Source organism: Pipistrellus hanaki, assembly GCF_964339955.1.
Source record: "Pipistrellus hanaki genome assembly, chromosome: 13".
Taxonomy (NCBI): domain Eukaryota; kingdom Metazoa; phylum Chordata; class Mammalia; order Chiroptera; family Vespertilionidae; genus Pipistrellus; species Pipistrellus hanaki.
This window is the reverse complement of record NC_140515.1, coordinates 23,452,238-23,562,989: the sequence shown is the minus strand read 5'-3', so window position 1 is coordinate 23,562,989 and position 110,752 is coordinate 23,452,238. Positions and strand designations below refer to the sequence as shown.

Genomic DNA, 110,752 nt, shown 5'->3' with positions numbered 1-110,752 from the left:
ACAAGGGTTATGGGATTGGGGAGGAAAACATAAATGCCTTTGTCATCCCATCATACTGAAGTTGCATACTATATCAACATGACTTCTCAATGTTGATGTGATCTTGATTATCCGGCCAAAGTAGTGTTTGTCGGATTTCTCCACTGTAAAGTTACTCCTTGTCCCCCTTTCCATACTATATCTTTTGGAAGGAAGTTAACGCTATGTAGCCTACAATGAATGAATGGGGACTTACTCCCCCTCCTTCCTTGAGGAAAGAGTATCTACATAAATTATTTGGAACTCTTTTGCACGGGAGATTTTCCTATTGTCTCCCAGTTATTTATTTTGTTAATCATTTGTATCAGTAAGGACTCATGGAAATGTATAGTATACTTTGGGTTATAATTCAATACTACTTTATTTATTTTGTTGCTCAAATTGTTCTAGCTTTGGCCATTGGGAACTCCTATATCCTTTTTATATATCCTTATTAGTGTGTGTTTGGTTTGTTTTTTAGTACTTCTTTACTTTTTTGGCACTTCAAGATGCCCAGGCTTATCTTGTATATTTTAAATACCTATTTTCACAAATGATGTGCCTATTCGAATTAATTACTGTTTCATTTTATAGCTTAGGACCTAGAACAGATAGTTCACTTGTGAAGGATTAAAATGGATATTAATAAAATTTTTCCAAAGTATCTGCTCTCCTCATTCTAATTCTTACCTTTGTAAGAACCATAAACTAGGGCCAGAAATCTCAGAATCTCTTTCTGCTTCCTTTTATGCTCAACCACCTTCTTTCTTGTCAATTTGACTATTTTTAAATGTTTGCCTTCCTCTTCATCCCATCACCAGTGCTCAGTTCAGACCTCTGGGCCTCACAAGACTGCAGCAAAAGCCTTTTCTCTGCATGGTTTCCTAGGCCCACACACTTTGCTGACACAGCCACCCCTTTCCCTTCTGCAAATTATCATTAAGACATCCGTTACTCTTTACTTAGGATGGCCCCCGCTGAGATTGGCATCCAAGGCCTTCTGCGAGTATGGTCCCATTCAGCTGCATCTCCCAGGACTCTCACCCCGGCACTCTGCCCTGGCTGCCCTGACATACTGGGCCCTCGTCTGGGATTCACAGTCTAAAAGGCTCTAACCTCTGTCCTCAGCCTGTGGGACCCAGCACAAGGTCCACTTATTCATCCCTAGGTGCTCTCACTGGACTCCACTTAGACCCCTATTGTAGCCCATGTCATTCTCCATTTGGTTTACAGTTGTAGATCTGTCTCTCCCACTAAATTGGAAGCCCTTTATGGGCAGGGGCCTGTCTGTCTTATTAAGCTTTATTCCCCTCGGGATTCCACAGTCAGAGGCAATTTAATATCCAATGAATTGATGGATGTGCTCGTACCCTGTATATTCATATGCCTTGTCTTGCTCTCAAACACCAGAGGGCACTGTTAGCATGTTGTGGAAGATTATAACCCTTAGACCTAGAAGGTTGAGAGTGGCTAGTGAAAAGCTTGCTTCTATTTTTGGATGCACAGGATTTACTGCTCTTCACTTGTTTGAATCACATCCCTTTGAGTTTATTCATGAATTGTGCTCCTGTTGTGTTTAGAGATTAGTATGAGAGTTACTAACGTTACTTCCATCACAGGTCATATCCTCAGACAGGATTGCCTTCATGATCTCTCCAGATCCACAGTAGCCCTTCTAACCCAGTTGTCCTCCTTTCATCCCCTAGATGGGGACTACCAGTCCCGAGGTAATGGGTGATATGGATCTGTTTCTCTTCTTCCCAGCCCCCCCCCCCCCCCCCCCAGACATGCACTGGCACTGCAGCCTGTGAGTAGTGGTTTAAAAGCTCTAATGACTTTTGGGCAGGGTGGGAGATTGTTAAGTGACCCCAGGGCCACTGCATCAGCTCGCTGTGTATTCCCAGGCTGGCTGAGGTGAGTTGTGGCATCATGGGGGGCCCCAGTTCTGAGAAGGCTCCATCATGACTAAGCCAAAGTGCCCATTCCAGAGAAGTTGGCTATTTGCAAAGGTCTCATACCTTGTACATTTTACTCCCAAAAGCAACATGGAAATTGGAGGCCATAAAAACAAAGAATTGGTGTTTTTCAGAAAATAAAGCAAAACAAAAAAATTTTCTTCCCTTCTCCCTTACAAACCCCTTCAGCCCTGGGGTCCCTGAGCAATGGGATAGCAAGAGGCCCAGATGGAAGGAGTGAGGCTCAGGAACCGCCCCCCCCTCCCGCCCTTATCTGTGGCGTAAACTTGTTCCTTGAGGAATCCTGCCTTACATGTACTCCTGATAAACAGGAAGGCATCGCGCCATCACTGTCCATCCCTCTCAGAGCATGAGACCTGTCTGGGCCATCAAAGCTATCCCCAGCCCCCAGGAGTATTCTAGAGGGGACTCCAGCCTCACCACAAACAATTCCCCATTGTGTCCCCCCCACCCCCCTTGGAAATCAGGGATTTGTAAACAGTCCCTTGCATTTAGGTAGGTCCTTGCCCTGGCTTTGTGCTGGTGTGTTATTTTTTCTTCCTTGAACAATGACCTTTCCAGTAGGGCCAGCCGTTCACACCATTGTCTGAGACCCTTGGACTACAGGAAACAGCACCAGATTCTTATCAGCTGGGGGGGGGGGGCATGCAGGCAGAGTGAACAGATGAGGTCATGCCCAAAGCAAGCTGCTGGTCTGCCATATCATTCTACTATACCTTTTTCTGTGAGAGCAGAACCCCCTCTTGTCATCCTAACAGGCCAATCTGGGATTTGAGTGTCCTTAGTATGGTCCTCTCCATTGGATGGCAGAGACCTGGACTCTGCTTCACTTTGGAATCCTCACCTGCTCACAGCTGTCCTCTTGCTCTGGTCTTCTCTCTCTGCCCGATGGGATGCTCTTCACAGTGAAACATAACCCACTGGGTAGGTTAGAGTGCATTCTAGTCATTCTCCCGCGCCCCCCCCCCCCCCCCCCGCACACACCCCCTCCCCCGCACACCCCTTTTCCCTGGGAAAAGAAGTCAAGATTGATTGATCACCTGAGTTCCCTCATCAGCAGAGTCCCTGAATATAAGCTACTGACTGACTGCTGATGGCCCCGTGTGATGAGGGCAGGCCTCCCCAGAGGCCTCCTCCCTGGAGACGGCAGTGTTTCCCATCCTAGTGGAAAATGATTTTTTTAGAGGCTGCATTGAAGGACAATTTCCTTAATGAAAATTCAGTGTGGAAAAGTGAAAGGCTTCATTAGGACACAGTCTCTAAGGGAGAGGGCCCCGCACTGGTACGCATGGCAAAGGCCACAGGGGCTGGGAAAAGGGAAGTGGGCACAGGGCCACAGCAGCCATTGCCTCATCTCCTGCGCACCAGGGGTGTGGGTGAGTCTGGACTAGGAGCCAGGGGGCCCAACAATCCCTGAGCTCCTTATCAGGTATTGTATCCAAACCTAGCCCCACCCATTCATTCTCCCTTTACGCCAGGGCCAAGCCTGTAGTCTCAGAAAACCCTTGGGATTTGATCTTGGTTGAACTTTCTCCTTGCAGGAGCCCCTGCAGACTGGGACTTGGGAGAGGCTGGTGTGGATTCTTAACTCAGATGGAAATTGGAATATTTCTGAGCAATTGTTTTCCAGTTCTAAGGAGGAGATGTGGCTGGCTAAAGAAGCCTCAATTTGCTGGGCTAGCAGAAGCATGCAAGCAAGTTTTGGGAGGCCCATCCATCTCTAGTGACATCTGGGGCCTCTAGGATCTGGAGAAAACAGCCTGGCAGGAGGCAGGCCAGGCTCCTGATTGGGAGGTTCTAGGGATGTCTAGGACCTGGGCTGGGCTTAGCTGAGTGAAGGGAAGCACAGAAGCCATTTGAGAAATAGAAAAGGGCTGTTTTCCTCATTTTGCCTCCTCCATGCCCGCTACCCTCCACCCCTTTGAAACTAGTATGTGAACTGCAGGACAGTCACATACGTAGAGTGGATCCCAGCCCTCCACAGAGGGCCACGCCAGACACGGGAGAAGCAGGGAGCGAGTAGGGAGGGGGTTGGGTGTGGAGGGCAGAGTCCAGGCAGCCTGGCCCTGCGGTGGCAGGTTCTGTTCTGGTGCCGGCCATAAGAAGCCAAGATGTGGCTCTTTCACCTGGGAAGTCAGGGCCTCCATAGTTTACAGGCTTAGAAGGCAGAGATTCATAAATGAATCTCACATATTAAGAGAAAAAAATCAAGTCAGAAATTTCCCAAAATATACTCTTTAAAACACCAGAAACATGAGATGCTAACTGCTCCATGGGAAAAAAGGGGTAGAGGACAAATGTTTTTGGAGAATTGTTATACTCAGAAGGCATGGAAATTAATGAGAAATCATGGGCTTCTCAGGGGTTTCAAAACAGGGCAAGTAAGCAGGCAGTGCACAGCTCTGTGGGGCTAAGGAGGCAGAAATCCCCAGTTTTATTTGACCATTTTTGTGGGATAACTTTTCCACAGGACATCATTTTGAAAAACACTTGACTAATTCCCCTTTCCATCTCTAAATGTGTTTGGGAAATCATAAAACAGAGACCCACAGACCAGGGGAAGTGTGAAACTTAGAGGAAAAAGCTGGCAGTGGAAGATAGAATGAAGTCCCTCAGGCAGGAAACAGGACTTAAGATGCGAGGAGGGAGGAGGACGAGGGCCAGAGAGAAGTCCAGACCCAAGGGCTCTTCAGGGCATGGGTGACAGTGTCGGTGGGAGCAGAGGTGCTGTGTGCCCCAGGGACAGCAGTGTGTGAGGGGATAAGGGAGCTTTGGAGATCACATTCACACACCCCTTCCATCCAGCGTTGTACCAAGTGGTACACTGATGGTGTTCACGGGTCAATGGTGGTGATGGCTTTGGTTGGGGCACGAGAGTTTCAGGTTCTCTCAGGCCTGGGTATTTGTGCAGAGACTAGATGACAAAACCAGGAGCCCCAGACTGCAAGATGGGATTGATAACTGAGGCTTTCTATTAACCCCCCTCTATTCCATGGACTGAGGGGCCCATCCGAGCAAGAAGCTAGCTCCCTGGTGAGGCGGGGCAATGTCCGTCACCTGTCCTCACCAGTGGAGTCTGCTCTTTGGGCAGCAACATGTCACAAGGGAGTGAGGGCTTCCACAGCGCACCAGGAGGCCAGACTATGGGGGCCTCCCCTCCTCCCCAGAAACTCCAGCCCCCAGGCAAGAGCACAGTGGCCTTAATAAACGTTGGTATGTGGTTTGGGATGGAGACGGGCATCGGGCCAAGTGTTGTTGTCACAAATGTCAAGTGTCGTGAAAAAAAACTGGGCTGCCTACGTGCCCGGCTGCCCTCTGCCAGCATTTGTTGTTTTTTTATGGCTCAGGATCCTCCTGCAGTTCCAAGAAGGTCAGTCTCAGAAGCCCAAAGGGCAGGCTTTTCCTATTTTAAGAAGCAGTCTCAGCTTATAGACAACACCCTCTGACTCCTTCCTTCCCTTGATGCCCGCCCTCCCTTCTAGAAAACACCACTTAGGGTGGTCGTGTCCCTCACGGAATGGACGGGGAAGGCTCCTCACTTCAGCTCACACAGATGGTCTCAGTCAGTTTAGTGCAGAAATACACAGATACAGTAATGACATAATTATGTGATGTAAATAGTAACTCCATTCCTCTCCGTGTAGGTTCTGTGTGGTAGACCACTGTACTGTCCTCACCAGAGCTCAGGGTGGTCAGGACAAAATAATAATAGTAATTGGAGGAAGTGTGTTCTGAAGACAGAGAAATCACAAAGCCCATCTTTACATCTGAATACAAAAATAGAATTCACACATAGAGGCATTTCCAGGGTTAATAACACATAGTACCATGGGGGTGGGAGCTGGTAGAAGCTGTCCATAATTTTCCAAGGGCAGGTATTTGTGTAGGATTTTGAGCTCCTTATTCCTCCGTTCCTCCAGAGTAGCTTCCCCAGAGGACCTTACCCGGAGGCAGCCACGCCTGGGTCCAGCCTACAAGCCACTGAAGGCCTGTTTGTGTCTTCCTGGCTCCCCTGGGCTGATGGGCAGAGCTAGCTGACATCCTTCTTGGGGCTCTAAGTTCTCTCCTTCCCCTCTATGTCCCCCTCCCCTCTTTCCCCCAGCTCCCCTTTCTGCAGTCCTCTCCTCTGCTTTTACCGCCCAGCATCGAACCCCAGGCCAAGGCTTCCCAGAACGCTGTCCGGTTCCTCTCAGTGCTCTGGCTCACTGACTGCAGTCAAAGGGGGGAGGAGGGCTTCTTTCAGGTCCCGGTTGGGGCGGGTGGGGGCGGAAGAGATAGAATCCAAGGCAGACTCAGTCTGGATTTGAATTCAATGGGACAGGAAGCCCTGTCTTGCTTTGTATCTACTTTTTTCTCCTTTATTCATCTCAGTTTTTAAAAGGAGGGAATCTTGAACCTGATGTTCCTGTCTCCCTCCTGCCAGTTTTGTGCATAACTGCCCTGCTCATATGCAAGCTGGGAACGGTTTTTCGTTAAGTCCTCCTCTGCTGTGTTCCCAGCTCAAGAAAGACATTGCCGCCAATGGCAGAACACCTGCCTACATGGGCGGACAGAATGCATCCTGGCCACCCGAGCCTCAGCCCCAAGAACTTGCAGGACCTAGAGTCCTTAGCAGCTTTCCCCCATATTTTTTCCCTTAAAAGAAGAGCCTTCATAAATGAACCATCCAAGACCAACCCTTATTTAGCAGAAACCAAAGATTCCAGGGTGGAAACATCTGGCCTCCCAGGGGCTCCTGACCTAATTGATGCCATCTTGAATCCTTGAGCATATGCTTGCTCCTGGGTCCCATGGCCCATCCTAGGGTCCCACCCTCTCCCATCTCAGAAGCCTCTCAATCCTCTGTGCGCCTGGGCGCAGACCTACCCCTGGTCCTGCCCACCAGCTGCAGCACGCCCTCAGAGCTGCCACACTGCCGCCCTCCCAGGCTGTGGTGTGCTGGCACCGCCTTCGCAGACAGCCCTCTCCTCCCCAGCTATCCACACAGTTGGGGAAGACATTCTCCTAGAACCCATCCTCACCCTGCTCGGCAGCATGGAGACCCTGAGGGGATGGGCGTCCCAGGAAACCTGGCCTGCAGCTCAGGAGCCTGCGGGAGGGCAGTCAGGCTGAGAAGCCCCTTTGGTGGAAGAAGTGGGGCCTGAGGCCCAGCCCACCCCCAGGTTGCAGGGAGTCTAGCAGCCTATGCTTCTGTGATTCTGTGATGGAGAACAGGCGGTGGACAGTGGCAAGGGATCACCAAGATATCAGGGCACAAAGTGTGCGTGCGTGCGTGTGTGTGTGTGTGTGTGTGTGTGTGTGTGGTGGGGGTCTGCTTCCTCAGTATCTCCTCTTTTCCTCCCCAGCTCAGTCAGTGTAGGTCTAACCAATGCCAGCTTCGAGCCAATGTCCACCCTCCTCTGGCTGCCTAAGGGCACCCTGCCAGTACCTCCTCAGAGGCACCCTGACGCCTACTCTAAGGGTTACTCAGAATGGCCTTTGTTCTGCAGCTGGGAAAGAACCATCCAGCCCTCTTGCCTCTGGGCACAACCGGAAATGCACTCTGGGGACCACCTCTGAGAACAAATAGCAGGCCCACTGGGGTTGCCAGTGGCCAGAGGTTGCTGGCTCCGTCTGGAACTCAGAGCAGAAAGGTGCAGGGAACAAACACAGGGTCTCTCCATCAGGCCCCCAGCCTTTCCTGAAACGGCCTGGTAGGGGTTTGGGGGGCAGAGACTCCCATCTCTAAGAGGTGATCAAGCCTTCTGACCCCCTCGGCCCTTGCTGGGTGGGTGGGAGACACTGGGGGCTGATTCTGGGCCACTCGGCCCATCCCAACCACCCCCACCTCTGCCTTCTATGTGGCCTCCACCTCCCGGGGTGTCCGATTCCGCTCGGCCTGCACCCGGCTCTTCACCTTCTTGCCCAGCTCCAGCCCTGCCCAGCTCTTGCCCTTGGCCTGCTTGCCCCGGCTCCGGGAGGAGCACCACATGCGCTCACAGTACTCATCCACCCGGGGCAAGTTGGCGAAGCCGATGAGCTGCAGGATGTCCTTGTACCAGGCCTTGCGGGGGGTGGAGGCCAGGCCTCCCGGGGCCGGGTTCTCCTCTGGCCTCTGCCCCCTGTGGAACAGGCTATTGAGCTGCGCAGCCGCGATCACCTCCAGAGCCAGGCGGGCCACAGTCTGGGAGAAGCCGTGCTCCAGGGTGGTGCAGCTGTAGGTGCCCTCATCCAGGCGGCTGAGCCTGCGGATCAGCAGCCCCTGCTCCGTCTGCACGACTCGCTCATCCGTCTTCACCTGCTGGGCACCAGGAGGGTGTGAGGGGCCATGGAGCAGGGAGAGCACCATCAGCTTCTCTGCACCCCGCTTCTCCAGGTGGGCACGCCCCTGTCCCTTCTCCCCTTCCCAGGGAGGGACGAGCAGCTCGGCAGGCTCAGACTCCTGGGGACTAAGCTAATGGCAGGCAGGGCTTCACCTTCCCATAACCCAGGCCATTGCCTGGGAAGGGGCTTTGCCAAAATCTGACTGTTTTCTCCCTAGTCAAAGCTCTGGGGCCTGGGGGTGGGCACTGGCACATTCCCAGTGAACAGAGAGGGTAAGAGGGTATATATGGGCTTTTACTCGGGGGGTACGTAACCCCAGGTCTAGAATCCCCCTCACTCTACCCGGTCTGCATTGCCGGCTTCCCCCACAGCGCAGGGCCCACAGCCCCAGCCGGTGTGGCCCAAGCGCCCTCACAGTGTGGGAGGCGGGAGTGCCGTTCTGACCCAGCAGGTCTCTGGCCAGCTGCTGTCTGGGCTTTAGTCTGTGCGCCTGGGTGTTGAAGCCGGCCTGCTTGGGCAGTTAGTGCTGTGTAATTTCATCCCGCTGCTCCCTGGCCTGGCCTTGGGGGAGTCTCTCAGTGCCTCGCCCAACAGCTGGCCAGGGCTGGCCTCCCCCAGCCCCCCAGCTGAAGGGGAGCCCCTCCTGTGACCAGCCCGCTCCCTCCCTCCCTGCCTGCGGGAGCTCTTGGGAATTGTCCCTCACCCTGCCCTACCCACGCCCATCCTCAGGCCCCAGACTGAAGCCATCTCTGGGGCTGACAGAACTTTCCAGATGAGGGTGAGAGCCTGGACAGACTGCTGGACTCCAGAAAGGAAGTGTGGGGCCAGGCAGTGTGGGTGGGGGGGTAAGGGCCAGTGGCCAGGCGCACAAACCTGGGGCAGAGGAGGGCCAAGAGCCCCTGGGGAAAAGACCCCCTTCAAAGATGAGCCATATGGGTAAGCCTGGGACTTCCTGAGCAGCCCAGACCCCCCTCCCTCTCCCCCATCTCTGCTACCCACCCACCCCTCAGAGCTCAGCTCAGTGCCTTGGGAGCTGGTGGGCTCCCTGCCGCTGGAGGAGCTCCAGGCACATCTGGCTGGGCCTTTCCAGATGGCAGGAGACGGCACCCCATTCCAGGCACCCAGGGGCCTACCGCACCGTTTTCTTCCATTGAACGTGGCATGTTCCCCTCAGAACCCCTTCCTAGGACTCAGGACTTGGGGTTCAGGGAGAGATGGGACCGAAGGACACAAGCAAACTGGGGGCAGGGTGCTCACTCACCTGGTCGGGCCCCGGGTCCCCCGGCCTCTGCAGGAACCAGCGCACAGCCGCCTGGGGAGACTTGGGCAGGCACTCCAGGAAGGTGCTGTTGTGCTCCGTGCCGAAGACCGTGGTGGTGGCCACCGGCCCCGCAGCCTTCTCTGAGGGAGGGAGGAGGTGGCTCGTCTCAGGGGCTGTCCACGAGCCCCTGCCAGCACTCCAGGGACCTCGGGATCCATCAGTCCCCAAGCCAGTCACTGTCCAAAGACCCCCACCCCCGTACAGTGACAGAGCCTCTCAGGTGAGGAAACTGTGGGCTGTTACAACAGGACAAGTCTGAGGCCCCACCTCCCCAGGGTTGAGCCCAGGCCACGGGGTAATTAGCCGCCACTCACCTCCCTGGCTCTGGCCCAGGCACTGCAGGGCAGGGTTGCCATGCCGGATGTCCTGCCGGCGGAACCGGCGCTTGCTGGTGCCAGGCCGGTAGCGGGTGCAGGAAGCACCGTCCCAGGCGCAGTACGGGTCCCGGGCCAGGCAGCACTCGGCGCAGGCACTGCCGTAGGTTTCGCACTGGTGCAGCTTCAGCCGGGCCACGCCCAGCCGCGAGCCCACGTACAGCATTTGCTGGGGAGGGACCCAAGCAGACAGAGCCCACGGTGAGCCCGGGCTTCCCAGAAGCTGCTGGACTCCCAGCCGCCTCGGGTTTCCTGAGGTCCCCGCCATTTCCAAGCAGAACCACGGGTGCATTCCCAGGAACAAAATGCTTATCACCCACACGCTGTGCCCCAGACCCTGCGCTAGGACATGTAGGGGGTGGGCAGACCTGGGGTCCTTCCTCGAAGGGCCTTCACCTCGTCCTCTGCCCCCAATGGCCTTTATCCTGACTTGCCTCTCGCCTTAGAGGTGCATTCTGCTTTAAGCAATCCCAGGACCAACGTCGGGACCTCCCCAAAGATAAACCGGACAGATAAACGGGGGAAGACGGTAGGTGCCACATGTGAAAGGACACAGCTGTCCTCCTCTAAGAAGTGGTTCCCCTTCCTGGCTTGATTTCAAATCTGGATTTTGTTTTCCGCTGAGGAGCCAGCGTTGTGGATCTCCCCTTATCTGGACAGCCTCCCTTACTCAGGGCCTCCCACTGCCCCTGGCATGGGAATGGCAGCTCTCAGGCTGGGGCGGGGGGAAGGCGCAGCTGCTCTCACCCTTTTCACGGAGATCTCCATCTCAGTGATGGCTGTCGGCACCTGAGGAAGCAGCAGGGTCTCAGGGCTGGTGTTGGAGAGCCCTCCATGCACCCCGCTCTCAGCCTCCCTCAGCCCTGGGTGGGAGCCCCCACTCCCAGCCCGGGTCAGCCATGCCCTGGCTACGAAGGCCAGACAGTCTTTCCCAGAGGTCAGGTTACAAGAAAGGTCCCCTCACCCTGGCTGGCCTCCAAGCAGGAGTAGGAGGCTTGGCTCAAAGCACACATCTCCAGTATCCCCTCCCAGGCCCTGTTCCCAGCCGTGGAGCAGCTGTCCCAAATCGCCATCCCATGCTGGGAGGCGCGGTAGGCCCCCTGTCTGATTCTGCAGAGGGGCCGACGGAGCCTCATGGGCACTTGGGGTCTCAGCCACCCCCTCACAGTGACTTGTGCCTACCAGGGCTCTGTCCAGGGGTGCTCACCTTGGCCATTCCTCTCTGGGCCCCCCAACTTTCAGCTCACACACTGCATCTCCAGGCCCCTCGGCCATTGAGAAGCATCATCAAGGCCTCTGCAGGGGGGGTGCCAACCCTTCCATTCCCGCTGGTGCAAGCTCAGTCAGGACAGCCCATCTCCCTCCTGTGCTTTGCTCCTGCTTCCCTGTCGCCAGGGCTGGACCAGGGACCCTCCCATCCGCCCCTCCCATCCGCCCCTCCCATCTGCCCCTCCCCGCTCACCTTAAACACCTGGAGCTCCTCCAGAACCACCTCCTCAGGCTCAGCTGAGTCCCCAGCCTGGAGGGCCATGATCTTGAGCACCGAGCCTGAGTCTGAGATGGGGGAGAAGGAGTCAGGAGGAGCGGAAGGAGCAGCCCAGGCACCCGCACACCTCCCCAGTCCTGCCACCTCACCCAGCCCACCCACCAGTTCCCAGGAAGATGACATCGTAGGTCCCGTCCTCCGCCTCCACACGGTCCACCGCGATCTGGCGCAGCTGCTGGGCCAGGTGGGTTTTGACGAGGACGGGGCGGCCCCGCCGAGGCCGCACGGGCCGGAACATGAGTGGGTGGGCCCGGGCAAACTGCAGCACCTCGTCCGGGTAGTCCTTGGTGCTGCCAAAGGGTCGCCCAGGCTGCGCCGTCATCTTGCTGGGGCACTGTGGCAGCAACAGAGGGGGCACCTGGGATCCTGGCATCACACATTCCCCCCCAGCCTGTCCCATGCCCCACTGTCTGGGCATGCCGACCTCCGAGGACTGCTCCCGCCTGTGAGAGGCTCCGTAAGGCGGTCAGGGCTCCCTGCCACCCCTCGCCTGACCACCCCTCCTCGGGAGCCTGGCTCCCAGCTGCGATGGAGCTGCGTGCAGACACAATGCCATCCCCTGGCATCTCTGCCCTGCCCTGTCCCCCACGGTACTCACCATGCCAGGGCGGGGGAAGGGCACCTTGCCCCCATAAGGCCCCCACTGGTGCTGGGGACCATCTTGGTGGGCAAAGGGCCCCTTGAAGACCTCCCAGATGTCCTCCATGTGGTACAGGCAGACGGCAAAGCCCTGGAACACAGCGCTGCCGAGGGCAGGCAGGGACAGTCAGGCCAGGCGGCCGGCGGCGGGGGAGGGCAGCCTGGCTCCGTGGGCAGGGCGGAGGGCCACAGGGCCTGCCTGCAGTCAGCAGAAACCGAAAAACGAGCACCCCGGGGCAGAGGTAAAGAGAGGGAAGCAGAAGAGGCAGCCAGTCACCCGGACAGGGACGGAGACGGGGAGCCGCGGCAAAGCTGGGAGATGAAGGCAGAAGGGCGGCAGAGGAGCCGGGACGAGCCCAGGCCGGGCGGGGAGGGAGGCGGTGCCCACCTGACCGTGCTGAAGAGTGCGTACACCTCCAGGCTCTTCCCCGCCTTGGGCCACAGCAAGAACACATCCTCTGGGAGACAGAAGGCACGGCCATTGGCCCCCACCGCTGGCTCTGGGCTCTCCCCACCCCCCACTCGGGCGTCCCCTGGCCCTGCCCTTACCCAGCTGGTCAAAGTGGGTCTCGGCGCCGCCGGGCCCGGGCACCGAGCAGACCAGCCTGGCCTTGAGGAAGGTGCTCCACTTGTTCACCAGCACCCGCTGGCCGCCGGCGTCGTTCTGCGGGTCAGAGGCCGGGGTCAGCCTCGGCCCAGAGGCCGGCCCTCCCCCCTCGCCCACCGTCCCCCTCGGGCTTCACACCCACGCCTCAGTTTCCCTTCTCTGAGGGTGGGGAAGAGCCAGTGCAGGATGGACGCCCGCCCTCACCACGCAGACGCGGCCCACGCGGCTGACGGTGGCGTGGCCCGGGCCGCCCTCGGGCGAAGGCACGGTCTCCGAGAAGAAGAAGTACACCTTGTCGTCGTTCCGGTCGGAGTTGTCCGCGATCCGGGCCGCCATCACAAACCGGGGGTCTGGGTGGGTGACAGGTGAGGCTGGCGGGGAGCCTCGTGGGGAAGACGGGTGGCCGAGCCCAGTGGGGAGGGAGCAGGGACTGGCCCCCCGGAGGCCGGAGTCTCAGGAGGCACAGGGGGGCGGGCTGCCCCTCCTGCCTCCGTCCCAGCGCCAGCTCTCCCGCCCCCTCCCTGCCCATGCTGGCGCCCACCCCGGCCAGCCTCGCCCTCCGCAGGCCCCGGGCTCACCGTGCAGGAGGTTCTGGTCAGAGTCCGAACGCAGGGCCGGCCGGGCGCCCCCGCTCCGGAAGATCATGGCCTCGCGGCCCAGGAAGTCGGCAGTGAGGCCCGTGTACAGCTCCCCACCTGGGGCGGGGGGGGCAGAGTCAGGGCAGGAGGGCCCAGCCGCCATCCCTTCCCAAGGACCGCAGCCGGCTCCCGCCCTCCCTGTGCCCACCCAGACCTGAGCGTCACCCACCTACAAAGGTGCTGGCGAAGGGACGGCTGGGCTCGTGCGGGCACCGGCCCCGCCCGCTCTCCACACTGTGGGCCTCCAGGTGGAGCACGTGCTGGGGAGAGGGGGGCAGGCGTCACCTGGGAAAGGAGTACCAGCCCCCAGCCCCCCACGGGCAGCGGCCATCGCTCATCGCGTGCAGCTGCAGAGTGGGGGGGCGGGGCGGTGTGAAGCCACCCTCAATGCAGGGCCTCGCCAGTGGGGTCGGCTCTGGCACAAAGGCGCCTTTCAGGCCTCTGAACCGCTGCCCTCGCCCGGGCTCACGGGCGGGTTCGGGCGCCTGGAGGAATGTCCCTGCTCCCCAGGCCCCCGGGGGCCCAGGCTCACCTCCCCGCGGTGCCCCACCGCGATGAGGGCGCAGGAGGGGTGGAAGGCCCCGGTGCCGCACGCCAGCAGGTGGGTCCTGTTGTGGGGCTGCAGCACCCGCACGAAGTTGGCACACTCCGCCTGGCGGGAGAGGAGGAGGAGCTGAGGGGCTGCTCCCGGCTCCTCAGGTCCAAGCCGGGGCCCTGCCTGGCGGGTCAGCCCTGGGGGTCTATGGTGACATTCTGTTTGCTTTTGAATCCTCCCCCGAGGGTATTTTCCCATGGATGTTTAGAAAGAGTGGGAGAGAGAGAGGGAAAGACAGAGAGAAACATGGATGTGAGAGAGACACATCGATCGGTTGCCTCCTACATGCACCCTGGCCAGGGCCCGGGCCAGGGAGGAGCCTGCAACCGAGGTACATGCCCTTGTTCAGAATCGAACTTTGTTCAGGACCCTTTTTCAGGCCGATGCTCTATCCACTGAGCCAAACCGGCTACGGCTACGATGACATTCTTCCTGGACCTTCAAGAGCCCTCCATGTCTGTTTCAATAACCCGGCCCAGGCGGCTGCAGGAGGGGCCACAGGCCCCCGGGGTGTGGGTCAGGGTTGAGAGCAGTCACTCCCAAGGGCACTCACCACAGGGTCTCGTCCCTTTCGAACACACTCCTCCCTCTGTCCTGGCTGCGGCGGCCACAGCACCTGGAACACAGCCTGGCTGACCCCCAAACTCACCAAAGCCTCAGTTTCCCCATCCAGCCCCCCACCCAGAGTTGCCTAGCTCCCAGACAGATCCTCTCCCCGGCCAGCCCCGCTCACCTCCCGGGGGTCTGCCCAGGGCTGGTCCAGCTGCAGGGAGTAGATGGCATCGCGGCCTCCCAGGAAGAGGCGGTCTCGGTACTCATCCAGGTACATGGCCCGGAGGTCCAGGGAGCCCCGGGGACCCAGGAAGATGGCGGAGCGGTTGGCAGACAAGAGTTCTGCAGGGGAACAAGGGAGGGGTGAGGGCCCCTCCGCCAGGGCGTGGAGGCGGAGGGTCCCAGCTGTGCATTCGCCCCACACACACTCACATCTGGAAAATGTTTCCAAACACAGGGCTGCCAGGAGGGCTTCTGGGAAATGGCTCCCGGGGGTGGGTGGGATAGGGGGCTCTGAACCCCCACCCAGCCCAGCCCAGCCCAGCCCACCCAGTACCAACTCCTACCCCTCCATGCCTTAGCCCCTGATCTTTCAGTTAACATCTCCTTCCCTGTGGCCCATGTGGGTTCTGTGCAGTCCCCGCTGTGTAGATGTTTACAGCAAGCTGGAGGAAGGGTGGTGAGTGTGAGCCGTGCACAGGCGGACAGCAGGGGACAGTGTTCCCAGCAGAGGGGGCTCCAGGGGTGGCCAGGCTGCAGGCTCTGGTCTGGGATGTGGCTAAAGAGGATTTTCTCCCCCATTGACCCTGCCCACCCAGCCCTAGGTGTGGGGAGGCTGCCTGGGGATGCTGGTCCTAGGAGTCAAGGACCCTTGGCCTTGGAGGTGGAGGAGATGGTGGGCGAGGGGCAGACAAGATGAATGGGAAGGGGCCTTGGCCACCCTATGCCTGCCCATCCTTGGCCCAGCTCTCACCCCACCCCCAAACCCAGCCTCTTCCAGGAAGCCCCCCATGGCTGACAGTACTTTGGAGGGGATTTGCCTTCTTTAACTTTTCGTATAGCCTGACTTCCTTCCACAACCACAGCTCCAACAGTAGGACCAAGCTCTCCCTCCAGACCCGATATTCAGACTCTCCAGAGTAGAGCCGCATCTTTCCCATCATACCCTCCAGAGCCTGAGTCTCCCCCCTCATTTTATTCTGGGGGTTTCCCCCTTAGACTGACTGAGATTCCCAGAGAAAGGTGATCACCCCGCTCTCCGGCTTCCCTAAGAAGAACCGGTGGAGAGCCTGTGTCTCAGGAGCCGTCTACAGATTCCGAGGGGCCTGTGCCAGCCGCAGACCACGCCCCAGGTTAGGTCTGTGGCCGAACCTCCTGGGCTGGGACGGAGAGGGAGGAGGAAGGCCAGCGCTGGGGAGCGGACTGCAGGAGGCAGGTGGGTGAGGGGGAGGCTGTGGGGACAAGGAGAGGGCCCCCATTGGGGGAGGAGAGGGACAGGATCCTGCTCTCTCACTGTCTGCCCTGAGCAAGGAGCCCCCACCCAGTACAGACAGACCCTCCAGACCTGCCCTGTCTGCCCCTCCCCGTCTCTCTCTGCCCATCTCCACTGAGGTCTCTCAGGGTCTCCATTCATCTCTCTCATGTTCTCAAAGGTCCCCTCGGCTTCTCCCCTGAGTGTGTCTGTCCCCGCCGCCTCCACCTTAGCCATGCCTCCGGAGCTGTCCCTCTCCCCCTGCCTGCCTCCTCCCCGGTGCCTGCCCCTGGCGGCAGCCCGAAGGACCCCGAAGTCCTTCCCGCTGGCCGTGCAGGGGATGACTGCATCCCTCCGGCTGGCAGGACAGACTGCCCCCCGGCTGGGGCGCCCACAGCTGGGGGCGCCGCAGGGTCCCGGGTTCCCACCACCATGCACATGGACAGGATGTGCAGTCCGTACCTCGGTAGGAGAGCCGCAGGCGGGGCATGCTGGCGCTGGGGCTGGGGCTGCCCCTGAGGAACAGGAGACTCCCCAGGAGGCAGCAGACGGCCCAGGCCGAGGAGGCCATGCTGGGGACCGGGGCACGTCGCTGCCTGTGGAGCCACCCTCTGGTCCCACTGCTGGTTGTAGTCTGCTCCCTTGCAGCCAGCCTGCCACTTATAAGGCACTGGCTCCGCCCTGTCCAGGGCCAGGAAGCTGGAGAAGGAGGAGGAGAGGGAGCGGGAGGAAGAGGAGGAGGAGAGGGAGAAAGAGGAGGAGGAGGGGGAGGAGGAGGGAGAAAGGGGTGAGTGCCTGCCATGCACCTGCTGTGGCGCCCTCCACCCCATTGGCCCTGAAGCCTCTACCAGATGGTCAGTTCCCGGGTTCCCCATTGGGGAGACCCACCCAGCTGTGGGTAGTTTACACAGAAACGCCCACAAACCCAAGTCTCCAGGCTCTACCAAGAGGTCACAAGGCAGAGGAGCTGGAAAAGAGGGCAGGAGTCAGATGGGAGGTCAGTGGTCTGGTGAGGTCTGGTGGGGCTCTCTGCTCTCTGCCCCTCCCCCACAAACGGACTCCAGGCCCCGTTCATGTTCCCAGCAGCCCCCTGAAGCCTGGGCTCGGCCCCCCTAAGTTACCTGTGTGCGGGGAGGAGGCCATTCCAGTGGGATCAGGAAACTTGGGGGCATCAGAGAGGAGAGGACCTGGCCCAGGCCACAGGGCAGGCTGAAACGGGCCCACCAGCCCTGCCCCTTCCTGGCTGGGGTCCTCTTTTGCTTTGGTGACTCCAGGGGGTGGCACTTGGGGGCCCCATCTCATCCGTGGAAGGTAAGCGTGTCAGGCCCCTTAAGCATGAGAAGGACCCAAGGACCTTGAACCCTGTCTCCCTGTCCCCACCGCCCCCTGACATATGCATATATCCTCGCAGGGGGTCAGGGGCCCTCAGGGCGGCCGGACAGCCCTCAGACCACCCACCTCTGACTTCGGAGAATGGGGTGGGGCCTTGGCCCTTCCCTCACCGGGTCTCTGTCTCTTCCTGCCCCCTTGGGTGTGACAGACCGTCTGCTTGTCCGGGGGCTGCCGGGATGGTGATTGTGTCCTGGTCCCTCTGAGAGGTGCAGCCCCTCTGCCTCCCTCTCCCTGGAGAGCTGTTTCGGGCAGAACCCGGGGTGGGGCCGCTCTCTGGCTGGAGAAGGAGCCAGGGGGCCTCGCTGCCAGCCTGTGGCCACTGCTTTGGGCAGCAGGCCCAACAGTCTCCCTCCTGCCAGCTTGCCATGGGGTGGGACCTCAGCTCAGCCAGGCTCCCGGCTGAGGCTGCAGGGGGGCCTGGGTCTACTGGGGCCGGGGGTCAGGGCACCCCACTCGCACAGCCTGCACAGGGGCGGGGGGCCCGAAACCTAAGGTTAATTTTCTGTGTGGCCTCAGGCAGGTCCTCTCCCTCTCTGAGCCTCCGTTTCCCAATCTGGGAAGAAGGTAAGTGCTCTTCGGTAAGGGCCCCTCTTTGCAAGCTGCCGATGAGAAATAGACCCAAAGGTACCCCTGATTGATTGAGTCCATGGGCCCAGCCACATACACCTTGTGCCATCTAATGGACAAAGTGGGAACTGCGGGATGTCCCCACGCCGCCCGCTGTGTCAGGCGCTGGGCAGGGCAGCGGGGCCACCCGCAAGAAACGGCAGCCTCCTGGGGCAGCAGGCAGTAGCCAGGCAGTCACAGCACGAAGAGCAGGGGCAGTGAGAGACGTTGCACTGCAGGGGCGGATGGCTCCTGGTGGGGGGAATCAAGGCGGCTTCATGGAGGAAGCACTCTCCAGGCAAGGGGTGGCACAGCCCAGAAGAGATGGAGAGACATGAAGGCAGCACGATAGTCAGAACGAGGTGACCCGTGTAGAGGGGCTCAATGCCGTGTGCTGGTGGGAGCCTGGGAGACCCTGGCTGTATACATGGCTGATGTGTGTTCACGGCCCAGCCTCTCCCAGCGAGAATTCTGAGGGTGGGGGTGCTCAGAAGGAAGAGATGCCTCATTCGCTCCCCCACCAACCTCATTCTGGAACAGGGACCCTGGGGCAATCCCATAGAGATCCCTCCCTGATGACCCCTTTCTTAAGGCACCAGCCCCCCCAGCCCCGCCCATGCACCCTCTTTGTTGCTGGCCTCCTGCTTCAGTCACGGAGGGCTTACCTTGGGGTGTCCCTCTTCCCCTCCTTCACTCCCATCAGCCTTCCACACGCTTTGGGTGCCGCCTGGCCCCTCAGGCCCTTGTCCTTCTCTTCTCCCCACCTCAGCCGCCCGTCCTGCAAGTCACCACTAATAAGGATGTGACCTTCTGTACCTCCATCCAGAACATCCCTTCCCCTGGACACCCCTCCTGCACTCAGTGTCCCCCCGCCACAATTCTTCCCGCAGTGCCTGGAGCCCCCTTTCTCTTTGCCCAGCGTGGATCGAGGCCCAGTGCTATCCCCAGACCCTGTGCACCCCCGGAGGCCTGTAGCCACTCACCTTCTGCAGCCCTGCCTGGGTCTTGCAACACCCCTTTCACGATTCCCATCAGTGGACAGGCCATTCCCTTACCCCCACCCCCCTTCCCTTAAATGAGCTTCCCTGGACTCACACTCCCCTAGTTCCCGCCCATTTCTGTCCCCTGAGTGTTTGCAAAACGTCATTAGTGTTGTCCAGCGCTCCATCCTCTGTTCCAATGAAACCCTCGTGTCCAGGTGGCCACGGCCTCGGGAGCCTCCAAGTCCCCCAAGGAAGCGTTTCTGTGCTTCCTTCTTCCCCTCCTGGCTCTTGGAAGAGTCTCTCCCACACCATCGGCCACGTCTCCTCCCCCAGACCGCCCATGTGGGATGGGTGCCTGGTGCCCTCCTGGGCCACCGCTCTCCACACACCCTCTCCCCGGGGCCTCCGCCAGGACCACGGCTGGGAAAGTGCTTCTCACTCTGATGACACCTGAGCTCATAGCTCTGCTCTGTCCTCTCACTTATCTCCGGGGCCCCGTTCCAGCCGCAGCTCCACTGTGACATGGACCAAACATGCTCCATCTCCCGGTGGTCATCCTGCCAGAAATGCAGAACTGGACGCTGGTCCCGTGGAAACCCCGGGCAAACCCAAATCGTGAGACTCTACAAAACAACTGGCCTTTCCGCTTCAAGTGTCCGGGTCACAGAAGATGAAGAAAGGCTGAGAAACTGGCCCAGATTAGAGGAGAGTAGGTGGACGGGATGACAAGACACGGTGTGTGATCCTGGTTTGGATCCTGGTCCAGGAAGAGAACTCCAGGAGGGTAGCTGACAGTGTGAGGGAGAGGGGCAGGTGAGTTAGCAGAAGCCTTGTTTGCTCATTGTCCTGTGGCTGTTTAACATTTGGATCAGCTGCTTTGGCTCAGTGGATAGACAGAGCATCCACTGTGGACTGAAGGATCCTGTGTTCGATTCTAGTCAGGAGTACATGCCCAGGTTGTGGGCTAGATCCCCAGTAGGGGGCGTGCAGGGGCAGCCAATCAATGATTCTCTCTCATCATTGATGTTTCTATCTCTCTCTCTCTCCCTCTCCTGTCCTCTCTGAAATAAATGAAAATACATTAAAATTTTGTGTAAAAAAAAAAAAATCTAAAGGAAAAAAGGAACCTCCACTTTTCAACACCCCATCACCAAGAACCTGTGCTTCTCTCAGGCTTCCATCTCTCAGGGAACAGCAGCTTCATCCTTTTTTTTTTTTTTTTTTTTTTTAATTTAAAAACATTTTATTGAGTTTTTACAGAGAGGAAGGGAGAGAGAGAAAGTTAGAAACATTTATGAAAGCCGAAGCCGGTTTGGCTCAGTGGTAGAGAATCAGTCTGCGGACTGAAAGGTCCCTGGTTCAATTCCGGTCAAGGACATGTACATTGGTTGCGGGCACATCCCCAGTGGGGGGTGTGCAGGAGGCAGCTGGTCGATGTTTCTCTCTCATCGACGTTTCTAGCTCTCTATCTCTCTCCCTTCCTCTCTGTAAAAAATCAATAAAATATATTAATAAATAAAAAAAGAAACATTTATGAGAGAGAAACATCAATCAGCTGCCTCCTGCACACTCCCCACTGGGGATATGCACGCAACCAAGGTACATGCCCTTAACCAGAATCGAACCTGGGATCCCTGAGTCTGCAGGCGGATGCTCTATCCACTGAGCCAAACCTGTGAAGGCAGCAGCTTCATCCTTGACTCCCTACTCTCTCACACCTCACATTCAGTCCTTCCAGTTCCAAAATGTGCCCTGAGTCTGTGCACCTCCCTCTACCCTTTTGGTCCTGCTGTGCTGAGCCACTTGGCCTTCTCACCTCTGTGCTCAGCCCAACACTGTCTTTCTGCTCCTGAGATGCTCCAGTCTCTCCCAAGCCTTCCCACGGGGTTCCTTAGGCCTCAGCTCAGTGCCACCTCCTCCAGGAAGCCTTCCCGGACCACACTCCCCATGGCCACTGCAATCCTCATTCCAGCACAAGGCTGGTTCCTCACTGCCTATGTCTTCCTGAGGTGGCTATAAATTCCACACCATTAGGGACGGCCTCTCTCTGAAGCGTCCCAGTATCCAGTGTCAGGCACATGGTAGGGGTGACTAAACCATGGAACGGTGCCCTGATGGGTGGTGCTGCCCTCTGTAACCCCGCCTCCTCTCCTGAGGCGTCATTCCTGGGTGCACGTGTAGGTCCTCAAGCTCTCCAGCTCCCAAGGGCAGGCGTGAGGGAACCCCTTTTCTCTCCCTCCAGGTATCTGCAGGGTCGCCTGCCAGCTCTGGCCTCCCCTGGAGGCATCTCCAGAATCCCAAGCCCGCCTCTGGAATGCGGGGCCTGTCTGGGGAATGTCAGGGCTGGGGCGCAGGTGGAGAGGCTGTAAAGGGACTGGGCGGAGCAAGGACAGCTGCTGGCATTCTGGCTGGAGCCCAGACACCATGGCAGCTGTCCCTCCTGCAGGCACGGCAGCTCACACCTCCACTTCCCTGCAGCACCCCTTCCCCAGACCAGTGTCACTCTCTGGCCGCAGCTCTGGCCTAGACACCTTCCAGGCCTTGAGCCTCCACTCCCTGTTGGGAGGGAAAATGGGTTCCTGGAGCCTCTGAAGTTCGAGAAAGGTGGAAATGATTCCCACCCCACCTGGCCCATCAAACAGAGCCTCCCCGGGAGGGTGACCTTGATCGGCCGCTGTGCCTCGCTGGGCCCAGGTCCTCGCCGGTCACACGGGGAGGGCAGGTTCGCTCCCTTGGTCCCTGGGAGTCAGTGGTGGCCGGAGGGAAGTCCAAGTGAGTGACAGATGGGCCCACTGGGCCCCACAGCGCCCTCCTCTCCCCGACCAGAGCCGAGGTGGAGCTTGGGCTGCTGTGCCGAGGGGCACCCCGGGCTTAGCTGGGTGCTGCAGGGAGTTATTCCTCCCTCCAGACACGGGACCCCGGCTGCCCAGGAGCTGGTGAAATGCAGGTGCCCCGGCCACCACAAACTCCAGATGCTGAGTCGCTGGAAACAGCCGCCCTGGGCGTCAGTCGTTACAGAAAGGAGGCAGCGGGGTCCGGAGCATGCTGGTCTCCGATCCAACCTACCCCTCCTGCGGAAGGCAGTGTGTGGGGGGGCTGGAGCCTGGGCCCTGGGAGAGGGGAGGAAGTGGCCCTCAGGGCAGGAGTAAACCCTGGCCGGAAATGTCCACAGACCCCCTTCCCTCCAAAGGAAAGCAGACACCAGGCCTCCAGGGAGCAGGGCTTTATTTTTATTCCCCAGGCCAGGGCTGGGGAGGGAGCCAGGGAGGGCCCTCGGTCAAGGACATGACCAGGATCACATACATAGTGGGGGCCCCGGCCCCCTGCTCCGCCCCAGGGCCAGCGGGAGTTGGAAGGTGGAACTGCAGCTCCAGGCGAAGGTCGGCATCTACTCCACCCCCTTCATGAACTCCAGGAATTCTGCGGGGAAAAGGGCAGGGGTGGGTCGGAGGTGGGGGCGGGCGGGGCGTGGGCAGCGGGAGATCCAGCTACCCCCCCTCCCCTCACCGTCATAGTCGATGCGGCCGTCGTTGTTCTTGTCGCCGTCCTTCATGAGCTCCTCGATGTCGTCCTCTGTGATGGTCTCGCCGGTCGCCTGGAGCATCACCTTCAGCTCGTCCAGGTCAATGTAGCCGTCCGCGTTCCTGCGGGGAGGGGGCGCGAGGGAGGTCTCAGGGCCTCCGGCGGGGGCCAAGGGGGGCAAGAGGCAGCCCCACCCACGACCCGGGGAGGGGGGCAAGCGGAGCAGGGCCTTCGGGAGATGAGGCCTCCCGCCCCCTCATTGCACAGAATGGGAGACTGAGACCCGGAGGTCATACCGCTCTACTAGAGTGGGGGTCAGAGGTCAGGGGTCGCACACTTACTTGTCAAACATGCGAAAGAGATCAGACAGCTCCTCCTCAGACTTCCCTTTACTGTCATCCTTCATGCACCGGACCATCATGACCAGGAACTCCTCGAAGTCTACTGTGCCGCTCCCTGAGGGGCGGGAGGCACGGCCATGAGAGAGGAATCGTCGGAATGGCTGGCACAGCCATTGACCCTAGACCCTGGTGTTCTCGCTGCAGCCACCCATCAACTCTGTGAGGAAGGTGGCCATTCTACCCATTTTATATATGAGGCGACTGGGGCTCAGAGACGAAACGGCTCCTTCAGGAGCACAGACAGAGCAGTGAGTGGCAGGGCGGGGATTCGGATCCCCCGTGGCCTGCGGTGCTAAGGGTCGGGGGCCCGGCGGGGCAGAGGGCTTACCATCCTCATCCACCTCATCGATCATCTCCTGCAGCTCCTCAGGCGTGGGGTTCTGGCCCAGCATCCGCATCACCTTGCCCAGCTCCTTGGTGCTGATGCAGCCGTCCTCGGCGCCCAGCACGAAGATGTCGAAGGCCGCTTTGAACTCTGTGTGTCCGGCCGGGGACGGACGGGCAGTGGGACGGTCAGGGCGCAGCAGCCAGGACCCCAGATGGCCAGATCCTTGGGGTCACTGACCAACCGGCCCACGTCCCTCTGAGACCCCGAAGGTCACAGCAAGAGAGGGACTCCAGCCAAGACCAGTTTGGCTCAATGGATAGAGCGTCGGCTTGGGGACTGAAAGGTCCTGGGTTCGATTCCGGTCAAGGGCATGTACCTTGGTTGCGGGCATATCCCCAGTAGGGGGTGTGCAAGAGGCGGCTGATCGATGACTCATCGATGTTTCTAGCTCTCTATCTCTCTCTCCCTTCCTCTCTGTACAAAATCAATAAAATATATTTAAAAAAAAAAAAAGAGAGAGGGGCTCCAGCATCGGGGCTCCAGCCTGGGGTCCTCACGCTCCCTGAGTCCAGCCCTGGGGGCCCCCCCGGCAGGTATGTTGGGGAACTCACCATTTTTCTGCTCTTCTGTCAGCTGCTCTACCTGGAGAGGGAAAGAGGGCTCAGGATTCGGGCTCAGGCTCCAGCTGCTGGTGAGGAAACCAACCCATCTCACAGGTGGGACAAGTGGAGCCAGAGAGGCAGGCCCTTCCCGGGTCACTGAGACCTCTGGGGACCCCAGCAGGGCCAGGGGGGCAGGTGGGCACCTCCTCCAGGGCCAAGGTGACCCCGAGTAACAATGGTCCGTGACCACCCAATGCCCGGCTGAAACCTAAGCTGGGTGGCCGAGGGACAGCTGTCCCTCAGGTTGGGACAATGAAACCAGGCTGGGGGCAGGTAAAGCCGCTCACTGTAACCTGACCAGAGTGGCCACTGGGCTATTTTTAACGGGGGACAAAGTTAAACCTGGTGATTGTTCTGGGGACTCTGGCATGCAGCGGGGGCGGGGCGGCGTTATCTGGCCCCCTGGCCTGCCGGTGCCTCAGGAGCCAAAATTAGTCCCCAGCCCCGCCAGGCCTTGTATGGGCACGGGCACAGGGCTGCCCCCCCAGCTCCCCGGGCTCCTGCAGGCGAGGCCGGGGCACCCCAGAGCCAGCTGTAGCCACCCCGGCCCGGCAGTGGGGCCATGGTCCTGGGGCGGAGAGGAGGATTCCTTCGGAGACAGTTGTCTGTGTCAGATGTCCTTGTCTCTGAGGCATGGGGCGGGGGGAGGGGGCAGGTCAGCAAACTAAGCCCTGCACCGAGATGGAAGAGCATCTGAAGCCCCACAGAATGTTGAGGGACTTGGGGTGTCCAAGCTCCAGCCCTAAACCCCTGGCTAAGCCACTGAGCCCTGAGCCTGCCAGGCCAGATGGGAGCTTCGGCTCTCCCCACGCCCAGTCCCTCCCTGCCTGTCCCTAACTTCAAAGCCCTCCCCCAGCTCAGGATTCTACTCTGCAGCCCCCTCCTCACAACCCCTACCACCCCCTCCCCAGCATCTTCAGCCAGCCTGGGGCCTGGCGGGGGCTGGCGGGTCATGAGAGTGTGAGAAGCAGAATTGAAGGGCAGAAATGGGTGTCTCTGGGCCACCAGAGAGACAGCTCAGAACAAAACGATAGAGACGCTGAGAAAGATCCAAAGTCACAAATGCAGAAAGGCGCGGCCGAGAGACAGCGACACAGACTACAGAGCCTCGGAGACAGAGGCAAGCGTGATGCTGGAAGGTGCGACCTCCTTCCTCCTCCGCCCGCTCTCCCATCCCTGAGTCCCTCGCCCCTTCCTCACCCTGAACACCAGACCCAGCCTCCCCTCGAGGAAGTATGTAGGTCTTCTCGGGGGTCCCCACCACTTCCCTGGGATGACCTGGTCGCCCCCATCCTGAGCGGAGGGACTCCCCCTCCGGCCCACCCGTCCCCGTCCCTCACCGCAGCCTTGTAGATGTCGTCCATGCTGTCGGCTCAGAGGGCAGGCTGCTGGGCTTGCCAGGAGGCCCCGCACTTAAATAGCCCTGCCCAGCTGCATTCCGGGCCCAGCCCGCCCCTGCTGTAGCATCCGCCCCTCCCCTTCCCCCAGTCCTGGTGATCTCAGGCTGGCCTGAGTCCCCGTGTCCTCCGTCCAAGACAGGAGGATGAAGGGCTGAAAGGACCCGGTCTCCTACCCTTTGTTCCCCGGGAGGCTCTCTGGAAAGTTTTCTGGAATGAATGGAAACATGAGCCTAGGACGGCACAGGAACTACAGAGCAGTGGGGCTCAGGCCAGGCCTCTCTACACAGCAGCTCAACCTCTCCTCCCAATCAGGGAGGTGGATGATCTGACTCCCACTTGTCAGATGAGGAAACTGAGGCTCCCAGAGGGGGTGATGACTTGCCCAAAGTCTGGCTGACTTGGCAGCCCCAGACTCAACTTAACTTCTCCGCAGTGGGGGGCAGCTGTGTGCACGGAGAGGCTGGGAGTAGAGGCCCAGCTAAAGGAAGCCTCCAGCGCTGAGCTCAGGTCCTGTGCGGGGGGGGGGGGGGGGGGGGGACCCACCTCAGGGCAGAGTCGTCTGGAGCCCTCCAGCCAGTGCTGCCAGAGGAGCATACCCCACACCGCTTCCCTCATCTGAGCAGCACTAGCTCTGGGCTTGCTCAGCTGCCGTCACCCAACAAGCACATCTACAGATGCCCATCTATGCCTGACTGTCCCCTTCCTTCTGACCCAGCTGTGTTATCACCTCCTCCTCCTAAGTCTGAGTGTGTCCTGGGTCGGAGCTCTCTCTGTCTTTATGCCTGTGCTTCCCAGGTGGGCACTGTGGTTCCTGGGTCCAGGGCCAGTCTGTCGCCCTTTTAAGCTCCGGTAGAACCCCACTGGGGAGTCTTGTGCCCAATGGGCAGCACATATGCCTTCTATCCGGCTGCACTCACCCACCCCAGACTGAGTTCCCATAATCACAATTTAACCCTCTCAATTCTCCAGGAGCCCATATGACAGAGAATACTGAGTCTTGAAGAGGTTCACAACTGGCCCAGAGTTATTGTTCGGGCTCTAAGCACGGCTTCCATCTTCAACGCCCCCCTCCCCATCCGTTCCCTACAGAGGAGCCCAAGAGCCAGGTGGGGGGTGATGACTCCTTCCCTTTTTTTTTAAAAAAAATTATTTATTTATTTATTTATTTATTTATTTATTTATTTTTACAGAGAGGAAGGGAGAGGGATGAGTTAGAAACTTCGATGACAGAGAAACATCCATGAGCTGCCTCCTGCACACCCCCTACTGGGGAAGTGCCCGCAACCAAGGTACATGCCCTTGACAGGAATCGAACCCAGGACCCTTCAGTCTGTAGGTCAACAGAACCTGCCCTGCCCAGGGCGACTTCTTCCCTTTTCCGGAGGGAGAAACTGAGGCCAGGCGAAGCAGTACTTGCTTCGAGTAGCCAGGGAAGTGCTAGGCCTTCTGTCCTCCGGGGCATCAAACGGTACGGCACTGCCCGAAGCCTCCCGCACGGGCCTCAGCGTCTCCCGCGCGGAGCAGGCACCGCCGGCGCCGGGGGACAGTCCCGCGCGGCCTGCGCACGCGCGTTGGGCGTGGCAGCTGTCAATCACGGGCGAGGGGCGGGGCGCAGGCGCGGAGAGGCGGCGGGGGGCCAAGATGGCTGCGCGGCGCGCGGCGGGGGCGGGGGCGGGCGCGGGCGGCCGAGGGGGCCGCGGGGCGGTGGGACGCTGACCCCGCCCCCTGCTGCCGCTGCCTGTCTGCACCGGGGCCGCCGCGGAGCCCGGAACATGGCGGCCGCGACGCGCAGCTTCGGGCCCGAGCGGGAGGCCGAGCCGGCCAAGGAGGCGCGCGTCGTGGGCTCCGAGCTCGTGGACACGTACACGGTGCGCGGGGGCGCGGGCCGGCACCCGGAGCCCGAGGCCTGGGGGGTTGGGGAGGAGCTCTGGGCCCCGCGACCCGGGGAGAATGGGGAGGGGCCGGCGATTTGGAGGAGGGGGTCTGGGGTAAAAACGCCCGGGGAAGGGCCCTGCGCCCCGCGGGCCCCGGAGGAGCCCCTGGAAGGGGTTTGGAGAAGGGGGGCGCGTTCAGCGCAGGAGGCTAGGTCCGGGGAGGGGCCAGGGATACAGGGAGGGATGGCGGGAGCATTGGGGTCTGGATGAGACAGAGGCGTCTCTAGATCCTCTGGGCCTGGAGGGGCGCCGTCCTGGGGGGAGGGAGGGGATTTAGGGAGGGGGTGTCACGGGTGGAATTCGGGGAACCCTGCGGGTCATGGAGAAGGGGAGGGGGCGGAGCCTTGATCTGGGGAGCCAGGGGTCGCAGTTGAGATTTGCTCTCAAGTGAGGACATTTGAGGATTGCGTTTGGGGCCCCTAGGTTCAGGGGGGTCTGGCAGGGACAAGAAAGGGGGGGGAGGGTTGGAGCCCAGACACGGGGGAGCTGAGGGGGTCGCTCAGGGCTGAAAACGCAAGACCCGGGAACCTTAGGGGTCTTCGTAGCTTTGGGAGCAAGTCCCGACCCCACCCCCCTGCACACACGCGCACACGCACGCACACACTTCAAGGCTGTGGGAGAGACCGGGGGGGGGGGGGGGGGGGCGGCGGGGGAAGATAGAAAATGGGGGGCGTCCCCGGCTATGATGGGGTTGGAGGTGCTCCTGGGTTGGATGTCAGGACCTGACAAGGCTGCCTGGGGTGAGGGTGCCTGAGCACCTCTCAGCCTCCTTGGCCTTTGTTCCCACAGGGTGGGGGGCTCCGGCCCCGCCTGGGTCCCATCCCCTTGGCCTTCATCCTAACCCTCCTCTTGAAGGCCATCCCTCTGGCTCTTTCTGCCTTCTTGGGCGGAAGGGAGGGGAGGGATGCTGCCAGGCTGGGAAGAGGGGCTATGGGCAGGTCTTGGAGCCTCAGGCCGGCCCTAGAGAAATGGCTTCCCTGTAGAGGCTTCAGCTGAGTTGATGATTTTCTCCTCCCCTTCCTACCTCACCTCCCCTGCTGCAGAGAGGGGCGGGGCACTAGGATTTGGGGTCCTCCTCTAGGTGAGGATTCAGGTCTCTAAGCCAATGGCTGGCTGGCCATCATCACCTTGGACTGCGTTCAGCTGGAGGGTCAGCCCCCAAAAGCTCTCTCTATTCCGCAGGGCTGAGCCCCTCCTTTGAATGGGTGTGGGGAAGGTGGGTGATGGCCCTACCATTTTTGTCTCTAGGTGTGCTGAGTTGATTGTTAGTATACCTGCCTTTTCATTGAACACTTGCTGCAGAGCATTTTCATGCATTACCTTATATTATTTGATTACCTTATTTCAGTGTTTCCCAACCTTCTCTCATGATGAGAATCACCTGGTGGAGTTGTTAAAACACAGATTCCTGAATCCCAACTAAGAAGTGCTAAACTAGAATTTTTGGGAACATATAGGTAAAATTGTATACTTAACTAGTGCTCTAAAACAGATTTTATATACAGAGCACTAAGTTAGGTATGCAATTTTACCTATATGTTCTCAAAAATTCTAGTTTAGCACTTCTTAGTTGGGATTCAGGAATCTGTGTTTTAACAACTCCACGAGGTGATTCTCATCATGAGAGAAGGTTGGGAAACACTGCCTTATTTGATCCTTAAACCTATCAGATTTCAAGATGGAGGAACAGAGGCTCAGTGAAAATTCAACTCCCGGTCACTTACATACGTGACTCATGCATAAGCCACAGCCAGGGAATGGCAGAGCACGTTTTGAACCCATGTCTTCCTTGACTCCAAGGCCCAGTCCCCTAACCAACTGCTAAGCCATTTTGCCTTCTGTTATGGCTTAATAATTCATCACCACTCTTCCCCCTCACCCCCCACCTCAGCTTCTTAGTGCCTTGACCCTTGGTTCCTAGCAGCAGTCACAGCTGTTACCCAGCTAAAAAGATTGGAAAAGGGCTTGTTTCCAGGATATAGGCAGGGCACCTGGGGAAAAATCCAGTAGGAAAGCTGGCTCTGCCAGACCTGGCCTTGTTCTGCCTCGGAACGGGTGGTTTTACCTGAAGCTCTGGTTGGATTGGAGAATGGAGGCAAAAAACTAAAGGGATGGCTTGGTATGATAGTCTGCTCTGTTCCTCACTGTTGGGTAGAGCCACAGGCTTATCCCATGTGCCAGGTCCAGTGCTAGGACCATGGAGGAGGCTGAGGCTGAGAGGGGGCCCTGCTTCGCAGCAAGAGTCAGGTGCAGCCTAGCTTGTGGGGTGGGAGGGGGGGGGGTGCGGGATGGGGGATGGGGAGGGAAGAGGGGAGGGGGAGTTTGAAAGGGTCTGCAGCTATTGCTGGGGGTGAGGCGGGGCTCTCCTGTCACTGACCAGGCAAGGGTTGCCTGCTTCCTCTTTTAGGTTTACATCATTCAGGTCACCGATGGCAACCATGAGTGGACAGTCAAGCACCGCTACAGCGACTTCCATGACCTCCATGAGAAGGTAAGGAGAGCTGGGGGCCTGTGTCTCAGAGCTTGGGGGCTTTTAGGCCAAGTTCCCATGGTGCCACCGATTCCTTTTAGGACAAAACATACTCCGTGCCCGTAGCATTCTTTAATGCTCCGGAGCCCAGGTATAGGGAACAGTTAGGTTCAGGGTCTCAGGTCTGGTAGGGTTAATAAATAAGTTTACTAATTTAATTGCCAGAAAAACTGGTGGCTCCTGGGAGTTCAACCCTAGCATAAGGCAGTGTGTGAGGAGCATATTTGAACTTTAGTTCTAAGGTAGCCAGTCCTAGCTTGGATGTGAGATGCCGGGACAGTTTCTTGGGGGAGGGAATAGGTTTTAACTTGCTTGACCTGACTGTAGCTATTCTATAACCTGTACTTTAAAAATGGCTGTGATTCCACTTCTTCCTTTGCTTTTGGAAAGAGATGTCTTTCTCCGGGTCATTTGTAGTCCGAAGGTTTTAAAGCAGGCCACCACCCTGATTGTTTTCATTCTTGTTTGGAGAAAATGGTGACTTTAAGAGCCTGGATGTCTCCTTTTCTAAATGTCTCCAAAAGGAGCTTCCTGTTTGGGATTATGCTGTATTTGTCATATTCACAAGCTTGATGAGGCCAAGCCCAGGTGCCCTCTTTGTCACTAATCCTGGTACAGCTGCCACGAGGGGCTGGGGACATCAAGACAAGCATCTGCCTTCAGGCTGCTAGCCTTGATCTTGCAAAGACCAGAACCTATTGGTCTGTGGTTGACACGCTTATGTTTTTTTACAGCTTGTTGCAGAAAAGAAGATTGATAAAAACCTGCTTCCACCCAAAAAGATAATTGGGAAAAACTCAAGAAGTTTGGTGGAAAAGAGGGAGAAGGATTTGGAGGTCTACCTCCAGACACTCCTGGCCACCTTCCCCGGCGTGGCCCCCCGAGTGCTGGCTCACTTCTTGCATTTTCAGTTCTATGTAAGTTCCTCTCAGGTTTTCTCTTTCCCCTGCAAGCCCACAACCACCTGAGCTCAAGGCAGCACACCTCAGCTTTGAGGAGAGGTGGGCTGGAATTTGATCCTGAAGTTAGAAGATGGAGGACCATCACCCTGGCGGGGATGGGGTGTGGGTAGAGCATGTTCATCGACAGACTTACCTTACGTTAGACAGACTATGACTACAGAGAGACTTTCCTCCCCCACAGGCACTTTGGTTAGCAAAAGCGGTCTGTGGGCGTTTAAGCCAGGTTTCTATCCAAATGGATGGGGTAGATTAGAAACAGCTAACACCTGGCATAGACTAGCGTGGAGTTGTTGGCTCACAGTCAAGACTCATTAAGGGATCAGTTTGTGCCGGCAGAATTGCCATCTGGAGGCATTGTCAGTCAGGTCAGGTGTGAGGGAGGGTAGGTGACTTCCTCTGACGGGAGCGTATGTTGTGGAGCAGCTCTGCACCCCCTTCTGGCCACTGGTGACAAGATGGGCTTCAAGGAAGGAGGCTTGGCAGTGAAATCAAAACATTAAAAGCCACTAACAGTTTCACTGTTTATTCTTTATTGATTTGAGAGGGAGGGAGAGCGAGCTAGAGTAACACCCATCTGTTGCTGCATTTATTTGATTCTTGTATGTGCCCTGACTGGGGATTGAACCCATGTCAAGGACACCATTCTAACCAACTGAGCTACTGGCCAGAGCACAATTCCACTTCTTAGAATTTATTCTAAGGAAAAAATTGGGAAACTTTGGAAAGGATTTAGGGATAAAGGTAGTCATTCCAGGATTATAGCAAGATACTGAAAACAGAAGTCCCACCAGGAGGTAATTTTTTTTTTTTTTTAATCAAGAGTACAACCAGATAATTGGATATTCTGCTAGAACCGTGGTTGGCAAACTGTGGCTCTCGAACCACATGTGGCTCTTTGGTCCCTTGAGTGTGGCTCTTCCACAAAATTCCACGGCCCTGGCGAGTCTATTTTGAAGTGTTAGAAGTTGTTTAAGTTTAAAAAATTTGGCTCTCCAAAGAAATTTAAATCGTTGTACTGTTGATATTTGGCTCTGTTGACTAATGAGTTTGCTGACCACTGCTAGAAAAATGATGGTGTGGCTATGGATTTATTGACATAGGAAAATAAGTATTATTATATGAAAAGAGCAGGCTATAAAAAAGTATGTAGAGCCGAAACCGGTTTGGCTCAGCGGTAGAGTATCGGTCTGCGGACTGAAGGGTCCCGGGTTCAATTCCAGTCAGGGGCATGTGCGTTGGTTGCAGGCACATCCCCAGTGGGGGATGTGCAGGAGGCAGCTGGTCGATGTTTCTCTCTCATCGACGTTTCTAGCTCTCTATCTCTCTCCCTTCCTCTCTGTAAAAAATCAATAAAATATATTTAAAAAAAAAAAAAAAAAAGTATGTAGAGTATAGTTCCATTAAAAAAGAGTTTTGTGGCCGAAACCGGTTTGGCTCAGTGGATAGAGCGTCGGCCTGTGGACTGAAAGGTCCCGGGTTCGATTCCGGTCAAGGGCATGTACCTTGGTTGCGGGCACACCCCCAGTATAAGGGGTATGCAAGAGGCAGCTGATCGATGATTCTCTCTCATCAGTGTTTCAAACTCTCTATTCCTCTCTGTAAAAAATCAATTAAAAAATATATTAAAAAAAAAAAAGTTTTGTGAATATATTTGTGTAGGAAAACTCTAGAAGTTATACACCAAAATAATAATATTAGTTATCTCTGGGTGGTAGATTTTTGAAAAATTTACATTTAATAGTTTTCCCTTTCAGGCTCACCTTTTAAGAAGGGACTTACGGGGCTGTTGTCTTAAAGACCCAAACGTGTTTAAAAAACATTTTTCCTGAAGTATTTTCAGAGTCAGATGGCTGAGCTTTTCTTGAGTGCTAGATTGAGCCTGGACATTGGTCATAGCACTAGTGTTGGGCCACGAAGCTTGAAGGGGCCACATGGGAAAGGATGGCAGTTACAGATGGGAAATGCATTTATGCTTTGATTTTGTTTAGCGTATACCAGCAATGGATGTGGTCAGCAGTTTCCTGGTGTAGGTATCTTTCTACGTTTTCTTTCCTTGTGACTCTTTCAGACAAACTTTACTGGTTAGTATTTTAAGAAATACTGCACTTATGAAAGCTTTGAATAGCTATTTAAGGATAAAACTTGTTAACAGCCCTTTGAAAGTGTGACTCATTGCTTTAAGACGTGGGTCTTCGAGGAGGTAGTCTCTCGGGCTGCCTCAGGTTTTCTCACCTCTGAGCATGGGAAGGCCTTCACTACTCTTCGGAGATATGTTTGCCTAAGGTGGGCTGGGTCTGCCCCCATGTGTGCTTCTGGTTTGAGTCGTGCTCTACTGCTGGAGTAGTTTGGACATATTTAAAATTACTGTTATCAGACAGGCCCCCTGGGTTATAATTCCATGGTGTTATTACATCAGAGTTTCTCAACCTCGTGGCATTTAGGGCTGGATAATTGTTGTGGGGGCTGTGTGTGCATACCTCACTGTGTAATGTTTTCATACTGTAGCGTAAGCTCCTTTCATATTGTAGCGGAAATCATTACTTTAGTATTTTCATGGGCTAAATAGTCTATTTGGATATATCACATTTTATTTATCCATCAGTTGATAAACATTTGGATTATTTCCATTTTTTAAAATATATTTTTATTTTTTACAGAGAGGAAGGGAAAGGGATACAGAGTTAGGAACATGGATGAGGGTAAAACATCAGTCAGCTGCCTCTTGCACACCCCCTACGGGGGATGTGCCCACAACGAAGTACATGCCCTTGACCGGAATTGAACCTGGGACCCTTGAGTCTGCAGGCCTATCCACCGAGCCAAACCTGTTAGGGTGTCCATTTTTAGACTATTTTGAATGATGTTGCTGTGAACATTCATATAGAAGTTTTTTGTGGACATGTTTTGTTTCTGTTGAGTATGTAGTAAAAGTGGAATTATTGGGTCATGAGATAACTGTTTAACTTTTTGAGCAGCTGCCTAATTTTTTTCCAGAGCAACTGTACCATTTGACATTCTCCCAGCAGTGTATATGTTCTTTTCTCCCCACATCTTTGCCAACACTTGTTACTGTCCATTTTTTTGATAGCCATCCTAATGGGTATAAAGTAGTATCTCATTATGGTTTAGTTTTGCATTCACCTAATGACTATGTAATGATGTTGAGCCTCTTTTCATTTGCTAATTGGTCATTTGCATATCATTGGAGAAAATATTAAAAACTTTTGTACTTCTAAAAATTAGGTTATTGTCTTTTTTAAAAAATATATCTTATTGGTTTTTTTAGAGAGAGGGAGAGGGATAGAGAGTTAGAAACATCGATGAGAGAGAAACATCGACCAGCTGCCTCCTGCACACCGGGGATGACCCCGCAACCAAGGTACATGCCCTTGACCGGAATCGAACCTGGGACCTTTCATTCCACAGGCTGACGCTCTATCCACTGAGCCAAACCGGTTTCGGCGGTTATTGTCTTTTTTGTTGTTGAGTTGTAGTTTTTAATATATTTTGGATAGTAGGCCCTTATAAGAAATGTGATATGCAGATATTTTCTTCCATTGTATGGATTGTCTTTATTTTCTTGATAGTATACTTTGAAACACACAAGTTTTAGATGATAGTGAAGTTCATTTTTTGTTGTTTTTTTCTTCATTAGTGTCAACATCTTGCCTAACCCAAGTTACAAAGATTTACAACTGTGCTTTCTTCTATGAATTTTATAATTTTTGCTCTTATGTTTAGGTCTTTGATCCATTTTGTGTTGTGCATGGTGTGAGGTAGGGGTCCAAATTCTTTCTTTTGCAGCATGATTTTAATGGCAAGGAAGAGAGCACTGCTTCTTTCCCACAAGCTCTGAGATGGGGTGTCTGGAGGCTGCTACAGTCCTGAGTTGCAGTGAGAGGGCCCTGGGCCTATTGCTGTGCTGTGTCTCTTCAGATAGCTGTACCCCATCAATCCAGGACCCTAGAGCAGAGGTTTTAAAATTCAATGAAGTGGGATACCCAAGTAGAATTCCAGCACCCATTTTGGGGTAGGCTGTGTAACTGTGGACTTGAGAGGTAGGCAGAACCAAGTTTATTTCAGCCCAGCTGCTTCCAACTCAGGCATCTAACCTGTCTGTGTCCTCGTTCCTCTTTTGGAGCCGGAGAGTGGTGGCCTTGGTTCTTGAGGATTGTAGGGGATGATGCAGTGAAGGTAGAGAGCCTGAAAGAGCAGTGGCCCCCGTCCGGGCACACCAGGTGCCAGCCAGTAATGGCTGTCCTGGTAAGGAAAGGCTCTCAGTTGTCTTCAAAGGTGGCATTATATCATTTTCTTATTTTAAAGCCAGTTGGTTAGAACAAAGACACTTTGAAATTTGAAATCAGGAGCTGTAATGGAACTGTTACCGTCTTCATACCAGCCTTAGCGTTCCCATCCATCATTTGTTTTAGTTGCAAAGTACTGAGCATGTACATGATACAGATTTCTTTGCAACTCACAGTCTTGGAGCTCTGTTCAGTTAAAGTTTAGGCCTGAGTCCTAGCCGGTTTGGCTCAGTAGATAGAGCATCAGCCTGCGGACTAAGAGGTCCCAGGTTCGATTCTGGTCAAGGGCACATGGCCCAGGTTGTGGGTTCCATCCCCAGTGGGGAGTGTGCAGGAGGCAGCCAATCAATGGTTCTCTCTCATTTTAATGTTTCTATCTCTCTCTCCCTCTTCCTTCCTCTCTGAAATCAATAAAATTATATATTTTTTAAAAAGTTTAGGCTTGCCGAAACCGGTTTGGCTCAGTGGTAGAGCGTCAGTCTGCGGACTGCAGGGTCCCAGGTTCAATTCCCGTCAGGGGCATGTACGTTGGTTGCAGGCACATCCCCAGTAGGGGGTGTGCAAGAGGCAGCTGGTCGATGTTTCTCTCTCATCGACGTTTCTAGCTCTCTATCTCTCTCCCTTCCTCTCTGTAAAAAATCAATAAAATATATTTTTTTAAAAAAAGTTTAGGCTTGAATTCCTCAATGGGCAATTTTTACTTAAAGTTGAATGGCACATAGTATAGCTGATCTTGCTATAATGCCTCTTCACAGACATGAAGTGAAAGTTATACAGGTACACACAAATGAAAATGTGTTTTTAAACCATACAGTGATGTGTAACTGAGCCCCTCATTAATACCCCATCAAGCGTTTTGTTCAAGCATGTGCCAAGCAGAGGCATCAGGCTGCCCTGGGTTGTGCACTGAGTGTTGTGGGTGCAGTTGGTCATGGGGCTTCACAGACACACTCAGTCAGAATGGCAGTTGCAGAGCCACAGCCCAACTGGTTTACGGTGTGTTTGTGTGCAGTTCACATGGCTGCCCAAGGCTGCACACCAGCACATGACCCGTGCAGGAACTGAGCAGTTGGTGTAAGACAGCGGTCGCCAACCTTTCAGTCCTCATGGTCCGCGGACCACCAGTTGGGACTGCTAGTCTAGAATACACTTGGGGGTGGGTGTTATAGTTTGTCAGCATAGCTAATAATGTTTTTAATTGACAGTTTTATTGAGGTAGAAAGAATGTCTTTTTAAAAAAAATACATTGCAATTCAGATAATTCATGGCACCCTGAAGCACTTCAGATCCCTTCAGCGAGGCTGGGTGGGGCAGTGGGAGTCGTCTGTCCCTGAAGGTTACCTCCGGGTAGTGTCTGCAGCAGCTTTGACTCGGGGCCACCTAGACCCCCCTTACTGCCTGGCCGGAGGGATGCTTGATTCTGCACACCTTTGCTCTGCACACAAGGCTGCAGGATAGCCAGAATACTCTCTGAGGAGGCAAGGTGTTTCTCTGAGGAGACCAGTGCTTGAGGCATTTCTTTGTTGCTCCCTGATTAGTAAAAGTCTCCCAAGGTGAGGATCAGCCTGGGAAACTTAAGTAGATAGAGTGGCAGCAGCCTGCACTTCCTGTGCCCCAAAGTATGGGAAGAGAAATAGTTATGGAGTTTGCTTTTTGGATTGCTCAGAAGTGAAAATGTGCCCTTGGCTTAGCAGGAGCCCGTGGCTCTCAGCTTTCTGTGTTTCTGGTCATCCCAGTCCTGTCTCCCTAGTGGGATTGGCAGGCACTCGCTGCCTGAAGAGATGTAACTCTGAGGGTGGGGGTTGTTAGGTATTGATGGAGGGCAGGGAGCCCTTTTCCCTGGGAGCCCCAGATAGTCACACAGGGTGCAGGACCCTCAGGGCTCTGAGGCAGTCCTGACCACATGGGGCATGGGGAAGTGCAGATGTGGAGGCAGAGTTTGGTTCTCAAAACTGTTGGTAGGGAAACAGGCCTTTGGATTCAAGCTCTTCTTAATCTTCAGTTTTTCACAGCAACCAAGGAAAATTTAGTTGAGTTTAAGTTGTTGTGAGACTGGAGTTGAGCTCCAGTGTGAACGGGCAGCCTCTCCCCTTTCTGGTGCTCTCCTCTCGGAGCTGCTGTCCCTCCAATGGCCCTTTTACATTAGGCCCTGCGTCTTGGCACACTCTGTGCTCAGTAATGCTAGGGCTATGTTTGCTCATTTTTCTTTTTGGCTTTTTGTCTATTTGTGTGTGGGTGGGGGTTGGTCTCAAAGTTATTCTCACACATTATATAAACTTAATTTCAAGCAGATTAAAAGAAAAAAAAGATACCATAAAGTACTAAAAGAAAACATTAGAAAAATATTGGTGTAATCTTAGAGTGGGGAAAGAGGACCCAGAAGTCACAAAGGAAAAAAAAATCACAGGTTAAACAACATGAAAATGAAAAACCCTTTGTATGTCAGGAAAACCACCAGGAACAAATACAGGGAGAAGATATTTGCAGTATATAAATACCCATCTTCTATACTAATAAAAGGGTAATATGCTAATTAGACCTGGGAGACCTTCCGGACAAAGTCATGGTGGCGGGGCCGAGGCAGAGGTGGTTAGGGGCAATCAGGCCAGGAAAGGAGGGCAGTTGGGGCTGATCAGGCTGGTGAAAGGGGAGGGGGCAGTTGGGGGCGAGCAGCCAGCGCGGGGGGGGGGGGGGGGGGGGCAGTTGGGGGTGATTAGGCCAGCAGTGGGGGGTAGTTGGGGGAGAGCAGGCCAGCAGGGAGGCAGTTGGGGGCAAGAAGGCAGGGGGGGCAGTTGGGGGTGAGTAGGCTGGCAGGCAGAGTGGTTAGGGGCGATCAGGCAGGTAGGCAGGTGAGAGATTAAGAGCCAGCAGTCCTAGATTGCGAGAGGGATGTCTCACTGCCTGTTTAGGTCTGATCCGTCAGACATCCCCCGAGGGGTCCCAGGTGGAGAGGGTGCAGGTCGAGCTGAGAGGACCCTCCCCCCCCCCTTGCACAAATTTTGTGCACCAGGCCACTAGTTGTACATAAAAGGTAAGAAAGAGACCAACAAACCTAAGGGAAAACAGGAACAGCACTCCCTGTTTCCTCTAACCTGGTGCCTTCTGAGTCCTGTAAACATGTGAATTGCACGTCCTGGTGGCAGAGATGTTCCTGTCAGTTATGAAGGCAGTTGTGCAGCCTCCTTCTGGACCCGTTTATGAAAAGTCCTTTTGGCTGCCATCCGTCAGTTAAAATCCTTGCCTGCAGGATGTGGGACCGAAGGCCTGGGGGCCCTGCCAACCCCACAATGACACCACTGAAGTGCTGAAGCAATGTGTACAGAGAGGCTTCAAGGCCAAGTGCGTGGGCGTGTGACTTTGCTAGTTTCTAGCTACATAGAACTGGAGAAGTTACAGCACCTCTCACCTCAGTTTGCTCATCTGCGAAGCAGGTTTCAAAATAACGTCTTCCCCACGTAAGGCGTTGGGAGGGTTGAATGAGCCACCACATGGCAAGTCCTGGGGCCATTGCCCAGCGTGAATTTGCACCCCAGAATGTAACTGAGAGCTTGTCCTTGTCATGTCTCCGTCACATCTTTCCAATGGGGTTCTTTCCTGCCGCCTTCTCGTGGCTGTCACGGGCCTGGCGGGTGAGCTCGCTGTTTCCTAGGACACCTTTGGACCGTGTCGGGGGGGTTGGCTCTGGAAGCTCTCTTATCCCGAAGGGTCCTGGGAGCCCTTTTCCAGGGGCAGCAGGGCTTCCTCTCTACCCTGCCCTCCTCGGATCTCCCAGGGCCGGTGTAGGGAGCTGCTGGCTTCCTGGCTAGTTCTTGGCATAGCCAAGGTTGCCAGCCTCCTGAGCCTCATGTTCTCAGCCAGTGCTTCTCTGAGTTTAAGTTGCAGCATTAGTCTGGTTTCTGTTCTGCTTTTGAGGAGACATTTTAAATGTCCATATAACTGGGAATATTTCTTTTCCCTTTCTTAGGCACCTGGATTCGTTATAGGTTTACTCCTTTTTTTTGTCAGGCTTTCTGGAGAGCTGGTGTTGCAATAGCAGAGGAGGTCGATGGGGAGTGTGCAAGTTCTAATGACTGCAAATTCCAGGGTCTAGGGGCAGGAGACTTCCTAACTGGGTTTTGTTTTCTCTGCAGGAGGTAAATGGCATCACTGCCACACTGGCTGAGGAGCTCTTCGAAAAAGGTATGTGGCCAGGGGTCCCCGAAATACTGGTGTAACTTACTCAGCACTGTTAGGTGGCCAGGGGCACGAGGTGGCACAGAACTCCACCCGTTGGGCTGTGCCAAGTGAATCCTAGCCAGGGCTCACCTCCCGGGAGTTGCCCAGGTCCCTGAATCTGATTCACAGCCAAGCCTGCCCGCCTACCTGCCCTGCTGGCAGCCAGCTCCGAGGAGATGGGGGTGGTCCTTCACCTTGGGGCGCCCAGGTTTTTGTCTTCGGGGGTAATCCCAAGCTCAGGATCTAGTTCGAAGCCCTGTGGTGGAATTCTGGAAGGTGAGGAGCATCGTGCCCTCCTGCATCTCATTTGTCCTTACCTAAAAGTGATCAGGTGGCAAACCAAGGAGCTGCGCGTGGGTCACGGGCCTGCAGTGGAGCATAGTTACGGCAGCTAACGTGCGAGTGTGCTGCTTGTGGTCCAGCCTCGTGTTCAGCATCTTACTGCAACGCCTCCTCCTCTCTCTCCTTTGGGGGGTGGGGGGTGCAGAGGAGGGCACTGAGGATGAGAGGCTTGGTGATCTGCTTGAGGACACATGGCTGGAAGGAGCAGAGTGAGGACCAGATGCTCAGAACCCCTGCCTGCTCTCAGGCCTTACACAGTGCTGGCATTTGAGGCTTCACCTAACTAAGGTGTCTGTATCTTGGAGGCTGCAGCCTAGGTCTGTTGTCCACAATGCTGCCTTGCATCAGCTTTATCCTGGCTTAAAACGTCAGGTTTTAACTGAGCCTTGCCTCAGGGAGGCTCCCCAGGCACACATCCCCATGGCCCTTCCCTCCCTAATGCCGTGTTCTGGGTGTGCCCTGAGCCCACCATGAGTTCAGGAGGCAGCTGCTCTTCTGTGCCCAGAATGGTGGCTGATGTGGTGCAGTGCCCACAGCAGGTGCTTGCCAAATGCTTGTTAACTGTTAGCCAGGTGGGCAGACGCCCTGGCCGCTGGACTAGGACAGGCTGGAGGTGGATGCTCACCTTCGGGTATGGCTGTTGCAGGAGAACAGCTCCTGGGGGCCGGCGAGGTCTTTGCCATCAGGCCCCTGCAGCTCTATGCGGTCACTGAGCAGCTGCAGCTGGGAAAGCCCACGTGTGCCAGCGGGGACGCCAAGACTGATCTCGGGCACATCCTGGACTTCACCTGTCGCCTTAAGTACCTTAAGGTAAGTGCAGCAGCTCATTTGTAGACATGGTGGGCGTGCAGCCAGCATGGGGCCTAACGGCTCACTGACTGGCAGTGTGTGTGAAAGAGGCTGGTGGGCCGTCCCAGGAAGGAAGGCCACTTTGGTGTTCTTGGCACTGAGCTTCTGGCTGTGAGCACCAGGGGGCAGTCATGTCCTAATGTTCCTTGCTTTAAACCTCAGCTTTAGCCTTTGTTGATGGGGTGCATGCCCACCATGCCTCATTGCCATCCAGATCTTAGGCTGTGGAGCCATGTGGCAGCATCCCTGACAAGCCATATCTGTGCTGCAGGTTTCTGGCACAGAAGGACCTTTTGGGACCAGCAACATTCGGGAGCAGCTCCTGCCTTTCGATCTGTCAATATTCAAGTCTCTCCATCAGGTGGAGGTAAGGCCGTGGGCTGGAGTGCAGGCGAGGCTGAGCCCTGCACAGGGACTGTCTTACTTGGGAATAACTGGACTTAATGTAAGCACTGTTACTTTGTGCTTGTCCGTCTGTGGCAGAGTCCGTCTGGGGAGAAAGGCCAACCTGAAGGCAGAGAAAGGGGCTCTGCTGCTCTTGGCTGGTCTGCATGTCTCTACCCCTGGCGTGGGCAACCTTTGAACAGGATGGAGCACCAGAGCCCACTCCTTTGGGGCCTCCTCGTTCGAGTTGAAGTGCTGAGAAGTCACCCTGAGGCTCAGGCAGAGCTAGGTCAGGTCTTTCCCAAGGCAGGGCAGCAGAGGGCTTTGAGGTCTCTACCTTCCGGCACGCCCATACATAACTTTGCATTACTCACTGCTGAACGTTTGGGTTCAGGATGCCAGTTTTGTTGCCATTTTTAAAATGAAAGGGGGATTCTGTAACGAATAATACAAAATGTATTAAAACATCTATTTCTCAAGCATGGCCTTTGTGTGCAGCCCTGTGCCCCATGTTTGATGTACACGCCTTGGTGGATTCTTCCCAATATCCCTGTAAAGTGGGCACTTTTATTCCCCTTTTATAGTTGAGAAAACTGAGGCTTAGGGAGGTTGGGAAGTTTGGCCAGGACCACGTGGTTAATGAGGAGAAAGCTGGGATCTCAATTCACCTAATTCCAACACCAGAGCCTCTGCCACACATTGGACTATTCTGCCTGCAACGTTTGGGCTTGTCTCAGAGCCTGGAGGACCGCTTCCCTTGGTGGGAACTTGTGGGAACTCGACCAGTGCAGGCCAAGGGAGGACTGAGAAGTCAGAGGGTGCCTGGCCCAGCCTTGCCCGGCTCAGCCGGCTGAGGCTCCACTGCCAGGGTCTGGGTATGTGTCACTCCAGCAGTGGCTCAGGGGAGTGTGCTTCGGCCTTTGCATGCCCCCCGTCCCCGTGCCCCCTCACAGGACAGCGGACACCAGGGGAGTGGGGCAGGGTGAACAGGAGGGTCCACGTGTTCACTGTGCTTCAGAGGCCCCTTGCTCTCAGCTCTGATCTCTGTGGCCCACTTTCTGTCCACCTGCCGAGCCCCAAGCAGCCCCTACATGGAAAATGGAATTCATGGCTCAGTGAGTCTTACCAGATTCTTCAGGTGCTGTTTAGTCAGCACTGAAAGCTGGGGAAAGGAGAGATAGGATTTGAATCACCTCTTGCCACTACCCAAGGCTTCTGTCGATAAGTGATGCCGTTCCTGAGACATGGCTGTTCCTTGTTCCAGATAAGCCACTGTGATGCCAAGCACATCCGGGGACTGGTCGCCTCGAAGCCCACCTTAGGCACGATGAGTGTGCGCTTCTCAGCAACCTCGATGAAGGCGAGTGCCCCCTATTTCTTGCCGGGAGATATCTGTAGGGCAGGATTCTGTGCTGTGTGTGTGTGTGTGTGTCCCGAGGGTGGGAGTGCACCACCACTATCAGAAACCAGAAGCTGAACCTTCCCTAGGCCTGGGTAGCCATCCACTCATGGGAGACATCCCAGCACTTAGCAACGCCTGGTATGCTTTAGTCCACATCTTCATCAGAAATCATGCTGTTAAGACATTTTAAGGAACTGGGTCCCCACCCCCTGCCCTCAAAAAAAAGTCACTGGTGTTTGATGAGCAAATTGGCAAATTGTTAAGCAGTGGCAATTGGCAGGACGTTTATAGCTAGATTGATATAAATGTTTCTCTAAGCTTAAGAAGCCCTGACTTGGCCCTTGTTTGTGTCTTGTTCTCAGTGGACTTAAGGAGACAGGTGAGGCTGTGGGTGTGTTGGGCTCTGATGTTTGATATGAGCCGCAGCAGTACTCACACTGAGAATGCAAGAGGTTTGTTTTTGCCTTCTTGTGGATTGCATTTTAGTAATGTTAAAATTCTCCAGAAAAGCATAGTGGCAACTTTTATGATTTAGACTGTCAGATCAAGACTTAGGTTTGGTGAAATGTGAGGCTTACTGACTAAAAGAAGACTTGTCAGTGAAGGGCAAGAGTGTCAGGCAACTTTGTCTCACTTCCTGCCGCCTGGCTCCCGGGCTCAAAGTGATCCATCGAGAGAAGAGAGGGCTTGTGGGCCTGAAACGTCAAAATGGGGAGGCCTACCTCCCTCCCCTTCAGTGGTGCCCCTGTGCACTGTGCTGCTACCTCAGAATTGCTGGACTTGAACCCTGTAAAGTAACGGTTAAAAGGGCTTGATGTCCACAGTGCCAGCTTGGAAAGTACAGTTGCCTGGAAACACCACGAATTCTGACCTATAGCCTCTTGAGATTTAAGCCAGAAAAGGCAACATACATATATATATATGGCAAAAGCTTAAAAAGCATTTGCTCCTGAAGCAGGACCGGAACATATCCCAAATAACTGTATGTTGCTAAGCTTTTCAGTTATTTCACAATCCCTTAAAGACACATGAACCAAAGCCCAATTTTAATGCAAGTTCACTTCCACCTGCTAAATATGCCCAAGCTCTTCCTGAAATTTTGCAGTGATTGCATTCCCAGAGAGTGTTGCGTGAGGCCCCAAGTGTGCTCAGCAGATGTTCTTGCGCAGGAAGTCCTCGTGCCCGAAGCCTCGGAGTTTGATGAGTGGGAGCCAGAAGGCGCAGCCCTGGAAGGCCCTGTAACTGCCGTCATCCCCACATGGCAAGCGCTCACCACTCTAGACCTGAGCCACAACAGCATCTCCAAGATTGATGAGTCTGTGGTATGCTCTCAGCAGTGGGCTCTAGGGTTTTCTACCCGAGGTTGGGCATTTAAGTGGCTTTTTTGGAAAGAGCACAGAAAGCATGGGCTCTGTGCATTTCCTGCAATTTTTAAAATTTGAAAACGGGATTATTTAAAGCAAGTGAGATAGTACTTAGAACCAAATGAGGCATACCAATTATATGCATTTTTAAAAATATATATTTTATTGATTTTTTTTTTTTTTACAGAGAGGAAGAGAGAGGGATAGAGAGTTAGAAACATCAATGAGAGAGAATCATCGATCAGCTGCCTCTTGCACACCCTCTACTGGGGATGTGCCCGCAACCAAGGTACATGCCCTTGACCGGAATCGAACCTGGGACCTTTCAGTGCGCAGGCCGATGCTCTATCCACTGAGCCAAACTGGTTTTGGCTATATGCACATTTGACATAAAAACATAGTGGTGACATTTACTCCTAAGGAGGGGAGTGGGAAAACCACTCCACAGATTCCAGATGTGCTTCTGTAAGAGAGACACCCACACAGCATTTGGGAGATAGGAGTGTGATTCAGGTATTTGTGCTTCTTAGTGGTTGGGATTGGAGAAAAAGATGGACAGACTTCTTCTCTGGGACCTAGCATTTGTCATTTTCATAAGCCACGTGCTCTGTAAAAATGGGGTGTGTGCTCATCATTGGAGTCCTGTGTGCTCCTGTGCACATGCCGCCGGCTGGGCACTGGGATGTGTTACATCATTGGCCCTGCAGAGATGGCCAGCCCAGGAGTTCACGGTCAAAAGGAAGAGTCCTTTGCCCTAGGCAGTTTGGCTCAGTGGTTGTAGTGTCAGTCTGGATTGCAGGGTCCCGGGTTCTATTTCATTCAAGGGCACGTACATTGGTTGCATGCTCGATCCCTCCGGGGTGCATGCAGGAGGCAACCAATCAATCTGTCTCTCTCACATTGATGTTCCTCTCTGTCTTTCCCCCTTCCTTCCACTCCGTTTAAAAATCAGTGGGAAAAATATCCTTGGTGAGGGATATGGGGTGGGGGGAGGGGGGGTGATAGAGGTGGAAGAAGAGTCTCAGGGTGGCCTTGGCAAGTATGGTCCCAGGCACCGAAAGGTTGATTCCCAGTCAGGGAACAGCCCAGGTTGCAGGTTTGGTCCCTGGTTAAGACATTCAGGAGGCAACCAATTGATGTTTCTCCTTCACATCGATGTTTCTCCCTCTCCCTCTCCTTCTCCCTCTTCTTTCCTCTCTCTAGGAAAAATAAATAAAAACATTTTTTAAAAGTCCCATGATGTCTGTTCACCACGTGCAGGGGTAACATAGGGTCCAGCCTCCTAGAGTAATGTCAGGTGTTGTCTTTTTTCTCCCACAAGAAACTGATTCCAAAGCTTGAATTCCTGGACCTGAGTCACAATGGAGTGCTAGTTGTGGACAACCTGCAGGTAAGAATGTCTGTGAAGACTGTTGCCACCTATGGGCTTCTTACAAGGTCCCTGCGAGTTCAGGAGTCGGGCTCAGCCTTGGGAAGTTGGCCATTCCCTGGGTTTTCCCTCACAGGCACTGGAAAGGTGTCTGGGTACCCCAGAGGTTTGTAGGAGCAGGAGCAGGGTCCCAGCGATGCACGGAGCGATTGTCACTGTAGTTCCCCAGAATTAGAAAAGTACAAATCAAGCGAGGTGAAGGTGATGCACCTCCATCATGAAGGTACAAGCTCATTCACAAAACTCACACCTACCCTGTGGGTTGTGCTATCTCTGCAGAAAGGGCCACTGGACTGTGGCATGTGCAGGGGGAAAGAGGGAGCTCCCTTCCAAATACCGGCCAGAGGGACGGAGCTGACCTGCAGAGCTGGCCATTTCGGGTTGGAAGTGCATCACACCATTAGTGTCGGTTCCCTTTCCTTGGAGCCTTGACCTAGACCACTTTACCCTGTTCTCAATGTCGCCCCAGCACCTGTACAACCTCGTGCACCTGGACCTGTCCTACAACAAGCTGTCCTCCTTGGAAGGGGTTCACACCAAACTGGGGAACATCAAGACTCTGAACCTCGCTGGCAACCTGCTCGAGAGTCTGAGTGGCCTGCACAAGCTCTACTCCTTGGTCAACCTGGACCTCAGCAACAACAGAATCGAACAGGTGAGCCGTGTCCCCTGTTCGGATGTCAGGGTGGTGGGATGGCTGTTCATCACGTTAAAGAAGAATGCTAAGCCTTCTTTCATCTAAAAGGCTGTCAGATGTGTTGTCATGTTGCCAAAGTGTTACGAGAAGGGACCAGGGGAATGGAATTGGTGCCTTGCAGATGGAGGAGGTCCGGAGCATAGGCAGCCTCCCGTGTCTGGAGCACGTGGCTCTGCTGAACAACCCCCTGAGCATCATCCCCGACTACCGGACCAAGGTGCTGGCTCAGTTTGGAGAGAGGGCCTCTGAGGTAGGCTGCCCGGGTACGGGGTAGGGTGGGGTTAGCTTGATCAAAGAGACAGTCTAGACAGAGTCCACATGTTCACAGCCAGAACCACTGCTGATGTCCACTGTTTCATTGCCCTGGCCTGCTTCAGAAGGACTTCCTCGCCCTCAGTGGCCTTTCAGTTCTGGGAAGTCTGCTGCCGCCCCAAGAAAAACTCCCTCACCCTTCCTGCAGCCCATCCTGTCAGCAGCCAGCGGCCACACGGTTCCCCAGAGGAGTTTCTCACACGGCCTCCCCATGAGCCCACAGGCACAGCCTGAGTGTGGACGAACTGTCTCCAGCTTGTTAAAAGTAACATTGATTATTATAGGCAGGGGTTAGAAATAAGATATTTAATATTTTTTATTGATTTGGTTGATTTTTTTTTTTTTTTTTTTTTTTGAGAGAGAAACATCAATTTGTTCACTTATTTATGCACTCTTTGATTGCTTTTCATATATTCCCTGACCTGGGATCAAACCTGCAACCTTGGCATATTGGGACAATGCTCTAACCAACTGAGTTACCTGGTCAAGCCCAGAAATAAGATATTTTTTAAAATCCTGTGTTCTGGAGGACTTCTGGCCATGAAGTCTGAGTACAGACCCCCAGGGTGCGCCCACCTTTGCCAGTGAGCCCAGCAGTATCTGCTGCCTGTTGAGTGTGTCCGGCCAACAGCCACCCTGCCCACGGAACAGGCCTTTAGCCAGGTTAACCCGTCTCTTTAGCCTCAAGTAGGCCCCTCCCATGTTTCCCCAATTTCCAGGCCAGAAGATACTGGAAGTCTGCATTCTTCTCTCATCCGCCCCACCCCAATCTCTTTTCAGGCCAAATGCTGCTCACACTGTCACTAAGACAGTGTTCCCCAGGTGACATCTCCCCTCCTGCCCACTCCGCACTGCCTGCCGGCCCACAGCCCCTCCTGCATTTGCAGACAGGGTGCCTGCTTTCCCTGCCTCTGCCCTCCAGTTCCCCAGCCAGAGGCCTTCTCTAGGCTCTTTGCTGATCTGAGTTTTACCATAATTGGGGACTTAGTTCAAGTCACCACCTCCCCCCAACCCCAGCCATCCAAGGGGCCTTTTCAGTGGACCCTGTATCTCTCACCTTTTTGGAAAGGGGCCTCCCAGTAACAGAGTAGGCCCTCTGGGACCGCCCTGGGCAGGTCACTTCCATGGGTGGTGAGGAACTCGCCTCCCAGTGGGCTGAGCCTCACAGGCCTGGCCCACATGGCCAGGCTCCTGTCATTCTACTCTCTGCTTGCCAGCTCCTAGGCTGATCGCCGTTTCTGGATTCTGTAGGTCTGTCTGGACAACTCAGTGACCACAGAGAAGGAGCTGGACACGGTGGAAGTGCTGAAAGCAATACAGAAAGCCAAGGAGGTCAAGTCCAAACTGGGCCAGCCTGAGAAGAAGGTGGGTCTGTATGGAGGACTGGTGGTGAGGAGCAGCCAAGGAAGGAGCTGGCTCCAGTGGAACTGGTCTCGGGGGGTACACAGAGCCACTGAGTCCTGACGCACGACCTTGGGCAAGTCACACCGTCCATTTTCATCTGCACAGTGGGGAGGTGAGAGGGCCTGCTGTACAGGGTTGTGAGGACTAGGTGAGAGTGACTTTGCCATCCCCGATGTTCGTGAGAACTTCTGAGTTTCTCCTCCTCATCTGGCTTTTCGAGTTCTGTTCTTCCTGACCCTTCTCTTCTTTCCCGGGCTGACTCTAGCACTCTCCTAGGTTGGCGAGGATTGCCAGCTCTCTGCTGCCCCCGGTGTCAGACCCAGCAGCTCTTCTCCTGCCGTAGCTCCCACCTCCGCCTCCCTGCCCCAGCCCATCCTGTCCAACCAAGGTAATATTGTATGTGCTTTCTGCCTAGCAGAGCCACGTGGGCCCTGGCCGGGCTGGGGTCGGGGGAGGTGCTGGCACCTGCTCCTGGCAGGGTTCAGACACAGGGTGGGTGTGGTGCTGTCTGCCAGCCAGCTCCTCTCCGGGTGGCACATGGTGGGGGTGCCTGGCCTGGTTTCAGCTCTGTGGTGTGCTTAGTGAGGACCACCCCCACATTGTTCTGACACCCACATCAGCTCCTCTGGGATGCCATAGGGTGTCACTCCGGCCCTGAGGCTGCTCTTGGAACAGGCTCAGGGCTGCTGGCTCCCCCCAGGCTGTGTGGGTGGATTGGCTCCTTATTAACGGAAAGCCAAGCCTTGTTACTGTCCTGAATCGGCTGCCTTGATCCCTGCATGGGGAACTTGCTTTTATCATCGCCTCATCTCAGTGGCTCAGGCCCAAACACTGTTAGTGGGGCCCAGACAGGCTGGCCAGGACCCATGGAAGACCAAGCCTTTTCACCTGCCCACTACCTTAGCGTTTTCAAAGGGCTTTCACCTCTGAACCCAGGCATCCTCGGAGATGAGTGAGTGAAGCAGGTCCCATGAGAGTGTCTGCTGGCCCGGCCCCCACGGAAGAGGGGAGGGCGTGCTGTCCCGAGTGGAGCCGAGGCTCGGGACACAGGAAGGAGCGCCGCCCGCCCGCCCGCCCGCCCGGGCTCCCGGAGATGCAGGACTTGGTGTGAGGTCTTGGGAAAACAGTTTGACCCTATGTTTCAAGAGCCAGAAAAACGTTCCCACTCCTTGACCTGGTAACCCCAAGTGGTGGGGAGTGTGTCTTGGTGGGATAAGATAATGGGAAGGGGAGATGATGAACTGCTCACCGCAGCGCTATTTATGCCAGCAAAGCAGGGGGTGTGGCAGACATCGGAGGATGAGAGGGAGATTAGGCAGTGGTGCAGAATACTCTGCAGCCATTGCGTCCGAGCGGAGGGCTGGGTAGGAAGGAGGGAGAATGCTGAGGGTGAGTGGGCCTGCTGCAGGGCGGTGCACCGAGGTCACAGCATTCCTGAGAACGGGTGCTCAGGTCACGTGCCAGAGCGATTGCCAGGTTGCTTTTGTAACACGACTGAGAAAGTTTTATTTTTTTACATAAAAGGGGCAGGAGGTTTGTATCCCACGGAAGGCTTCCCTGACCCCGTCTCCTGCTCAGGGCCAAAACCCTCTTTGGGCCTCAGCACTGTGGAGGGCACGGAGGCAAGTGGTCCTAGGCCAGGGCCTGGCTGGTTCTCAGCCAATGGAAGTGACGAGCGAGTGTGTGAGTGAGCGAGCAAGCGGAGAACAAGCTGGTAGAGAGCAGACCGCAGGCCGGGTGAGTGAGGCATCGCCCCCAGGGCCATAGCTGCAGGCAGCCCCCTATTTGATGGTGAAGCCTCTGCATCAGCCAGGCCCAGGCCTCAGCCCCCTTTTTCACTGCCCCCCAGTCCTGGGGACACACCGCCGAGTGGCTCACCAGTCTGCTCCCCTTCCCCAGCTTCTGGACATTTAGACCCTGTCTCCAGACTTGCACCTCTTATAAATAAAACTGCAGTGGATTTCTTTGTGTGCACATCTCTTTCCTTTCTGTGAGAAGCAAAGTCGGGCCCCCATCCAATTGCTCTCCTGATGTCCTCATCCCGTCCTCTGAGTGGCCCTTTCTGACCACTTGTTTGTACTGACTGGTCCAGGAAGGAAGCAGGGAGATGATCCCAGTTCTCACTTCCTTGGCTCCAAACAGGGCTCGGGTGGGGGGTGGGGCGTGGGGGTGGCAAGAAAATGTTGCTTTCTTTTCTCACTAATATGGAGGAATCCACAGATATTTTGTGTCCAGCCATGAGCTGCTTGGTCTTGCGTGGTTGGGCATGGATTTCTCAAGTGGGAACAGCTTTGCTCCCAGCCTGATCCCTAGAAGTGTGTACATGTGTGAATAAACTGGGCGCTCGGGCCTGCGTGAAGGGGAACTGGCCAGTGAACATCAGGCCACTGGTCATGCCAAGAGCTGTTAGCCAGCTGGTTGGAGCCACAGAGGATTGTACCGATAGGCGCTAATGTGCGGAATGCCGGGTGGGCTCACCAGGCAGGCCAGAGCTGGAAGGCTGGAGAGAAGGGGTGAGGAGCAGGCTCCTGGGGTCAGACAGCTGAGTTTGTGTCCCAGCTTCCTTGGCTGTGTTCCCTCGAGCAACTTGTAGCCTCTCTGAAGTTCTGTTTTCTCAGCTACAAAGTGTGAACACCAGCCTCATCACTTCTAAGATGCACACGACTTCTGAAATTGAGATGCGTCTTTCAGTCAGTGTTGTCTCATAGTTGCTGGTACTCGCGATGGAGTCGTGTGGAAGTCTTCCGTGGACATCTCCTGAGACTAAGATGCACGCCCATGCATCTTAGATGTGATGAGGTGTAAACAAGATGTGCGTGAGCCAACACGGGAAGCACCGAGCACTGCCCCTGGCTCATCAGAAGTGGTCCTGGAGGCCTCCCTCTCGCGCGTCCTTGTTGGGGAGTTTCAGGATGCCCAGGCAGTGCCCCTGAGGAAGCTGTGTGCCCCGGGGAGAAAGGACAGAGTGCCTGGGGCGTTTTGTAGAGGGAGAGGTATGTCTAGAGCAGGGGGCTTTGCGGTGGAGGTTATGTGTAGGGGTCCTCAGAAGCTAGGCAGGACCTGAGCATGTGCGGGAGGAGGGGCGTTCTAGGAGAGAACAGTGCACTTATGCTTCGCTGGAAGGGGGTGGGGAGGTCTGGGCTTGGGCCCTCTGCCTGCCTCTATCCCATGGGCGGAGGACCTGGGTTCCCTGAGTTGTCTTGTCCCCGGGCAGCAGCTGAGCTGGACTCGGGTCTGTGACCCCCGGGGCTCTAACCTATGGTGCCTGGTCGTAAAGCCAGGCCAAGCCTTGGGCTCCTCCAGATTTTTGTGAAACAAGGTTGATGCCCAGTGTTCACCCAACAAGCTGCACTTAGGAAAACATTAAAGAAGGCTTTGCCCGAGGCCAGTAGGTGTGAGATATCAGGCTTAGACATAAAACAGCCTCAGCGGGAGGTTTAAAAACACCCAGTGTTTCCACAGTGCGTAAGTCAGCGTGTGCTGTCCGAGGAAGGCTGACCAGGGGAGGCCAGAGGGCTGGTCCTGCGGAAGCAAGCCACGGGCACCAGGCGTGGCTAGTCCTCCAGGTCCTGTGCCATTGTGTGTCTGGGAAGCTCTGCAGAGATGTCAGATCGGGGAGGGCTGTGTCCAGCCATTTCTCTGGGAAGGCTCTAGGAGTGAACATGTTTAAGGCTCTTGATGGACATATTGCCAAACTGCTCTCCTGACAGGCAGGCCAGCTCCCACGCCAGTGCCTGCCTCTACCCAGTTGGGCCAAGTCAGGGCCACGCAATCAGTCTAAACTTTGCTAAAATGAGAGAGAAAACTGCTGTCTTATTCCAACTTGCCCTTCTGTGCTTATTTGTGAAGGAGGGTGAGCATTGTTTTGTGTGATATCTATTGGCCATCTTTTGTGAAACATGTCTGCATTTTTCATAGCCTGTCTCCTAGTGGGATTCCCAACTTTATCCCTTATTTTTGTCAGCTGTAACAGTTTTTTAAATATATATATCTTATTAATTTTTTACAGAGAGGAAGGGAGAGGGAGAGGATAGAGAGTTAGAAACATCGATAAGAGAGAAACATCAAGGTACATACCCTTGTCCGGAATCGAACCTGGGACCCTTCAGTCCACAGGCCAATGATCTATCTCACAACACTGAGCCAAACTGGTTAGGGCTATAACAGCTTTTTATAGGAAGATACAAATGTTTGTCAAATACTGCAAGTGCCTTTTTTCATTTCTTTGTTCACTTATAGAAGTTTAGTTTTTATGTAGTCACATTTCACATTTTTCCTTTCGATTTAGGCCCAGAAAGTCTCTCTCTACCCTGAAATTGGATAAGCAATCATGTGTTCTTTCTTCAAGTTATTTCAAGATTTCAGTTTTAACATTTTCTTCTGTAATCCATGTGGCTGGTCTGGGGGTCTGACAATCCCCCGGCCATGCCAGACTCCCGAGGGCCCCGTCCCATTTGTTGAATGGCTGCTCTTCCTGCCCCACTGTCCCACCCGCCTGCCCCTGGTCTCTCCAGGAATCATGTTTGTGCAAGAGGAGGCCCTGGCCAGCAGCCTCTCATCCACCGACAGTCTTACTCCCGAGGACCGGCCCATTGCTCGGGGATGCTCTGATTCCTTGGAGTCCATCCCTGCAGGACAGGTAATGCCTGCCTCCTGCTTCTGCGGATTGGTTACCTCTGCCAGCTCTGTCTGAGGCTATCTGGAAATAGGAGGTGACCTGCCTAGGCTTGTGGCAGGTGCTGCCTGCGGTTGATGCACTCAAGCTTTGTGTTTCCCTCCCTCCCTCCCTCCCTTTCTCCCTCCCTCCTGCCTTCTCTCCCTCCCTTTTTCCCTGTTTTCCTCCTCTCCCCGCTTCTCACTCTCCCCCGCTCCCCCCTCCCATGTCCCTCTGTTAGTGGGAACAGACAGTTCTCTCACTGGGCCTGGAGGGCAAAGCCTGATAACCTTTAGTTCACATGAGTGGATTCCCTTGGGGAAAGCATTCTGAAGGTTCTGGAGTGGAGGGGGCCTCGTTTGGGTTCCAAACCCATCAGGAAGAGTTTCTCCCCTGCTGCCTGGCACCCCAGGGCTATTCTGCCCATCCCTGCATGTCATCCTGGTAGTTTGGGACACTGTGACTGTGCACCTTCTCTGGCTGCTGCTAAGGGTTCCAGAGCTCCTCCGTGTGTCCTGGGAAGAGAGGAGGAGGCAAGTGTGAGTGGCTCATTCGCCACGTTGGAGAGAGTGCTTGCTACCTAGACCTCCCCTAGTCCCATCTCTATTCAGCACTAGGCAGGGCCGTGTGACCCGGTGGTAGTTTGAGAGGCCTCACCTTATCCCAGCACACCATGGCACTCCCTTCTCCCTCCTCGTTGTCCAGAGACCCCTGGGAGGGCCTGCCAGGCACTGTGCAGCCTCTGTTCACTGTGTCTTCTGCTGGCCAGTTGCCAAATTGGTGTACTGTCCATGAGGACCCTCTGGGGTAGCACAGGGAGCACTCGGGTGCTAGAACTTCAGAGTGGCAAGAGGTTCTGGCCCAGGAGCTGGGAGTGTGAGCCGGGGGCACACTGGCCCGGGTGGGAATCAGCCTTGCTGTGCACTGGCAGGATAACTGGGGATCTCTCTGGCTCCAGCCCCCATAATTCACCCCCGAATGGAGCGGGGGATGGTGAGGAACTTCCTGCAGGGAGGGAGGGGGGAGGGCAGGGTGCCTGGCTCAGGGTCTAGCACCAGAAAACGCCAGGGAATGGCTGACGCAGGTGGGGGCTGACACATTTCCTTCTCTGTCAGGCACCTCCTGATGACTTAAGGGACATTCCTGGAGCTGTTGGCGGTGCAAGGTAAGGAAGCGGTTGAGAAGGCTGGACACACTCGGCTGAGGGCTAGTGGTAACTAGTTGGATTTTGTTAAATACGTATTCACAGGAGTCCTCCAGAACTACCTCTTCCCATGCTCGCTTCGGCAGCACATATACTAAAACAGAACTACCTCTTCCTTTAAATTAAGCACAGATATGAAAAGCTCTGGTCCTACTTCTAAATTTGAGTCCAATGACATATGTCATCCTACACGAGGGAGCAGCAGATCGAGGCTGGTTTGGTCCACAGCCTGTGAGATAAGAATGATTGTCCCATGCTAAGGAGCTGTTTTTAAAAAGAAAAGATGATGTGGTTGGGGGCCCCAAAAGCCCGAAGTATTCATCCTGTGACCCTTTGCAGAGGAGGTTTCTCATCCCATGTACACACCCTTTGTGAGGCAGTACTGGCCGAGAGGGGCTTGAATTTAAATGTGAAGGTCCTAAGCACGCCCCGAAGGGAACTTGTCAGCAAGCGACTCTATGCTCTGGAGCACTCACTGCCTCGGGCTCGCGGCCAGTGCCCGATGACTCAGATCTTTGTGATGCTTCTGGAGGGAGGACCGGCCGGCCTGAACATCTGTCATCAGAGTCCTGGGCATGTGGACTCTGGAGAGACTGGCGGCCCCAGTCTCCTGGCACCTTGGCTCCCCTACGGGCATTTGTCCTAGGAATAGGCTCAGCTGTTTAGCAGGCTTGGCATACCCATGAGTTGGTTCCTCGGGACCAGGGTGTAGCCCCAGACTTGAGAGGTGGGATGTCCCAGCCCAGCGTGTCACTGACCTGGCTTCTCCACAGCTCACAGCACTCGGAGCCGGAGGTCCAGGTGGTGCCTGGGTCTGGCCAAATCATCTTCCTGCCCTTCACCTGCATTGGCTACACAGCCACCAACCAGGACTTCATCCAGCGCCTCAGCACACTCATCCGGCAGGCCATCGAGCGGCAGCTGCCTGCCTGGATCGAGGCCGCCAACCAGCGGGAGGAGGGCCAGGGCGAGGAGGACGACGACGAGGACTTGGCTGAGAACCGCTACTTTGAAATGGGGCCTCCAGACGTGGAGGAAGAGGAGGAAGGAGGCCGGGGAGAGGAAGACGAGGAGGAGGAGGAGGAGGAGGATGGCGAGGAGGAGCGCCTGGCCCTGGAGTGGGCCCTGGGTGCAGACGAGGACTTCTTGCTGGAGCACATCCGCATCCTCAAGGTGCTCTGGTGCTTCCTGATCCACGTGCAGGGCAGCATCCGCCAGTTCGCCGCCTGCCTCGTGCTCACCGACTTCGGCATCGCCGTCTTCGAGATCCCGCACCAGGAGTCGCGGGGCAGCAGCCAGCACATCCTCTCCTCCCTGCGCTTCGTCTTCTGCTTCCCGCACGGCGACCTCACCGAGTTCGGCTTCCTCATGCCAGAGCTGTGTCTGGTGCTCAAGGTGCGGCACAGCGAGAACACGCTCTTCATCATCTCGGACGCCGCCAACCTGCACGAGTTCCACGCCGACCTGCGCGCGTGCTTCGCCCCGCAGCACGTGGCCATGCTGTGCAGCCCCGTGCTCTACGGCAGCCACACCAGCCTGCAGGAGTTCCTCCGCCAGCTGCTCGCCTTCTACAAGGTGGCGGGCGGCTGCCAGGAGCGCAGCCAGGGCTGCTTCCCCGTCTACCTGGTGTACAGCGACAAGCGCATGGTGCGGACGGCCGCCGGGGACTACTCGGGCAACATCGAGTGGGCCAGCTGCACGCTGTGCTCCGCCGTGCGGCGCTCCTGCTGCGCGCCCTCCGAGGCCGTCAAGTCCGCCGCCATCCCCTACTGGCTGCTGCTCACGCCCCAGCACCTCAACGTCATCAAGGCTGACTTCAACCCCATGCCCAACCGCAGGACCCACAACTGTCGCAACCGCAACAGCTTCAAGCTCAGCCGCGTGCCGCTCTCCACCGTGCTGCTGGACCCGACGCGCAGCTGCACCCAGCCCCGCGGCGCCTTTGCCGACGGCCACGTGCTGGAGCTGCTTGTGGGCTACCGCTTCGTCACCGCCATCTTCGTGCTGCCCCACGAGAAGTTCCACTTCCTGCGCGTCTACAGCCAGCTGCGGGCCTCGCTGCAGGACCTAAAGACCGTGGTCATCGCCAAGACCCCTGCGCCGGGGGTCCAGGCCCAGCGGCCCCTCGTGGACGGCTGGCCTGCTGAGAACAGGGTCAGGTGAGGCTGAGCGCAGGCTTTGGGGGCCAGGGGCATGGGACTGGACGTGCGCGGGGAGTTCCCCTCACTGCGTCTGAGACCACTCACTTCAAACCCCATCTCCGAGCACCTGCAGAGTGCACGTGGGTCTAGGTGGGCCCAGCCCCTCAGCTGCTCCTCAGCTCCTGACCGCCCTCAGCAGCGTCCCTCACTCCCTTGGGCTTGGCACAGGGCTGCTCCTCCCTCCCAGGCTTCAGGAGAGGCCTGTGAAAGCTGTCCTTTCACCAGGACAGTCTGGCCCAGTCCCCTGCCCCTGAGGGCCCTGCATGGCTGGGTCCGGGTGCCTGAGCTCCTGCCAGCAGCGCAGGCCCGGCCGAGGAGATCGCCCCACCTTGCTTGGCCTTCTCTGCTCTGCTCCACTGGGCCCCAGGCCAGCCGCTAAGAATCGCCCGCCATCTCCTCCCCTCCGGGGCTCACAGTCCCATGCCAAGCCTTACCCTGTTGAGAGCCACCCAGCCCTGCTCAGGAAGGTCTGGGTTGCTGATGGGACTCTCTCTCTGTGTGTAATTTGGGAAGTCCCCTTCAAAGGAGCTGAGTGTGTGAGCTGGGTAGTCATGCAAAGCTCCTTTTTTTCTGGGGGAGACTGAGGCACAGAAAGGAGGAGTGGCAGATGGGAGCCCTGTCCTGCTCATTCTCACTCTCTTCTCTGCCCTGCCCCCTCCTCCAGCTTGGCTTTCCCCGGGCCCCCTCCTTGGGTTTCCCTGAGGGCTGCCTGAGGCTGGGGAAGGGGCGTCTTTGGGAGGGCGCAGGGCACGGTCCCACCCTCAGCTCACCTCCACCTGGGGCTCCAGGGGCCTGTGCCCTTAAGGGGGTCCCTATCTCCTTTCACTGTCCCCTGGCTGCACATATGCTGGGCAAGAAAGCCCTTCATTTGTCACCTTCTTGTTCCCTGAGACATAGTCAAGCTCGCTTTCTCGTCTATCCTGGTGGTCAGTGGAGACCATATTCTCATCCCAGCGTCTCACGGGGCCTGCCTTCTCCCTCCAACCTTCCCGCCGAACTGATGCTTCCAACCTCTTTTTGGCTAACTTGGGTGCCTCTCCTGTGCCCAGCTCAAATCCCATGCCCTCTGTAGAGACCTCTGATGCCTAGAGAACCGCTTAGGCCCGAGGTGGCCTGCCAGCTGTCCCCCCATCTCTCTGCCCCTATGTAAGGCTTTGGTGACGTCTCCCTGCCACACGATAGCCTGGCTGGAACCTTCCCACAGTGGGCCTCCATGCAGAAACAGGCCCTGCTGCATTCCTGCAGCCGCATCTCTGTCCGTGCCAGCAGGAGCACAGCCAGCGGGGCTTCTTAGGGGCGTGTGGCCCAGAGCAGGGCCTGAGGGTAGGGACTGGCCAGCTGAGAAGACAGTTCCCAAGGACTTCCCTCAGCACAGGCACTGGCATGTAGACCTGTAGTCTGGTTCAGGGGGCGCCCCAACCTCCAGAAGCTTTAAGGGTTCCGTGTCCAGGTTGGGGTGGAGGAAAGCCTGAGCCACCTTAGAGGACCCAAAGGCAGACTGAGGGGTAATTTGAGTGTTTGGTTCTCAGACTTGATTGTACCCAGATCCCAGCCCTGGGTCATATTCTGGACTGTGCAGTGACATTTCTGACTCCTCCACCACCTGCTCAATATAAGTGTTTGGTTTTATGGGCCACCAGTGTCTGGCCGTCCTAGCCCGGGGGTGCCCCCATCTGCCCATCTGTCTCCCGAGAGAAAGGGCCTGGGCACCTTTTCTCTGCTCTTCTGTCTTCCCAGGGCCCCAGAGAGGGAGTGTGTGTGGTGCATGCATTCCCCTCACACTTCTAAGGTTGAGCATGTGATATGAACCTCCTTTGGGGTCTACATCTTACTATAGTCTTTCTTGGGGGATTGGGAGGTGCAGTGGTGACCAGAGTCCCCAGGAGGCCCCGGCAGAGGCGCCAGCACCAGCCCCAGAGGAGGCCCCAGCTCTGGCCCGGGCGAAGGCCTCCGCCCCAGAGGAGCCCCCAGCTCCAGCCCCAACGGAGACCTCAGTGCCAGCTTTGGTTCCAGCGGAAGCCCCAACAGAGGCCTCAGCCCCAGAGGAGGCCCCAGCTCCAGCCTCAGTGGAGGCCCCGGCACCAGCTGAGGCCCCCGCCCAGTACCCAAGCGAGCACCTGATCCAGTCCACCTCAGAGGAGAACCAGATCCCCTCGCACCTGCCCGCCTGCGCGTCGCTCCGGCACATTGCCAGCCTGCGGGGGAGCGCCATAGTCGAGTTCTTCCACAGCAGCATTGCGGAGGTAGTGGCCTGGGTGCTGGTCTTGCTGGCTGGCGCTGTGTGGAGAGAGAGGTAGCATAGTAGGTCCTGGAGACTGGGCAGTTTGTGTTGGGGTCAGCCTCAGCTTCTCTGACTTCTCTGTGCTGGCTTTTCCCCAGCGTCAGCTCTTCACAGCGGGAGGGCCTCGGTTGGGAGGTCCCGGGCTGCCTTTTCCTGGTCAGTTGTCCTATCCTCATTGCCCCCTGCGGCCATTCCGCTTCTTGGGCCCCCGGCACACCGCATTGCACATCCATCTCCCCTTCCTCACCTCTCTGCTTCCAAGTTTATTAATCTATTGACAAGAAGTGATGGCCTGCCCGAGTCTCCTCAGCCAAGGCTATGGGCACGCCAGCAGGGTGGTGGGTCTGAGGGGGGCCTGCCCGGAGGTCTGTTTCAGGCGCGGTCTGGAGAAGAGCTGCATGCTCTGCCCGGCCCTGCTCTCCCGCAGCCCTAACCCCGCCCCTTGTGTCCAGGTGGAGAACGAGGAGCTGAGGCACCTCATGTGGTCCTCGGTGGTGTTCTACCAGACCCCGGGGCTGGAGGTGACCGCCTGCATGCTGCTCTCCACCAAGGCCGTGTACTTCGTGCTGCACGACGGCCTCCGCCGCCACTTCTCCGAGCCGCTGCAGGGTAGGCACCGGGCCGCCGCCGCCGGGAGCCAGCTTGTGCCCGAGAGATGGGCCTGCTGTATGGCCTCAGCCAGCAGGGCCTCGGCTGCACTGGACTGAGGATCTCTTGGGGGTGTGGGTGAAACAGGCCTCCCCCCCCACTCTGTCATGAGGGACCTAGGGTCAGACGTGAAGGCGCCGAGCCAGGACCTGGGGAGCCCCTGGGCACTAGCCATGATAAGTGCTGGAGCAGCTCTGCCCCTCAGAACCCCAGTGGGGGCTCCTGGTGACTCCACTGAGTCGGGCACGGCTCAGATCGCCCATGAGGCCTCGTGTGTGTGTGTGGGGGGGGGGGGGGTGCTCACCAGCTGCCAGCCAAGGGGACCCATTTCTACTGGGCTCAGCTGTGCATGGCCCCTCATGCTCGCCTGGCACCCCCCTCCCCCCTTTCTCCATAGATTTCTGGCATCAGAAAAACACTGACTACAACAACAGTCCCTTCCACATCTCCCAGTGCTTTGTTTTAAAACTCAGTGACCTACAGGCAGTCAACGTTGGGCTTTTTGACCAGTATTTCCGGCTGACGGGTGAGTGACCACTGCTTTGTCCTATTTTAGCGAAGGCCGGTGTTACCAGTGGGCTCCCACCTCCCATCTTTGGGTGTGCTATCGCAGGCCGAGTCCTCCGCTCACAAGCCCCTTCACGGGAGCGGGAGGAAGCGGCTTCAGGAACTGCTGAGAGAGCAGAACTCACCGGCAGGGCGCAGGGCTGGAGGGACAGAGCAGCGAGTGCGGGGCAGTGCCGGAGGCAGGCGGAGTGGGCCCTGTGCTCCAGCAGGATGTTTCTGACTCACACTTCCTGAGGAGAGAAAACTAAGCTCTTTCCCCAATGCCTCTGTATCCCCTTCCAGAAAGCTGTCACAGCCCTTCCGGCCTGAGAAGTGGCCTTCTGTTCAGGCCCTATGATGCCTTCCCACGTGGGCCTTCCTGGCCCTGGCTGTGGTCTCCAGGTCCAGGCTGACCTGCTGGACTGGCCATCGCTCTAGCAGCGAGGACAGGGCTGGGAGCGGCTGCCGTACTGACCAGCCCTGCTCCCACAGGCTCCTCCCCGGTGCAGGTGGTGACATGCTTGACTCGGGACAGCTACCTGACGCACTGCTTCCTCCAGCACCTCATGGCCGTGCTCTCCTCGCTGGAACGCACGCCCTCGCCTGAGCCTGTGGACAAGGACTTCTACTCGGAGTTCGGGAACAAGACCACAGGTACCCGCCCAGCTCAGGCCGCGACAGGCCACTGGCCTCGCCAGCCCCGAGGGCACAGCTTGCCCGGAGCACTCTCTTCCCCTCTCTCTCTCTCTCTCTCTCTCTCTTCCTCACTCTCTCTCGCGTCCCGCTCAGCCAGCTAGGGTTTCCCAAGGCAGAGTCTCCATCCCAGCAAACCCCTACCCATCTGGTAGACACACCTGCTCTGGGATGCTGGCCTGTGGCTCTCCGCTGGGCACTGGGGCTTGGAGTGCCCCTGCCTGCCTCTGGGAGGCCTGTGGCCACTGACACTCCCATCGCACCACAGTTCCAGCTCCAGCCCGGTGGGCATCTCTCTCTGCAGGGAAGATGGAGAACTACGAGCTAGTCCACGCGAGCCGGGTCAAGTTCACCTACCCCAGTGAGGAGGAGGTTGGGGACCTGACGTTCACCGTGGCCCAGACGATGGCGGACCCGGGGAAGGCACCGGCCCTCAGCATCCTGCTGTATGTGCAGGCCTTCCAGGTGGGCACCCCGCCACCTGGGCGCTGCCGGGGCACACTGCGCCCCAAGACGCTCCTGCTCACCAGCGCCGAGATCTTCCTCCTGGACGAGGACTTTGTCCACTACCCGCTGCCCGAGTTTGCCAAAGAGCCGCCACAGCGGGACCGGTACCGGCTGGACGATGGCCGCCGTGTCCGGGACTTGGACCGCGTGCTCATGGGCTACCAGACCTACCCACAGGCTCTCACCCTGGTCTTTGACGACGTGCAAGGCCACGACCTCATGGGCAGCGTCGCCCTGGACCACTTCGGGGAGGTGCCAGATGGCCTAGCCAGAGCCGGCTCGGGCCGCGAGGTCCAGTGGCAGGTGTTTGTGCCCAGCGCCGAGAGCCGAGAGAAGCTCATCGCACTCCTGGCCCGCCAGTGGGAGGCCCTGTGCGGCCGGGAGCTGCCTGTTGAGCTCACTGGCTAGCCCAGGGCCCTTGGTGTCCAGCTCAGGCGTCCATTCAGTGTAGGGAAGCAGGTTTTTTGTTTTGTTTTGTTTTGTTTTTTTTAATGATTTCTCCTCCTTTTGGTACCTTCATTTGACTGTTCTCCCGTGGAATGTGAACATACGTGTTCAGTTGATTCTCTCTCATCCCGGGAGTGACAGAGCCGGCCCTCCGCGGCCTCCTGTGCCATCGGCCGCCCGTGGATCTGCTGCCTGCTCTGGTGGCGTGGCCAGGCACAGCAGTGTCATAGCTTCTGTCGTGGGACTTGTTAACACTGGTGTCGTGAGTCCTCTTTACTCCCTACACGTCTTTTTGTGAAATGTCAAGTCCAGTCTTGTTGATGATGTTGTTGTCGTCGTTTGCTGCTAATCATTGAGCTGGCAGCGTAGTGCACATTGCAAGTTCCCACCCTCTGCAGTTTCCTAAGTGAAGGCACCTTTCTCCTGGTCCAGACAAGCAGGAGGCCCGTGGGGGTGGCGTCCCCAGGCCTCGGGGCTGAGGGATGGGAGCAGGGACCTGGAGCTGCCAGCATCGAGTGTGGCTCCTGTTGCCTGTTTTCTCTGTTCCAATAAAGTGAGTGTGACACTGTCTGGGTCTTTATTTCAGAGTCACCTGGGGTTCCAGCGGGGCACTGGCCCAGGACATGCCTGAGGGAGAGAGGGTCCCCTAGAGACGCAGGACGGTGAGGTATTAGGGTAAAGGAAGGAGGGAGAAGAGGCAGGGGGATGATGGGCAAAGGGAGCGGCCTCCCCGGCCAGAGGCTGGGGCGGGGGGTGGGGAGGTAGGGGCGGTGTGAGGGGCCTATGGACAGGCCCATGCTGGGCTGTGGCTAAACCACGAGCCTCAGGTAAACGAGAGCGGAACCCCAGGGCACGGCCGGCACACAGGCTCCCTGCCCTCTGCCTTCTCCAGGTCTGGAATGTCTCACTGCCCCCCCCCACCCCCCCAAAGGCTGCAGCCTGTTGTCAGGGTAAGGCCTGGAGTCGGGACTTTACTGTGCAGCCTGCAGGGGGCAGGCCTGTGGGGAGCTGGCCCAGGTGGCATCATGGAGAGGAGGCCCGAGCCCATCTGTGTCTGCTCATGTCCTGACAGTGCGATGGCCTCAGGGAGCTGCTGAGGTAACACCTGGGACTTCTTTGGGACTCGGCCCCTGCGCCCCACTTTAACTCATTTCTGCCCCCTCCGGAGCAGGCCTGTAAGCCCACTTGCCTCCCCCTCTCATCTGGTCCAATCAGGAGCCTCAGGCCCCAAGGTGCAGGGCCATTTGGGGAGGATCAGGGAGGAGATAAGTGAGGAGCGGCCCGCCTGGCTCGCAGGCCTGCTTCTGCTGTTTTCCTTGGTGCCAGCTGGGGATCCTGGCCTAGAGGACCATCACCCTCAGGACGATAGGTGTTGGGGAGCCACTAAAGGGTCTCCCCACTGAACCTCTTCAGCCAGATCACACACCAGCCCAGTGGCCCCACCAGGTGGTGGGGGGAGTGCGAGCCTCTGAGGATGAGTAGGAGTCTGAAGATGAGGAGGAGGGGGAGGGCACAAGGCTTTCCCCAGTCAGGTCATTATCAGGCCACCTGCCTCTTTTATCTCGGTCCTCTGTACACAGGACAGTGACCCCAGAGGCAGGGGGCACCATTCCCAGGTGTAGCACATGGAGGTCTCGCTACCTGAACTACTGTCCCAGATTCCACAGCCCAACATGTTAACAGCTGACCAGCCTGGCCCAGTGAGGACTTGACCTACTGGGAGAGGCTGTGCAGTGTTGGGAGGCAGCAGTCATGGGATTTGATCTTCCTTAGACAAGTTACCTAGCCCCCTGGGCCTCAGTTTCCCCACCAGTAACAGGGATAATAAAAAGTGGCCACCGTCATTCATTTATTCCACAAATCTGTATTGAGCTTCTGCTGTGTAACCAACCAGACCCTGTCCCTGTTCTATAACGTTCCAGCAGGGGACAAAAAACAAAATAATCCAGGGTCAGCTGTGGCCAGTGCTACAAGGTGATGAAGGCTGGACTTTTACCTAAGACTGGACTTTGAGGTCATTCCCTGAGGGAAGATCTGGAGTGATAGGAGCAAGGCAGCTGCTTGACGTGGCTGGGACAGGGTGAGGGAGAGCTGCAGAGGTTAGGAGGCCAGCCTGGTGTGGACAGGTCTGCAGAGCAGAGCTCCTGAGCGGAGAACAGATGGATCAGGAGGCAGAGCAATGCAGAGGCTCCGAGAGAGAAGGGAGGTGTAGGTATAAGGTTGGGCTGGACTGGTTGGAGGGGTAGCTGGGGTGGGTGAGAGGAGGAGTGGTCCACTGTCTCCTTGACACAGAGCCTGGCAGGGTGCCTGAGGCCTGCTCTTGCCCTCAGCAGTTGGAAAGGTTGATACACACAAACCTGATTGAGGGACTGAATCCCCAGGCCCTCTGCAGACGCTTGGGGTGGAGAGCGGTGGGCATTTGCATTTGGATTTGTTTTGCAGCCTCTGATAGACCCCAGGTTCGTGGCTAATGGTGGACTTGGAGACTGTGGTGCCAGGAGAAGGTCCTGGGGCCAGGAAGCCCCAGCAAGGCCTAGGCCAACCATGCAGGGGTCAGTAGCCAGCACCTTCCCTTCCGCCTGCAGGCTGCTGATAGGCAGGAGGAAATCCTGGCGGGTTCCTGTGGGGGTGAGCTGGCGGGGCCTCGAGGCTGCTTTTAAAGCGAGTGCCCGCCCCCATCCCACTTGCCCGCCCTGTGCCTGCCTCCCGGAGCTCATTCCCCTCCCAGGCTGCCCCAGCTCCGTCCCGGACAGTGTGCCTGCCAGCCACCGCTGTCCATGGCAGGGCCCCGGGGCCTCCTCCTGCTCTGCCTCCTGGCCGTCCGCCTAGCGGGCTCCCGCATCGTCGGGGGGCAGAAGGTGAGTGTGAGCCAGCGGCAGGGGCTTAGGCAGGTGCTCAGGCCCGGCTGGCCAGTGGTGGGAGCGGGGAGGGAGTGGACATAGGTCGGGCACAGGTCTGGGGACACATGAGCAGCTGGTGCATGCCTGACCTTCTCTGAGCATCTCTTTAGGCTGAGCTGTGTGTGTGGTTGCTTGGGGTGGCAGCCTGCTCTGCCCTAACGGTGCCCAGCCAGCCTGCCGTGCGGTGTGGTTTGGTATGGTGTGGGCAGCCGCCCTAGGTCTTCCAAGCCTGAGGGCGAGAGGCACAGAGCCAGGCCTGTGTTCCTGCCCTCCAGCCTGGACTGAGGCCTGGAGATTAGAGCTGTGATTTCTAACCCTCGCAGGGCTGACCGAGAGGCTTGCGTGGCACAGATGTGTGTGGGCGCTGGGTATGCGTTGTGCGTGTGTGTGCCTGTCCCAAACCCAAGAGTGCCCGGGGGCAGGGCACGTCTACTGACCTCAGTTTATCTGGGTAAATGGCGGCTAACGATAACACCCTCACGCCTAGTAACGGCCGTTTTCTGAGCACACAGCCCTGGCGCACCCAGTACTATCCCCTCGAACTCTCCCCGCCCCCGGGCAGTGGGTCCTGTTCTCGACCCGAGGAAGCTAAAGCTCACGGATGATGCTCAGGTCAGTCCAGCTCGGCTGTGGCCCAGGCCGCCACCTGCAGCTCCCGCCTGCCGTGTGGGAGCAGCAGAGGGGTCCTGCTGTGGGGCCCTCAGGCCCACATGATCCCAGCCTCCAGGCTGCCCTGGCCCCCCAGGCCCCATAACAGGGACACTGTCCCCAACTGGAGTTTCTGAGAGAGCCTCTAAGTATGGAGAGAGTCACCTGGCTGGGGCCTGCCTCCAGGTGAGGGACCCTCCCCTGTAAGGCCAAGTTCATCTGGTCTCCGGGCAGCTGCTTCTGTCCCCGGGTCACTAACAGGCAGGCTGAGGTCGGGAGAGAGGAAGGGTTTACCAGGATCCCAGTGCCAGGCAGCATCAGGATGGTGACCCAGGCCCCTGCCACCTTTGGGCATTTTCTCTTGTGCTCCTCGTGGTTCCTGCGGGAAGAGGCAAGCTAATGGACCTCGCCAGGTTCAGGGCCAGGTCAGGGATGGGGACGGGCAGGTCTGAGGCTGGACAGGTGACGGTGATGGTGGACGAGCCAAGGGTTACAAGCTGTTCCTGCAGGTGGTGTCCTGCTCCCTCCCTGCCTCAGTTTCCCCATGTGCACAATGCAAGGGGATTTCAAAGCCTTGCTACCTCCTCACGTTCTGGGATCAGGGGTCAGTAAGGGGTTTCAGACGGGACTTTTTCCTGGTTGGAGACCCAGGGTTCTGACCACCTCTAAGCCTGCGTTCTGGGGCTGGGGCTGGCAGCGTAGTGCACATTGCAAGTTCCCACCCTCTGCAGTTTCCTAAGTGAAGGCACCTTTCTCCAGGGAAGAGGGACACAGCATTGCTGGTCTCCTCACGCACTGTCAGTCACTCAGCCCTCAGCATCCCGTGTCGTGTGAGACCCGCTATTAGGAAATATTAGGAAACTGAGGCTCTGAGGGGAAGGGATAACCGCTGGGTCACACAGCCAGTGAGCGGCGAGACCTGCCTCAAACACAGGCCGCTCAGGCAGGAGAGGCGTGGCAGGCAGGCTTCCTGGGGGAGGGGAGTCTGCACCTGTCCCTTCCGCAGTCTGTGACCACCACCCCCTCCCCCGTGCTGGGCGTGTGCTGGTGCTAATGGGGCCTGTGGTCCCCAGCGGAGTTTGAGGGGCATTGATCCAGGGCAGGGGAAGCAGGCTGGGGGTCCCTTCCTCTGAGGGACTTCAGTTCTGATCCCTGGACCCCCGCTTTGGGGGAATTTCTTCCAAATTCCCCCAATAGACTCAACACCTCGTGTCTCCTTCACTTCCCCAGCAGCGCCTCTCTGGGAAGCAGACATTGCAAAAATTAGTTCTGGATTTGGGCAGGGGGGGGGGCAGCACCCGCCTGGCTCTGGCAGATCCTGAGGTGCCCCCAGGAAAAAGGGAAAAAGGGAATCTGAGTCAGCACTCGGATGTGGTCCAGCCTCCCGCTGCCCGGCGGGACCAGCAGTGACAGTGAGACTGGGGCGGGGGCTGCGGATGCTCCTTCCAGGCCCCTTCGCAGGGGGACCGTGTGCCTGCCTGTGGGTCCCAGGAGGAGTGTGATTTCCCACAGATTTACAGTGGATGTCCTGTGATGAGTATCCACCAGCCCACAGGGCTCTGGCCGCCCCCTGTGCCCGCCCCCACCTGCCATGTGGGCAGAGTGAGGGCAGCGTGCTCTCATGGCCCAGAGCCACCCCCTCCAGGGCCAGCCACCGTTCCTCTCAGATCTGGTCCGTGGTGAGCACCGTGGCAGCAGCACCCTGCGGGCCATCCAGGTGGCCCTCCGGGAAGCCCGCTGCCTTCTGAGCCTTTGCCCTGAGCCAGCAACTGCCAGACCCTAGAGTTGCCCAACTTCCTAGCTGCTCCCTGGCTCAGCAAAGACCCAGCCTGGGGTGGGGAATGAGACCACACTCCGGCCCACAGCTTGGCCTGAGGCCGCTCGCAGCAACTTCCCTCTGCAGACCGCAGAGGCCTGAGCGGAAAAGGGCAAATCTCAGCGGCGGCGGAAGGCCGCTTCTCTTCTCCCTTCGAGAGGCCACGTCTTTAATGTGTTCTGGGAAAGAGATGGACCAGTGTGGTCAGCACTTTTTAGATGAAAACATCTTAGCCTTCCAGGCCATGCCCCAAGCCCCCCTTCACCAAGCACTTATGAGGGGAATGCAGGCAGATGCTGCAGATGGGGATCCCTGAGCTGGGGTGTTAGGAACTAAGTGGGGACCCCTAGGCCCCAAGCCACCTTCCTATGGCCCCTTCTCCCACTCACAGCCAAGAGTTTTGCTCCCGTCCCCTGAGGGTCAGTGCTGTCGGTTGTTGGGACTTAGTTGCTGCCGAGGCAGCCCAGGGAGGGGCTGCAGGCTTTCTTGTCACTCTCAGGAGACAGCCTCTTCCCCGACGCCCACCTGTTTTCCTCGCAGCAGCCAGAGAGCCCTTTAAAACACAAACTGAGCCTCAATGGCCTCGGCCAAGTCTCCTGCCTCCTTCAGGCCCTGCCTCAATCGTCACCTCCTCCAGGAAGCTGCCTGGGCCTGCAGCCTGGCTCCTCTCAGCGCCCTCACCGCCAGCATTGCCCACCTGACGATAGGCTGTGGACTGCTGGGTCCAGCCAGGGGGGCCGTGAGCCAGGCCCTGGGCCAGGGCTCCCAGAACATGACAGATGCCCTCACACGCCTGCCCACGAGAGCCAGCCTCTCAGGTCTGGGCAGGCTCCTGGCTCCTGGGTCCTTGGGGCTTGCGGAGGGTCATTTGGCAACAGGTGTAGATATGCTCGGGGCCACGTCATTGACTGTTTTATTTTTAAACGAGAGGTGAGACTTGGCACCAGGTGGAGAGTCCGGGTTCTAATCCCCGATTTGCATGCTGTCACTGGGCAGCTCTGAGCAAGGCCACGTGCTGACTGGGGCTTCAGTTTCCGCGTCTGAATGGGTTGAGGTGGAACAAAGTGGCTGGATTCTCTTGGTGTCGGAAGTGCAGACTCAGACTTCTGGGCGTGCTTGCTGGGCCCCGGGCAAAGGTATGCGGCTGTGGACATAGGGACATAGCCTGGCAGTCACAGCCCACGACAGGCAGCTTTCCCCGTGTCTCAGGGCCTTCCCTGTCCTCATCGCATCCCCACTAAGCAGGTGGGAAACCGAGGCCCGGAGAGAGATGCCAGGCCCTGCCTGGTCAGGACAGAGCGAGGCCGGTCCAGGGTCCAGCCCCTCATTCCCCATCCCCCCCGTGGCCCAGGTGTGGTCCAGACGCTGCGACGTGAAGACCAGGTTTGTCACTCACAGCCCCTGCACCACGTGCACCGCCATCAGGAGGCGGGTGTGCCCCCCTGGCTGGCTTCGCGAGCTCCCGGAGAAGATCTCGCAGGACTGCCGGTGTGGACCCACCCCGCCCTTGCCCACTTCCAGGGGTGTCCTGTGGGGTGTCGGGGGGCAGGAGGGCCGGGCGGGCCTGGCAGGGTCTCACTCCCTACACCTTTACTGGTCCTCCAGTGGAGAAGCTAGAAGAACAGCAAGAGGGCGGGGGCAGGTGGTGGTTATGGAGTATCTGTGTGCCAGGCCCTGTGCTCACTCTGGGCCCGGCACAGAGACGGCAGGTGGAGTAGGAACGCTGCGACAGACAACAGGCTGGGGTGGGGGCTGCAGGGTGGAAGCCCTGCCCACCTCCCTGCCTACTGCCCTGCCCACCTCCCTGCCTACTGCCCTACCTACTGCCCTGCCCACCTCCCTGCCTACTGCCCTGCCCACCTCCCTGCCTACTGCCCTGCCCACCTCCCTGCCTACTGCCCTACCTACTGCCCTGCCCACCTCCCTGCCTACTGCCCTGCCCACCTCCCTGCCTACTGCCCTACCTACTGCCCTGCCCACCTCCCTGCCTACTGCCCTGCCCACCTCCCTGCCTACTGCCCTACCTACTGCCCTGCCCACCTCCCTGCCTACTGCCCTGCCCACCTCCCTGCCTACTGCCCTGCCCACCTCCCTGCCCGTCCTTTATCCTCAGCTTCGAGATGCAGCTGGGGGGCTCTCTGGTGTCCATGAGCGGCTGCAGCGTGGGGTGCTGGATGGACGTGGTGCAGAAGGCCTGCTGCCCTGGCTACTGGGGGTCCCAGTGCTCTGGTATTGGGGGGCCCCAGTGCTCTGGTATTGGGGGGTCCCAGTGCTCTGGTATTGGGGGCCCCAGTGCTCTGGTATTGGGGGGCCCCAGTGCTCTGGTATTGGGGGTCCCAGTGCTCTGGGATTGGGGGGTCCCAGTGCTCTGGGATTGGGGGGTCCCAGTGCTCTGGGATTGGGGGTCTCAGTGCTCTGGGATTGGGGGGTCCCAGTGCTCTGGGATTGGGGGGTCCCAGTGCTGTGGTACAGCAGGGACCCCCCCACTTAGTTCCTAACACCCCAGCCCTGGGCTCCCCATCTGCAGCATCTGCCTGCATTCCCCTCCACCTTGTTCACTTACTGGACACTCACTGAGCCCACACAGCTGGCTGGCTGCCTGACTGGCTGCCTAGGGGAGGGCCCACCAAGAGCTGCTGGGGTCGGGGATGCATCTAGAGTCCTTAGACCAGAGCTGAATTATTGGGGTGGGGTCCACAGAGTGCCCCGGGGGGGCAGAGACCCCGTGCAACGGCCACGGCACCTGCCTGGATGGCATGGACAGGAACGGGACCTGCGTGTGCCAGGTGAGAGTCGGGCAGGCGGGTGGGGACAGGGAAGGGGCCGCGCTGACTGGGTGTGCTCCTCCACCAGGAAGGCTTCAGCGGCTCCGCCTGCCAGGAGTGCCGACCCAACCTGTTCGGGCCTGCCTGTCAGTCAGGTGCGCTCTGGAGGGAGGGCCGGCCAGTGTCCCCCTGGGGGCCCGTGGAGACCCAGCTGTCCAACCAGCCCCTCAGCCTCTCTCCCAGCCCCTCAGCCTCTCTCCCAGCCCCTCAGCCTCTCTCCCAGCCCCTCAGCCTCTCTCCCAGCCCCTCAGCCTCTCTCCCAGCCCCTCAGCCTCTCTCCCAGCCCCTCAGCCACTCTCCCAGCCCCTCAGCCTCTTGCTTCCCCTCTAGGGACTCAGACTGGTCCATCACACCCCCAGCCCTTGCACAGGCCCTTGGGGCCGCTTGGAGGGCCTTCTGAAGGCCCCTGGGCTCCTGCCACCCCTGCAGTCCTCCCTCACAGCCTGCACTCGAGGCGGTGCCTGTTGAATTCTGGAAATGCAGAGGGCAGGGACGCGGTGTCCCGTGTGCCCCTGGGTGAGGCTAGGGTCCCACCTGTCCCTGGGTGTTCTTCCCAGTGTGCCGCTGTGAGCACGGCGTGTGCAGAGACGGGCCGCTCGGGGACGGGAGCTGCCTGTGCTTTGCTGGATACACCGGACCCCACTGCGACCAAGGTGAGCAGCGCTGCGTGCGGGGACGGCCTGGGCAGCGGGGCCTTGGTGGCCACAGCGGGAGGGGTCGCCTGGGTGACAGAGGAAGCCGGAACCTCAGCAGGAGCTCTTTCCGCACCCTGATTTCTTTCTAAGCACACAGCTGGTCAGGGGGAGAGGGAGGGCTCCTCTGAGGCTCAGAGAGGGCAAGGCGCTGGCCAGAGCCCCCACAGCAGTTTGGGCAGAGCACCTCTGCTCCTGTATTCCGTTCCACCCTGGGGCTCCGGCCCCCGCAATACCCTCCCCTCTCCACTCAGAGGTGCCCGCGTGCAAGACCCTGCACTGTCCCCGCAACTTCCAGTGCTCTGCAGAGGCCCCCGGCTGCAGGTGCCTGCCTCCCTATACCCAGCAGGGCAGCGAATGCCAAGGTAAGCCTGGGACCGGGGGCAGGATTTGCCGGCCCTGGGAGGACGGCCCCGAGGGAGGCGGAGGGGGCTTGTCCCCAGAGCCTGGGTCAGCCTGCTCACCCCCTCTTTGAGCCAGCCCTCTGGAAGCCGAGGAGGAGACAGGCTCCCGGGAGCTAAGCACACTTGGGCTTTCTCTCTGCCCTGCAGCCCCGGACCCCTGCCAGCCATCGCCCTGTTCCCCGCTGGCCCAGTGCTCAGCGAGCCCCACCGGGCAGGCGCAGTGCCGCTGCCCCGAGAACTACTATGGCGACGGGACGGTGTGCCTGCCCCGGGACCCGTGCGGCACCGATAACGGCGGCTGCCCCAGCAACTCCACCTTATGTCTGTACGCGGGGCCTGGCAAGGTGAGCCCCCCCCGCCCGCCCACCCGCACCCTGGCCGGGGGGCCCTGGGGAGATCCGGGCCTCTGGGCGCCTCAGTGCCCCGCTTGTGCAGTGGGAAGAGAATGACACCCTCTTCTCGGAGGCCGGTGTTGGGGACCGAGCAGCAGAGCTCGGTGGGGGTGGCCGATGCCAGCAGTCCTCACAGACATGATGTCCCCCTCCTGGCCCTGCCCAGGCCTCCTGCACGTGCAAGCCAGGCTTTATCAGCACCAACGGCAATGCCTCTGCAGGCTGCTTTGCCCACTGTTCCCCCTTCACCTGTGACCGGTCAGCTACCTGCCAGGTGGCCCCTGATGGAAAGACCAGGTGGGCACAGGGGCCGAGGGGTGGGCACCCGGGGCAGGGCAGAGAGGGTGGGCTGGGCGGGGGGAGGTGTGCACCCTCGGCTCAAAGCCCTGTGGAGACAGGTGGGGGTGGGACAGGTCCCCCCCGGACCCACGTTCCGCCCTAATCCGTTCTCTGCCCCCCAGCTGTGTGTGCAAGGAGGACCAGGTGGGGGATGGGCGATCCTGCTACGGACACCTGCTCCACGAGGTGCAGAGGGCCAGTGTCAGCCCGACAAGGATCCTGGGCCTGAGAACCGCGATCGCCATGCTGGGTGTGTGGCCTCGCCCCTGAGCCAGCTCTGCCGCAGGCGGACGCTGCAGACATACTGTGGAAGCAGTGTCTGTGGAGGGTGCGCGGTGGAGGAGGGAGCTCGTCCCCCAGACCCTGAGGCCCACATCTACCCTAGACCTGGACCCAGAGCCCCCTAGCACAGCTCTCCCAAACCAAGGACTGCTGCCTTAGAGCAGTGGTCGGCAAACGCATTAGTCCGCAGAGCCAAATATCAACAGGACAGCGATTGAAATTTCTTTGGAGAGCCACATTTTTTAAACTGAAGCTCCTTCTAAGGCCACTTCTTCAAAATAGACTCGCCCAGGCCATGGTATTTTGTGGAAGAGCCACACTCAAGGGGCCAAAGAGCCGCACGTGGCTCGCGAGCCGAAGTTTGCCGAGCACGGCTTTAGGGTCTCCCTAGACCCGGTCTGACGCCCCCTCTCTGGTCCCCCAGATGAGGGCTGCCGGGGCATCCTCACCACCTCCGGCCCCTTCACCGTGCTGGTGCCGGCCCTCTCCTCCAGGATCTCCTGGACCATCAACGTGAGTCCCTCCCCGCCGAGGAGCTGGCTGCGCCCTGCCTCCTCCTGGACCCTGCCCCAGGCCTCTACCCTCCGGGGAACGGAGGCCTGGGAGGCACTCATCCCCTCTGCGGCTCGAGCAGGGGGGCGTGAAGAGGCCCACCTGCCCCAGGCCCGCGAGGCACTCGATGCCCTTGTGCCCGCAGGCATCCTATGCCCAGCAGCTGTGCAGACAGCACATCATCCCTGGGCAGCACATGCTGGAGGACTTGACCCAGCAGCAGACACGCAGGTGGTGGTCCCTGGCTGGGCAGGAGATCACCGTCACGTTCCACCGCTTCATGGTGAGGAGGGGGGGCTGGGGACAGAGGAGCCGCAGGGGCAGGGGCAGGGACCTCGCTCCGGCGAAGGCGTGGAGGTGGGACAGAGCCGGGCCGGGGGCCTGGCGTGCGGAACCTAAGCCGGAGGTCTCATTTCCCGGCAGAAATACACCTACAAATACAAAGACCTGCCCCAGCAGACCATTACCGTCCAGAAGGCCAACTTCCCGGCAGCGAACGGCGTCTTCCACGTGGTCACCGTCCTGCGGTGGCAGCCCCCGCCCACGCTCCCGACGGACCCCACGGTCAGCCGTGTCTCCTCGCTCCCGCCCTCGCCCCCGGGTGGCCTCGGACGCCCACAGGATTTAGAGGGGGGGTTCTGGGCAGGGCGGGAGCTGCCTCGAGCTGAAGCAGCCTCACCGATGACCCCTGATGCTTGCTCCTTCCCACAGAAAACCGTTGGCCAGATCCTTGCCTCCACGGAAGCCTTCAGCCGGTTTGAAACCATCCTGGAGGTAAGTTCCGGGGAAAGTGCTAGCCTGTGTGACCTTCCGGGCCGGGACCCCTTGTTCCCCGGAGCCTGCCGCCCAGTGACGGGGGGTTCTGCGGTGGCACAGGCCTTGGCCCAGGCCCCCGGCCCAGCACTTGCCCGGCCCGGCCTGAGGTTCTGCGGGACCCTCTGCGGATGCCTTACCACAGGGGTCCTCAAACTTTTTAAAGTGGGGGCCAGATCACGGTCCCTCAGAGAGCTGGAGGGCCGGACTATATGAACTATTAATCCCTACTGTAACACCTCGGCTGCACTCACTGCCCAAAAAACCTGGCGGGCCGGATCAGACTCCTCTGCGGGCCGCATGTGGCCCGCGGGCCGTAGTTTGAAGACCCCTGCCTTACCACGTATTCCTGGCGGGGTTCCCAGGCGGGGCTCGGAGGCGGGGGCTGGCCACAGAGCCTCCCTGAGTCCCCCTCCCCCACCACAGAACTGTGGGCTGCCCTCCATCCTGGACGGGCCCGGGCCCTTCACAGTCTTTGCCCCGAGCAACGAGGCCGTGGACAGCTTGCGTGACGGCCGCCTGATCTACCTCTTCACAGCGGTAAGCCAGGCGGGGAGGAGGGGCCGGGGACACGGGGGGAGCGGGGGGGGCGGGGGGGACAGGAGGGCTTCCCTCTCCCCGACCAGGCCTCCAGCAGCCAGGCCCTCTGTCCCTCGCCAGGGTCTCTCCAAACTGCAGGAGCTGGTGAGGTACCACATCTACAACCGCGGCCAGGTGAGGGCCTTCCTCCCGGAGGACGGCCGGCTTGCACCCGGGTTTGTCTGTGGGCTCCGGCCTACCCAGGGCCCTTCCCCTTCCCCTGCCCTCTGGACGGCTCTGCACAGAGTGCGGTCACCGGGAGGCCCAGGCGTGCCCCACACTGTGTGGCTGGTGCCCGGCCTGAGGCGTCCTCTCCTCTGCCCCAGCTGACCGTCGAGAAGCTCATCTCCAAGGCTCGCGTCCTCACCATGGCGAACCAGGTCCTGGCCGTGAGCATCTCGGAGGAGGTGAGACCGGGAGCCCCGGGGACCAGTGGAGGGCTGGTGGGGAGCGGCCATTCGGCCTCTTCCAGACCTGCCTCTGTGCTCCACGCCTGTGGCCAGCGGGCCCCGGGGGAGGTCATGTGAGAGGCAGCACAGGCCAAATCCTGCTCCCGGTGCCCGGCAGGCCGGGAGGGCTCCGAGGAGGAGGAAGAAGAAGGGGAGGAGGAGGAGGAAGAGGAAGGGGAGGAGGAGGAGGAGGAGGAGGAGGAGGAGGAGGAGGAGGGAGAGCACATGGGTGGGGAGCTCCTTGGCAGAAACCCTGTGGTCAGGGCACTGAGGCTGGAGCAGGAAGCAGTGCCCAGGAGAAGGGAGGAGGGACAGCAGGGAGGTGGGGCTGAGGCTGCCAGGCTGGAGGCCTCACACACCCGGCTGCCACAGGGGCGCATCCTGCTGGGGCCCGAGGGCGTCCCGCTGCGGACGGTGGACGTGCCCGCTGCCAACGGCGTGATCCACTTGCTGGAGGGCATCCTGCTGCCCCCGACCATCCTGCCCATCCTGCCCAAGCACTGCAGCCAGGAGCAGCACAAGATCGTGATGGTGAGGCACGGTGCACAGCCCGCGTCGCTGAGACCCACTGCGGCTTGTGCTGGGGTCGCCCCCGGGGGTGGCTGATGGTGGCTCTGGGCCCGGCCACAGACCCACAGACCCGCCTGACTCGCCCGCATCCCCTGCTGCTCTGCATCCCTTTGAGACCTCTCCTGCGGAAGATGCAGCCTCCCGGCCCAGGCCCGCACGCACGCACGCACGCTAAGCTCCTTCCTACCGCGGGGCTTTGGTTCTTGTCTTCCCTCGGCCCACACGCCAGCTCCTGGCCCTCCTGCCGTTGCCCCTTTCTCAGACCCAGCTCCCGGCCCCATGGCCACTGTCCTAGGGCATGCTGAGCAAATAAACCAGGACTGACCGCTCTGCCCCCTCCCCGTTCCCTGCCCAGGGCTCCTGTGTGGACTGCCACGCCCCGAACACCAGCAGCACCTGCCCCCCTAACAGCGTGAAGCTGGTGAGCATCGCCTGGCCCGGCCCTGAGGGTGGGCTCCGAGCTGCCCGGGGGCAGGCGGGGGCAGGCGGGGGCAGGCGGGGGCCGGGGGGCTGGGAGGCGAGGCTGGACGTGAAGGTGCAGCACCCCTCAGCCCTGCCGAGGGTGGGAGCGCCGGGCCCAGGGCACTGAGGGCTCATGACCAAGGCCGCCCAACACCCGTACCTGCTGACCAGCTGTGCACGGCCCACCCCAGGACAGGTCCCCCGAGGAGTGTGTCTACACCCATGACCCCACTGGGCTCAACATCCTGAAGAAGGGCTGCGCCCACTACTGCAACCAGACCTTCCTGGTGAGCCTGGGCGGGCGCCCTGTCCCCGGGGACTGCCTTCCTCGGAGAGAGGTGCCATCTGAACGGTGCAAAGGGTGTCCCCGAAGGGCCTCCGTACCAGCAGCACCTGGGCCGGCGGGGGTGGCCTGGGGCAGACACGCTCCGTCTCTCACAGAAGCCGGACTGCTGCAAAGGGTTCTTCGGGCCTGACTGTGCGCAGTGTCCCGGGGGCTTCTCCAACCCCTGCTACGGCAAAGGCAACGTGAGTGCCGCCCGGGCTGGGGGGGCCGGGGGGGGGGGGAGGCTTCTCCAGGGCGGCGGGGACTGGCTGTGTGTCTGAGCCGAGCCGGCCCCGTGTGGTCTCAGGTGCCTCACCTCGAGGTGTGGAAGTGGAGTCATATATTTTGCTCCTTTGGTTAGAAATCATCACAGGGCAGCTTTTTAGATCTCCTCCCACGAAGTCTGTTTGTGAGGCGGTCTCTTCTGGGGGCTGTTTCTGCCCCTTTGTGACGTCGGGGTTGCCTTGCACCTGGCCGGGGAGGGCGGGGGCGCTGTCTCGAGGTTGGGCAGGCGTCATGGTGACGCCTCCAGGCCGGTGCCCCTGCGGGGGCCAGCTCCGGGCAGCACCGCGATCTGGAAGATGCAGGAGGAGGTCTCCCGGGGGAGCCCGTCAGCGGTGGGAGCAGGCGTTGGGGGCGATGTGGAGACCCTCCCGCGGCTGACCTGCTCCTGCCCGCCAGTGCAGCGACGGGGTCCTGGGCAACGGGGCCTGCCTCTGCTTCCCAGACTACAAGGGCGTCGCCTGCCACATCTGCTCCAACCCCAACAAGCATGGCGACCGGTGCCAGGAAGGTGGGTGGTCCTGGCCCAGCGGCCTGCCAGGGAGAGAGGGTTCTGTTGGGGCGGAGCTGGGCACCCAGGAAGGGGTCAGAGCCCAGGAGGAAGGGGTCAGCCCCAGGAGCGGGGGAGGGTTTGGGAGAAGCCGATGTCTCCTCCACCCAGGCCAGGAAGAGCACCGTGGTTTGATCTAAAGCAGTGTTTCCCAAACTTCTCTCATGATGAGAATCACCTGGTGGAGTTGTTAAAACACAGATTCCTGAATCCCAACTAAGAAGTGCTAAACTAGAATTTTTGGGAACATATAGGTAAAATTGTATACTTAACTAGTGCTCTAAGACAGATTTTATATACAGAGCACTAAGTTAGGTATGCAATTTTACCTATATGTTCTCAAAAATTCTAGTTTAGCACTTCTTAGTTGGGATTCAGGAATCTGTGTTTTAACAACTCCACCAGGTGATTCTCATCATGAGAGAAGTTTGGGAAACACTGATCTAGGATTTCAGTCAGAGGAGAGCTGGGTGGGGGATCTGGGGGTGGGGCAGCTCGAATGGGGTGACTGAAAGCAACAGGTGCCCCCCTCACTTCCTCTGGACTTGGAGAGCCCGCGTGCTGCCCCGTTCCCAGCACCCCCAACTGCATCGGGTCCCTGCCCGCCCCGCCCTGCCTCAGTTTCCCTGCTCCGTCTCCTCCCCGCAGATTGCGGCTGTGTCCATGGCCTGTGTGACAATCGGCCGGGCAGCGGAGGGGTGTGCCAGAGCGGCACCTGCGCCCCAGGCTTCAGCGGGCGCTTCTGCAACGAGTCCGCCGGGAGCTGCGAGTCCCCGGAGCAGACCCCGAGCTGCCACCGGCACGCCCGCTGTGTCAGCCAGGGCGGCATCGCCAGGTGCGGCTCCAGCTTCCTCTCTGCCCGACCACGACGTCACTGACGTCACTGACGTCTAGCCTCGCCCAGAGGTTCATGGAGGCCCCTCCCCTCCCCTCCCCCAGGTGCCTCTGCCTCGACGGCTTTGAGGGCGATGGCTTCTCCTGCGCACCCAGCAACCCCTGCTCCCGCCCCGACCGCGGCGGCTGCTCAGAGAACGTCAGTCTGTCTCCTCGTCCACTCCCCGAGCCCTGCTTCACCTGCCCTCTGCCCTCTGCCCTCTGCCCTGACTCCTTGATCCGTGGCTCTCACAGGCCGAGTGTGTCCCGGGGGCCCCGGGCACCCACAACTGCACGTGCCACAAAGGCTGGAGCGGGGACGGCCGTGTCTGCGTTGCCGTTGACGAGTGTGAGCTGGCCTCGCGAGGCGGCTGCCACGCCGACGCCCTCTGCAGCTACGTGGGCCCCGGGCAGGTGAGGCCCAGCAGGCCTGGGGCAGCACAGGAGGGCCGGGGACACCCGTTCCTCTCCCCACTCCCCCTCTGACTCCAGGAATGTCCACGCCAAGAGCTGGAGCTCAGGGTTCCAATCTCGGACACAAACGAGAACCAGTGCCGAAGGGCTGAGCTGTACGGTCTGGAAGCATCAGAGAGGGCTGGAAGCCATGAGAGGGCTCCGGGACTTTTTGTTGTGTTGTGTTTTTTTATAACGTTAGAGCAGGGGTCTTCAAACTACGGCCCGCGGGCCACATGCGGCCCGCAGAGGAGTCTGATCCTGCCCGCCAGGTTTTTTGGGCAGTGAGCGCAGCCGAGGTGTTACAGTAGGAATTAGTAGTTCATATAGTCCGGCCCTCCAGCTCTCTGAGGGACCGTGATCTGGCCCCCACTTTAAAAAAAGTTTGAGGACCCCTGCGTTAGAGCATATGGATTTAAAAAAAAAAATGTTTTTTTTATTGATTTCAGAGACAGGAAGGGAGAGGGAGAGAGAGAAACATCGGCTCTCTCCTGCACGCCCCCTACTGGGGATCGAACCCACAACCCAGGCATGTGTCCCAACCAGGAAGCAAACGTGTGGCCTCCTGGTGCAGGGGACAACGTCCAACCAACCGCACCACACAGGCCGGCCTGGCTCCGGAGTTCAATGGAAAGCGCGGGCCGGGGCCAGGCTAGGGAGCGTTTTTTCCAAACCAGAGGCTGTGACTCCCGCCTCTCAGGGATAACGAACTCTCAGCACCAAATCAGCGAGTTCTCTGCTCTAACTGGGCACTGGCAGTCTGCCCATCATTCCCTCATCGGTTTCCCACGCGTTACCAGCGCCTGTTCCATGCCAGTTCCCGTTCTAGACGTAGGCATTTGATGGACGTGACACCCCCAGATCTTTGCCCTCGTGGGCATGGCAATCTCAGACTCGTCACAGTGTCTCAGAGCAGGAGCTTCCACGTGAGGCGTCCGGGCTGATACGCTCGAGGACGAACCGGCGTTTAAGAGTTTCTAATCCGCCAACGGGGAGGCCAGGCCTGGCTGCCTCAGGATCAGCCTCTTCGTGGCCCAGGCCTGTGAGGGACCCCTGGACCCCTGCCCTCCCGCCCCCCGGGGCCTGAGCCACCAGCCCAGAGGCCTTCGCAGCGAGAGCTCAGATGGGCGTGAGCACTGAGCTCCGGACTCCACCGGGGGCGTCAGAGTTCAGGCAGAGGCCAGGCTCCCCGCGGTTACCTCCCTGCCGACGCCATCACTCCGGACCCATCCGAGAGCCAGTCTCCCCTCCAGGCCTCAGTCTCCCCGCCTGGAGCACAGCTCCCCCAGGCGGGGCTGGGAGAAGCTCCGGGCCCCCTAGAGGAGCTAAGGGGGTGCTCCTGGTGAGGTGCGGCCCTCTGCTCCCCTCTCCAGAGCCGGTGCACCTGCAAGCTGGGGTTTGCCGGGGACGGCTACTCGTGCAGCCCTATCGACCCCTGCCGGGCAGGCAACGGCGGCTGCCATGACCTGGTGAGAAGGCGTGGGGCCTGCGGGGGGTGGGTATGTGTCCTTCGGGTGGGCCTCGGCTGCAGCTCTCTGGGCGTCCCCTGTCTGGTCAAAACCAACATCTTCCTAAACCCCAAATCCAAACGGTGTCACCCTCTTGCCCACATGATAGAGCTTTCACTCTTTATTTCGGCCCAGCCTTTGCTACCCTGCTCTCTGCCCTGAACCCCACTGCCTCCCCCCCCCCGCCCCGCCCCATGGAGTCTCCCCTCCCTGTCCCCTATCTCGCTCGCTCCGAGGTATTCCGGAAGCTTCCCGGAGCCCCACCATTGGCCAGCGAGCTCCTTCCCTGAGGGCACGGGCCTCCTGGGCCTCCCCGGGCCTGGGCTTCCATGGCTCCTGTGTCCTGAGGGGAGGGTGATCTGAGCTGGCCAGGCACACCAGGAGCAATGCACCGGGCGCGGGAGGGGACAGGTGGTTGGAGGGGCAGATGGCAGGAGGATGGGTGACAAGGGTGGACAGAGAGATGGAGGATGGGTGCTGCCCAGCTTGCCATATGGGTGCTAAACGGAGGGCCGTGTTTCTCTCCCACCCCCACCCTCACCCCAGGCCACCTGCAAGGCAGTGGGGGGAGGCCAGCGGGTCTGCACATGCCCCCCTGGCTATGGGGGTGATGGCTTCAGCTGCTACGGAGACGTCTTCCGGGTGAGTGGCTCCCTGTGCCGGGGGAGGTGGGAAGGGGCCGTGCTAAGCCCCCTGGGCAGGGGGGAGGCTGGGGTTGTCCCTAAGCCCACGGCCTCAGCTCCTTCCGTCCCCTAGGAGTTGGAGGCACATGCCCACTTCTCTGTCTTCTACCAGTGGATCAAGGTAGGATAGGGCGGAGTGCTGGGTTGGGCTCAAATCCAGGAGGCCTCCTGGACATGGTGCCACAAACCATCTCCATAGTGGGGGGCAGGGGGGCCGGGGAGCAGGCGATCTCAGGGTGGGGGCCGCCTTCACCCGGCTCTCGTCCCTCTGCACACGGCACGCACAGAGAGCCGGCGTCACGCTTCCTGCCGACAGCCGAGTCACAGCCCTGGTGCCCTCGGAGGCTGCCCTCCGCGGGCTGAGCCCTGAGGACCAGGCGTTCTGGCTGCAGCCGAGGATGTTGCCACAGCTGGTCAGGTGGGCAGCCAGGGCCGGGCCCCAGGCGGGGAGGGGGCTTCTGTGTGAGACCCAGCCCCTCCTGAGGTTCTCTGCCTGGCATGTGTCCACCCCGGGGAGAGCCCAGTCCCAGAGGCTCTGCAGGGTACACCGCTCTGTTCCATGGCCCCCCCAACTCTCCCCTCAGGGCCCACTTCCTCCAGGGGGCCCTCTCTGAGGAGGCGCTGGCCCGCCTGGGCGGGCAGGAGGTGGCCACCCTGAGCCCCACCACACGCTGGGAGATTCGCAACATCAGCGGGGTACGTGGTGGACTCTGGGCGGGTGGGTGGGGGGGGCTGTGCGGGGCATGGGAGGGAACTTGAGTGACTGCAGGCTTCCTGGGCCAGGGACCCCCGGGGGTGAGATTAGGGTCCCCTCGCCCTGCCCAGGGGAGGCTCGGACAGTGGTGCTGGGCTGGGCAGTGTTTGGCCCAGCGGGGACTGCCCCGTCAGGGTTGTCTGTCCGTCTTGGTGTACACACCACCCCTCCTATTTGTATGGGCCCTGCTGAGGGTCCGTGTGCCCATCTGGTTACTCCTGAGTCTGAGGGGGCCTGGGCCAGGCTGAGGGCCACCCGTGGGTGCCTGTGTGCCCAGCAGCCTCTCTGTTGGTGCTGCACCCACTCTTGCGTGTCTGCCTGTGTCCGCTGTGGCTGAGCTCTGCCCGCTGCTTTCCAGAGAGTCTGGGTGCAGAATGCCAGCGTGGACGTGGCTGACCTCCTTGCCACCAACGGGGTCCTGCATGTCCTCAGCCAGGTATGGGGGAGGGGGGTGTGCTGGGGCCGCCCGGGCAGGCCGAGAGGCAGTGCCACGCTGACCGGCCCCGTGCTCTGTCTGTCTCAGGTCCTGCTGCCTCCCAGGAAGGACGTGCCGGCGGGGCCCGGCCTGCTGCAGCAGCTGGACTCGGTGCCCGCCTTCCGCCTCTTCCGGGAGCTGCTGCAGGTGAGGGCGAGAGGAGAGGGAGGTCACGGCCAGGGGTGCCGGCCCCTGGGGTCAGGACTGAGGGCGATGATGCCATGATGCCATTCCCTGACCCTGACCCTGACCCCATCCCTAGCACCACAGTCTGGTGCCGCAGATTGAGGCTGCCACCGCCTACACCATCTTCGTGCCCACAAACCACTCTCTGGAGGCCCAGGGCAACGGCAGCAGGCTGGTGAGGCCACTGGGACGGAGGTGGGGGTGGGAAGGGGAGGCAAAGGGGCACGGCCTGGGCCCTGGGTCGCCCTGAGCTCCTCCTTCCTCAGGATGCAGACACGGTGCGGCACCACGTGGTCCTGGGGGAGGCGCTGTCCTCGGAAGCCCTGCGGAGGGGGGGACACCGCAACTCCCTCCTGGGCCCCGCTCACTGGCTCGTCTTCTACAACCACAGCGGCCAGGTGTGTGGGGACAAGGAGACCTGGCCACCAGGCCCCTTCTCTCGGGAGCTCCTCCATCTGGGAGCCCCCATTCGTGGAGGTGAGGGGGGCTGGCCGGGCTGAGCCTCCCGCCCCCTTCCAGCCCGAGGTGAACCACGTGCCGCTGGAGGGCCCGGTGCTGGAGGCTCCCGGCCGCTCGCTCTTCGGCCTGGCGGGCGTCCTGACGGTGGACTCCAGCCGCTGCCTGCACAGCCACGCTGAGGCCCTGAGGGTGAGCGGCGGGCAGGGCAGCGCCGATCGGAGCCAGAGGTGCGGGCCGGCGGGCGGGGCCTTTGGTCGGGGATAGGAGAGCCGTCAGCCTGTCGGGAGGAAGGAAGACGGGTTTGGGGCCTCCTCCCAGGGACCCCCTGACGCTCTGCAGCCCCCGCCCTCCCACAGGAGAAATGTGTAAACTGCTCCCGGAAGTTCCGCTGCACTCAGGGCTTCCAGCTGGAGGTGAGGCTGGCCTGGCGCGTCCCGTCCCCGCTCTGCCTGCTCTCGCTGCCCCCAACCCCCCAACCTCTGCCCACCCAGGGGTGGGGCCCTGGGAGGGCCCAGGTCTGCCCAGAGCAGGCCTCACTCAGACCTGTGCCCAGGCCTGGATCCTGCCCGCCTCTTCTCCGCAGGCCTCTGTGTCTCCTCTAGCTGCCCCTGCTGCTCTCCTGCTCCTGCCTTACCCACCGATACCCGGGGTCCCTCTGCCTGCCCCCCCCCCCCCGGGCACAGCCCACTGCCCCAGCCGCCTGCCGAGCCCTCCTGCCTGCCCCCCCGGGCACAGCCCACTGCCCGAGCCGCCTGCCCAGCCCTCCTGCCTGCCCCCGTTTGCAGGACACTCCCAGGAAGAGCTGCGTCTACCGGTCCGGGTCCGGCTCCGGATCTTCCTACTCCCGGGGCTGCTCTTACACGTGTGCCAAGAGGATCCAGGTTTGCCCTGAACCCTCACACCCGTGTCTGTGACCAGAATGAAGTGGGGCCCAGGGGAGAGCCCAGATTAGACTCCAAGGGCAGAGCAGGGCTGGGACTAGGCAAGGCCAGTGAAGCCTGGGCCCAGGAAAAGGGGGAGACCGGTCTGAGGCCAGAGGGGCCGTGTTTGTTCCTGTGGCCATGCCCCCAGCGAGGGGGGCGGGGAGGGGGACAGAGGCCCGGAGTGAACACCGTCAGCCAAGCCCCAGGGGCAGCAGCTGGGACTGGCACGGCCCTGCCAGGGGGGCTGCCGCTGGTCTCCCTCTCCCTGCGTCCAGCTCGCTCTGCTCTGTGGCTTTGTGGGCCCGGGATGCCCTCCCCAGCACTTCGCTTCTCCTTGACGTCTGTCCCGGCCTGTGCGGCCTCTCCCTGCCCCCTCCCTGCAGGTGCCCGACTGCTGCCCGGGCTTCTTCGGCTCCCTGTGCGAGCCGTGCCCGGGCGGCCTGGGCGGGGTGTGCTCGGGCCGCGGGCAGTGCCAGGACCGGCTTCTGGGCAGCGGGGAGTGCCGCTGCCACGAGGGCTTCCACGGGACGGCCTGTGAGATGTGCGAGCTGGGCCGCTACGGGCCCAACTGCACCGGAGGTGAGGCCGGGCGGGCGGGCCGCGGACAGGGCCACGGAGAGACCGCAGGGCGGGACGGAGCAGCGGGTAATCCGCCCTCCTCTGTCTGCCCCAGTGTGTGCCTGCGCCCACGGGCTGTGCCAGGAGGGGCTGCGCGGGGACGGGAGCTGTGTCTGTAACGTGGGCTGGCAGGGCCAGCGCTGCGACCAGAGTGAGTGGCCCCTCGGGGGAGGCGGGGGACCCCGGGGGGCAGTTTCCGGGTCGGAATGACCAGAATCATCTCATCCTTCTCCTCCCCAGAAATCTCTGGCGCTCACTGCCCAACGGAGTGTGACCCTAATGCCAAGTGAGTGAGCTCGGCCGGAGCAGGTGGGCCGTGGGTGGGGGGCTGGGAGCAGGGCAGGGGCTGGGCGGGCATCGGCTGACTGTGTCACCCTCCCAGCTGCGTGCAGGACTCGGCGGCGGCCCCTGCCTGCGTCTGTGCCGCCGGCTACTCGGGCAACGGCACCCACTGCTCAGGTCCAGCCACACGGACGCCCCGAGTCCCCCCGGAAATTGTGGGGTGGCTTTCCCCGCAGAGCCCTCTCCACTCCTTCTAGATCCAGTCTCTCCCGTCCCACTGGGGGCTTAGCCTCCCTCTGACCTTCCCTTTCGCCCGTGCCCTCCCCCGTCCCCACCCCATCCCCTCGCCCGTTCCTCACAGCCCGCGGCATCATCTCCCCAGAGGTGGACCCCTGTGCTCACGGCCACGGGGGCTGCTCCCCTCACGCCAACTGCACCAAGGTGGCGCCCGGGCAGCGGACATGCACCTGCCAGGAGGGCTACACGGGCGATGGGGAGCTGTGCCAGGGTGAGGCTGGGATCCCCGACCTGGGGTCTGTGGGACCAGGGTCTGGTCTCCGCGATCTGAGTCAGACTCGGAGGGGCTGGGGGGCACACAGGGCGTGGGTCCTGGGGCTGCTGAGAGCAGCGGATGAATGGATGCATGCAGGGGCCACCTGAGGCCCCCCTCATCCCAGTGCCTCTTCCCCCAGAAGCGAACAGCTGTCTCATCCGCCATGGGGGCTGCCACGTGCACGCAGAATGCATCCCCACGGGTCCCCAGCAGGTCAGCGCGGCAGGGGCGGGCCCGGGCTGTGCCATTCCCGCATGGGTGGGGGCTGACCGGGGCCGGGGAGGGAGGTACTCCTGCCCAGCGGGATGGCCCGCTCTTGGGTCCCAGCAGCCCCCCCGAATCAGGATTTGGGACAGGTCTCCTGCATCTGCCGCGAGGGTTACAGCGGGGACGGCGTCCGGACCTGTGACCTCCTGGACCCCTGCTCCCAGGTCAGGCCCCAAGCGCCTCCCCGTCTCAGGGGGGAGGAGGCCAGGCAGGAACCAGCCCTCCTCGTCCCCCGCTGGGTTCTCAGGGTCTCTGAAGGGCGAGCCACCTCCCACAGGCTCAGAACTGGCTGACCAGTAGGAAACGGCTTTGGGGGGGTCGGGGGTGTTGGACGGGCATCTTCCCGGCTCCTGTCCCAGGGACGGTCGGGGCAGAGCAGCCCTGGGAGCCCGACGCCTCTCCCCTGTCCCTGCCTCAGAATAACGGAGGCTGCAGCTCCTACGCCGTGTGCAAGAGCACGGGAGACGGCCGGAGGACGTGCACCTGCGACCCGGCCCACACGGTGGGCGACGGCCTCACCTGCCGCGGCCGCCTCAGCCTGGTAACGCCGCCCCCGCCGGGCCCCTGCCCCGCCTGGGCTGCGTCCGCTCGGGTCTGACCCACCGTTTGATCCCGGTCCTGGCCCCGACCGTGACCCTGAGCCTGACTCCTGACTCCGCTGGGCCTGGGGTCCGTGAAACCAGTCCTGCCCCTCGCTCAGACCCCCTGGCTCTCCTGTCCTCACCTCTGTCCTGGCCAGACCTTGGGCTGCGGGTGCTGGGACAGGCGCCCGGCCCTACGTGGGGGCCGTCCCGAATCTGAGCGGGTCCTCACCTCCCCTGCTCCCCCTGCTCCCCCCGCAGGAACTCTTCCGGGACAGGCAGGCCTCTTTCTTCAGCCTCCACCTCCTGGTGAGTAGCCGCTGCCTCCGCCTGCCTGCCTGCCTGCCTGGGCGCCCTGACCTGCAGGCCCCGCCTGTCCGGGCCTTGGTGACCTCATCAGCTCAGGGGGTGGGCTGGTCGGGTCTCTCAGAATCCCAGTCCTTCCAGGAGGGTCCTCGGCTGCCCCTCTCCCACTCCGGCTCTCTCCCCTCTTCCCCCAGAAATACACCGAGCTCAAGGGCAACGGGCCTTTCACGGTCTTCGTGCCGCACGCAGACCTCATGACCAACCTGTCGCAGGTACCCGCTCCGGGCGCGAAGCCGAGGGGTGGGAATGTGTGGGCAAAGGCGGCAGCCAGGGCCCCTCTTTACCCTCCTCCAGGATGCCCTGGCCCGGATCGCAGCCCATCGCCAGCTGGTGTTCCGCTACCACGTGGTGGGCTGCCGGCCGCTGCGGAGCCCGGATCTGCTGGAGGAGGGCTACGTCACCACGCTCTCGGGGCACCCGCTTCGCTTCAGCGAGAGGGAGGTGAGCCGGGCCCACCGGACAGGGGCGGACGCAGACCCAGGACCCCCTGCCTTTGAGCGCCCGCCCCTGCGAGCCTGGGCCCATCCCCGTACGTTCAAGGCCCTCTCACTTCCCTGGGCTGGGGCGGGCCCAGCGTTCCCTCTGGACCCTGCCCACCACCACGGGCCTGTTCTGGGGCCTGTGTGGGTCCCCGCTCCCCATCTCGCCTGTGACCCCTGACGTTTCCCTGAGAGGTGAGGCCGCCTTCTGTTTTGACCCCGCCCACCTGCTTCAAGATCTGCCCAACCAAGGCTTGGTCCCTGCCTCAGGCCCCACCCACAGCTCTTGAGCCACCAATCGCCTTCATTCAGCCCCGGCCTCGCCCCTAGGGCAGCATATACATCAATGACTTCGCACGCGTGGTGAGCAGCGACCACCAGGCGCTGAACGGCATCCTGCACTTCATCGACCAAGTCCTGCTGCCGCCGGACGTGCTGCACTGGGAGCCGGAGGCCGCCCCGGCCCTGCGGGTACGGCCGGTGTGACTGGAGGGCAGGCGGCTGGGGGCTGGAGAGCCCTCCTCCCGCCCCGCCCGAGCGCACAGCTCACTGCGCTTCTCCCCAGAGAAATGTGACCGCCGCTGCGGACAGCTTCGGCTACAAGATCTTCAGCAGCCTTGTGACGGTATGCCCCCGGGGGCGAGCCTGTTGGTGTGTGCACGCCCACCCGTGTGCAGACCTGTGCCCTGTGTGAGAGCACGTCTGTGTGTTCAGGCCATGTTGGTGTGGGCGGGCTTCCCCGTGTGAGCACAAGGACGCGCTGGCGGTAGTCAGAGTGTGTGCAAGCTTATCCCTTGTACGTTCCCATCCCTGCCTGGGATGGCCACAGAGGAGGGTGGCTGGTGGGAAGGCTGCCTGGGCCTCTGTGGCCCAGCCCCCTGCCTCCACCCGCCCGTCTGACCGGCCGTGACCGCACACCCCGCCCTCCCCGCCAGGTGGCTGGTCTCCTGCCCCTCCTTCGGGATGCGTCCCATAGGCCCTTCACGATGCTGTGGCCCACGGACGCTGCGCTGCGGGCCCTGCCGCCCGACCGCCAGGCCTGGCTGTACCACGAGGACCACCGCGACAAGCTGGCCGCCATCCTCCGGGGCCACGTGATCCGGAACATAGAGGTGGGCGCACCCCCGGCCCCGGCCCCCGCTGTCTGCCCCCCAGCCTGCCCGCCCAGCTCCAGTCACCACCTCGTCTGCTCAGGCCGTGGCGTCCGACCTGCCCAACCTGGGCCCCCTCCGCACCCTGCACGGGAACCCCATCTCCTTCTCCTGCAGCCCGGCTCGGCCGGTGAGTCTGGGGAGGCGGCTGGAGGGAGGGAAGGAGGCAGGGGCCCTGGAATTGGGGCCGGGCTGCTGTGCACCTGTGACCCCCACGTACCCCCCCCCTCCGCCTGCAGGGCGAGCTCGTGGTGGGTGAGGATGGCGCCCGGATTGTGCAGCGGCACCTGCCCTTTGAAGGGGGCCTGGCCTACGGCATTGACCAGCTGCTGGAACCCCCTGGCCTTGGGGCCCGCTGTGACCGCTTTGAGACGCAGCCACTGTGGCTGGTAAGGAAGGCCAGAGGCCGACGGGCGAGGGCCCACGCCCACCTCTACCGTTCACCCGTCTGACCTTGCCGTGTTGGCCTCCATTCCTTCTAGAAGATTTGCAGCGTCTGCGGGCAGGAACCGCCGTGTCCTGAGGGTTCCCAGGAGCAGGTGAGGGGCTGGGAGCTGAGTGAGGGTTCGGGCAGGGCCCAGGTCCTCCAAGTTCAGGCTGTTTGACTCCTCTTGGCTCAGGGAAACCCCAAGGCCTGCCTGCGCTACTTCTCCAAGATCTGGACAACCCCTGCCCTGCGCTCCTTCGCGCTGCGCAACCTCTGGGGCCAGCCCCAGAGCCTGGCCAGGGGCTGCCACCGCACCTGCGTCACCACCACCTGGAAGCCCAGCTGCTGCTCCGGCCACTACGGCAGCGAGTGCCGCGGTGAGCACCGAGGCGCAGACACCGCCGACCGGCTCTGCTGCCACGGGCAGACCCGCCGCTCTCTCTGGGAGGCGTTGGGGCGCTCAGGGGCTGGGGTGGCGAGTGGATTTTACTAGGAGAGGGTGCGCTGAGGTGGGAGGGGTGCGTAGATGGGAAAGGACCCCGGAGTGTCCTCAGCACATGGGACTTGGGTGGCTGCATCTGGAAGAGCCCGGCTGCCACTGGGTGGAGGATGGACGGTGTGCCTGGGCCGGGGGTGCCTGTGGGGGACAGGGACGGACAGCCCTGAGGAGAGTCCCTGACCTCACTTCACTTCTCCCCTAGCTTGCCCTGGGGGTGCCAGCCACCCCTGTAGTGACCATGGCGTGTGCATGGACGGCATGAGCGGCAGCGGGCAGTGCAGGTGCCACTCGGGGTTTGCTGGGACGGCCTGTGAGCTCTGCGCCCCAGGGGCCTTTGGGCCCAACTGCCAAGGTGGGCTGCCCTGCCCCGCCCCGCCCCGTCCTGCCCCGCCCCGACTCTCTTGGCCCACGTGCCAACTCCATCCTCCTGCTTGCCCCTCTCTGCAGCCTGTCTCTGTACCGCTCATGGCCACTGCGATGAGGGCCTCGGGGGCTCTGGCTCCTGCTTCTGTGACGAGGGCTGGACCGGGCCGCTCTGTGACGTGCAGCTGGGTGAGTGACCCTGTGCCTGTGCCCACCCTGCGCACGCCAGTGCGTGCCCCACCTGCACACTCAGGCGGGGGCGCTGGGGGCGGGCGGGGGCGCTGGGGGCATCCAGGAGGCAGCTGCTAACCTTGACGTGTGGGTGGGCCCCGGGGACAGAGCTGCAGCCGGTGTGTGTCCCGCCCTGTGCACCCCAGGCGGCGTGCCGCGCGGGCAACAGCTGCGAGTGCGGCCTGGGCTACGAGGGGGACGGCCGCACGTGCACAGGTGAGCCGGCGGGAGGGGCCAGGAGGCGGGAGGCCCGGCCCCCTCCCGTCCCCGGCCCCATCCCTCTCTCCCTGGCCCCAGCGGCGGACCTGTGCCAGGACGGGCGTGGCGGCTGCAGCGAGCACGCCAACTGCAGCCAGGTGGGGACGGCGGTCACCTGCGCCTGCCTGCCGGACTACGAGGGCGATGGCTGGAGCTGCCGGGCCCGCGACGCCTGCGAGGACGGCCGCCGAGGGGGCTGCAGCGAGCACGCGGACTGCCTGAGCACCGGCCCGGTGAGCGCGCGCAGGGAGCCGCAGCCGGGGGGAGGTCCCGGCGGGTTCCCGGCCCTAAAGGGCTCCCGTCTGCTCTCCTGCCCAGAACACGCGGCGCTGCGTGTGCCACGCCGGCTACGTGGGCGACGGGCTGCAGTGTGTGGAGGAGCCCGAGCCGCCTGTGGACCGCTGCCTGGGCCGGCCCCGCCCCTGCCACGCGGAAGCCGTGTGCACGGACCTGCACTTCCAGGGTGCGCGTCCCCACCTGCTCCCTGTGCCCGCGTCTCCCCTCAGGGCCCCCGCTGACCGCACCCCTCCCCCCTGCAGAGAAGCGGGCTGGTGTCTTCCACCTGCAGGCCCCCGGCGGCGGCTCTTACGGCCTGACCTTCTCCGAGGCCGAGGCAGCGTGCGCGGCCCAGGGAGCCGCCCTCGCTTCTCTCCCTCAGCTCTCGGCTGCCCAGCAGGTGCGTGGGGCCCAGGAGCATGGAGCCCAGCCCGTGGGAGCCCCTTGAGTCTCAACATCCCTCCCCACCCACCCCCACCTCTACAGCTGGGCTTCCACCGCTGCCTCGTGGGCTGGCTGGCCAACGGCTCGGCCGCCCACCCCGTCGTGTTCCCGGAGGCAGACTGCGGTGCCGGCCAGGTGGGCGTGGTCAGCATGGGCACCAGGAAGAACCTGTCAGAGCGCTGGGACGCCTACTGCTACCGGATGCGAGGTGCCGCCACCCCACCGCGCCTCACTGCCCCGCCCCGCCCCGCCCACTGACCCACCCACCCACCGAGACCCCCTTTCCCACAGACGTGGCCTGCCGGTGCCGCCACGGCTTTGTGGGCGATGGGACCAGCATGTGCAACGGGAAGCTGCTTGATGTTCTAGCCGCCACCGCCAACTTCTCCACCTTCTACAGGGTGTGCAGAGGCCCGGGGGGTCAGCGTGGCTGGGGCCCCTGGGGAGGGAGCCTGCTCACAAACGCCGTCTCCCCACCTCCCAGATGCTGCTGGACTACGCTAACGCCACTGCTCGAGGCCTCGACTTCCTGGATTTCCTGGACGATGAGCTCACCTACAAGACACTCTTCGTGCCGGTCAATGAAGGATTTGTGGACAACATGGTAACTAGCGGGGGGTGTGGCCTGCTCCCTCTGGCTGGCTCAGGCCAGCAAGCAGGGTGAGCGGCCTTGGCTTTGCCCACAGACACTGAGCGGCCCAGACCTGGAGCTGCATGCCTCCAATGCTACCTTCCTGAGCGCCAACGCCAGCCAGGGCGCCCTGCTCCTCTCCCGCTCGGGCCTTAGGCTTGTCATCAGCGGTGCGGGCACGGACAACAGCTCTCGGGCCCCTGTGGTAAGTCTGGCCGTTGCCCCGCCCCCCTGACCCTCCCTCACCCACCGGACCCGACCCTGCTCTCCTTCCAGGCCCCAAGGACTGTTGTGGTTAGCCGCGTCATCGTGTGGGACATCATGGCCTTCAACGGCATCATCCACACTCTGGCCAGCCCCCTCCTGACACCCCCACAGCCCGTGAGTCGATGGGGGCGGGGGGCAGACAGAGCTGCGGGGGCGGAGACCGCCTGGCCACGTCCTTCATGTTCCCCTTGTGTGCAGGGGGCGGTGGTGGCACCCGAGGCCCGACCTGTGGCAGCAGGCGTGGGGGCTGTGGTAGCCGCCGGAACACTGCTGGGCCTGGTGGCTGGAGCCGTCTACCTCCGCGCCCGAGGCAAGGCCGCCGGCTTTGGCTTCTCCATCTTCCAGGTAGGGGCGGGGCTGGGGCTGGGGCTGGGGTCGGGGCCATGGATCTTGCTCTAGGCCCCTCACCACTCACCTCTTCTCAGGCAGAAGACGACGCCGATGACGACTTCTCCCCGTGGCAGGAAGGGACCATCTCCAACCCGGTCTTCGGCAGCAGCGATGCCGTGTGCGACCCCTTTGATGTGAGTGTGGGGGGTGGGACGGGGAGGGAGGCCCGGGGCCCGGTCCCAGCCCAGCCCCACTCGGTCCTCCCTGCAGGACTCGCCCCTGGAGGAGGACATCCCCGACACCCGGATGATTCTCGCAGTCAAGTGAGGCGGCCCAGGCGCAGCGGGAGAGACCACTTTATTGCCCACGGGGACGGATGCCGCCGGGCCTGGGCGGCTGGGCGGGCGGGCGGGGCCGGCCCGGACAATAAAGGCGCCCTCAGCGGATGTGGGCCATGTCGCTGAGGAAAGGCGTCTTCATGCAGCCGGTGCAGAGCTGGTCCATCCAGAGGGGCGCCTCGTGCTGCAGGGGCGTGCGGCGCGGGTAGAAGGTGAAGTCCACGCGGTAGTTGAGCAGGCAGCTGAGCGAGGCCATGTACAGGTCGGAGAAGCGCACGAGGCGCCGGGAGAAGTAGGTGGGGTTGTGGAAGGTGCGGAAGATGCTCCCGAACTGAGCGTTGAACAGGGCCTTGGTGACGCACCTGCGGGGGGAGAGGGCGTGCTCCAGGAGGCCGCGCGGGCCGGACGGGGCCGAGGGCTCCCTCGCGCCCGCCCCGCTCACCTCAGCTCCTGCCGCTCCTTCACCCAGGAGGCCAGCACCTGCCGGGACTCGGCGTCCTGGTAGGTCTGGGGGAGACAGGGAGCGCTGGAGGGGTGCGCCCGGGTGGCGGCCCCGGGAAACCTGGCCACCCCCCGCCCCCCCCCCCCACACACACCTGCATGCGCTCCAGCAGCCCCGTGAGCGCCTGCTGCCACGTCAGCGAGTGCATGTACTGCTCCGTGTTGATGATGCGGATCTCGCGCTCCAGCTCGGGGATGATGGCCCCCGTGCGCCAGCCGTGCCGCAGCATGAGGTCCTGGGGGGCGGGGCAGGGGACACGGCTCAGCACCGGCCGGGGGCACCCCACTGGCCCAGGGGCCCGGGCTCGCCCCCCTCACCGCCAGGTCACTGTAGAGGTGGTCTCCGAAGTAGAGCACACGAGGGCCGCGCCATTCGGTCAGACGCAGGAAGTCGAACAGGTTTCCCTGGGGGCGGGAGGGGGACACGGCTGAGCCCAGTGCACCCCAGGGATTCCCACGCTGCCAGAAGCACGCCTGGTCCCCCCCCCCCCCCCCCCGCGTCGCCCAGTCTCAGAGACAGCGAGGCCTTTCGGCCGGATGCTGGCTGCCCTTTCCCGCGGCCTGCTGTGTCCTCTGGGCTCTGGCTCTTGTACCTCCGCCTCACAGGCAGGGGGTCGCTGCTGCAGGAAGGGCTCCTGGAGGCCAGGCATGGTGCCCGTGTGCCTCCAGGCTCCTCCCCAAAGCCTCCCCCCGACCCCGGGCGAGGGACCGAGGCCACTCGGTGGGAAATAAACTGCAGCCGTGACCGCATGGCCCTGAGGGTCTGGGCTGCCTGGCCTGAGCCCAGCGGGACCCGGCAGACCTCACGGAGGCCATCTGCCCCGAAACAGAGGAAAGATGAAAACACTCAGCCAGGCTCCAGCACAACAGAGGAAGCTTCTCCCCGGGGAGAGCCAGGGGCCCAGAGCAGGAAGTGCAGCAGCCACAGGGCGAGAGCCCCCAGCCCACGTGAGAACTGTTACTCAGCAAAAAGCAGGAGGCCCAGGGAGCTGAAAGCACAGGTGGTTGTGAAAGACTTCACTGTTGACAGGAGCTCAAGTGGAGAGGCTGAGGTTCAGGGACCTGCAGGAGAGGGAGGTGTGATGGGCAGAGGGGACGTGCCCTGAATGAGCCAAGAGAGAGAATCTGGAGGCGCAGATGCTGAGTCAGGAAGGAGCCTGGGCAACAGGAAAGGGAGGGGGGAGGGGGGAGAGCACAGAAAGGAAAGAACCATGCAGGATCCGACACACACGTCTGAACATCAGGCATAAGGAACAGTCGCATGCGCCTCACCCAGCTGTGTGACCCTCAGAGCAAGGGGAAGTCTGCCCGGGGGGCCAGGAGGACTTGGGGGGCAGCAGGGGGGGCGGCAGAGCAGCGGGCGGGGCGGGAGCACTGCCCGCAGGCCAGGCCTCCACCCTGGGTGATGGGAGGCTTCCCCTGGCCCAGCTTCTCGAGTTCCAACCCCCTAGAGCCCGCTCACCAGCTCAGCCAGGACTTCGCATTCCATCCGGGGCCAAATGCCTAATCAGCTCCAGCTCAGAGCCGCCCTGCAAGCCCCTCCCAGCGCCTTCTTCTCTTCCCAGGCAGCGGCAGGGAGGGCTCCCAGAGCAGGTGGACAGGTTGGCGACAGCTGTCCTGGAGGCCCAGGAGCGGCTCCAGGCTCCACCCAGGCACCAGCCCCGGGTAATAGCAGCGCCATTTGCGGGAGACTTAGTGAGTGCCTGGCCAGGCCAAGACCTAGCACCCTGCGTGCGATGCCTCTTTTCCAGGTGAGGGGGGCAAGGCGCCCTCCAACCAGGAGTGGAGTTAGCTTCCAAACGCAGGCAACCTGCCCACAGGCCAAGCTCGACCCTGCCCCGGCCTGTGCCCGGAGAGCCCCTGCCCCGGGGCTCAGGTTAGCCTTGTGTGCCTCCCCCTCACCAGGTGCTCCTCCCAACCAGACGGCCCGCACCTGCCGATAGATCTTGCCCTTTTCCAGGCTGGAGATGCGGTCCCACTGGAGCGAACCCTTCTCATCAAGTTTCCGGAAAGGCCTAGGGTCGGGGGTAAAGGGCGTGACTTAGTCTGTGGCAAGACCATGAACTGGGTATCCTTCCACTCAGCAAAGGCCCACCTGCTCATGTGCCAGCAAGAGGGCACCTCACCCCGAGCACACGGCACCTCTCCCCGAGCACACGGCACCTCTCCCCGAGCACACGGCAGTGAGCACCCTCACCCCGAGCACACGGCACCTCTCCCCGAGCACACGGCAGTGAGCACCCTCACCCCGAGCACACGGCACCTCTCCCCGAGCACACGGCACCTCACCCCGAGCACACGGCACCTCTCCCCGAGCACACGGCAGTGAGCACCCTCACCCCGAGCACACGGCACCTCTCCCCGAGCACGCGGCACCTCTCCCCGAGCACGCGGCACCTCTCCCCGAGCACACGGCACCTCTCCCCGAGCACACGGCACCTCTCCCCGAGCACACGGCACCTCACCCCGAGCACACGGCACCTCACCCCGAGCACACGGCACCTCAACCAGAGCACACGGCAGTGAGCACCCTCACCCCGAGCACATGGCACCTCAACCAGAGCACACGGCACCTCTCCCCGAGCACAGGGCACCTCACCCCGAGCACACGGCACCTCTCCCCGAGCACACGGCACCTCTCCCCGAGCACACGGCACCTCTCCCCGAGCACACGGCACCTCACCCCGAGCACACGGCACCTCTCCCCGAGCACACGGCACCTCAACCAGAGCACACGGCACCTCTCCCCGAGCACACGGCACCTCTCCCCGAGCACACGGCACCTCTCCCCGAGCACACGGCACCTCAACCAGAGCACACGGCAGTGAGCACCCTCGCCCCGAGCACACGGCAGTGAGCACCCTCGCCCCGAGCACACGGCAGTGAGCACCCTCGCCCCGAGCACACGGCAGTGAGCACCCTCGCCCCGAGCACACGGCACCTCTCCCCGAGCACACGGCACCTCTCCCCGAGCACACGGCACCTCTCCCCGAGCACACGGCACCTCTCCCCGAGCACACGGCACCTCTCCCCGAGCACACGGCACCTCTCCCCGAGCACACGGCAGTGAGCACCCTCGCCCCGAGCACACGGCAGTGAGCGAGAGCTAGTCCCGGCCCCTGGCCCGCCGCCCCTGCCGGCCCGTACTTGCGCGGGTCGGTGAAGAAGCTGGGCTTGTCCGCCTGGACGATGACCACGTCAAACAGCTGGCGCCAGTCGGGACCCACCATGTGCCGCATGCCCTTGTCCCTGGGAGGAGAGGGCGCCGGTGGGCCGTGTGGTCCGAGGGAGGCTGGGGCCAGGCCGCTCGCACCCGGACCCTCCCACCCCCCCCCACGCCCCCACGGTGGGGCGGGACTCACACGAAGCTGAAGGGGCTGTTGGTGATGAGGAACAGCTGCTTCCCGTGGTCCACCAGGCGGCTCAGGACGGCGTACGTCTCATCCCCCTTCAGGATGTACTTCTCTGGGGGGGGGGGGGGGGGGGGGAGGTCGGGGGGAGATGCATCTGTGAGAGCCGGCCCCGCACCGGCCCAGGCAGGCCGCCGCAACCACCGTCCACCTTACCCATGTCCCGCTCGATCCACTGGTACATGAGGCCCTTCACGTGCACATCTCGGATGGCATCCTGGGGGCAGCGGAGGGACAGTGAGGGGCAGTGGTGACCAGGAGGGCCTGCCCTGGTGTGTCTGCACTCCACCCACCCTGCCATCCCGGCTCCCTCACCGTCACGTCCTTGTAGAGGTGCGCCTGGTCGAACTCCAGGCCGTGGCCCAAGAAGTGGTCCACCACACAGGAGAGCAGCGCCATCTCGGGCAGCGAGAAGATGTCCATGAACTGCTTGATGGCGGGACCCTGAGGGGGAAGGGGGCCCTGCTTTAGCCCCGCCAGCCCCAGCTCTGGAGACCAGGGGACGCCGGTAGAGGGGTGCAGCCTGGGGGCCGGGCACGGCCTCCTAGGGAGCCAGCGCCCACATTGGGATCACTGCGCGGGCGGCCCGGGCAGCGGCGGAGCGGGCACCTTGCCGTAGAAGTCGCTCATCTGGTACAGCGGGATGTGCTGGGTGCCCCCGTACAGCTCGATCACCTCCTCATCGGACACAGGCTGCAGGCCCCTGGGGGGGGGGGGGGGGGCGGCACAGAGACATCAGTCCCACGTGGTCCTGAGCCCGGGCAGAGGGTAGGGCGGGAACAGTGGGAAGAGGAAGGACAGTGTGGACTGGAGCGGGCGCCTCCGGCGGGTCCGGGCGGAGGCAGCACTGACCTGTAGGCCGTTCCCAGCTGCACATAATGGTAGGCGTCGATCTTCATCAGAAGGCTCTGGGGCGGCAGGGGAGGGGACGGGGGTGAGGAAGGAGTCGGCCACCGGCCACGAGCCAGCCTTTCCCACCCCGTGCGCCGAAGCCCCAATCGGATGGCATCAAGGGGACCAAGAAGAGAACGTTATGAGTGAGGCCCCGGGGTGGCAGCCGAGCTCCCTCCACAGGGGAAGGGGAACCAAGAAAGCGGCCGACACACAGCCAGGAAGGAGGGGCCGGGGGGGGGGGGGGGTCAGGGGTCTAGCCACTCACCTTCTGAATGTCGTAGTGGAGGCCACGGATGGCAAAGCTGGGGTTGTAGTCATACTTCCGGATGCCCTCTGGGTACTGTTGGGGGAAAGTGGGCCAGGCCTGAGCCGGGGGCACGGCCACAGCGCCGGCTGGGCAGCTGCCCCGGAGGATCAATGCAGCGCCCTGCGCTCCGGGGCCCGGGCCCTGCCTGGCCAGCCTCACCTTGTAGTGCTCGATCAGGATGTCCCGGGCGGCACTGAAGATCTCCGGGTGCAGGGCGTCTGCGTACTGGGCCAACGTGTAGTCGTAGTCGAAGCCGTAGACCTCGACATCGTGCAGGCTGATCTCGTTGTTGGCGTAGATGGCCGCTGGGTTGAGGAGGCTGCAGACCTCGGGGGGCAGGAGGTCTAGAGGAAGGAGGTGCAAGGGTGAGGATGACGACCACGCAAGCGACAAATGGCCACTGAGCACTTTCCAGGTGCCCAGCCCTGGGCGTCTCCCAAGACACCCAGGATGGATGCTCTAGGCCCAGGGCTGCAGGTGGTCAAACGCAGAGGCTCAGAGAGGTCACTGCCCAGGGTCACGTGCTGGGGTCCGGCAGGGCTGCCAATGGCTGGACTGCCGTGCGGCCCTGGGTTACACCATCGCCTGCTGCCCACCACGTGCACCCCGCCTGTGCCTCCTCCAGGCTCCCAGAAGCCCCACCGGACACGGGGCTTCGTGCCAACCCCTCCACCTTGCCCGAAGCTGGGATCGGGGCTTGGGAACATTATCGCAGCGGGAGGTACAGGGTAGCCCGCCTGCCACTCGTGTCCCCAGCTCTGAGCACCTGCCAACCTTTGAATCAAGGCCCCGCTAATAGGATTTCGGTGGCCTGCTAGCCCACATAATGACATTTGCTGCCTCCAGCCAGGGAACATTGCTAATTACGACAGGCAGGACGTGTGATGTCGGGACCTGGGCCGTTACCCAGGCTGCTCCCTCGGAGGATGCAGCCACAACTGCTCCAAGCCCCTGGCTGCTCCAGGCGGGCTGGATGGGGCGCTGCGCAGAGTGAGCTCAGGGTCCCAGGCTCGTCTGCCTTAGTTTCCTTTTCTGTACAGTCAGGGAGGTGGGTGGGGAAAGGCATGGGTTTTGAAGTCAGATCAGACCAAGCCCTCCTCCTCATGGCTGTGACTTCAGGGAAGTCACCTCACTTTTGGGCCTCAGTTTGCTTGTCTCCGAAAGGGGAAATAAAAGCTGTACCAATAGAGATACTAAAAAAATTGTGCCAGCCTACTCCTGTATGAAATGCTCTGTGCAGCACTGCCACTCTGCACCTGTGGCAAAGCAGGACTGAACGGTCAATGCGCCTCCTCGTCCTGGATGTCCCTATGGCACTCAGGGAGCAGGGGCTGCAGGGGGCGGGAGCAGGGGCTGCAGGGGGAGGGAGCAGGGGCTGCAAGGGGGAGGGAGCAGGGGCTGCAGGGGGAGGGAGCAGGGGCTGCAGGGGGAGGGAGCAGGGGCTGCAGGGGGAGAAAGCAGGGGCTGCAGGGGGAAGGGAGCAGGGGCTGCAGGGGAGGGAGCAGGGGCTGCAGGGGGAGGGAGCAGGGGCTGCAGGGGGAAGGAGCAGGGGCTGCAGGGAGAAGGGAGCAGGGGCTGCAGGGGGAAGGGAGCAGGGGCTGCAGGGGGCAGGGAGCAGGGGCTGCAGGGGGCAGGGAGCAGGGGCTGCAGGGGGCAGGGAGCAGGGGCTGCAGGGGGAAGGGAGCAGGGGCTGCAGGGGGCAGGGGCTGCAGGGGGCAGGGAGCAGGGGCTGCAGGGGGAGGGAGCAGGGGCTGCAGGGGGGAAGGGAGCAGGAGCTGCAGGGGGGAAGGGAGCAGGGGCTGCAGGGGGGAAGGGAGCAGGGGCTGCAGGGGGGAAGGGAGCAGGGGCTGCAGGGGGGAAGGGAGCAGGGGCTCCAGGGGGGAAGGGAGCAGGGGCTGCAGGGGGGAAGGGAGCAGGGGCTGCAGGGGGAAGGGAGCAGGGGCTGCAGGGGGAAGGGAGCAGGGGCTGCAGGGGGAGGGAGCAGGGGCTGCAGGGGAGGGAGCAGGGGCTGCAGGGGGAGGGAGCAGGGGCTGCAGGGGGAGAAAGCAGGGGCTGCAGGGGGAAGGGAGCAGGGGCTGCAGGGGAGGGAGCAGGGGCTGCAGGGGGAGGGAGCAGGGGCTGCAGGGGGAAGGAGCAGGGGCTGCAGGGAGAAGGGAGCAGGGGCTGCAGGGGGAAGGGAGCAGGGGCTGCAGGGGGCAGGGAGCAGGGGCTGCAGGGGGCAGGGAGCAGGGGCTGCAGGGGGCAGGGAGCAGGGGCTGCAGGGGGAAGGGAGCAGGGGCTGCAGGGGGCAGGGGCTGCAGGGGGCAGGGAGCAGGGGCTGCAGGGGGAGGGAGCAGGGGCTGCAGGGGGGAAGGGAGCAGGAGCTGCAGGGGGGAAGGGAGCAGGGGCTGCAGGGGGGAAGGGAGCAGGGGCTGCAGGGGGGAAGGGAGCAGGGGCTGCAGGGGGAAGGGAGCAGGGGCTGCAGGGGGAAGGGAGCAGGGGCTGCAGGGGGAGGGAGCAGGGGCTGCAAGGGGGAGGGAGCAGGGGCTGCAGGGGGAAGGGAGCAGGGGCTGCAGGGGAGGGAGCAGGGGCTGCAGGGGGAGGGAGCAGGGGCTGCAGGGGGAAGGAGCAGGGGCTGCAGGGAGAAGGGAGCAGGGGCTGCAGGGGGAAGGGAGCAGGGGCTGCAGGGGGCAGGGAGCAGGGGCTGCAGGGGGCAGGGAGCAGGGGCTGCAGGGGGCAGGGAGCAGGGGCTGCAGGGGGAAGGGAGCAGGGGCTGCAGGGGGCAGGGGCTGCAGGGGGCAGGGAGCAGGGGCTGCAGGGGGAGGGAGCAGGGGCTGCAGGGGGGAAGGGAGCAGGAGCTGCAGGGGGGAAGGGAGCAGGGGCTGCAGGGGGGAAGGGAGCAGGGGCTGCAGGGGGGAAGGGAGCAGGGGCTGCAGGGGGGAAGGGAGCAGGGGCTCCAGGGGGGAAGGGAGCAGGGGCTGCAGGGGGAAGGGAGCAGGGGCTGCAGGGGGGAGGGAGCAGGGGCTGCAGGGGGAAGGGAGCAGGGGCTGCAGGGGGAGGGAGCAGGGGCTGCAGGGGGGAAGGGAGCAGGGGCTGCAGGAGGCAGGGAGCAGGGGCTGCAGGGGGCAGGGAGCAGGGGCTGCAGGGGGAGGGAGCAGGGGCTGCAGGGAGCAGGGAGCAGGGGCTGCAGGGGGCAGGGAGCAGGGGCTGCAGGGGGCAGGGAGCAGGGGCAGGGAGCAGGGGCTGCAAGGGGGAGGGAGCAGGGGCTGCAGGGGGAAGGGAGCAGGGGCTGTAGGAGGCAGGGAGCAGGGGCTGCAGGGGGCTGGGAGCAGGGGCTGCAGGGAGCAGGGGCTGCAGGGGGCAGGGAGCAGGGGCTGCAGGGGGCAGGGAGCAGGAGCTGCAGGGGGCAGGGAGCAGGGGCTGCAGGGGGCAAGGAGCAGGCAGGACAAGGTGCACAGGACCTTGCAGGGGCTCCTTTCCGGGACCTCTAGCCTGTGGCTGAAGTCCAAGCAAACACCCCGCCTCTAGGAATTCCGGCTTCAGCCGCAGGCAGTCATGTTCCCAAAGCAGAAGCCCTCGGCCTTGCAGCTGCCTGTGCTCAGAGGCAGACACTTGCGGATGAGCTCCCAGGCTGGAGGCTCCTCCTGAACACGGGCCCCACCCCCGCCCCTCTCCTTGGGGAACAGGTGTGGCTGGTTCCTCTGGTGGACCCAGGCCAGCGCAGGCCTGGCACAGGGCAGCTGCTTAGGAGATAATTTCTAGGTGCAGACAAAACAGTCCTCACTTGGAGGCACGTGAGCGACCGCTGCCTCCAGCCTCCTAGGGAGCTGCTGCTGAGGCCCCTCATCTGGTGTCAACAGGACCCTGGCCCTTCCCCTTGCCGGCCCGAGTTCCTGGGCCCCAACGCTGCCCAGTAGCTCCCCAGAGGGGAGGGATCTGCTCGGCAGAACAGCCCCTTGTGGGCAGAGCTTGGCCAAGCCCAGGCTTTCGCCTCTCCCCTTGAGGATGTTCCCAGCGATGGACAATTCTCCTAGGAGGATGGACAATTCTCCTAGGAGCGAGGCAGGATGAGGAAGCAGCCCCAGGGCCCGGCTTCCTGACCCGACCTCCGGACTGACAGAAACCGTAGCTCTGGGGCCACAGGGTCCCACTCCCTTCCACAGGGCGGCCGAGCGCAGGGCCAGTGAGCCCGCTGGGCCCCTCACCCACACTGGCTTCCAAGTTCATTGGTCTCGCTGCCCGGCCTTCACCCCACCCTTTTCCTCTCAGCCCCCAGCTCCAGAGCCTGCCCCAGTTCCGAGGCCAAACCCTCCCCGCTCCCCAATGACCTGTGGGGCACCCTCCCCCGCGCGGCGGGGTGCACTCGCCGATGCCTCCGAAGCCCCACTCGCTCAGTCCTCACTCCCTCCCGGCGAGGGGGTCACCTTACTCCTCTGCCATCCAGAGGAAGGAACCGGGGAGGCCAAGTCATGCTCCAAACTCCCCGCAGCAGACAGCGAAGCAGAGACTTGCACCCAGCCATTCCACTTGCCTTACTCACTGGGCACCTAGCCTGGCCTCCCTCCGATGTGGGAGGGGGCAGGGCTGGCCTGGGGCCTGGCACTGGGCTACGTTTGCCCGAAGACATTAGCCCAAGACCTAGAAAGCCCAGGCAGAGGGGAGCTGGGCTGGCTGGAGTTGGAAGGGGCCAGGAAGGCCGGTTCACCCTGGCACTCAGCCTGGCATTCGCAAATGACCTTGCCCCTTTCACATCAGGGTGAACATCTCAAGATCCATGGGAGCCCCGAGAGACAAAGCCAATACCCCTCCCCAGATCCCGCCCCCCACACCTGCGAGGTAGGCTTTTCAAGCTGCTCTTCCAGCAGGTCTTAACCTTACATGACATCCCAGGCCTGCCCCTGCCCCCAGCCGGGGAGGGCATGCCCAGAGAGGCCCACCATTCCTCAGGGGTCGGTGGTGACCGCTCTGCCTCCAGGTTCTGGAGAGGTGAGTCCAGTCCAGCCCTCCTCCCAGGTTTCCAGTCAGCGGGGCAGCCCCCACTCAGTCAGTTGGCTGGAATATTCCAGACGGGGCCCCTGTCTTATCAGACACAGAAGCCCTGTCACCCCCGGGGCACCTCTGGAGGCCCCCTGCCCTGCTTGGCCGGGGCTTTTCTGAGTCACCACAACCCTGCGCCTGACAGAAGCACCAGGACTTTTACTCCCGAAGACAGCGACTCCCACCCCTTTTCGGCTCATGGCACACAAACGGATCACTAAAACTCTGCAGCACACCGAAAAATGAGGTGTTTTGTGTTGTTTTTTTTTTTGTCGATTGACCGAAAAAAAAAAAAAAGGCATAATTTTGACTAATCCACCGTGGAGGGCTGTGGGCACTGTTTAATTTGACAATCTCAGGGAAAAGAGGTCAGTGCCCCTGACTACATGCCGAGGTATTGCACGTTTTAAAGATTCTTGCGGCGCCCTGGTTGAAACTGCTGACCTAACGCGCTGGGGTCTGGGAGGGTGAGGCTTACCGGGCACCACCCAGCTGGACAGCGATAGGGCCAAGACCCAACCACATCTGTCTGCTGCAGAGGCCGGGCCCCGGGGGACCCCTGAACACACACCAGCTCTCACCTCTCCGGCCTCCCCCGGCCGCCCCAGCCTGCCCCCTCCGAGGCGGCGTCAGGCTCCTCAGCCCATTTTGCAGGAGAGGAGGCCACGGGGAGAGGGGAGGCCACGGGGAGAGGGGAGGCCACGGGGAGAGGGGAGGCCACGGGGAGAGGGGAGGCCACGGGGAGAGGGGAGGCACAGGGAGAGGGGAGGCCACGGGGAGAGGGGAGGCCACGGGGAGAGGGGAGGCACAGGGAGAGGGGAGGCACAGGGAGAGGGGAGGCCACGGGGAGAGGGGAGGCCACGGGGAGAGGGGAGGCCACGGGGAGAGGGGAGGCCACGGGGAGAGGGGAGGCCACGGGGAGAGGGGAGGCACAGGGAGAGGGGAGGCCACGGGGAGAGGGGAGGCCACGGGGAGAGGGGAGGCCACGGGGAGAGGGGAGGCCACGGGGAGAGGGGAGGCCACGGGGAGAGGGGAGGCCACGGGGAGAGGGGAGGCCACGGGGAGAGGGGAGGCCACGGGGAGAGGGGAGGCACAGGGAGAGGGGAGGCCACGGGGAGAGGGGAGGCCACGGGGAGAGGGGAGGCCACGGGGAGAGAGGAGCCCACGGGGAGAGGGGAGGCCACGGGGAGAGGGGAGGCACAGGGAGAGGGGAGGCCACGGGGAGAGGGGAAGCCACAGGGAAAGGGAAGGCCAGGGGAGAAGGGAGGCCACGGGGAGAGGGGAGGCCACGGGGAGAGAGGAGCCCACGGGGAGAGGGGAGGCCACGGGGAGAGAGGAGCCCACGGGGAGAGGGGAGGCACGGGGAGAGGGGAGGCCACGGGGAGAGGGGAGGCCACGGGGAGAGGGGAGGCACAGGGAGAGGGGAGGCCACGGGGAGAGGGGAGGCCACGGGAGACCTAGTGAGCACTCCGGCCAAGGACACAGCCATCCTTCCGGACTGGAGCCATCTGGTCTCATCCCTCCTCCCGGACCCCCAGGGCAGAATCTCGGGGTGGCCCTGGGAGTCTAAGGGACGGACACAGGGTCGGCCAGCCCCCCCCTCCCCCCAGTTCCGGCAGCGCCGCGGCCGCCTTTGTCCTCGCTGCTCCCTCCCAGCCGCGGCCCCTCGGAGAACAAGGGGCTGGGGGCGCTTCCGGGGCAGGCGGGACCCCGAGGGTAGGGAGCCGGGGCCCCGCAACCCGTGGGCGCTCCGGGAGCCCAGCGCTCCTGCGGATGGAGCCGGCGAACAAACCTCCGGCTCGTCCGCTTCGGGCTTCAGGCGTCGGGGCGCCCCCGGCGGCTCCCGGCACGACCCCGCGGAGCCTTTCCCGGACGATCCCCCGGCCTCTGGGTTCCAGCGAGCCCCCCTGCAGCGCTCCCCAGAGGAGCGGCTCCCCGACGGCTGGGGGCGGTGCCCCCCGCGCGCCCGCAGCCTCCGGACCCCCGCCGGCGCCCCGGCTCACCCACCGTGCACCAGCCTCCGCATGTCCTGGTAGCGGGTCCACAAGTGCGCGCTCAGCTCCGAGCCGCCGGCGGGGGCCGGGGCGGGGGCGGGGCGCGGGGCGCCGGGGCAGTGGGCGCTGGGGCCCGGGGGGCCGCAGCCGGAGCAGGAGGGCGAGGACGAGGTGGCCCGCGGCCAGCCGTGGCCCGGGCACGGCAGCCAGCGCCGAGCGGCCGCCCGCAGCCCCACGCCCGCCATGCCCGCCGCGCGCCCGCCCGCGGAGCCCGCTGCCCGTCGGCTGGTCCGCCGCCCCCGACTGCGCGCCCGCCACGGTGGCCGCGTGCCCCTCACCCGCACCGGCCAATGGGCGCGGCGCGCGGAGCCAGGCCGGCCAATGGGCGCGCCCCTCGGCTCGGGGGGGCGGGAGGCCCGGGACGGGGCGGGCCGGGCTCCCAGCCCCCTTCCCCTCCCCCGTCTCCCGCGCGGCTGAGTGCTCGGCGCCCCCCTTAGGTCGCCGCGGCGGTCCTTCTGTCCGCCTCCGGGAGGTGGGAGGGGGGGTGGGGGGGTAAGCACAGCCGTTCCCGGGGGTTCCGGACGGCCCCCGTCCTTTCTGCCCCCTCCAGGCCCGGGTCTTACCGCCCCCTCCTCCTCCCCTCGGGTCCTGCTGACCTTAGCGCCTCCGCCCCTCCCCCAGCCCCGCGGCGGGGCCCTTTCCCGCCTCCGGCCCCGGACCACTCTGCCCGCCGACCAGGGTCCCTCCGCCCGCGGACCGGGGTCCCTGCGCCCCGTTAGCGAGTGAAGAGCCCTGCCCGCGCCCGCTCCCGGTGCCGTCCCCACGCGCGGGGAGGCCCGCAGCGCAGCCTCCCCCCGGTACCGCACCAGGTGACCCCCCCTTTAACTCCTTACCTCGGAGCAGCCTGGGCCTCCGCTCGCAGCGGCCCCTGAGCCCCTGCGCCTACAGCTCTGACCTCAGCTGACGGCTGCGCCCACAACCCCCTCCTGGCTCCCCGCGCGGGCCCCCTACCGAGATGCCTTGGTCTCTTTTGCCACGTCGCCAGACTTTCCCATGAAATTCGCCTTTTCTGCTTAGAACCACTCTCTTCACCATGTTTCTGCCATTCAGATCCGTTTTCTAAGTCCGCACGTGTATCTTTTGATGTCCTGGATGGGCTGTTAGCGGGGAGCTGGCCACCTGGACACTTTGTTTCCCAAAGGGTGTGATACATGTGAGTATCCACGGTGCCCTGGCTGCAGACCTACAATGTGTCAGCCCCTTGCCCGGGTGCGGTGCGGGCTGGAGGTCCAGAGCTGCGCCCTGCGGAGGGATTCAGTGAGATGGGCGGGCCCTGGGGAGCTGGCCGCACCTGAGCTCCATCTGGGCTGGAGATGGGCCCCAGAGTCACCCAGAGAAATGGAGGGAGCACTGAGGGGGGCAGTGGGCCGTGCTGTGGCCCCAGACGGCAGGTTATCCAGGCGGCAGGTTATCCAGGCAGCCTCTCGGGCCTGGCTGCTCAGCCACAGACTCGGACCCTTTCCAGGGGCCCTGCTTTCATTCTCTCTTTTCCAGCCTGTTTTTGTAGGGTTCGTGCCTATATCACCAAACTCTCTTCCTGGGTCTTAGTTTTCATTTCATTTTCCTTGATTATCTAATAGTTGTCTCTCTTCTCAGAGATAATGAAGTGACAACTTCATTCAAGCCCTCAGCAAACACAGCTCAGCAAGAGTGAAGACTTTCGAGTCAGATCTCTGCTGCTGCCTGGCTTACCCTCCGCCTCTCAGTTCTCCATCTGGAAGAGGTGATGATGAACATGGAGGCGAGGTCCAGTAGGCTTCGGGATACATATAAAGAGCTAGAGTTCGATAAATCATCATATTGCAGCTAATCTAATTGATCAGTTATTATACTTCAGGCACTGTTCTAAGTGCTTTATTTGTATTATCTCTAAGTCCTAACAGCATCAGAGGAAGATCCCCGTTTTGTGTAGCGAATTGAGGCACAGACTAAGGGACTATGTGGGGGGTGGGGGGAAGAAGTAGTTATAGCAAAGCCCATCCATGTTGAACCGTTAAGTTCTTTTGTGATCGTGAGATGATGCATAGAAAGCACGTACAAGTGCCCCATACAGGAAAGCTTTTCGTTAATTTTAGGGTTGTTTGTCGCAAAATGCTTACCTAGACTTTTGTTGTGATAACAAAGTTCAGCTTTCAACAAGGCATATTAAATTCTGTTATTTTTAGAAGTCCGGTCACCGTTCACTGACTCCGAAATAAATGCAAGGCGCTGCGTGATTGCAATCATATTATGGTGCAGCTCACGTTTAGTCCATCACTTCCATCAGGACTTAAAAAAGATGGCGGTGACAGCGGGGAGGGGTTTGGGTGGGGGGGATGGCGCCGACTCCCAGCACTAGCTTCACCGGGAGGCCCGAGTCCCCGCCGCCACGTGGGAGGTGCCGCCCCCTGGCACCGCCCCGCCCCCGGAGCCAAGACGCCTGCGCGAGCTCCCCAGCCGGGCTCAGCCTCACGGAGCACGCGCGCTCGGCCGCATTCTATTGGCGAATCCCCGCGCCGTGCCGTGCTCTGATTGGTGGGTCCGGAGCTCCGCGCTGGGCTCCTGAGGACCTGCCCGCCTGGAGCAGGGTCCGGGCCGCGATGGCGCGGTGAGCTCGACCGCTGGGCTCCGCAAGGGCAGGCAGGACGACCTCGCCGCCACCCGGGCACTTCGGTCCAGGGGCTTAAGGCAGCTCCCGTTCGGTCCTCGCTGGGCATGTTTTCGAGGGCCCAGGTGAGGCGGGTTCTGCAGTGGGTGCCCGGAAAGGAGCGACTCGGCGTCTACAGGTTTCTGCCCTTCTTTTTTGTCCTGGGAGGAACGATGGAGTGGATCATGATTAAAGTGCGCGTGGGCCAGGAGACCTTCTGTAAGTGGGGGTGCGGCAGCCTCCGTTTCGTTTCAGGAAGGCAGGAGGTGGCCTCGGGCCTTTTTTCCTGGGAGATCGCCATGCCCAGGTTGCAGACCGCTCCTTAACTCGGCGCTGAACTGTTTCTTTCTGCGTCGGGAGGGCAAGTGCGATTCCATCCTCTGGGCCCTGGAGACCCACCCGGGCTCACCGGGTCTCCTGTAAGCGGGGCAACAAAGGCACTTGGGCGTCCAACCCCGAGACCTTGCTCTCACGTCCACTCAGGACGCCCCCTCTCCAGCCCGCTGGGGACATTGTGTGGCCGCCGGGATAGACTTGCTCTCTACACGGGTGGGAACGTGGGGATTGATGGAAACCCCTGCTGACTGGCCGGTCCTCTCTGGGCTCTGTAGTCCAAACCCTGGAGGGAGCTGGTCTGCCCGCTTAGCTAATTACCAGTTTTTACAGGCAGGTCATTGGCACCAGGGCCCAGCACTGGGAACGGACTGCCGGGCGCTGCTTTGCTGAGCATTATAGCTCCGCACAGGGTGGTTCGTCTCCTGACTTCACGGGAGCAGCGCCAGTGGGTGGCAGAAGTTGTGTGGGGAAGGCAGGGAAGTGAGGGAGGCGAGTGTTTTATCCCTAAGGGGACAGGGGTGTTGCCTGGGACAGGATAGGGTCAAGGAGCCGGAGCTAGATGCAGTTTTCAGTGACTGAAAAGCAGGTGATGGAGAACAGGCACTAGTATAGAGAAGAAAGTGGTAAATGGCACAAGCCCTGAAGGAAGAGGGTGGCGAATGGAAACTGACCTCAACTCCCCACCCCAACTTCCAACTTCCGGGTGTGGTAGAGGGAGCAGCAGAGCCACAGCTCGGGAAGTGCCCTTGGGGGGGGGCCACGTTTTAGTTAAGAAGGATGATTTCAGAGAGATGAGAAATTGTGGGGAATACGGAAGTGAGGGAAGTCTTAAAATCCTAAATTATTGCTAAGAGGTATGCTAGGATATGATCCTGTCTTTGATAATACTTTTTAAAATTCTCATCAGAGGATATTTTTCTCATTGATTTTTAGAGAGTGGAAAGGAGTGGGGAGGAAGAGAGAGAAATATCGCTATGACAGAGACACATTGGTTGGTTGCCTTCTGCAAGCACAGGGACCAGGGCCAGGGATTGAACCTGCATCCAGAGTACGTGCCCTTGACGGGAATCAAACCCCAGACCCTCCAATATGCAGGCCAACACTCTAACCCCTGAGCATACCAGCCAGAGTGAAGATACCAACTCTTACCCTGCTATTAAAATCTAGAACTTCATTGACATAGCCTCATTTAACTCGTGCTTTAAATTACTTTGGCATTGAATCCATGTTGAGCCCTAGCTGATTTGGCTCAGTGGATAGAAGGATCCCTGGTTCGATTCCAGTCAAGGGCACATAACTCTGTTGCAGGCTCCATCCTGGTCCTGGGAGGCAACCAATCATGTGTGTCTCTATCTCTCCCTGTCCCTTCCACTCTCTCTAAAAATAAATGGAAAAATATCTTGGGTGAGAATCTACAAAATAACCCCAAAAAACATTAATGTTGAGATTCAGATATAGTGCCCAACCTATATGACTGGTTAAATTACTTAGATCTTAATATTTTTAATTCCTCAGTTTCTTAAAAACCTAAGTAGAATTTTTGTTCAATACAGATGATGTCTACCGTAGAAAAGCCTCAGAAAGACAGTATCAGAAGGCTGGAAGAAGCATCGGAGACTGAACTTCAGCAGTCAATAAAGTGAATATGAAATTTTTCTAGTTTCAAATTCTTTTAAAAAGTACATTCATTAAAAAATACATTTGTGCTGGGTACTTTGTGAAGTGTATGATTGTCTGACCACTGTTCTGTACACTTGAAACTAATCCTAATAAGAGTAATAGACAAACTGACCATCACTGTAACACACAAGATGGCTGCTCCCATGTAGATACAAGATGGCCAGCAGAGGAGGGCAGTTGGGAGGGACCAAGCCTACTAGGGAGGGCAGTTGGGGGTGATCAAGCCTGCAGGGGAGGGCAGTTAGGGGTGACCAGGCTGGCAGTTGGTGGGACCCAGGCCTGCAGGGAGAGCAGTTGGGGGGGATCAGGCCTGCAGGGGAGGGTGGTTAGGGGGTGATCAGGCTGGCAGGCAGAAGCCATTAAGGGCAATCAGGAAGGCAGGCAGGTGAGCAGTTGGGAGCCAGCAGTCCTGGATTGAGAGAGGGGTGTCTGACTGCCTGTTTAGGCCTGATCCTACCTGGATATCCCTCGAGGGGTCCCAGATTGAAGAGGGTGCAGGCTGGGCTGAGGGACACCCCCCATGCATGAATTTCGTGTACCAGGCCTCTAGTACAAAATAATATTGAATATATTAGTAAACTGTGATTTCAAAAACACAAAAAGCTGGCGTAGCTCAGTGGTTGAGTGTTGACCTATGAACCAGGCGGTCAAAGATCAATTCCCCAGTCAGGGCACATGCCCGGGTTGCAGGCTTATTTTGCAGTGTGGGTGTTCGGGAGGCAGCCAGTGAGTGATTCTCTCTCATCATTGATGTTTCTCTCTCTCCCTCTCTGAAATCAATTAAAAAATATAAAAAAACACATTGCTAACATCCTAGCAAGTTCCTCCTTTTCTATGCATTTATGGATGGTGTTCTGCATTAGAGAATTTGAACATGCTTGGGGAAAAAACTGCATCCCATATTTTCTACTTCAGTGACATATCAACATATCTGTGCAGTCTACATTTGAGGGGAGAATTAAATTGGAAGCATAAAAAACATTCTTAGATACCTAGTTTGTGCTAGGCAGTTTAATCTGGAATTTGCATTCTCTAGTTGCGGGTAAATGGCACTTCTGTACATTTGGCAAGGAGAGGGATTAGGAGTTGTGTCTGATACAAAGACATCTGAGTCAGTTTAATTTCTGACCACCTTCAATAAAAGGTGAACTATTAACCATAGAGAGGCAGCTTTATATTTATAATTTCCATAGCTATTCCTTAGTTTTTTTAATTTTTTTAAATCTTTATTGTTCACATTATTACAAATGTTCATTTTTTCCCCCCTCCATTGCTCCCTTCCACCAGGTTCCCACCCTACCCTCTGCCCTTTCCCCACCCCCCATTGTCCTCATCCATAGGTGTACAGTTTATATTCAATCTCTTCCTGCACCCCCCCCCCCCCCACTCCCTTTTCCCTGAGAATCGGCAGTTCACTCCCCTTCCATACCTCTGATTCTATTATATTCATCAGTTAATATTGTTCATCAGATTTTTTTAAATTCCCTTGGTTTTTAGATTCACTTGTTGATAGTTACATATTTGTTGTTCATACTTTTTATCTTTATTTTCTTTCTTTTCCGAAAGAACCCCCTTCAGCAATTCATATAATTCTGGTTTGGTGGTGATGAACTCCTTTAGTTTTTTTTTTTTTTTTTATTAGTGAAGCTCTTTATCTGGCCTTCGATTCTGAGTGATAGCTTTGCTGGGTAGGTTCTTGCTATTCATCACCTTGAATATTTCTTGCCATTCCCGTCTGGCCTGCATGGTTTCTGTTGAGAAATCAGCTGACAATCGTATGGGTGCTCCTTTATAGGTAACTACCTGTTTTTTTCTTGCTGCTTTTAATATTCTTTGTCTTTTGCTCTTGGAATTTTAATTATGATGTTTCTTGGTGTGGTCCTTTTTGGGTTCCTTTTGTTTGGGGTTCTCTGCGCTTCCTGGACTTGTAAGTCTAATTCTTTCACCAAGTTGGGGAAGTTTTCTGTTACTATTTCTTTCAATATGTTTTTGGTATCTTGTTCTCTCTCATCTTCTGGGACCCCCGTAATTCTGATGTTGGTTCGCTTGAAGTTGTCCCAGAGGTTTCTTACATTATCTTCAACTTTCTGGATTCTCTTGTCTTCTTGCTTCTGCAGAGGAGTGTCCTCTGGCTCTTTGTTCCAAGTCTTTGACTTGATTCTTGCGATTTTCCATTCTGTTTTTAGGACTCTGTATGATATTTTTTATTTCAGACAATGTGTTCTTTATTTCTAGTTGATCCCTTTTCATATCCTCATAGGTCTCATTTATTTTATCAGCCTTTTCTAGGAAATTCTTGAAAAACCTTATAAGTGTGGTTTTGAACTCTATATCCAGTTGCTTTTTGTCCTCCATTTCTTTCGTTTGTGATCTGTTTCCTTGTCTCAGCATTTTCCATCTTCCCTGAGTTAGTAGCCTTAAAAGTCTGTGTTCAGCTTGGATGGGGCGGAGTTTCAGGATGGAGGCACCTCTGAGAGAAAGGTGCCCTCGAGTTTCGCCCACTACCAAACAGTCTAGGCTCTCCCCCAATGAGCCTGGAACTGGGGTTCGGTTCAGTTGGAAGTGGGGGTTCAGAGCAGTCCGGAGCTTTTGTCTCCTTCCCGCTAGGGCAATCCAGCGGCACAGTCAACTGTCCGTTCTCTGTGCGTAATGTGCACACCTCCGGACTGCCTTTTGCCGCTCCCGAGATTCTGCCTTACAGCCCAGGCTCCTTCTGGCCTAGAACTGGGGTTCAGTGCTGTCGGATCTGGGGTTCAGCACAGTCTGGAGCTTTTATCTCCTTTCCGCTAAGGAATGCCAGCCAGGCACTCAGCCTCCCCCTCCTCTCCAGCTCCGTCCTCTCTGCGCGCACACAACGTGTCTCCGAACCTTAGGCTTTTACAGCTCCTCTGCTTTTCCTTCTGGTTTTCTCTTTCCTTCTAGTTGTAGAATTTCCAGTCAGTCGACTTTCCCGTAGTTCTGGGTAATGTCCATTTTGTATTTTATTGAAATTGTTGTGTGAGGCTGCAATTAGGTGTTACCTATGCCGCCATCTTGGATTCTATTCCTTAGTTTTTAATATATATATATATATATATATATATATATATATATATATATATATATAGTTGATTTTTTACAGAGAGAAAGGGAGAGGAATAGAGACTTAGAAACATCTATGAGAGAGAAACATCGACCATCTGCCTCCTGCACACCCCCTACTGGGGATGTGCCTGCAACCAAGATACATGTCCTTGACTGGAATCGAACCTGAGACCCTTCAGTCTGAAGGCTGATGCTCTATGCACTGAGCCAAACTTGTTAGGGCTATTCCTTAGTTTTCAGTTTTTTTTTTTTTTTTTATAATATACTGACCAAGACAACCAAAAATAAACTGGACAACTTGTATTTTACTGCAACTCATTACATTGTATTCAAAAATTGGCAGTCTGAGTAAAAGAAATTGATACATCGTTTTAATGTTTGACTACAACAATTTAGTTCTTACAAAAAGAAAAATGAAGCACAGTGAGTGTGGCTCAGTGGTTGAGCATCGTCCTATAAATCGGAAGGTTAAGGTTCAATTACCTTACTTGGTCAGGGCACATACTGGATCCCCAGTAGGGGGTGTGCAGGAAGTAGCCAATCAATGATTCTCATCATTGATGCTTCTCTCTGAAATCAATAAATTATTTTAAAATAAAAAACAAGGAAAATGAATAATGACATTTAATAAGTATTGAATATTATT

At 59.8% G+C, this 110,752-nt stretch overlaps 6 protein-coding genes across 15 annotated transcripts; 3 read left to right on the top strand and 3 right to left on the bottom strand.

Annotated features, from left to right (window-relative positions):
* Positions 1–5,757: 5,757 nt before the first annotated feature.
* SEMA3G (semaphorin 3G) lies at positions 5,758–16,661 on the bottom strand. 2 transcript variants are annotated; one of them, XM_084901862.1, is made up of 16 exons: positions 16,503–16,661; positions 14,751–14,911; positions 14,571–14,645; positions 13,955–14,074; positions 13,592–13,682; positions 13,363–13,479; positions 12,989–13,134; positions 12,727–12,841; positions 12,566–12,635; positions 12,137–12,281; positions 11,641–11,872; positions 11,455–11,546; positions 10,740–10,781; positions 9,933–10,161; positions 9,559–9,698; positions 5,758–8,271 (listed from the first exon to the last, which is right to left on the bottom strand). In XM_084901862.1, exons 1-16 carry the CDS (start codon positions 16,609–16,611, stop codon positions 7,831–7,833), a joined length of 2,325 nt encoding a protein of 774 aa, XP_084757988.1. In that variant the 5' UTR covers positions 16,612–16,661; the 3' UTR covers positions 5,758–7,830. The 2 variants fall into 2 exon arrangements, with proteins under 2 accessions (XP_084757988.1, XP_084757989.1); XM_084901863.1 differs by having other exon boundaries at positions 14,571–14,633.
* Positions 16,662–22,229: 5,568 nt separating this feature from the next.
* Positions 22,230–25,451, bottom strand: TNNC1 (troponin C1, slow skeletal and cardiac type). Its single transcript, XM_084903140.1, has 6 exons — positions 25,275–25,451; positions 23,884–23,914; positions 23,273–23,419; positions 22,885–22,999; positions 22,529–22,665; positions 22,230–22,441 (listed from the first exon to the last, which is right to left on the bottom strand). Exons 1-6 carry the CDS (start codon positions 25,296–25,298, stop codon positions 22,410–22,412), a joined length of 486 nt encoding a protein of 161 aa, XP_084759266.1. The 5' UTR covers positions 25,299–25,451; the 3' UTR covers positions 22,230–22,409.
* Positions 25,452–26,955: 1,504 nt separating this feature from the next.
* Positions 26,956–61,211, top strand: NISCH (nischarin). 5 transcript variants are annotated; one of them, XM_084902938.1, is made up of 22 exons: positions 26,956–27,202; positions 29,676–29,759; positions 30,533–30,715; positions 39,195–39,243; positions 40,268–40,431; positions 40,742–40,837; positions 42,119–42,218; positions 43,430–43,578; positions 44,942–45,010; positions 45,519–45,704; positions 45,868–45,996; positions 47,310–47,423; positions 47,739–47,850; positions 51,977–52,101; positions 53,232–53,281; positions 54,094–55,479; positions 57,386–57,443; positions 57,570–57,764; positions 58,255–58,411; positions 58,848–58,976; positions 59,489–59,650; positions 59,994–61,211. In XM_084902938.1, exons 1-22 carry the CDS (start codon positions 27,107–27,109, stop codon positions 60,602–60,604), a joined length of 4,404 nt encoding a protein of 1,467 aa, XP_084759064.1. In that variant the 5' UTR covers positions 26,956–27,106; the 3' UTR covers positions 60,605–61,211. The 5 variants fall into 5 exon arrangements, with proteins under 5 accessions (XP_084759064.1, XP_084759063.1, XP_084759062.1 ...); XM_084902937.1 differs by having other exon boundaries at positions 42,119–42,214; positions 43,426–43,578; positions 57,386–57,764; XM_084902936.1 differs by having other exon boundaries at positions 57,386–57,764.
* A 1,678-nt stretch (positions 61,212–62,889) lies between these two features.
* On the top strand, positions 62,890–90,267 carry STAB1 (stabilin 1). Of its 5 annotated transcripts, none has more exons than XR_014796709.1 (69): positions 62,890–63,501; positions 67,359–67,495; positions 68,121–68,236; positions 68,708–68,793; positions 68,861–68,927; positions 69,390–69,485; positions 69,779–69,889; positions 70,076–70,272; positions 70,487–70,617; positions 70,782–70,909; positions 71,366–71,454; positions 71,639–71,776; positions 71,917–72,057; positions 72,205–72,267; positions 72,733–72,846; positions 72,967–73,020; positions 73,212–73,292; positions 73,707–73,865; positions 74,260–74,325; positions 74,558–74,653; positions 74,808–74,894; positions 75,373–75,484; positions 76,172–76,358; positions 76,463–76,556; positions 76,652–76,810; positions 78,223–78,318; positions 78,904–78,999; positions 79,114–79,161; positions 79,328–79,458; positions 79,625–79,736; positions 80,153–80,230; positions 80,318–80,416; positions 80,532–80,630; positions 80,722–80,853; positions 80,975–81,103; positions 81,271–81,327; positions 81,700–81,795; positions 82,221–82,416; positions 82,511–82,606; positions 82,696–82,741; positions 82,838–82,914; positions 83,120–83,245; positions 83,430–83,503; positions 83,647–83,721; positions 83,976–84,098; positions 84,400–84,447; positions 84,639–84,716; positions 84,799–84,945; positions 85,314–85,454; positions 85,549–85,608; positions 85,919–86,095; positions 86,178–86,264; positions 86,374–86,523; positions 86,617–86,673; positions 86,755–86,938; positions 87,263–87,412; positions 87,508–87,612; positions 87,801–87,870; positions 87,952–88,145; positions 88,231–88,375; positions 88,452–88,588; positions 88,675–88,840; positions 88,924–89,033; positions 89,117–89,236; positions 89,319–89,468; positions 89,540–89,644; positions 89,729–89,875; positions 89,956–90,054; positions 90,131–90,267. XR_014796709.1 is itself a non-coding variant. In XM_084903133.1 (69 exons), exons 1-69 carry the CDS (start codon positions 63,421–63,423, stop codon positions 90,185–90,187), a joined length of 7,695 nt encoding a protein of 2,564 aa, XP_084759259.1. In that variant the 5' UTR covers positions 62,896–63,420; the 3' UTR covers positions 90,188–90,267. The 5 variants fall into 5 exon arrangements, 2 of the variants coding, with proteins under 2 accessions (XP_084759259.1, XP_084759258.1); XR_014796710.1 differs by having other exon boundaries at positions 89,319–89,472; XR_014796711.1 differs by having other exon boundaries at positions 62,893–63,501; positions 87,763–87,870; positions 89,319–89,472.
* NT5DC2 (5'-nucleotidase domain containing 2) lies at positions 90,201–102,646 on the bottom strand. The gene is made up of 14 exons (XM_084903134.1): positions 102,334–102,646; positions 95,470–95,654; positions 95,269–95,343; positions 94,962–95,017; positions 94,719–94,812; positions 94,425–94,553; positions 94,266–94,326; positions 94,062–94,164; positions 93,847–93,948; positions 92,633–92,714; positions 91,018–91,104; positions 90,795–90,935; positions 90,641–90,705; positions 90,201–90,560 (listed from the first exon to the last, which is right to left on the bottom strand). Exons 1-14 carry the CDS (start codon positions 102,563–102,565, stop codon positions 90,299–90,301), a joined length of 1,674 nt encoding a protein of 557 aa, XP_084759260.1. The 5' UTR covers positions 102,566–102,646; the 3' UTR covers positions 90,201–90,298.
* Positions 102,647–104,905: 2,259 nt separating this feature from the next.
* Positions 104,906–107,054, top strand: UQCC5 (ubiquinol-cytochrome c reductase complex assembly factor 5). The gene is made up of 2 exons (XM_084903137.1): positions 104,906–105,225; positions 106,896–107,054. Exons 1-2 carry the CDS (start codon positions 105,075–105,077, stop codon positions 106,961–106,963), a joined length of 219 nt encoding a protein of 72 aa, XP_084759263.1. The 5' UTR covers positions 104,906–105,074; the 3' UTR covers positions 106,964–107,054.
* The last annotated feature ends 3,698 nt before the right edge of the window (positions 107,055–110,752 follow it).

Excerpts from the sequence above, each read along its gene's own strand:
- NT5DC2 (XM_084903134.1), bottom strand. The coding sequence starts at position 102,565 with ATGGCGGGCGTGGGGCTGCGGGCGGCCGCTCGGCGCTGGCTGCCGTGC. Across the intron at positions 95,344-95,469 it reads TCCTGATCGAGCACTACAAG|TACCCAGAGGGCATCCGGAA; the intron begins GTGAGGCTGGCC and ends TTCCCCCAACAG. Across the intron at positions 90,936-91,017 it reads ACCTCTACAGTGACCTGGCG|GACCTCATGCTGCGGCACGG; the intron begins GTGAGGGGGGCG and ends CCCGCCCCCCAG.
- STAB1 (XM_084903132.1), top strand. The coding sequence starts at position 63,421 with ATGGCAGGGCCCCGGGGCCTCCTCCTGCTCTGCCTCCTGGCCGTCCGC. Across the intron at positions 80,231-80,317 it reads TCCTGCATGTCCTCAGCCAG|GTCCTGCTGCCTCCCAGGAA; the intron begins GTATGGGGGAGG and ends TGTCTGTCTCAG. Across the intron at positions 84,099-84,399 it reads GCCGCGGCCGCCTCAGCCTG|GAACTCTTCCGGGACAGGCA; the intron begins GTAACGCCGCCC and ends CTCCCCCCGCAG.
- NISCH (XM_084902937.1), top strand. The coding sequence starts at position 27,107 with ATGGCGGCCGCGACGCGCAGCTTCGGGCCCGAGCGGGAGGCCGAGCCG. Across the intron at positions 45,997-47,309 it reads TTGGAGAGAGGGCCTCTGAG|GTCTGTCTGGACAACTCAGT; the intron begins GTAGGCTGCCCG and ends TGGATTCTGTAG. Across the intron at positions 55,480-57,385 it reads CCTGCTGAGAACAGGGTCAG|TGGTGACCAGAGTCCCCAGG; the intron begins GTGAGGCTGAGC and ends TGGGAGGTGCAG.
- UQCC5 (XM_084903137.1), top strand. The coding sequence starts at position 105,075 with ATGTTTTCGAGGGCCCAGGTGAGGCGGGTTCTGCAGTGGGTGCCCGGA. Across the intron at positions 105,226-106,895 it reads CGTGGGCCAGGAGACCTTCT|ATGATGTCTACCGTAGAAAA; the intron begins GTAAGTGGGGGT and ends TGTTCAATACAG.
- SEMA3G (XM_084901862.1), bottom strand. The coding sequence starts at position 16,611 with ATGGCCTCCTCGGCCTGGGCCGTCTGCTGCCTCCTGGGGAGTCTCCTG. Across the intron at positions 13,683-13,954 it reads CGGTGGGGCACCGCGGGGAG|CACGTGCTCCACCTGGAGGC; the intron begins GTGAGCCTGGGC and ends CCCTCTCCCCAG. Across the intron at positions 13,480-13,591 it reads CTTCGCCAGCACCTTTGTAG|GTGGGGAGCTGTACACGGGC; the intron begins GTGGGTGACGCT and ends CCCCCGCCCCAG.
- TNNC1 (XM_084903140.1), bottom strand. The coding sequence starts at position 25,298 with ATGGACGACATCTACAAGGCTGCG. Across the intron at positions 23,000-23,272 it reads CGATGAGGTGGATGAGGATG|GGAGCGGCACAGTAGACTTC; the intron begins GTAAGCCCTCTG and ends CCCGCCCCTCAG. Across the intron at positions 22,442-22,528 it reads CGGCCGCATCGACTATGACG|AATTCCTGGAGTTCATGAAG; the intron begins GTGAGGGGAGGG and ends TTTTCCCCGCAG.